The following is a 121896-nucleotide window of genomic DNA, read 5'->3' on the forward strand; positions in this document are numbered from 1 at the left end:
TGCTAGCTCGGGTGTACCCCCTCCTTGTTTTCACCCATTGTACAGCAAATAACTATCATGTCTATTAATCTTTTTTTCTTATATAACCGATGATTAATCAATAATAATATTCTTAGAAAGAATGTGGTCTACTTTTTTTACTTGGCTGTCATAGTGAGGGACAGTCTCGTCTCACACATGGCAGCGCTAAAACGCTCTCTTTATGCTCGCTCCGTTCCGTAAATACAATAAATGTTTGGACGCCCTCGCAGTTATACCAAGCGCTAATGATTCAATATTTACTACGTGTTACATTTTTTACGATCCGCTTAACAATGTCTAACTAAAAACACCAAAATTAATTTAATTAAAACATTTTGATAAAATACTTATAAAACGAATTGGTAGCGAAACATAAGTACATTCGATTTAGAAATACATAGATTATTCCAGGGAACGTGGGACGGAATTTCCCGCGAAATCTGTTTACTTTCTTTCTAGCAGCTGAGTCCACCATTACTTTCTGCTTCTGGGCAGTTACGAGTACTATTAAACAACTGGCGTATGATGGGCAAAGTTATCGACGTGATAAAGCGTCCGTATCTATCTTGGTAACACCGTGCGTTTGAAATGACGGACACTGTCATTATCACGCTATCACGATATGTGATATCATACCCTGACATGGGGCCTAGCCAAAACAACTCTTAAATGGGAGTCTTCAGAAAATAGTGTACCCAATTAGCGTGAGTTGTTCAGAAAAGTTAATCACTGTCAGATTTGTGACGATAATTAAACATAAAATTTCAAAAAAAAACCTTGGTGTTTCGTGTTAATTCCATAAACTATAAGTGTTAATTCCATAAACTATAAGCGATATTACAATGTAAAAAAAACGGTCTAGCGCGACTTCTTTTTACTCGCACACCGAGGGTTCCGTGCGAACTTTGTTTTTTTTTTTTACTATTTGTTTTTTTTTTCATGTTTTCCTTCATAAATTAATTTTTTCCACTAATTGTTTTGGAGTGGTAAATTTGAGCTCTTTCAAATGATACCCATTTTGACCTAGTATGGGGCATTTCTCATAGTTATTAAAAATAAAATAAAAAATAATACTATCAATGTGTCTGGGTTAGCGTTGTTCATAACTATTCCAAATTGTATATGACAACAATTAAATTTTCTTAACTAATCAGGCTAATCGTACCTACTCTATTGAATTTTCTGAACACTCTAAAATAAATAATGTATGTACTTTACTATTTGCCTTAAAGTTAACTCCACATGTGACTTAAAAAGTTAATAAGCATGTTTATGTGGCTTACACGCGACTTAAATGTCAATTTTACGAGCATGAGAAGTGAAAATCTTTTTTTTACTGTTTAAAAACTTAAATGCGTCTGGTTTAGCCGCGTTTATACAGAAAGACGGACAGACAAGAGTCGCACCATAAGAGTTATTTTTTTATGTTTTGCTACGGGACCCTAAAAAGAAGTGTACAGCTTCATAAAAGGACGACAAAGCGTATGTGACACCCCAGGAATTGCATAGGTATTTCCCTTTGGACGGGCCGGGGCAGATTCGTATTGAGACAGTTTGGTTTTGGGCCGGAATCTGAGTGGGCCCGACTCTGTGGAGGTCAGATTCGCCATAGGTGTGTTTCTGAATAAAACAATATCGACATGCGACTTATGATATGGAGGTCACTTTCTTTTGAGGCCAATTTCTGAGTAGGACAGATTCGCACTAAATCAGCCCCGGCCCGCCCAAAGGGGTATTTCCACAAGCTACGAAACGCTTACCCTCACGTGATACTTATCATCTTTATTTGCCATCGACGTGGTATAAAAACAGTCACAACTGTAGACGTCATTTTTGACAAGGCTATCATACACCTGGCTCAAATATGTGTCCTGTCGAGTTCATCAATTTCATTGAATCCTCTCGCCGCCAAACGACCTTAAAGTCCCGGATAGACGTGCGAGTAAGTTCGCGAACTTACAGCTCGACGACCTTTTTCGCTCGTGTGTGAGCCTAAGTACGCGTACTTTACAAGCGAAAAAAGTCGTCGAGCCATAAGTGCGCGAACTTACTCGCCCGTCTATCAGCCACTTTAGGGTACTAGTAAAAGGCCTTGCGCAGTATTCATTCCGAGGTAGCGGTCTAGCGGTGTTACTACCCACATATTTTTTAACTTTTCTTATTGTTATGATACGAAATTAACACAACTCGCATCAATAAGCGCGAGCGAGACGCCTTATGAGACGACTAGCAGTGCATTTAGCGCGCACCATTCACTGCGAGCGATTGTATAAACCGTGTTTTTATTGATTTCCGTTAATTTCAAGGGTGCGTTCTTGAACTTTAATTACGTAACTTTCTCAAAGACACCGGTATTCCAATTAACTCCATTTCGGCGATAATCAATATATATATTTTTATCTTATAAGGCCCTAACGAGCGTATACGCTTGCCTTAGGGCCTGTTTACATAGTGATTAGTGTTTAGTACGAGTGTGTATATTTGCTACTAAAAGTAAATACTATCTCGGACGATTGATGTGTGAAATGACATTTATATGTCATAGTTTTCAATTGTTTGGTTGAATAAAATGTAATGCCCGTGTTACAACAACGCTATATGCAACATTTAATTACTTTTTATAACAATAAAAATAAATCAAAAATTTAAAAACTTTTTTTTAATTCTCTGCTATTTAGTTTCCTTAAACGTACTTACCTATACCCTGGAGTTAACGGAATTCAATAAAAACACGGTGTATATATTTGTATTATCCATTTTACCTTACCTAAACATATTTTACAACAGTTGATATAAATCATATTTTAGAGTTCATTTTTAGGGTTCCGTACCCAAAGGGTAAAATGGGACCCTATTACTAAACTGTCCGTCCGTCTGTCACCAGTCTGTATCTCACGAACTGTGATAACTAGACACTTGAAATTTTACAGATGACGTATTTCTGTTGCCGCTATAACATCAAATACTAAAAAGTACGAAACCCTCGGTGGGCGAGTCCCACTTACACTTGTCCGGTTTTATTTTTATTTTTGTTAAACATTTTTTTATAGTAAATATGTATTATGGACATTACTTATTATTATGCCTGTTTCTTTTATTCGCATAATTAGGACATTAGGTTATAGTGCTCCTGAATAATAGACAGAATATAATGGTCTGCTTACCCACTACCCACAACAAGGACATATGTGTATTTTCAGAAATGACTTCTGAAGCCGTACAAATGTTGATTAAGTCATCTTAGTGAACATTTGTTTGTAAATGCATGTACGCCATTCCAATTTGTGCATTGTTTTATAAGTACAACAAACAAAAGTAAACATCGTGATTATACTGCATATTTGCGTAATAACTAACCGAAAAGATTGAACAAACAGCTAAATATACAGTATCATTTAACAGCTATTGTAGTAAATCATTCAAGCTTTAAGTGTCCATTTTTTTAGATATGCCGTTATCGGCAAGGAATCGTTTCTTACGTTATGATTACTTGTGAATATCATTTATTATGATAGGTAGCTGTTAGATATGGATTATCTGAAACGTTCTAGGCAAGAGAGTATTAGAGAGAGTGCTATTATTTTCGTTCACAATATTTTCATACATATTTGTGACCGTCCATAAGAAAAGGGTCCTTATGGCAGTTGCTAGTTACGGAGATATTGACGTTTTTGTGAAATGCTTCAAAATTATCGTTTTTTTGTTGTATGCAAAATAGTAAAGTATACAGATAGACGTGTATTTATAGCTCGGTTTCACTAGTGTACATTTAGTACTTCTATATTAAAATTGGGTTCAAAGTTTAGTAGAAAAGGGTCCTTATGGCAGATCATATACAAGAATGATGAATCTGTTGATAAAAATTGTTTAGTAAAATTTAGTTGTAACTGTTTCTTATAAGCATGTTTAATTTATATACATAGGTATACTTTATTTTACGGGTCGGTACAAAAATTTTTCGCTGAAGTCAATTCTCACTTGGCGGTAGCGTGGCAAAACGTAGCCGTTCTACCTTTGTCATTTACCGCCGCTATCACCGTCTCTTTCCTACACGCGACAATTCGCTCGCCGCACTATGCACGCGTTGTTCTTACGTAATTCATGACTAGCCCCTTACTGATTACTGATTGGTGGTGCAAATATGTTCGCTTTAGTGTCCGACCAAAAAATGTGTATTCTTAATTACTGTAACCATGTAAATGTAAATCAGTATATTAATTTTGTTATAAATTAAAATTAAATTAAATAAATTAAATATCTGTTTATTTCAGGCCGGGGCCCATAAAGAAAAATGTTAGTTATAATTCCTTAGATTATGTTAGCACCTACTCGTATACAAAAAATAATTACAATGAAATTATTAATAATTAAAAATTAGAATAGATAATACATAACAATAATAATAATATTCCACAATAACCAAATAAATAAAAATAATCAAATTAATAATTCAAAATATAATACATAATTTTTACACAAGTCCGAGCATTATTTGCCTCCATTTGGTGTTTGTTTGTGTGTTATCCTAGTTGTTCCCCAACTTTTTGTCTTTGTCACATAGTTTACTTTCACACAGTACTGAACTTACGAAATGGTACTTCGTACTAGCCAAGTACCATTTCGTAAGTCTGCCGATATTTAGCCGAAACCGAAACTACGGTCGAAACATTATTTTTTGGCCGAAAATGGCCGAAACCGAACCTTCGGTTGGACATTAGTTCGCTTCCGGGATAACTTAGTACTATGTGAAACATTTAACAACGTTTATGAAAGTGATTCTTATGATCGTTTAAATTTGTATTATTCAAGATTTTGAGTAAACTTATGCTTCGGTACACTTTTTCTTCCGTATTATGTTTTAATACAAGATTAGTAAATAAATAGTGTTAATATAGTGGTATACTGTAATTATCAATAATTTTTGCCTGTGATTGGCCATAAGGACCCTTTACCCAAATGTATGGGAGTGAATTTGTGATTTTTATGTAACTCAAATCGTGTATAACTAGAAAATAAAAACTTCTAGAATAATAATAACGCTTTTGTGACACTTCTATAGATTCATTAAATATAATTTAGAAGTCACTGTACAAAAATTGTTAATTTATAGAGGAAGATGAAAAATATAAACATTATGACATTTTAATAAAATAAAAATTGTAAACCTTATGGTTTTATTTCTGTCCTAAGATGTGAATTGTAATATATCCAAATATATACTATGGTTCAAAGTACAACATATTAAGGAACAGTCCGAAATTTTATTTTTTCTTAAGTTCGTTCTTATAAGCGACTTGCTCTAATCAAAGGCAGATTTTTCACGACCTGGAAGTGAAATTAAATAAACCATAACTTAATTTCAAAGAATAACACCTTGAGATACATAATCAATCATTATCTCTGTAACTTCCAATGGGAACGTACTTAAAATTAGTTTCAAACTTCTTTTAACGATTTCTCAAAAGGGTAATTTTAACATGTGTCGTTTAACAAAAAAATGGAACTTAGAGTCATGATTCCTTTTGTGTTAGATAGCTCATTTAACGTAGATTTAGGATCTATGCTTAAATCAATACCTGCCATAAGGACCCTTTAGGCGTGGACGGCCACATTTATGTTACAGAAAATTATACAGTTCAACAACAAATGTTTTGGGGTTAAAAGCTAGGTACGTTAATAGTTCTTCAATAAAATCATATTTTTAGGGTTTCGTACCTTAAAAGTAAAATCCGAACCTTCTTATAGGATTTCTCATGTATCCGTCGGCCTTTCTACTACTGGCATAATCTACTTAGGTTCTGACACTACTGACAGACGTATAACATCTATAAATTACTTATATAATTTTAAACATGAAGTGCACTTTTGGGGGTACAAAACAAAAATTGAAAAAAAAACTGTATAATTTAATGAGATGAAGTACAAAAAGACCTTAGCGAACTCGGCGCCGTCGACTGGACGGAAACGGCGTTGGACAGAAAAGCATGGCGGTCTTTGGTGTCGGAGGCCAAGATCCACTTTGGGTCGCTGCGCCATAGCAGTAAGTATTAAGTATAATTTAATGTGATTAATGTCATTAGTGTGATGTATCAAATGAAAGAGCTCGTTGTGAGAATATCAAATATAGTTTTTTATAATATTAAGCTTTTTAATTTGAAGTTAATGGGCTAAAATTTTGGTACTAGAAGGTCAGGAAATCGTAATTTACATTATATTACAGAAAAACCTATAACCAATCAGGAGCGAATCGATCTGACGAAATAATATTAATACTTTGTAAAAAATACGAGTATTGTGTGATTTACTGTATAGGTACGGTACGGTACGGAACCGGGTGCGTCTCTTCTGCTCTGAGGCGTCGTTTCGGTAGGTAAACAAAACGACGAAGTTTTACAGTTTCTACCAGTCTGGTTTAATTAGATCACATATCCATTTCTGCAATAAAATAACTTCCACTCATGCCTGGAATCGGTCTCGTGGTTCCAGAAACTTTAGCTACTTCTGAAAGTTTCTGATTTTCCCCTACTGTTCCAATAAGACTTACAAATACTGAATAATTCATATTCATATTTCTGGATATATTTCTACTTATCCATTCTATCCATCCATATTAATATCATAAATGCAAAATGGTTTCTGTCTGTCTGTTATATCTTCACGCTTAAACCGCTAAAGTTAATATTAATTCGTCGTCGTGGGCAAAAGTTAATAGCAATATTATGAATGTGAAAGTAGCTCCGCCTGCCTGTTATCTCGGTGGTTTACGCATGAAGCTTAAACCGCTGAACCGATTTAAACGAAGATTGAGGCCCGGGAAAGGAAATATGACAGTTTTTCTCAATCATCATCATCATTCCACGCAGACGAAGTTGCGGGCAGAAACTAGTTTGTAATATTCGTTTATTAATCTCCAGATACAAGCAACAGAAACACGAATATTTAACTCTTATTTTTGTATACAATCTGTCAAATAAGATACATAGTCACTTAAGAGGGAAGAATAGTTTTTTAAATCTAACAAAGTAACGGTAATTTTTCTATAAAATTCTATTTCGGGAGAAAACGGTTTTCACTAACTAAATTTTAACAAATACCTTTGATTTTGATATCGGTCGCTTCAGCATAATATATTCAAGGTTTATAAGTTTCGTTTTTCTATATTTTTTTGTTTTGCAAATTTTGCAAAAAAAGGAAAGCTTATAAACCTTATTTTTCACTGTGACAATAACATACTAAAATCATGGAGAATGGAAAATATTTAGTAGTAGAAAAACGTATTCTCTTTTTGTATAAACAATCACGTGGTATACTTCCCTCTTAAGCATACTACCTGCTTAGACGTGCGTACGTACTAGTAGGCCATGTACCTAAATCAGATTAAAGGAAATAAAATTGAAACTTAACAGGTATGTATAACGAAATACAAAAATAAACTGCAACCATTTAAGTGTAGTAACCTATACCTTAAGAGGTATGCTTAAGGGCCTAGAAAAAGATCAGTACCTACCTATAGATAGAGACTATTATCGCTACTGTAGTAGGTGTTTAATAGTAAACCTATAAGTAAGTAATAAAATCAGTTCACAATTTGAAGTCTTAGCAAAAGACTTCAAAATAATATTACAAAAAAAAAAATGTGCCAACCATCTATCACAAAACCAATAGGAATATTCTAATTAAACACACGTATAAGCATTCTGCTCAAACATTTATTGCGCCCATAACTTCATCAAGACTCTTAACATTAATTTAAATTCGTTAAATATAATCTTACATTAATAATAAATAGCGACACTTCCTTTACTGTACACCTATCACAGTTTGAATCCACCACATCAGTCCTGTGCCGTTGCTAGAGATAGCATGAGAGTATCTCTCCAAGGCTCTATCAGCTGTGCTTCACTAGTTGAGGGTCTGGATCGTCGGAAGGATTACCTGAAGCCAATCCTTGGATTCGCCTGTAGAGTTGGTGATATGGACTAGGCGGAGGTGGCGGAAGCCTCAATAGAGGGCTCGGCAAAGCATACCGACCGTACACTGACAACAAAGGAGGGTACAGCCCCACCAGCGACGCATAAGGATTCCCGAACATGGGGTGCAACATTGCTCCTCTTTTAAATGCAGCTAGTCTTGACCTAGATGCGGCTGTAGACCGTCTTCTTAATTTTCCAGTGGTTCCTCCGATAAAGACATCATCCGAAGACGGATCCAACATCCAATAGTTCCCTTTACCGGGATCGTCGTAGTGCCGCGGCACTTTCACAAAACATTTATTCAAACTTAAATTATGTCTTATGGAATTCTGCCAACCTTGTTTGTTTTCTTTGTAATAGGGGAAGTTCTTCATTATGTACTCGTAGATTCCATTTAGGGTGAGCCTTTTTTCTGGGCTGCTTCGTATTGCCATCATTATGAGTGCATTATAACTGTAGGCCGGCTTTTCGTTTTTCTTTTCGTTCGTTGAAGAGCTAGGAGGCGGTGTTTCCGTGCCGGTGACATCTAGCTCCGTATCGGAGGGCGAAGGGGACCGGGACGAAGCTTCGGGCAGCAGGTCCCGGATCGCGAAGCTGTGCGGAGGTGTCATGGTGCGGCATCGCGGGCCGCTCGCTCTCGACTAAGGAACGAAGCGCGACTGGTCTGAGAAGCCCCGCCTTCCAACTACGCCCAGCCAAAACCCCTCCTATACGTAACCCATGAATGCTTCATAAATTACTAACTTACATATGCCACCGAGTTGAGCTTTACTGCAATAACAATAAAGATCGTTTAGGTTTGACGGAGAAGAGTTGAAGTTGGTTTATTGTTTTAATGGGGAGAACAAGGGTGCAGGGTTAAAGTTAACACTATCAGCCACGGTATGTAAACACTTTTAGTAATTTTTCACGCATAGTTTGTGGATTTATTTCAATACTGGTTTGGTTTAACGAATGTTTGGGTCGTTAATGTAATTATTAATGACTGAGCATCTGTTCATGGACTACGTGTTATATACGCTTTGTGGAAATTGATAAATTACTCATGCTGACTAATTGTGTTAATTTAGGTATACCTACTTAAAAATACACCTTTAAATAACAATACATTTTATAATACTAATATTCTTATTTTGAAACACGTTTCTGTAAGGCAAATTGTTTCTCTTTAATTAGACTATCATAGCAATGATCGAATGCAAGGGATCCTATTTGACAGTAATCCCACAATTATGATCATATTTGTTAAAATTGTTATTATTCCACCATTATAGTTTCTTAGTATTCAAATTACTCCTACATGTATGGTCAATTTATTATATTTCAATGATAGGCTAATTGCGACCTATGGTACCTTTTTATACTATCAGTTTATACCTTTAATGCCTTTATATAGGATAATTTGGACCGCACTTATAATATGTGTAGACTTATACTACAAAATTACATATTATTATGAAGCGTAATACGTTATGTACAATGTACCTACCTACATTGTTGCAAAACTGTGCAAAAATATTGTTACACAATTTTGCTGCAATCATTTCATATTGGTTGGATTGTTTAAAAAATATTGTATAATAAGTTAATAATGTTATTTTACTTGCCATACTTTGATCTTCAATTTAAACTAAGTATATTTATTTTATCTCACTTCCAAAAAGAAAAAAAGTTTTAAGAAAAACCATCCGCAGACGGGTTAAAATTATAAAATGTGTTTTTTTTTTGCTTTTGTTGGTTGATACGATCAGATATGCACGCTTTGTTCTTGTCTGATCAACTAATAATTTCATTAGTGAACGCCATCAAAATTAATATTATAATGAAACCTAGGTACAATCGTATATGTGATAGCTATTCGCTGTCTTTTTTTTAGGATTCCGTATCCGACGAAGAATCCTTATACTTTAACTAAGTTAGTTAATTATAAAAAGCTCAAAAGCCATTCTCACAAAGTGGTTCGTGAAATAAAATCAAGAAAATATAATGTGTTAAGATACCTACTATACGTACAGTCACGCTCCGCGATTGTTATGCCATTCAGTAGCACCATTCCATAGCGTAAGCATGGAACAACCAATTTAGCTAGGACCCTGAATAGCATTACAATTGCGGAGCGAGATGGTACTAGGACTTAAGTTCATAAGTGACAGGTACCCTCTTTTGATTGTACCGCGTCTCGTTTATAGCGTTTTTTTTTGGTATAGGTATCGCATGAAGGTACACTGTAGTTGTCAGACACGCAGTCCTGTTTAAATGACACAGTTTGCTGGCCAGACTATAGATGTACTTTTATGTAGTATGTTGATTCATAATACCTAGAGTCAGACCAAGACAAGTTTGCAACGATTTTGGTAGCACACGCAGTGCAAGTGTTATTTTAAACGTCAAACTTATATGACATTATGACGTATAGATAACACTTGCACTGCATGTGCTATCAAAATAGTTGCAGTTATCTTGGTCTAACTCTATCAAAATAGGTTTGCCAATATTGCACGAAACTTTAGATGGCATGTTTTGCTTTCTCTTTTGTTTCGGAAGCTAGCGAATGCTTGAATGGGCGACGCCCCCGCACCACGCCCATCCGCATCCGCGTACAGCCGCTTTCATATTTGGTACCTAACTATAAACTGAAACACTACTGAAAAGATTTTCCTTTATACCATTTCAGTGATAAGTATATTGGAACTTTAAATTTAAATTGTGGCTAGTTCATTAATGAGGCTGAGCATACCGAATTTTGAATTAAGAGTACTTCACTTCAGTACCTATTCATTTGACATTTGGATGTCATCTGGCAGATGCATTACTGTCTCACATTTTATCATGGAAATTGGCAGATACAGCGGCAAAGGCGATATCAACACTGACGCAGTCATGTCTGAACAGTAATGCAGCAGCAGTTGACATGCGAATGTCAGCTTTAGCCGTATATTTGCTTAAGTGCTGGTCCTACTTCCTACCTAGTCACTAGCTATATTTATTTATGAAGCAGTCTTTTAAATCTGTAAAACTTTTAGTAATCGAATGGGAAGTCTCTCTTTGTACCTATATTTATTTTAGTTAGTATTATATTAGTATACCTATTTTGGCTGCGATCATACTGATCCGCCTGTGATGGAAAAAGGGTCGATGTAAAAGTTTGTGCACACACATCAGACAACACTGACAACACAGCTTTAAGAGTAAGTAAGTATATAGGTACTTAGCTAAAATAAACTTTGAATTTTAATGCATCTATCCGACTATGGTAGCTGACACCTTTATAAAAAAATTATAAGTACAAATTAAGCGATCTTTGACATGTTTGATATTGCAGAAGTAGAACTTATATTGCCATCTGGGTTAACAACACCTACATACATATGTATAAGTACGTTATACGTTATAGAATTAATGTATACTACTCGTACTTATACGTATGTGCAGCGTTCTAGGTAGATACAGGAGACGGTCGTGAAACGGGCGGGGGTTCAGACCACGGCGCGTGTTTACGCACGATTGGGCCAATTGATGACGGAGCGTAGACACTCTATGCTCTTGGAGAACAGAGGACAGTCCGGTAAAAGCTTATTTTTTTGTTTAACTCCTGCATATCAAATGCTGTAAGCTCATCTCTAGAATGAACTTAAGCAAGAAAGGTACATAACTAGTATTAAAAAGGTTTAATGAACCGGCAAACAAATATCAATGTGAAAAGGTTTGTAAATCTATTATCTATTAACCTACGGAGTTAATTTCTGGGGTAATTCTGTGGATGTGAATAAAACATTCATACTCCAAAAAAGATGCCTAAAAATAATTTATCGATTGAATTTTAGAGACTCACTTCGAGACGTTTTAGACGAGAGAAACATTTCCTTACACTGACCGGCGGAATCTATATTCTAGAAGTAAGTTTATTTGTAAAAAAAACAGCCTAATTATTTTACAGTTCTGTCTTCAACAAAGTGCAAGGCTAGGACGCAATATAGATATAATATGATGCTACCAAAAATAAACACATCCATATTCAATAGAGCACTTTTTTAACAGCTATTCAGGTATTTAATCACCTACCAGCTGATATAAAGGCACTCGAAGGTAACCGATTCCGGGTGAGATTGAAAAACTGGCTACTTGATAAATCATTTTACAGTCTAAAATAATATTTTGAACATGAATTAGTATGTAATTAATTATCTTTACATGTTATTTAAGTTTAGTTTTAGTTAAGTATTGCATAGCCGAAATGGGTAACTGTTGGAACCTGGTTGGAACAAATAAATTGTATCAGGATTACCATCTACAAATGTACACTGTACTGCAATAAATTATTCTTATTCTTAAAATCGTATATTACACTCGATGATATTATTCCTCGTTTTATAATTAAGCGAACAATTTAAATTTAGATTACATTAAAGCCAATTCGTACAGGCAGAACCTTACGTAAGGAACAAAACAAATTGAACGGCATTTATGCTTCGCTAAACTTCGCTAGCCACATAAAAAAGACATGTGTAAAGAAAATCGGCAGGCCTTTCCTCTCTTATTGCCAGCATTCTGAATTTGTTGATACTCTTATAATTTTTTTTATCAACAGGCCGACGTGTCACAAGAAAGTAAAGAAAATATTTCATATTTCATTTTCCAACGCCCACCATTAATAATGTATTTTTTCTACATTTTTCCTCTTTTACCTCTGTTCTGTATCAAAAATCCCAGACACGTTTTAGATTGTAGGCACCCTAGCCATACGTCAGCCCGCGGCGTCGGCTATGTTGCGTCGCAGCGCGCAAATATTTGACAACCGCTAGTGCAGCGCTCAGCAGAACTTTGACACTGCCTACTGGTCTGTTCTTCCCGTTGCTTTCTGAGTCTAGCGCCTCGGATGTGCCAGGATAATTCTGATCTTAGGTTACGCATAAATGTCACTAATCGCGAGATCAGACCTGTTATGAGTTCGCACAGTGAACAATGAGAATAACCCAGGGGGAAACCCTACCAATAAGAAATGTCGTGCTTGTCTTAACTTCCACATACTTACCCTGTGTTTTACAATACTGTTTGGAGTGTCTAGTATATATCAATAAGAAATACGTAAATAGTATAGTAGAACAGGTTTCTATTATAATATTAAAACAGTTCTTGGTTTGGTATTAAATTAACACCTACCCTCAACGCAGAACGCTCACGTCGATATTATATTATCCAACCAATATTATTAAAATAAAGTTCAAATGCCGCCCTAGGTATTAATAAGGAAACTTTATTTCAACATAAAGTACTTTTAACAAAAAAAAATACACTCTCCGTAAACTATTCCACAGCAACATTTAAAAAAGTTATGGTACCTAAAAGCATTTTCCGCCATTTATTACGAACTCCCAGACTCAAAGTTACTAACGTTAACGACCTCTGAAAATGGGAACTAGAAACAAATCCAATGACAAAATCACGCGCACACCGTGCACCGCGAACACAACGAACAGAGCGAACGAAAACCGTTAAAAAGCGAGGGACCTCGTTACTGTTTCGTAAATACCAAGTAAATAAATAAATACGACTGCCGCGCGTGCTTTGCCTAGATTTGAGCAATTACCGTACCGAGACAAGTTCTACAGTAGGTTAGAGCCGAAGCATAGAAGATTTGTAAAGTGTGTCAATAGATCAAAAAGTAGCACATAACTGGTATAAGACAAAAATAACATTCCCAGTTGAGGAAAAAGCAATTGAAAATACAGTTGCGTCAGCACAAGATATCAGCGCTTTGTAATATTTTAGTTCAATTGTTTGATTTTTTTTTTTTGACATTGCATTATAAGCGCCGAGACTTACCGCTCTCTCAAAACGTGGTGCTTCTCAGTGTTTGAAGAAAATGTAACGTCAATAATGTTTAAGAAAATTAAATAGGTACCTACTTTACGCCCACTGGCATTTGTTCACTTGAAACCTGTTCAGTGTTCACTGCGTTTCGCTTACCCGCGCTCGGCTTCGCCATATTGGTCGAGTTGTCAAAATGCTCACTTCAATGTTGTATGATGTAACATTTTAATTTATGTTTTAATTGTACTTAATAATTTTGCAAATGCAGCACACATTTAGTACACGAAATGTGATTATATGTGTACTATATGTGTGAAATATGACTTACTCAAATCCTTAGTGGAGTCAATCAAATTCCTGTTTTCTCCTTTCTCAAACAAAAAGTGATATTAGACAAGACAAAAAAATAGGCCAAGAGCATATTGGACCATGCTCAGTGTAGGGTTCCGTAGTTCCCATTTTGTCAGAATAGGCTAAATTTCAATCATTGCCCCATGAGTAAGTACAGTCAGCAATACTATTCGCCTAGCACCTTTACATACAAACTTCTGTGCAGGGGGAGAGGGGGTACCATTTCTCTACAGTTTATTTATTCGTATGGCATTATGATTATGAGTCGTTCTCCAGTTTTATTTTTACAGATTTATATCTAGGTTCTTTACCCATTAGGCTGCGTTCTCACTAAACGCTATTAAGTCCAGAGGGTCACCAGGGTACATTCGGTTCGGGCACTCGTTAATAATATGGTGGATAGATTGTATAGGCGCTCCGCAAGAGTGTTTTTCCATCCACACCTAAACATGAAATCGCCAGATCGGCCGTGCTCTGTGCGAAGTCTATGAAGCTGGCACCATTCGCGTCTTGGGGCTGAGAAGCCTTTGGGCCTTTCATTGGGATTGTAGTCGCTGCAGGTTGTAGGCAGGTTGGAATTCCATTCCTCCATCCATCTATCTCCGATGTTAAAATTGTCCTTCATTAACTCCTGTGCCATTCTGTAGGGCGGGTGGCGGGATTTTAGGCGTTGTCTGGGAGGATGCATGAATTCAGCATAGACTGGCAGTTCTGGACTTTTAGAAATTTTGGTGGCTTCGTTTAACAGGGCTTGTTGCCTTCTGAGGTGTGGTGGAGGTATGTGGCTCAGAGTTGGCAGCCACTGAATTGGTGTCGACTGTATGGTGCCAGATATGCAGCGCATTGCTTTCCGCAATTGAACATCCACCTTCTCCACGTGGGCACTATTAAGCCATACGGGTGCACAGTATTCCCCAGCAGAGTAAACCAAGTTGAGGCCTGTAGTCCGAAGTACATCTGCAGTGGTTCCCCATGTTGTCCCAGTCAATCTATGCAGGATATTATTGCGGGTTCCGAGTTTTTTTGCTTAGCTTACTTAGATGAGCACAGTACGTCAGAGAACGGACAAGGGTTACACCAAGGTATTTGGGCTGTGGGTTGTACACAAGCGCTTTACCATCAAACGATACTGCGGGGTTGTATGAAGCTAGTTTGTTGTTCAGGTGGAAAGTTGAAAGCTCCGTTTTGGACGTGTTTGTTACCAGTCTCCATTGTTTAAAATAGGTATTCCGCAACTGTAAATCTGAAGTTAGTTGTGTTTCCGAGAAGTCAAAGGATTCATGCTGGTAAGCCAGGGCGATGTCATCAGCGTTAATACATTTTCTGAACGCTGTTTCCGGTATGTCGTGGGTATACAGGTTGAAGAGCAAGTGCGGATCCTTGAGGGAGGCCATTGTGAAGAATTCTAGGGCGGCTCTGCTTATCTCCAAGATGGACGACGAACTTTCGGTTACTAAGCATATTGATGATTAGGCTTGTCATTCGTCGACAAGGGACAGCCCTCATCAGTTTTAGATATAGGCCATGTCGCCACACTGTGTCATAAGCTGCAGATAGGTCGACAAAGACAACTACAGTTTTTAACTGGTTTTGGAAGCCAGCCTCTATGTGTCGTAAGAGACAATACCTGATCGACATAGTTACGACCATATCTGAACCCGGCCTGCTCTACGGGCACAATTTTATCGATGAGCGGTGTGATTCTGACCGAAATTATTTTTTCCAGAAGTTTGTAGAGGGAGCTAAGCAGGGCTATAGGTCTAAAGCTCTTCGGGTCGTCAGCTATCGCTACTATTTTGGCATAATTGAAAGAGGAAGGCAGTTTATTTCCGGCTAGGATATCAGAATAGAAGGCAGTTAGCCATTTTCTGCAGTTAGGTCCCAAGTTCTTAATGAATTCATTATACCTAGATACCGTCCTGTCCTGCCGCTTTACCCAGCCTAAGGAGTTGAATAGCACAGGTTATTTCTTCTATTGAGAAAGGTTTTGAGATGGCGTTATCAATAGGAAGCGTTCTCTTTAGATTTTGGCCCTGTTTCTTTACGGCTTTAGTTAGGGGTTGGTTTCCTTTAACGCGTGACGTTTCCACTATTCGGTTTGCAATTGAATCTATTAGCTTTTGGGATGGACATGTATTTCTAGAACCAGATTTGCCCGTTAATCTATTTAAAACCCTCGCTATAGTTGACTATACATGACAAGCATAAGGGAGTACCTTCGCAGCGATTTGTAGTTGTACGTCTTTTACTAAGAAGAGAAGACTTTTGCAATAACTTAAAAACGGCAAGACCGATCATGTTCGCTGTAGTTTTCGTTGAAAGCATTTATTAAGCTATTGTTTGACGATATTTTTTGTATTTTTTGGACCCGTGGTTCAAAAGTTAGAGTAGAAAACACTTTTTTTCTTTTTTCGGAGCTATTATTTCCGAAAACATTCACTTTATCAAAAAATGATATAGTCGACGCTGCTCAAAGCGAATGCCGAGCGGGCAAGTTTGCGGGCAATGCAGCGTCGCGTGGGGCGTCGTCGCGGAGCGGTTCAAACCTGTTTGTGATTTGCAGCGGCGATAAGAGCGTGCAGTCATGTCAAGCAAACAAATAATTATTGACATATAAAATAAACCAGCATTTTGGCTATCATCTCACTCTTTATACTCATGGGTGTTTTCTATGTATTTAAGTATTTATAAATATTTATATATTATGTAAGTATATCGTTGTCTAAGTACCCTCAACACAAGCCTTATTGAGCTTACTGTGGGACTTAGTCAATTTGTGTAATAATGTCGTATAATATTTATTATTATACAAAAATAGACTGCCCCCTAACCCCTTACCGCTTATGCAACTATATATGGCAGTTATAATATTCAACTCTATTAGCAGTTATTAAAGTTCAAATTTAAACAAAATATTTTTTATGACATGCGTTAAGAGTAAGTATTTATTTTCACTTTTAATCCATTGCATGTTAAGGTTTCGTATAAAGTGGGAAATTCTCCAAACCGTCTTCTTTGCTTCACTACGATCTTGTTTTGTAGAAAAACAACACATTTTGAGCCATAAATGCTCTTCTAAAAAGAAATCGAGAATGTCGTCCGACGTCGATGCCATGGTGAATGCGACCGATTCACACGAGCGGTGAGCGTGCGCTGAGGCCACTCGCTGGACGCTCTATCTCACGCTCGCCCGCCCCGCTGCACGCCCCGCCGAACGCTCCGCTCCGAGCGTCCACTCAGGCCTTACACTAAGGCAAATATGAAATGTGTCAAGGTGGGTGCAGTGACAAAAAAAAAACATTTTACCTCATTTTCTACATAATTAGGCGTAGGTAGCTGTCTTTTTAATTTCATTGTACAGTCAGCATCAAAAGTAGCGGATGAAACAACGCGCTAAAAGTATCTGATATTCCAGATAACTTTTCCAAATATAGATAAATTTCTAAAATTCGCGCTCAAGGTGGGTGCACTTGGAAAAGTTATCCGGAATATCAGATACTTTTGGCGCGTTGTTTCATCCACTACTTTTGATGCTGACTGTACAATGAAATTAAAAAGACAGCTACCTACGCCTAATTATGTAGAAATTGAGGTAAAATGTTTTTTTTTGTCACTGCACCCACCTTGACAGTATCAGTATCATCAGTATCTTTTACGGTCTTAGTTGTTCTATATTAAAGACATCACTTTTTGTTAAGCCTTTACAGAATGGTAGATACTTATGAAACATTATTTGATTCGCTACTTTTGATGCTGACTGTATTGACAAATAAATAATCAATCAATCAAAACCCAAAATCAACAATTATCTTTCTTTCATCCGGTCTCCCTCACTGCAGTCGATTTTTTTTATTAAAAATATTTTCAATGTGGATATGCCTACATAAGTATTTAAAACATGTGTTGATAAATAGAATAATAATACTCAAGATATTTTCATATGAAAGATCATAATATCTTTACTTCGTGTTATGTAGATAATAAATATGTTTATCAATCGTGGGCGCCAGGCTAAACTGGCTTAATTTTAGTTCTATTAGTATGCAACGATTTTTTTTATATGGAGTTATCGTTCTTCTCCTAGTGAGTATTGTATTTTTTGGTCAGCCTTCACACTTCACTCTACATTTCGTAAACTCATCGATTTGCAATATACTTAACTAATACCCAAAAGGATATGAATCCCTAGCACCTAAGTTAAAGTAACATATCTCAGAGTGATTAAACGTGTATCCTCCATTCTGTAAATTATTATCGTAATTCAATACGTATAGAGCACCTACCTACATTGTTTATTTGTGATCAAGGCCGGCAAAACGTCCCACTTTGTCGCTGGCCATAAGGATGCCTTGTCTGGTTATTCGTATTAAGATACAAGCAAATCTCGTCCTTATGGTAAGCGACAAAGTGGAACGTTTTGCCATTCCATTTGCCGCGGTCGCATTTGAGTGAAGCCATACACAAGAGATGGGTCAACAAGAAACAAACAAGATGAATCCGAGTACAATCAGCATCGAATAAACAAGCTTATTTAGAAATATTATTAAAAGACACTAAAGTTCACACTCCTACTTTTAACTGATCTATCAAATACCTAGTAAACAAACGTGCATAATAGATGTAAGTTACTTAACTTTAAATGGCTTTAGGTTCAAAGAATCGATCTAACTGCTCAAAGACATACCTAGTTATTTCTGTCTTGAACACAATTTATTCACAATATTTAATTTGAACTCGTAATGAATCAGTAGACATGAGTCCTTCAATCGACACATTATGCCTGGAGTGCGCACACGCACATTACCCAAATGCCCAGTTGGCCACCCCTCGACTCATGCGCGCCACGGGACTTCTCGACACGTTGCACATCTATAATGAACCAAATATTTGCCTAAACCTATTGGTGTACTGATTGCAGGTTAATAGAGGGCTGGCATAGGAGGGAGCTTAACGCGCCGACAAGTTCATTATGATTCAATCGTTCGAATGTTAAAAATATTTGGTTTTGTTGTTTGACACATTAAATTCGCTCGGATGATGGGAGTATTTTATATTAGGTAGAGTGAACTCAACTCGTACAGTCAGTATCAATAGTAGCGGATGAAACAAAGCGCCAAACGTAACTCAAAAGACAAAATCAAAATATATACGAATGTAAATATATCTGTACAGTTCGCGTTCAATAGTATCTTCCACAATACTAACTCTAATTGCTTAACGTACTCGTAAAGTGTCGTAGTCGTTATGTGGCTACATCTTATGAAAAGCTGATATATTTTTGACGCGTAGTCCACACGTTATACGCACGTGTCCTCATGTAATATCTAGTAGGAATAACATAACAACAAAATATCCAAAGATACCACGGAGCGACACAATGCATACAAACCAACACCAAGCAACTTGTCCAATTGTAAGTTGTGAAGACCAAAACAATCCATCAAACCTGTCTGTTAGTCGTTCCGCCACCGTTACAAGTACACTTGCTACCTTGCTACATTTTTTTTTATACGAATTATACAACCAATTTAACTGAAGATTCGTGAGTGTTAGCCTTTAATACAAAAGGAGACTTTAAAATGTTGGTTACTGTTGAAGACTCATTTTAATATTTATGAACAGTTTTGTATTAATTCTGTTGAATTCGTTTTAGTAACAAATCTTTTCTAGTAACCATAAGCTAGGGCAACTATCAGAAATTAGGTCAAATAAAATAATCCTGCAAAAAGTGTCCAACGTATGATAAATAGCGTCCAATAAAAACGGGGAGGTTTACTGTTATACACAAACGAAATATTGTATCCACGTAACCTATAAAGGGTATGCCGACATCTGGAGATCTGGAGTGATCAATTATCACCATTGTCACAAACCGACAATTCTTAACCGTGTCGTCGCACCATATTGAGACATTCGTTACTGTATAAATGTACCCACGCACCTATAAAACACCTACGCGCCATTATGAACTTTAAGTTTCAAATTTAGAGTCCACTTTTTTTTTCTGACGACACACACCGTTGACAGGTGCGTTCGGAAACCAGCCTCCCACTGCTTGCCAACAATGCGTCACAAAACGAGCGGCCCATTCAACCTCACGTGTCACGAACGACTTAATTAAATCTACGGAGATGTAGGCAGATGATTCGTCATTGTATACCTCAGGGGACTTGTTTGGTAACATGTATATACTATGCCCTGGGAAAGTAGAGGGCTAAGCTTCTCACGTGCAGGGTAGAAAGTCACAATAATTAATATTTCTTCTTCGAAGTCTGACACAACATGTGTATTGTATAGGTATGACGCTTATGAACATGTAGGTAAGTATGAATTATGGTGCTAAACCAATAAGATTCATATGTATTTATCTAAAATAAATATTTATGTTATTGTCGAGCAAGAGAGCAAGCTTACGATTGAAAAAGTATAATTCTAAGCTTGCCCTTACTGAATGAATAATAATTATAATATAACTCAATACGTAAAATACTTAATAATATATAGCGATGGACATTTCATTAACTCTTCTAAGGCAAGGCTAGTAAAACAACAAGGTAACACGTCCGGTAAAACAGCATACTTACTTAATATAGGCTGTAGGATTAATTTGCTGAACATGCTATTCGCTTGGAAAACGTGCCTAAAACAAGTAGATAAGTATCTATTTTCTAAAAATTCGCCAATTATAGGCGCTATAGCATTTTTAATTAGATACATATATGTATTTCATCGGATTTCATTTTGATAATAAGCTGACAAAATTATTTCTAAATAACATCACGTCTGTCGTGACGTTTTTTGTAAAACATCGGCCTACATTCCGCACGCTTTCTCTAATCCTCTTTCTCAAATGGCCTTTTCGCAAATCCATCACAATCGGACAATCAAAGGGCGCAACTAACAAAACCGAGCAATCGTTAGTGTACTTGGAACACAATTCGGACCCCCCGCTAGCAAAGCCGATCGAGTTGGCGGGAAAGAAACGCGTTAGAAAAACAGGACACGAGGCAACGACAGATGGGCCTGAAAAAATGCCGTCCATGATCAAAAGCTTTACTTAAATTGTATTGAACTGCTTGTTAACAAAATTTATATGCTGTGGTAAGATTACATTTTGCACATCGACGCCGCCGGAGGCGTAAAACTCTGTTAAAAAATCTGGTTAGTTTGGCAAAACTTATCTAAATTTTTAAACGCTTTTCGTAGATCGTTCAAGCTCCCTTACGTGTATAATACGGGAGTTTAAGGAGCAAGAGAAAGAGCAATGCTTTACGCATTTTCAGTCACTTTTGATAATCGTAAACTAAAAGTTACGAATCTAGGAATAATAAGGCTGCTTGGCTTCTGCTAAAAGATTTTTTTACACAAACTACATAGACAAAGACAAATACATGTTCTAAGTATTTGAACTACGTGCTGCAAAGACGTGACTCTTCTAAATCTATCTCCATCACGTAGTATAATGTAAATTATTTGTAACTTTGCTTATGTCAGTTACAATAAAGAAATTGAGAGCATGCTCGAGCGTCATCTGCTGCTGGCCTACAAATAAATATATTTAAAATTAACAATGCTATGCTAAATAGTTCTCCAATAGCGCCTTTCAATGACAAATTAATGATATGTGTGTTCAATCCTAACTTGACACAAATATTTTTGGAGATGTACAATAGTTGTACCTAACAGTGGAAGCTAAATAAAGTAATGAATGAAAAACAAAATAAAAGAATAATCCAGGTGGCTCGGAAAACAAAAAATACTTTTCAGTTTATATAACACTTTTGTAGATGGAGTGATCGGTTGAATTAATTTGTTGATTACAACAATGTACGGCTTCAACAACAATGGGGCTACCCAATGGAATTTTACTAACCCCACATTCTTTAACAATACGAGTAAAATAACTAACATTAACACAGATGCTCAATTGAGCGTTCACAAGTTTCCTATTGTCTATGGCTGAAAATATTTTTCATTGTTTAGAAAATCTTTTTAAAATTTTCGGAAGCGCTCTCAAGGCACTTGTGGGGAACAATGGAGGCATGAAAGGAGTTTCGAACCGGAAGATCCGGTGGGGGGAAGTGCTCGAGCGACACGAGTGGCAATCCAGCATGGCGACAATATTAATCAATATTTCAACAACATTAGCCGAGCGCTACTCAAGACGACGGCTACTTACGATTTTGCTTACTATGCCTATTTTTTTTGTTTCTTTCTTGGGTCAAATACAAAGTATCTACAAACTTTACAAATAGTAAATGAAATGATTATTAAGATTTTATTGTAAGAAAATCTCGAAGCTATGATAGCATAACTTGAAGTTTTGCCTTGTCAAAGCTTGAAGCACTTAAGTGAAGTTAGAAGTTTTACAAAACCCAAATACGTATCGGGCTTTTAAGTTGTCCGGACGACTTAAAAGGCGATCCGCAGAGGTTATTTCCAGTTTCATAGTTGACTGTAAACAGTAGTCGACTGTCCCTATTTGATAAATTCCAGTTTCAGCGTTGACTGTTAACAGTTAACTGTGTCTATTTGATAATTTCCAGTTTGTGTTGACTATCCCTATTTAATAATTTACAGTTTTATAGTTGACTGTCCCTATTTGATAGTTTACAGTTAGTCTTGACTGTAAACAGTTAACTGTGTCTATTTGATAATTTCCAGTTGAAGTTGACTGTAAATATTTAACAGTATCGATTTGATAATTTCCAGTTTGAGTTAACTGTATCTATTTGATAATTTCCACTTTGTGTTTACTATAAAAAGTTAACTGTGTCTATTTGATAATTTACAGTTTCATAGTTGACTGTAAACAATCGACTGTCCCTATTTGATAATTTACAGTTTCAGTGTTGACTGTAAACAGTAAACTGTGTCTATTTAATAATTTGCAGGTTGTATCAACTATCCCTATCTACTAACTTTACTAAAGTATCTACAAACTTTATAAATAGTAAATGAAATGATAATTAAGATTTAATTGTAAGCAAACCTCGACGCTCTGACAGCATAACTTAAAGGTTTACCTTGTCAAAGCTTGAAGCACTGAAGACAAGTTAGAGGTTTTTTCAAAACCCAAATACATATCGGGATTTATGTTGTCAGGCTAAGAACTAGACGACTTATAAGATCTGGAACGGTTATTTCCAGTTTCATAGTTGACTGTCAACAGTCGACTATCCCTATTTGATAATTTCCAGTTTCAGCTTTGACTGTAAACAGTTAACTGTGTATGTTTAATAATTTCTAGTTTCAGTGTTCACTGTAAACAGTCAATTGTGTCTATTTGATAATTTCCAGTTTGTGTTGACTGTAAACAGTTAACTGTATCTATTTGATAATTTCCAGTTTGTGTTAACTGTAAATATTTAACTGTGTCTATTTGATATTTTAAAGCGGTGGTGGCCGAGTGGATATGACGCCCGACTTCTGGAGGTCGCGGGTTCAAATCCTGGCTCGTATTAATAAGTTTTTCGGAACTTATGTACGAAATATCATTTGATATTTACCACTAGCTTTTTGGCGAAGGAAACATCGTGAGGAAACCTGCATACATCTGCGAAGATATTAAAAGGTGTATGTGAAGTCCCCAATCTGCATTGGGCTAGCGTGAGGACTATAAGCCCAAGCCCACTCGCACATGAGAGGATTATTATTATTATTTAATCATTTCCAGTTTGTGTTGACTGTAAACGGTTAACTGTGTCTATTTGATGATTTACAGTATCATAGTTGACTGTAAATGATCGACTGTCCCTATTTGATAATTTACAGTTTCAGTTTTGACTATAAATACTCGTAGTTAACTGTGTTTGTATTGACTATCCCTATTTGATAATTTATAGTTTTATAGTTGACTGTCCCTATTTGATACTTTACAGTTTGTCTTGACTGTAAATAGTTAACTGTGTTTATTTGATAATTTCCAGTTTTAGTTGACTATAAACATTTGGCAGTATCTATTTTATAATTTCCAGTTAGTGTTGACTGTAAACAATTAACAGTGTCTATTTTATAATTTCCAGTTTGTGTTAACTGTAAACAGTTAACCGGGTCTATTTGATAATTTCCAGTTTGTATTGACTGTAAACAGTTAACTGTCCCTATTTGATAATTTACAGTTTCAGTGTTGATTGTTAACAGTAAACTGTGTCTATTTGATAATTTACAGTTTGCATTGAGTATCCTTATTTGATAATTTACAGTTTGCATTGACTATCCTTATTTGATAATTTACAGTTTCACAGTCGACTGTAAACAGTCGACTGTTCCTATTTGATAATTTACAGTTTCAGTGTTGACTGTAAACAGTTAACTGTGTCTGTTTGATAATTCCCAGTTTCAGCGTTGACTGTCCCTATTTGATAATTTCGGGTTTCAGTGTGAGAGTGTGATTCTCCACAGAAGTGAAACTCAAAATTATCTAAAATAGGGGTTTCATAAGACTTCTGACTCCGTGAGTTTTCATAATTATGTTTGAGTTTGAAAAATCATAGCATAGCCCCAATAGGTTACAAATATTCTCAGGCATCGCAAATTCAAAAAAATATTTGTTAAAAAAATGGTTTGTTACAGATTTACCGGGAACGATTTCTGGCCAGACTGAGTATGAAATATTTCATGCATTACTCATTTTAAAATGGAAGGCATTGTATTTCTAATATAATAGGTACTCAGTTTCAGATTTCCTGACTGACACATATTAAAATAGAAAGCGATTGACATCAAAATAAAAGTGATCTGTTAAGATTTAGTTAGTGGAAACCATTTTCTCCCGAAATGCAAATTTCATCAAAAATTTACGTAAATTCGGTTAGGATGGCAAAGCTTTTCTTCCTTCTTAATACTTTGTATTAGTATGTATTTTATTTATAAACCTTGTATAACATGTAATATTCAGGTAATTAGTACGGGGGTTTCAGTTTATGCCACAATGTATGGCCACATGAAAATAGGTAGGTGAATTTTCACATTTCTGTATCCCGTCCCGGGCAAACAATACTTTATTTATTTGTTTACGAACTATTTATACAATAGCGCTCGCCCCCAAAATCCAACAAAAATCTACGCACGCGCACTCGTCATTATCAAAACATTAACTGTCCGCGGGGCGCCAATTATTTTCTCTGGTAACCCTTCACGTGGCGATTATTACACTAGCAACACTGGGCCTCCGCTGTCAACTATTCACCATTCAAAAACAAAAGGGGGTATGTTTATACATTAATTTATTTCAATTTCCATCGTACTGCTATTGTATTAAATTGCATGTAGGTGTAGCTTGCTTGTAAAGATTGTTCGTTATATTCTGCATGATTTGGTGTCGCGTGTAGGACACGCGTTTCCTTTGAGATGGACGCTGATTGTTATTCTGTAATTATTCTAACGAGAGCTTTCGATGGGATAAGCCCGTAATGTAAAGTGTGCTATTTTATCTGCATAGGTATACCTAAATTACTAGATGGAGTGCTCGGAGGATGTGTTCGGATTAATCTCTGCCGCTTCTTTCCACCATCGCTCTACGCGACATTTCCATTGTCACTACTTAGATAGTTGGTAGTCCTCACCTGTGCGTGTCTCCAGAAACTTCCAGCCTCTCACAGTTACTGTTGAATGAACTGTTGCCTGCGATATTTCCGGGCTGATGCGACCTGCAAGAAAAGAGCGTACTCCCATCTAATATGCCCGGTAACGCATTTACAACCCCTCTGGTTATGCGGGTGTCCATGAGCGATAGCAATCGTTTACCATCAGGCGATTCGCCTGTTTGTTTACCAAAAAAGATAAGTAAGTAGTTATCGCCTTAAAGCTATGTGGATCAAAATGTTGGATTGCTAAAATTTACCAAAACTTCGTACATAACAGTACCTACTTATATGTATTGTAAAGCTTACCCATCTCCAGTGATCTCATTAATAATAGAACACTCAAAATCTGCTTTATTCGAGCAAATTGTATAAGTAGTTAAAAAAACTATACATTCTCAGGCCTATTAGTGCACGTACCTTCGATATACTTGTAAGCTCATTGTTCATTATGGGCAAGCAAACAATTAACAAATCGCATGCACATTCATAAATACGACGGAATAAATATCCTTAATCTGTGATTCGCACCCTGTTTGCCGTTTATTCGCGATTACGTACCCAATGATTCGATTGTGATTCATTCAGTTCTTGCTTTCTTGTAGATTGTGGGAAAAGGGACTTCTTAAAATTGATTGTGGGGTTTCGATTTTCAAGAGCTATAAAATGTTCTAATTGGTGTGCCGCAACTGCAAAGCATTGTCCGTTTTTGTAATTCATATCGTTCTGTCATTATTATAATGTAGCAATCTCCGTAATCAATAAAATAATGACAACGTTACGATATGACCATAGCTATCATTTGATATCGAGTATGCGATTTAGATATGCCCATTAAAATGTTACCTTCACGTAACGTAACAATGCGTACCTACTTAAATAGGCCAAATAAAGTTTGAATTAAACAACTATTTCTCTGTGGTTTGTAATAACAACTAGAAATGCACACAAAACAATTCAAAATAGATTGTACCTACTTATAGATAAACTGAATTTTGATGTTTTTTTTACAACGTATCGTTTACAAACGAGGCGATGCCCGGGGGCATAACTGCCAACCTCTCGTTCAAAAACAATTAGAAGTAAAAAGGAATAAAGGGGCGATTACGCGGGTCGGCCAGGGCGCGCCTGTGGGAACGGTGTTATTGTTTCCGCACGGTTTCTAAACGCACTCATTCATCTTGCTCGCTCGCCTGATTGCCGAAGCCACACGAGATCAGTGGAGTGATCGGACAGCCGGTGTCGTTAGGTTCCAACAACGCTGATTTGCAATGAAAAGAACGCATATGGCGAATTCATTTTACTTTTATTTTCGTTATTCGTTATTAAAGTTTAGATTAAATTATGTACCTACTTGTGAATACTGGCACGGTCAGGCATAACTTAGAGTCAGACGAAGATAAGTTGGCAGCAATTTTGATAACCCAGTCTGTGCAAGTGTCGCGAACTCCCTCCATATATATATATGTAAACACATATATTACTTTACATGCTATGAATAGGACTGCGATAACATACTAGTAAGTAGAGGGCAACGCGATACAAAACCAATGGGTACCTAGGGCTACGGATTATGTAATTGTTTAAATCCTTACCTTTCTGTTGATGTTCGCAGTCTCTCTATCTGCTGCTTACTAACGCCTCGCCGTTACCAGGGCGCCACCGTCCTTCATCTCAGGTTGAAATAGTTTTATGACTACACAGTCACTAAATACGTTCAATCTGGTAGGTATGGTAAGATACACATCGTCATTATCGTTATCATCGTCACATCGTCTGTCAGTTAGTAATTACTATTGCCTCTTCCCTTTACTCCCATCACTTACTGTCACCACGTTTACATAGGCATCCTTGTACCGGCTGCCGATGCATACATGTCCTGAATACCGGTATTCACACTTACGGCTTATTGTATATGCATACATGTCCTGAACACCGGTACTCACACTTACGGCTTATTGTATATGCATACATGTCCTGAATACCGGTATTCACACTTACGACTTATTGTATATGCATACATGTCCTGAACACCGGTACTCACACTTACGGCTTATTGTATATGCATACATGTCCTGAATACCGGTATTCACACTTACGGCTTATTGTATATGCATACATGTCCTGAACACCGGTACTCACACTTACGGCTTATTGTATATGCATACATGTCCTGAATACCGGTATTCACACTTACGGCTTATTGTATATGCATACATGTCCTGAACACCGGTACTCACACTTACGGCTTATTGTATATGCATACATGTCCTGAATACCGGTATTCACACTTACGGCTTATTGTATATGCATACATGTCCTGAACACCGGTACTCACACTTACGGCTTATTGTATATGCATACATGTCCTGAATACCGGTATTCACACTTACGACTTATTGCCCTGCTGGCCTTACTGTGTTACTCTTAGGGCTCGTTTAGGCCTCCTATAGTCACGGCAAGGATGTACATACGGAAAAGCTTGTCACGCACGACCGTAAAAGGTTATCCCGGCCCCGTCCGTTACTCATCTCGGCACGGCTGTGCACTGTGCGGAATTGGTGTCTCGTATGTTCATCGCTTCTCTACACTTAAAGGTTACCCAATCTCCCACAAACACAAGGCTATAGGCACGTCGCGCCCCGTAATCGTTACGGGGACAAACACTTTCATAGTTCTCAATGAGAATCTTTAGTATCAAGGGAATCATTACAGACAAAGATTACGCAATGCATGTAAAGGAAACATTATGGGAATTCTACTTATAGACTCATACAAATAATTATCAGATGATTAAGATCAAAATACAAGTAATAGATACCAAGATTGAGTGTATTTAACTTATACGTGGCATTCAAATTACTATTCTTAATAACACTACTAACTGATCACTATAGCTGCCGCGGGCAAGATGGCGTCGGTTGCATCGGAAATTCAAGAGTATTGTCCTACCGATTTATAAAAATATAATTAGGTAATGTTGCGGACTTGTCATCGCGATATCTACCTTCCACTGTCCGACTCGATTGGAACTCGATTCCCGACAGCAAGTGTTCTAATTTTTTTATACGATAACAAGAGAACTATAGGACTTAGATACTAACCCTTTCTAGCACTTAAATGAAAGGTAATGAAATTTGCTATAACTTTATTCATTGCAATATATCTGCACCATGAAGGTTTGTACTAATATTTGTCTTAAAATATAGGCAAAACGAAAAATTTCAATAAAGAGAAAAAATAACACTTTTTTCAAAGCCTCATATCTCAAGAACTGTTTGATATACGGCGGTATAAATAGGCTTAAATTATTTCAAATTTATAATATGTACTTTCAACGTTACATAGCAAGTTTTGACAAAAACCCACAGTATTATAATATAACTGCAAAAACTGAAATACGTCTGATTTTTTTATTTTTTCTCAAATTACGCAGGGAGCACAACTTTTTTTGCTTGCAAAACATAGTTTCACATTCCTCCAAGAACTTTTAACAACATACAAAAAATACAGCAGCATCAGGCATTGTTTTATAGGAGATTTTTTTGTAAGATTTGACCGATGTAATAGGGAGTTATGCATTGTAAGTGTCCAGTTCATTTATCGTTTTTAAAAAAGGTTAATAATCCTCATCTTTCTTCCTGCATACTGACGTGGAAAATATTTTTACACAGTTATGTACATTAATCATAGTTAGGCCCCTTGTTTGACCTTTTTCGATTTTTTTTATTATTAACTTGCAAATTATAAAAAGCACCTCACTCTTACAAAGGGGCATATTGTTGGTTAATATATATATAACGAGTTAATATTATACAACATCAAGTTGGAACCTTGTATGATGGTGTAGGTAAACCACTTGGTCTGCGCCCACGACGACGCCGCGCCTCCGGGCGGTGGCGCGGTGCCGCCGGTCGAGGCGGTTTACCTACACCGCGATATAAAACTTCGCCACCTTGCCGCGCCGCTACGTGGGTTCTGCTTACGATTACGTCTAATTATGAGTCGACAATGCTGATTGCATAGGCGCCCCACATATTTCGCATTAAAAAACCATAATGAGCCGCATCTCTACACTTACGAGTACATCTGAACAACCACGTAACACCAATAACACGATTGCTAAAACTAGTTAACGATAGTTAGAAAACCTCTAAACTTCATACTACCACTAATGAACTATCCCACTTATAATTTATATTATCTGAGAGCCTTGGACAATTATTTTTCAAACATACCTGTCATACGATCAACCACGAGCAACATAAGTAGACCAGAAATACACCATTTTATAATTTAAAGCACGTGCTGGCGAGCTTGTGACAATAGATCCCGCTGATCGCACGTTTCGGACCTCGCGAGCTGTCACTTGAAAGTTCCAACGCGTGCTGAATCGCACTAAACTTGCTCTAAACCCTACACGAGTGGCTAATTGATGCACGTGTTTCCATCCTATTGTTTAATAGATATGGAGGGTTGATTGAAGTTGTTTATGACGCGTGATCCTCATGTTTTTTTTTAGATAAGAGTCACAATTAGGTATAAAAGCAACTCGGGGAACTTTAAAAAGTGCGCTATCGGTCGTAGCTCATAGCTAGGTCATAATATAAGTAACAACAAATAATTCCTAAAGACTACCGTGTCACTCAAATGTAGGTAACCACTTTCAAAAAGGTTGAAATAAAATACTTATGTTTTAGTCCGGGCGGAGTCCCAGACTGTTCCCAAGTCTTCTATACACCGCAGACTTACTACGTGTTATGGTTGCTGAGTGGTTTAAATGTGTAAAAGATGATGGTTTCTGACCTTATATGATAACGGCACCAGTCATGGGACATTTAAGAGATAATTTAGAGTATTTTGATATTTTTCGGCACCTGTAAAAATTCTACAACTTTATGCGTTAAAAGTTGAATGCCCTATTCGTTCTTTATGTTTTCAATGTATTTAATGAAAGATACTACAAATGGTTTCAATATTATTACCAAATAAAAACTATGTTTCTTTGCTCCAGTCATGGGATGTATGGCGCCATTAATTTTAAAATAAAGAAAAATCAATGAAACACCAAACTTAAGCAGCTCTTTCGCTCTTGTTTATGGTAAAATGTTGCCTGTGTTTAAAAACTGATTATAAATACTTATTTTACAGGATTTCTCTATATACCATCTCATTACTGGTGCCTGTTCCATTATAGGGGCGTTTACTACATATATGGATTTTAATAAGTATGAAGTAGGTTAATAATAGCGGGGGCCCTCGAGTCAAATAAAATGGAGATCCCTGACATAGACAATCCAATTGGAGTTGTTTTCTTCTTTCGCTTTGGGCTTGGCACTAGAGTCTGGCTAGCGAAATATTGTTGACAGATATTTCCGTGTGTTATCACCAATTGTCTATGATTTAAAAAAGCTAAAAGTCTGTTGTCAATTTATGTCATTCATTCAAATTGTTCGCGGTTTTTAAGGGGTTTATTTTAAATAATATTAATAATGACTATACCGAGTGAGGTCCGCAAAGTATTATTTAATAAAAGAAAATAATCACGACAATGTGCGAAGTCGACGCGAAGCGTTTATAACGAAAAACTGCAATGTTTACAGGACCTAAACAATTTAGTAGGTTGGTGCTCTATTAATATTTGGATACTTTAAGTACTAGTTCTAACATTTGCTTATAACTTTGATTAAGTACGTGAATTTATTTATAATAGTCGTAGTAGTATAGTCCTATGTGTGTAAAGAAACGGATAAACTAGAAGTTCTGGAAAATATCAATAAAATCAAAACATTGGAACGTAACGAGTTACTGAAAACGAATTACTGTGAAGTGACTGGTCAGTAGTGATTTGATATAAAAATATCTTGGCGAAACATGTCTATATATCTGTGGCCCTAGTGAAAAAGGGTACGAGTCTCTGGCAGCGCAGGTGTAAAGGGGTGTAAGTTCCACGTAACACTTATGCCCTTATACACCAAAGAGAATATAATCACTACGTTTTAAGAGACGGGACTTCCATACTAGCGAGGGGAATCCCTTTGTTTCGCAAATCATTACCAAAATGTACGACAAAGAACTGTCAAAGAACCATAGTACCAACATAAGCAATTTAAATAGTGTAGTACGCTACACGCTTGCGTTTCTTATCGACATCGATAAAATGGGGAGGGTTGAAATATAGACTCTTGTCTACAAATTTTGTACACGAAATCAAGTTAGGATCTAGTCCACATTTAAGTTGTATGTTATATAATGGATAGTTCTATGAGTGGACTAATACGTGGTCGAGCTTAATGTGGACTCGATTTTTTTTAGAACACCTTGTTGTTCTTCACCACTAGGAAGGATCAAAGTAGAACTTTTTTTCCCTACTAGGAGGGATCACTTTTTTCCTCTTTTTGCATACTTCTTAGGTTAAATTATTTAATTTAATTACCATTAATTAAATTTATTTATTTATTTGTACCATAATAATTTCCTCATAGGTGATGTGAAAAGCAGTATGTAAATTTATGACGTGGTAGCAAAAATATTTCCACCTTAGGGTGGTATTCCACCTATCCAATTTCTTGGTCCAATGTCATTGCGTTTCACTCTGTCATTAATCAAAATGTGAGACGCAATACACATTGGACAAAGAAATTGCATAGGTGGAATACCACCCATAGACGTTAACAATTGAATCCCTCACTACGCTAGGATTCTATTTTAGAATACCTAGTTACACTCGGATTGTAATTATAAAATCCTTCACCATTTCTTTTCTTATTTTTTTTATTTATTAAAAGCACTATTTTCAAAATGATCTGCAGATACATGTTTCAATAAATGTAACTTTTCAATGGGAAGATGTATCAGGTCTTCGTTCCCAACAAATTTAACCCACTGCCTGCATCTGAAAACATACATCCTTGGTTATGTACAGTTTATATTCCAAGTGTTTGCTAATGAGATGATCAACTGATTATTTAGCGCTAATATGCATCTATAAATCAAGTCAAATATGTTAAATAATGACCATTAATGCATAGATGATAGATAATTTTCCACTGAAAATCTTCGACGAATTAATTTTGTGTCATATTGCATGCAAGTTCTCAGGAAATTTCACATATTTTATTTAATTACTTACACTAATATACAAATAAACATACAATTATCGATAGTTTTAGTACATCCCTAGTTCACAACTAAAAATGATATAAAATATCAAATTTTCGATGTGTTTAAAGCCTGCTGCACCAAAATAAGGTCAAAATCTAAAGCCATACGTACCGGTCATTATCCAAGGGAAATTTCGCCATAAAATCCCTTTTTTCGTGATTTTCGCGAGTGGCTCGCTTGCCACATATTTCACACTTAGTAAACCGTTTTCTCGGTGGCATTGTAACAAACTCGTTCTTTACTCTGATCACGGTTCACTATTTTCAATATTTTCACTAAATAATAAAGAAATTGCACGAAATACCCGAACAAAACATTGAAGCCTTCATAACAAACAAAACAATTAGGCTGACAGTTGACTTGATGTAAACTTGACAGAATAAATAGCACTGACGTTTTATTTTTCTTCGTTGGCAAAGATTTGCGAAACAAGTCCCGTACAAAACTTATTTTGTTCCTAGTTGCGTCAGCCTGTTATACACCTAAACTGCCAGAGACTTGTACCCTTTTTCACTAGGGCCACAGATATGTCTTTGTACTTTACATAGTGGCAGAAATTATGTGAGCTGACTTTGAGAGCACGTCAACTTATTTCCTTACCATTTGTGTGCACAGAAAATAGAAAATATTTTCTATTATCAAAACTATAATTCCTACTACACAAAGTGTGACCAGCCCAAGATTTTTCGAATTTTCCGCCATACATTTGTGTAATATTTCAGTAGCCAGACTCTAACTTGAAAGATATAAGTTAGTAGGGCATGCATACAATCAATTATTCTATATCAACCTTTTTGAAGAAGGTTTTTATTTTGTTAAGTAATTTTTTATCAAAGTTGACGTTTAACAATTCAGTTACTTACCACAAAATATGTGGCGTAATTGAGCGCCATAAAACTGAATCGGGATTCAAACGCGTGCTCTTACTTTTATTATTTAGCCTGACGTTTCGAACGTGACACTACTGAGGCTACTGGCAGACAGACAAACATAAGTTGTTCAGTACCCCTAGTGTAAATATTTTCGACAGCGAAACGTGACGTACGCGTTTGCGTTAAGTGTCATTTTGTATGAGATTTTTGACTTTCCAAAACGTCCCGCTTGGCGCGCTGTTCAAAAACCCATACAAAATGAGACTTAACGCAAACGCGTACGTCACGTTTCGCTATCGACTAAATTTACACCAGGGGTACTGTTTTAAAATTATAGGTGAAAATCGTGTTAGTTTAAATCATTATGCCATAAAATTCAAGGCAAGATTTTTTCTCACTTTTGTCTTTTATCATTAGCATAGCGATGAGATTACGACTAGGGAGTCTTAATCATAGACATAGGTAATAATTTTTAAGAAAAAAATACCGACTTGAATAAGACCGGTAAAAGATGAAATTAAAAAGACAGCGTCCTACGCCTAATTATGTAGAAAAGGAGGTAACATGTTTTTTTTTTTGCCACTGCACCCACCTTGACACATTTCAGATTTGCCCTATGGTTGACTGGTAAGATACCAGCAATAGGGTATTCGACTGTATTTAAGATAAATTATTTCATACCATGCATGAAACAAAGCACCAGATAATTATTAAAAAAACTAAATAGGATAGAAATATAAAAAACCTTGCCTTGAAAACCTAACTGCTTGGCAAAGAGAACAAATTGCCAAACGCGAACTATGCGTCATTGAAGAGTTCCGTTCTGTTCATCATCAGCAGTTCCACTTCATCAAATGTCACTTCTACAAATATAAGTACTTTATTTGTCAAAGAAAATACTAAGATCACTATATATATGCCTTTAACATTTGAGGAGTTCCCTCGAGTCCTCATGGGCCTAATTTACTTAACAAACACAGCGAAGAGGAGAAATCGCAAAACGTGTACTATGTATCGTTGAAGAGTTCCATTCTGATCATCATAAGCAGTTCCACTTCATCAAATGTCATTTTTAAAATGTAAATGCTTGATTTGTCAAAGAAAATACAAAAATTACTATATGTATGCCTTTCATATTTGAAGAGTTCCCTCGATTCCTCATGGACCCCATCGTCAGAACTCGAACTTGACAAAAATTTGTTTTGAAAATTTAATTTACTTAACAAATACAGCGAAGATGAGAAATCGCCAAACGTGTACTACGCGTCGTTGAAGAGTTCCATTCTGATCATCATCAGCAGTTCCACTTCATCGAATGTCACTTTTTTAAATGTAAATGCTTGATTTGTTACAGAAAATACAAATATCACTATATGTATGCCTTTCACATTTGAAGAGTTCCCTCGATTCCTCATGGATCCCATTATCAGAACTGAGTTTTTGACAAAAACGGAACCAATCTGTACCTATATATATAAATTATAACAAAACAAATAATTTTCAAAATCGGTTCAGAAATGACGGAGTTATGGAGTAACAAACATTAAAAAAAAAACAACCGAATTGATAACCTCCTCTTTTGAAATCTTGAAGTCGGTTAAAAAATAAATAAAAAAACTGTACTCTATAAACGGTTAACTCCAAGTTAGTTGCCTAACCATGGACCGCGCAAATGGCGCATATTTTCCAAAATTATTTTGAATCTTATTTTTCGTAGGTAATTTCTAACACCTTTATCCCCACGCCTGTTATAGGGTTAAAACCTAACAGCAAGGAATACCCAATACCTACCTACGTATATATTTATGGACGGGAGAATGGACTGACTAACCTGTTTAATATAATCAAATAATCATCAATTGCAGGACCTCTTCTTCAAATAGTGTTTTGCGAAAGCGAATGCACAAGTTATTATGTATATGTAACACACTAATAATTCAATGTAATAGGTAAGCTTTTAAAAATTGCAGGCGAATATTTTGCTTTGGGCTATGTGCGAAGTTGGTGGTGTGATAAGCGACACCAACGCACGCCGTGGTGAAGATATGAACTTTCGTGGGACGACATTTTCATACAACTTGGCAGCTGCCAACTGTTAAATAAGCAATATGTCCAACAGCCGCTATAGTGGCGCGGCGCTAATCATATACAATAAATATTAATAAACAAATCAAAAAATTTAGTTGCCTACTTATTTGTAAATAAATAGCTGTGCTTCTGCACGCCATCTAACGGTGAGTAGGGGAATTAATTGTTTCAACCGTCCTTAATGCATTTATAATAAAATGCAATAACAGTAATTGGCAGTTATTTAACTGACTTTAGAATTCATTTAAATATTTGAAATTTCTTATGTAACAATACACTTCTTTTTTGGGCAGTCGCGTAAAAATAGAATAATAGACTTAAAAATATCTTCAAACACTGCAGTATTTACATGTCGCTACTCACCACAAGGTGGCAATGGAACTAAGCACTTGTAAAAGTACATTTTAGCTGTTCCAATATTTATTGAATTTCAGCATTTAGGAAAGACGGGTATTTTTTTATTCAAGAAAACTTATCTAATAAAGAGAAGACTTAATTCATTAAGTGGTAAAAAGGTAGTAAACGCTGGTAAAAAGGGATTAAAGGGGTTAGGCAGGTTGTGGTCGTTGCTGGGTACTAATGAAAGAGAGAGCTGGTCAATAGGTTGTTTTATGCCAATTTAGACAGATCAGCAAGGGAAAATACTGCCCCCTTCGTAGCATTTTCTGGCCCGTCTCAGGGTGCGGTTCAGGGGTTTACGCCCATTCCTACGCTATTAGCGGACTAAAATAGTTATTTATGATACAAGATTGAACACATAACCTGTATACGAACGTCGGTCTAGCGGGTTAGACGCCCAATCTGCATCTACATACCCTGTAACAGATAACGTTGATTTCTCATGATTGCAAGGAATAATCCATAGTTCTTTTTAAATATCGAAGAACACGCTTCGCCGCTTTCCAGTGCGTTTCAGAATAATAGTTGTTGAACTGGCTTAATAGGCTTACTGCATGGGCAATATCTGGTCTTGTGCACACCGCTAAATACATAATGCATCCAATCAGGAGAGTCAGGATCAGTCTGTTCTCCCTTTTCAAATTTCAAGCAGGTCTCTAAAGGTGTGTTCACAGGCTTGCAGTCCGCCATATTAAATTGTTCTAACACTTTCTGTATGTAATTTTTCTGATCAAGAGTAATTTTATTTTTATCTTGAGTCAATCTCATACCCAATACATGCGTAGCACGACCAAGATCCTTCATTTCAAATATTCTCATCAGTTCTTCCTTCAGCTTTTTCTTCTCTGGTATGTCTTTACTGAAAATCAGAATGTCATCCTCATCAACATCATAAGACTACCACTATCATCCGATTTTATGTAAACACAGGGCTCGCTGAGTGATTTTCTGAACTTGAGGACTGTTACAACCTCATTTCATATCACCTATCTTTTACCATAGAGAACATCATCAACGGCGTTCAATATGTCATATCTGTCACTTAATTTTTATTGTCAACATATGAATAAACTATTCTATAAATCTTAATGAATATGTAATTTATATCAGTGGCGACGAGGATTAAAACAAAACTCGTCACAAAATGAACAGCGAACAATTTGACAAGTTTCTTACATTGCAAGCTTCACAACAGAAGCAAATCTCAGACATATTACAATTGCTGCTATCGCAACAGCAAAACGCAGCTGCCGCGGCTCCTACACCAACAACGACAAACGGCACGGAGTCACCTAGCTTTTCGAATACTAACGGTAACAGAAACAATGTTTACAACGGTTTTAAGAGCGACAAATTCAATCCAGATTTTTCGACTGCGGTATCGTCTGATACCGCAGTCGAAAAATTTATTGAATAATTCGAAACAAAATGCAAACTTTGGGGTGAGGATGCACGCAACATACAGAAGGAACTACTTTTCACCTGCCTCTCACCGGAGATCTTTCACGAAATAAAGGTTGCACTTACACCACACTTTGAAGACAGTACATACGCGGATGTACGAAATAAACTAATGGACCTATTTAGAATAAAACGCACAAGATATAGAGCATTAACGGACTTTTGGAACTGCATATGTAAAGAAAATGAATCTATGGAACATTACGCTAACAGGCTGAAAGAATTAAGCAAAGATTGTGGCTATAGCGATGATCTACTAGAGCGACAGTTACGTGACCGATTTGCAACCGGGCTAAACCACGAACAATTACAGATCGATCTTAAACAAAAATGGCCTGATCTACAAGAAATTCAAGAAGGTAAGATGAAAGAAGTGACTTTCTCTCAGATTTTTAGCGTTGCTCAATCTCGGGAACGAGCAGAAGGCGATACAGACACACAGGCCAATGTCAATAAGATTAAAAGAAACTCCAAATCTTACCAGAATACATCACCGCGCAAATTACGGACCCATCAATGTTTGAGATGCGGTGAGCCCGAAAGACACCCATTAAACCAATGTACTGCCAAAACACATACATGCAAACAGTGCAACCACCAGGCCATTTCGAGGACTGCTGCATCAAATCAGGTAAAGCATACTTACCTAATCGAAACTATAAACAAACAACAATTACCAAAAGAAACAAGCTGCACAAACTTAAGCATGACAGGAGTAGCAGCCACTCGTCTCAATCTTCCTACTCAGACGACAGCGGAGATGAAACGGACATCGTCTGTCAAATAAGTAAAACGAACAGCAAGAACAGCAAAAAAATTGATGTTTTCATTAACGACATTCCCTGCACGATGGACTGGGATCCCGGTTCTCTCTATTCGATCATTAGTACGCAATTCTGGGCGCGTATCGGAACTCCTTCCCTCATAAAGGCTCCCAGCTTGCGCGCATATGGAAATACAAGACTCAAACCAAAGGAACCTCCGATCCAGTGGGCAACACCGACAGTTAACGTGGTGAAAACCAATGGCCAGATCAGAATCTGTGGTGATTTCCGCAGCACACTCAACCCTGTTCTGATGACACACGCACACCCTGTTCCTTTGTTTGATCAACTACGCCAGAGTCTAGCGGAGGGTGAAAAATTTTCAAAAATTGACCTAAAAGATGCGTACCTACAATTTGAAATTGAGCCCGAATCTAAACAGTTCTTGACAATATCGACACACAAAGGATACTACACCTACAACCGAATGCCATTTGGCATTTCCACGGCCCCATCAAAATTCCAACATTATCTTGACAAGCTTCTGGAGGGATTGCCAAATGTAGCAGTCTACTTTGATGACATTGCGGTTACAGGAAAAAACGACAAAGACCACCTTGAAACACTACGTCCCGTATTTGAAAGACTGGAACAAGCTGGATTAAAAGTCAATTTAAAGAAATGTACCTTTTTACAACCAGAAGTAGAATATCTTGGGCACACAATTGACAAAAATGGAGTACGCCCTACAAAATCAAAGATAGAAGCTATCAGCAAATCTTCCCCACCAACTAATGCCAAGGAGCTACGATCATTCCTTGGATTAGTCAACTTTTATGAGCGATTTATACCACACTTACACAGTATATGCGCCGATCTTCACACACTAACAGAGAACAGAATGAAATGGCAATGGACCAACAAGGAAGCTAAGGCTTTTAACGTGCTAAGTTAATGATTGTTCATTCAAAATCACTTGTAGCTTTCAATGATAAGTGCCCACTTTACCTAGCCTGTGATGCTTCAGAGAAGGGCGTGGGCGCAGTCCTTTTTCACCAATCAACCAATTGCTTTCGCATCACGAAAACTCCGACCAGCAGAGTCAAAGTATTCTGTCATAGACCGCGAAGCTCTCGCAATATTTTTTGGGATTAGAAAATTTGACCAATATCTTCGTGGCACTAAATTTACATTAGTCACGGATCATAAGCCCCTGATACACATTTTGGGGTCTCAACGAAACTTACCCAAACTCGCCAACAATCGCCTAGTACGATGGGCTTTAATAATTGGCAGTTATGATTACGATATTAAGTATACAAAAGGTTGCAACAATCTCATCGCAGATTATTTATCCAGGATGCCCAATCCAGAGGAATTACCTTCCAAGTCTGAACTCAAGGTCCACAAAATTGTAGCGCGACTGCAAACTGATAGCATTGGCGATCTTGCACTATCTGAAACCGTTATACGAGATGAAACGCGAAAAGATACTACGCTTAAACGAATAACTAACCTTATAAAAACTGGTTGGCGTGAGCATCAATACTCAAACGATGTAAAACCATACGCCCGGAAGCGCGATGAGTTGTCACTAGAAAACAAAATAATTATGTGGCAAGGCCGTATTATTGTTCCTGACACTCTGAGGAAACCGACCCTAAAATATCTGCATCTTGGGCACCCAGGCATTTCAGCAATGAGAGCACTGGCACGTTTTTACGTTTGGTGGCCAACTATAGAGGAAGATATAGACACACATGTAAAGACTTGCCACAAATGCCAGGAAAATAGGCCTAATACTTCAGATCTACCAATCTTCTCATGGTCCATGCCAGACCAAGCCTGGGAAAGGATTCACGTCGACTTTGCCGGACCATTCGAAGGTTCATATTGGTTGGTTTTGTCAGATGCTTTTTCCAAATGGATTGAAATCAAGCAGATGACCAAAATAACGACAACCAAACTATGTGATGAACTGGATACAATTTTCACTACCTTTGGTCTACCCCAATTTTTAGTGTCTGACAATGGCCCCCAATTCATTTCTAAAGAATTCCAGGATTACTGTGAAAAAAAACGGAATTAAACATATCAAATCGTCACCTTATCATCCGCGGACGAATTGATTAGCCGAAAGGCTTGTGAGGACTTTCAAGGCCAGAATGTCGTCAAGCACAAAATGCCTCAAGAAACGTTTAGAACATTTCCTTTTCGCTTATCGCATCACACCCCATAGCACAACTGGCAAAGCGCCGGGCCAGCTAATGTTTGGAAGACAACTAAATTGTCTCCTTGACAATGCCAGACCAAGTGCTAAACGTTCATTACAGTATAGACAAATACAAGCGAATGTTAACTCCGCTGACCAGACTCCAAACTATAGACCGGGTGATGCTGTGTATGTGCGAACAGCCGCGATGGGAGCCTGCCACGGTCTCTCGACATTCTTATGTTATTAACACTCCAGTTGGGGTTGAGAGGAGGTATCACGCACATCACATACGACCCCGTCTCCCTGACCTAGAAGAAAGCCGAGCTGAGAGAACTCCTATGGTACCAGTTACATCGTCAACACCAGTATTGCAAGCCAATGGATCGACAGTGCCATGCCCAGGGTCAGAAGCTGGAGCGGAATCTCATGCAGAAGTTGCCTCAGTTTGCTCTCCTCAGAATGAGGCCGGTACGGCCACAGCCGCTACACCTATGGCACCGCGTCGAAGCAGGCGTACCATTAAACCACCTCGTCGACTAATTGATGAGATGGACGTTTAAATCTTTAGGGCGAACGAATGTTACAACCTCATTTCATATCACCTATCTTTTACCATAGAGAACATCATCAACGGCGTTCAATATGTCATATCTGTCACTTAATTTTTATATGAATAAACTACAACATATGAATAAACTATTCTATAAATCTTAATGAATATGTAATTTATATCAAGGACCTTCAGGGCATTATCAATTTTGTCATACCAGGCCTTTGATGCCTGTTTCAGTCCATATACTGCTTTGTTAAGTTTAAATACGTAGTTTTCTTTACCTTTGACTTTATACCCATCTGGCTGTTCCATACTTTCACTGTGTCCTTTTAACAACAATTCGACGGTTCCATGTCCCTCACTATGCAACTTTTCTTTATTCGCCACTGTTACTGAACGCGGAGTTTCCAAAACATAATTTTGCAATAACGTTTTATCGTTTGACATATGATAAGTTGAGCCGCTGTCAATGTAAAAGGAGTTTGACTTAACGTCAACTGCCAAAGCGGTTAGCAACGTTCCGTTCCACGCTTTTTCAGTCTTCTCACTGCGTTTCTCACTTTTATTGGCTTTGTTTGGACAGTTTTTCGCATAATGATTCGGTTTCTTACATATGAAGCACTTAACCTTCGATGGATGTTTGTTGACACTTTTTGAGCTAGAACCCCGGTTTGTAAACATAGAACTTTCTTCGGTCTTATCGTCTCGTCGTAAATTTTCTTGTAGTAATTTACTTTTTACTGTTTCACTGCACAATTTAATGTTAGAATTTTCCAATGCCATAATAAGTGGATCATAGTCTGGTGGTAGACCACTTAACAGGTCCTCAGTATTCTTTAATTTCAAGGACTTGAACGTTTTAATGATTTCATGGGGGTCAGTATATTGGAAGTATAATTCCATGCTGCATTTCTTGACATTGTTTGTATCTAAGTAAACACCAGCCTTTGCTACAGAGGAGTTCAAGTTCCGTGTAGCATCTGTGGCTATGTTGGTGAAAAAGTGTTGAAAGGCGCCAGCAACATCCAGGTCTGCAGACAATATTCGGTCTTGAACTTTCAGTCTGTAGTGGCCATCACGGGGTTTCGTTTTTCCAGTTTCAGTGTTTATTACAGTCCAAGTAGCTTTTACTTTATTGTCAGCTGACCTGACTTTCTGACCTATAAAGGCAGACTTAGCCGCGGCGCAGACTTTCTTAAACACTTTTGAATATTTTCTTACATATTCTGCAAAATTCTCGTCATGGTTAATGCTCCTCATTTCATACAGGTCATACAATCTATTCCTACTCTTATGGATGCCCACTGTGGCCCATTCACTAAACCTTGTTTTCAGTGATCCTTGCTTTAGAGTCTTTGTTTTAAAAATATTCTTGTGAACGTCATGTATCACATTCGACAGTTCCTTGTATAGTGTATCAGGATCTTGTCCACCTGTAATCAGTGCTGGTACCTTGGATATAACACCTTCTCTAAACCTTTCCATTCGACTGGCAGTGATGGGTCTATATGTAAATGATTGCTGTTGTCTTATAACATTGACTTGGAAATAGGCTTTTTGACCACAGTGATCAGAGTTGAAGCAGCTAAAGATCTCTTTTTTTATAACTTCACAATTATAGAATACATTGTCCAAACATGTCGCCGTGCTAGCTGTAATCCTTGTGGGCTCGTTGAATAGCGGAAACAAGTCAAAAGACTGATAAAGGTTTAGAAGTCTTACAGTGTGTGCATGTGTGGGATCTAATATATTAACATTAAAGTCCCCACAAACTATTATCTTCTTACTGCTAACAAAGACTCGTTTCAACGCATCTTCCATCACGGATTCAAACTGGCTAAAATCCGACGAAGGTGGTCTATAGACACATATTATAATGTGACTCTCCATTTCCACACATGATATTTCTATAGTTCGCTCGATAGAAAGTTTGACTATGTCGTTTCTTTCCTTGCATTTAAATTTTCTTTTCACTATAATCAATGAGCCCCCGTGAATGGCCGACTTTCTACTGAACGAGCTAACTATATCATAATTATAAATATTGAGTAATAACAATTCATATTCCTTGAGCCAGTGTTCCGTAATACACATAATATCTACATCTAGAGATTCTAAGAAGCACTACGGTCTGTCAACGGAAGCTCTAAGCCTTGTTAAGTCTTACTTAAACCAAAGAACCCAGAAAGTGGTTGTAAATGGAACAGAGTCTACTGGAATGACTGTAAAGCTCGGAGTTCCACAGGGTTCAATTTTGGGTCCTTTTCTCTTCCTTGTATATATAAATGATCTGCCGAACCTTGTAAAACATAAATGTGAGATAGTCTTATTTGCTGATGACACCTCACTAATTTTCAAAGTTGACAGGAAACTGAGCGATTATAGCCAAGTCAATGAAACTTTGGAAAAGGTACTAGAATGGTTCACAGCAAATAACTTACTTCTTAATGCGAAAAAGACGAAATGTGTCAAATTTTCGCTGCCGAATGTAAGAAAATCTGAAACTATCATCACATTAAATGGCGAAACGCTGGACCTTGTCGAGAATACGGTTTTTCTGGGCCTTACTTTAGATAGTAAACTGCAATGGGCCCCTCACATATCTGCCCTGGCGAAAAGGTTGAGCTCTGCCGCGTATGCAGTAAGAAGAATCAGGCAGTTTACTGACGTGGAGACAGCTCGCCTAGTTTACTTCAGTTACTTTCACAGTATTATGTCTTATGGCATACTGGCGTGGGGCAAAGCAGCTGACATAGAAACCATCTTCGTTCTTCAGAAGAGGGCAATCAGATCTATTTATAACATGGCTTCTCGTGACTCACTGAGAGAACGATTCAAGGAAATAGATATTCTCACAGTAGCTTCACAATACATACTAGATGTGATAATGTATACGCATAAGAATATAAAGTCCTTTAAGAAACTGTCCGATATCCATAGTTATAATACGCGAAATAAACATAAGTTAGTAGTCTCCAAGTTTCGTCTACAGAAAGTTAAAAAATCGTTCATGGGAAACTGTGTAACATTTTATAACAAAGTACCCTTAGAGGCATGGAACCTGCCCTATACTTCATTCAAGCAATACGTCAAAAATGCACTTCTCAAAAAGGGATACTATAAAATAGATGACTACTTGGGAGACACGGAATCATGGCCAAGTATCCAGTCTCAAAAGCTGTAATAGTTTTGCGTGCAGTGTCCCGGAGAGGCATATGGCGCTGTTGTTTCTAGCTGTTCAACCTTATGTATTAATGTTTGTTATGTTTTAGTTATTTTGATGATGACATTGACATATTAAATACATAGTAGTTATGTATTCTGTAGAACTAGTTTTAAGATTGTTAGCTTAACAGTCTCTTGACGTGAAATATGTATTTCATACAATTTTTTATTTTTTTTTATTCTTTGACATTTGGAGAACCTTTACACCTCCAAATCTTATTATTGTGTATTATTATTTTTCTCAGACCGTGGGGACCTTATACATCTCCAAACTTAATGTATTAACCGTGGAGACTATACGTCTCTGTCATATTGTATAATATACTTGACTTGGTACATACTAGTTATGTACAGAATGTAGCATTAGTTTATGAGACTGCTAGTTTAACAGTCCAGACGCGGTTTATTTATTATAAATTTTATTTTGACACTTGGAGAGACTTTACACCTCCAAATTTTATTAGTATTAGTATTCTGACATTGGGGACCTTTTACATCTCCAGATTTAATGTGTTTTTAACCATAGAGACTATACATCTCTATTGTATTGTATTAATTATTTATTTTAAGATTATTATAATGTAATGTTTACCCAGGTATTGGCTGTTGTATTTATAAATGTTGTTATGTATTTTTCATGTCACTATATGATGTTACTATAAATGTTGTATTGACTTGTAAAAGAGCCCTTGAGGCCTACTTGCGGAATAAATTTTTGAATTTTGAATTTTGAATTTTTGAACATAATTACTGACAGGAAATCATCATCTAATGGAGAATTTATGTCTCGTAGTTGTTGATCTAAATCAGTGATCTTCAAGAGATACGCCTCCATATCCTTAAATTGCTCTAGTTTCAATCCAAATAAAGTACGTAGCAGTCCTAGTCTTCTACATAGCCTTTTATCTTCGTAGGCGTTTTTCAAATTGTTCCAAGCTTCGTATCCAGTCTTTGCGTTACGTACATGTGAAAACGATGACGGCTGCACCATCAGGCATATTTTTGCAAGCGTTCTCTGTTGTTGACGCTCATCGCTGACCTTGGGGTAGACTCTAACTGTATGCAATCCCATAGATTTTCGTGAATCAAGTACATACGCATCAAAAACTTCCAGTTTCCATAGTTAGCTATGCCACTGAGCTTTTCAAAATTGACTGCGATCCCAGAACTTGACGTGGAAGACGAGGTCGTCGTCGGCAAATTTTCATACGACATTTTTGAATTAAATTTTGGACTTTTTGCCGAAAACTATTTACGTACTAATTATTCGCGTATCCTGGGCCCATAACCTATTGGGTTTGGAGTGGAATTCTACCAGGATTGAATAGAGTAAAACATTATTTTGTCGCAGACAGCAAAACGATACGTGTATTCATTTGTTTGTAAACTGACAAAATAAAGAACCACAAACAAAACAAAATAGCTTCCGGCTAAGGAACATTGGGTTTAAAACCTGTTTGGTTTATGTTCTAACAGTGCCACAGGAAAAAAGGTCTTATACCTGATGGATATTTAGCCACTTACCATAGGCTCATGCTCATCCGAGCTCAATTAATATTTTTTCACTATATTTTAAACTTTCGAAATTAGCAACTCCATAGAAAAAAAATGCCCTAGGTGGAATTTTGCTCCAAGAAGAAAATATGATCATCATTATAATTTCAACGATTTTCTACACTTTTTAAATTTGTATTTGTAAATAATATAAAAAAGTAATTAAGCTACCGATTAAAGATATAAAATTCACTTTTTTTACAATTAAACTTGTTCAGTGTTGAAAATGATACCCAATACATGAACGAACAAATTACTTGGTTCAAGTTTTGGACACAATATTGAAGACATGAACTATCAAAATTAATACGAAATTCATGTATTGTAATTGAGCCCAAAAGATGAACTAGTAAATTGTCATAGTTCATCAAGATATTAGTTGAACAGCCCATACTAAAATAAACCTGGAAATAACTGGGTTAAATAAAAGGAAGCTTTGTTCATCTTTTAGTCAAAAAGTCAAGGACTAGCCATCTATCAATTTAAAACATAAATTATGAGTCTACCTTTTCTATTAGATTTTATACAAGCATTTGAAAAAACAAGCCCTTGACCAAAAGTTGACCGCCGTTCATCTATTACAATATTGGAACCGTAACTTGAACTGCAAATATTTCAATAAAATAAGATAAAATATGCAATACTTGATAACGAAAACGTTAGTCTATACCTTTAAACGAGCAATTCTTGTATATATATATATATATATATATATATATATATATATATATTCCGAGATCCCGGAAATATGTATATATATATATATATATACATATTTCCGGGATCTCGGAAACGGCTCTAACGATTTTGCTGAAATTTGGTATATGGGGGTTTTTGGGGGTAAACAATCGATCTAGATTAGTCTTATGTTTGGGAAAACGCGTGTTTTCGAGTTTTCATGCGTTTTTCTTTCGACGCAGAATATGGTCGCTAATTTCGTGTTGCCGGCCACTGTCCGTCTGGTCCAGCGGGTTAAGACGCGCACTGCTAAACGAGTGTTACGGGTTCGAATCTCGCCCGGTGACTAACTTTTGTTTTTTTTATATGTTCAAGTTTATATATAATTTTTAATGTTTTAGACAAGTTTGATTTAGTAAAAAAATGTAGTTAAGATTATCACCTATACACCACCATAATACAATAAATAGTTATAACCGAGCAACGCTCGGTCGCCCAGGTACTTCAATTTTATACGCAATCATAAGCTTATACTTTGAAGCGCTAATCTTATTAAGATTTCCATACAAATGGCGATTTTGGTGTGGACCGCGCATTTGACGACCGCTCTCAGCCACACGCACAGCGCAATTGTCTGGGAGTTTAAATGTCAGCCTCGGCAAAGTATTGCCGCGTTAGGAAAAAATACCCTCGGGTGCGTAAAATAATTCACGATTTACTTATATCGAACTGTTCATCTTTTGGGGGCCGGTCATCTTTTGATGCCACTACCCTAGATAATAGGTACCTCATGTCATTATACAGGCTGTTTATTTAGTCACCCGCAATAATTTACGGGGTGAATATATAGGTTATGGTAAGTAACTTTTCCATGACACCAACACCGATTTCGTGCAAAAATATTGGCTGCTTCACACATTTTGGCTGTCTGAGCTTGACATTTTCTATGGGAGAGTAATTTTTTAGGGTTCCGTACCCAAAGGGTCAAACGGGACCCTATTACTGAGACTCCGCTGTCCGTCCATCCGTCCGTCCGTCACCAGGCTGTATCTCATTAACTGTGATAGTTAACCAGTTGAAATTTCTACAGATTATGTATTTCTGTTGCCGCTATAACAACAAATACTAAAAATAGAATAAATAAAATAAATAAATATTTCTCACCGAAGTTAAGCAATGTCGGGCGGGGTCAGTACTTGGATGGGTGACCGTTTTTATAGATAATGGTACGGACGGAACCCTTCCTATGCGAGTCCGACTCGCACTTAGCCGATTTTTTTATTCGCGATTTCGGGATTGGTCCCATAGTAAAAGTTGCTCAGTATGACCTATATATTCAGCCAGTAAATTATAGCAGTGACTAAAAAAACATCCTGTATGTGCGAAGTCTCAGTACAATCCAACACGTAGTTTTAAAATGAGGGATCGGTTGAAAATACCCCCAGTGTAAAAAGGTCTCCGTTTTGCATCGTATTAAATCCTACAAAGGGACAGTTGGTTTTGCCGTCCAATATAGTATGACTTTTAGCAACACATACTCACACATTAAATAAAGGTTAAGTCTGGGTCTACGGCATTTGGAATGTTGTCAAGTTGCGAATTATGAGTATTACGACCCGCAGAGGGCCAGCACACACATTAGATGCCTCGTAATTGTCATTCGAGACCAGATATCCGTTTACGCCAAAGGTTACGGTTATGGCCGTTATGGGGAAACAAAATTGAGGAAGCGCACGAATGTAATGCTCAAATTTATATTTAGGTAATTACAGTCTAAGATCATTTCAGTCTTTAACTTTCCTACTACCTACTAGGTACTAACCCCCTTATACATAAACGCCGTGTACTAAAGTTACGATGCCGCTAATCATCGTTTATCCCTTTCCGACGTATTGGTATGATGGAAAGGAACAAACGATGATTAGCGGCATCGTAACTTTAGTACACGTTTATGAATAAGGGGGTAAGTACTTATGTTACTAGATCATATAACTAGACTTTAACACCGTGATTATTGCCATCTCGTATGCTAGAATAAGTTTTTGGTTTATCGCTGACAGTATATTTCTTTCCACAGCTAGGCAACTAATAGGTACTGATCGAGACAATTCTAACACCTACAAACACAATTAGTTTGCGTGGCCACTAATAAGGTAAACAAATACATATATTGATAAAGACCAAAAACCTTACCCACTTCCAGAGGACCTAGAAACTTGATATTTGGCAACAAGGTAGGCTATTAGGTGTACATAGGGGAAAAATCTGAAATTGAAAAAATATCATCTACTACATAAAATTTAAAATGCCAGAAAGGGAAAAAAACGAAGGACGGAGCGAGATGGCGCCTCACAAAATTTTAGGAGTTTAGGTGACACGTTTCTCGAATACGGCGCACGTATCATGAGAAAAACCATGCAAATCTATTGTTTAAATATGAGAATAGAACAAGAGCATCATAATTTCCGTTTTCGCTGTGTATTTACTTCACAATCAGCTAAAGAAATTTTCATAAAAGTCTTCATTTTACGACGATCGGCCATTTTCAGGAACTTTCAGTTGGTTTCGGTGGTTTCGTAGTAAGTATCGTAGGCCAAATTTTGTTCATTATGTTGGTATCCTGTTCTATCCGTGTTTTTTACTCGAAGTATAATTAAATATCAAAAATGCTGTCAACCTTAGTCTATGACCAAACCAAAGGATACAATAGGAGAAGAACGATAAATCCATAAATGTCGCTTTCAAAAGTTCGTTTATTTATACTAGAGGCGCTCTCTTTGTATCTCAGTACTAAAATTGACAACCGGTTTAGCCAGGCGGGCTGTGGTAGGTAGTAATTCAGTTCTAGCTAGTGGTTCTGGGTTCGAATCCCGGCGACGGAATTTCTTTTTGTATTTTTTGTTTTTGTTGGGGTGAGCTTTTTAAATTAAAATTTCTCAAATAGAAAAACATTATGTTACATATTAATCAAAGGCATCAAAGGCATCACAGGCATCTTTTATCCTTACCTTATAATTATTTATATATTTTGAAGTTATTTCAATATAAAAGGTAACAAAAGAGTTATCATTTATTTATTTATTTAACCTTTTGGCCGCCGGACCCTGTCCGCCAAGACGCTCACTCACACGCCAGAGCAAATTTTAAGTAAACAACTAATAAAAAGTTTAGGGATTGCAAATAGTGATATCGATATTTATAATTAATGGTGGAATTCTTCGCAATTTGGCTTATTTATTTCCAAACTTTGATTTCTCTCAAAAATTCTAAAACTAAACAGATTTACTAAACAAGCAAATGTTGAAAATAAAGGACTTTATCATGAAAAACAACCGCTAAACATTATCGATTCATGAAGTAATATCCCCGCACTAGTCTGTACGAGTACTTAATAGCAGCTGAGCAATTTAATAATCCCAAATTTAAAACTCCGCGAGTATATACCCGAGCGCCAAGAGGGTTAAAGCGTCGTAAATACGTGGAACCAACCGCTAGCAACTACTATGGTAAAAGGACACGTAGTTATATCACACCGCGAATATTTAATGAGCTATCAGTAGAAGACGAATGTGCTAGTAAAAACATCTTTAAATCAAAAATTAAGAAGTTGCTAATAGGTACAACGCATGTCTGAATAAATAAATAGGATAGGTAATTATACTACTTATACTGTGTTAATATGATATAAATATGTATTAACCTTAGTATTATAAGTTAATCATATAATTTAGATTAAGGTACTAACGTTGAAAATGAGTGCCTCATTTCGCCGTTAAACGCAAGTTTGGCGAACATAACACAAGTTTAAAATGTACCATACTATTTGTGATAATAAATAAAAATCAAAAAAAGTAGTCTTTTATACATGCCAACGGCGCGCATGGCTCGTCTTTAGTTCAGACTGACAAATACTGTTTACGCGCGAGCTAAGTAATAATAGCGTCTGGGTCAACGGCATAAGCGCTTGTCGGTACGTAAACTTTATAAACGTAAGATTAGAGACGCGCATCGTGTGTCGATAAATTTACATACTTACCGGAGCGTTTTCGGAGAAAAATAACAGGTGGGTTGAATTATTTCAAAGAATAAAAAACAGTAATATTTAATCAGTAATTTATTAATGGAATATTAAATACATAACATATAATATATAATTTTGGCCAATTATCATATATACACAATTACACATATATAATATATACACCGCGCTGGTTTTGGTTTCCATTAAATTCAACAGGACGTTAGGTTCATTAACAGAAGCTAACTGGTAGATCGCTTTTTGAGCCGCACTACACTAATATATCAAAATAAACTAGTGGCTCTGGGAGCTGTAGACCTTTCGCGACATGATGAGAAAACGCAAAAGTGAAAATTATTATCACTGTCAAGTCACGATAGTCTTAAGCGCCATATACGCTATTTGCACTTAAGCCCTTTAGGGCAATTTCCGCATTTTACATAATTTCCAAAAACTGGATTGACAAAAAAAATTGGTTCATCATAGAATCTGGTTACAAATTTTCACGAGAATCGGTTGAAAATTGCGACCTGTAGAGGAGAACATCCGGACATACAAAAAGCAAATCGAGTTAAAATGTAGACCTCCGCTGTCGCTGCGGTCAATAATTTATTCGGCAAGTAAACCGAAATGGTAATTAACTATGGAAAATTTCCAATATGAAGAGGGGGCAAAATTAGAAAGAGCTAAAATCGTTTCTTTCGAGCTCAATTCAAAACATTTCTCTTTTTTTTTCATAGTAAAAAAAATACGTCCCCCTCCCTATCTCCGTAGTTTACCGAAGAACAATTATGTCATTTTTACATACTTAATATTAACATTACTATCAATTATACAGGAAAAATATAAGCCATCCTCTATCTTGGTAACTTTCTTTTATTAACGAAAAACATTTCCGAATTCACTTTGCAAGTTAACCAATTTTACGTGTGGAAATGTCTATGAGATTACATTAAAGACACCTTTTTTCTAATAATAGAACAATTTTTGAAATCGGTTCACATGATAGAGAATTATCCTCGAAAAACCAACATACATACGTGCATTACATCGCGCAAATTAGACATTTCGCCGATGGATGGCGCTGTACACAATTATACTTTGTATAGGTACTTCTGATGAAAAGACTTTCGCCTTTATAGTTACGCAAGATAATTCAAAGTTCTTTCTGAACTCTCAGTGTGGGAGTAAATGGAACTCGCACTTGACCGGTTTTTTAAATTAATCTTCATGCCTTATTTTCCAGCCTGTGTTGTTGCATTAGTGCCATTGCCAGTGGTAAACAGTGTAAATGGATCCAATGTAATCATTTTCAAATGCTTCCAAAAACCAAAATATTCCTTTAAAAAAACAGCATAAATGTACATAAGTATTTATTATAAAATAATTAATTTATAATTGACAATTTATTATTCCGCGGTCACCTAAAGGACCATGGGCAAATTTGTATGGGCACTGTCCCCACCCACCAACAGAAACGAAACATGTCTCATGATTGGCAACCTGATGATATGTTACTATGACGAGGATCGCCCTATGCATGGGTTTTCTTGGAAAACTGTATTTTCTTCTTATTTATTTTTCGCTCATTTCATGGAAAGTTGCAGGCAGAAGGTTATAGAAACATTATGTTACTGGCAATAATAAACAAACTATGTGTCTTAATAAAACAAAAACAAAAATTCGCTTAGAGCTGTATATTTTTTATATCTACAATATCTAATACTACTTTACATATTAGACATATTATCACTTATCACATTGTTAACTCAAAATTCATCTAATATTACATTACTTATGAGTTCTGCTGGCAGAATAAAATCAGTATGCCTAAGGGCCGGTACAGACGGACTGAAACTCGACTGCAACTTGTATGGGAACTGCACGTCGACGTTGCAGTTGGAGTGCAGTCGGCATGCAGTTCCCATACAAGTTGCAGTCGAGTTGCAGTCCGTCTGTACCGGCCCTAATGATACTCTGATAAGGAAAAATCAGAAATAGATGTCGTTCGGGTACTATTTAGAATAAAAGTTAGGTTTGACATTCATTTGCATTTGGCAGTTTTTTTTTTCATTTGGCGGGTTTTTTTTTATCTCGCACTGTTATGGAAAATCGAAGATGTCTGGCCTAAATATATGTATGTATAGTAGGAACATTATTACTATAACCTTCTGCCTGCAACTTTCAATGGAATGAGCGAGAAATATATAAAAACAAAATACAGTTTTCCAAGAAAACCCCATACATAGGGCGATCCTCGCCATAGTAACAAATCATCAGATTGCCAAGATCTATTGAATGAGACATGTTTTGTTTCTGTTGGTGGGTGGGGACAGTGCCCAATACAAATTTGCCCATGGTCCTTTGCGTAAATAATTAGGCGAACTAAATTAACATGACATTGACAGATAAATTATACCATAAATAGAAAAAAAATAGTAACGAATATATGTCGATAAAATGATATCGATAATTAAGAGATTGCAATTAGGGTGAAGTCACCAAAAATGAACAGTGAAGCGACTACACCAACTTTAGATTTTTTTTACATATGTTATAACTAATTTTTAACAACTTTTATTTTTTTATATGATTCAGCAGATAATCTAGATTAGAATATATTATTCCAAATGCTCATATTGTAATTCAGTATATTTAAAAAAATATTATATGTTGAAATAGGGCAATTTGCCCAGAAGATGAACCCGGTGCCCTAACTCTGAACGTTTTGACCCCAAAAGATGAACCAGTATAAAACCACAATCAAGTACCCTAATATTGAACGACATGATGACAATAGATGAACTAGTATAGAGTGTAACTTTGCCCCTTTTGATAAATTCTGCCCACTGAGCAATTATAGTCAGCAGCGAAAAAAGTGGCCTTAAAACTAACTAACTAACTAACTGCTTTGGCTCAGCGATCCAAAAAGAATCTTGTCCTCCGAAACGAGAGAACGCCACCTGTCCCGATCCAGCGCGGTTTCCTGCCATGAATTGGCATTCAGCCGACGTAGGTCCGCCTCCACGACATCACACCAGCGGTACCTGGGGCGCCCGATCGGTCGACGGCCGGTTGGTCGCCCCAAGTACGCTTCCTTGACAAGAAAAACTCAGTTTAAATTCTTTGTACCAGAGAGAGGATTATTTGTGCCACAGGAAAAAAGGTCTCATACCTGATGGATATTTAGCCTTTATAGACTCTTGATCATCCGAGCTCAATTAATATTTTACACTATATTATAAATTTACGAAATTAGCAACTTTGCTCTTTAGAAAAACAGCCCTGGGTGGAATTTTGCTCCAAGAAAAATAAACAAAAAAAAAAACTTTTTGTTTTTCGCGTAAAGTCCTCGTTTCGATGCTCTGCAATTGCGTTACGTGTTATTTCTAAAAGAAGAAAATAACTTTTTTGGTGATTTTTGATCACATGAACAACGGTTTCCTTTAAATATTTCAATTATATCTAATTATCTACTAAGACCTTGTTTTTCATTGTAAACAAAATGGCGGACTGCAGTCCTGCATCAATATTCACGCTCCAAACCGCAGCCAAGCCACAACGATGCTGCGCGGCGGACTGCAAGCGTTTGCAGGCTTTGCAGGACCTCAGAGGCATTCTACTTGGGTGTTGTAGGACGCTACGCAGTCCACGACCACATATAAAATTCTACATAATGAGGCGGACGGCGAGGCGGACTGCAATGTAGGAGTGTGAATGCAGGCTTTATTCTGAAAGCACCTCATAGTCTGGCGTCCACTAGGCTCTCCGAGGCGAATCGAATCTAATATCAATATTTCGTCTTCTATATATTTATGAAACTGCGTCTATTGACGAAGAACCGCGGCGCGCCGAATCAAGCCAATTTACCGAGCGCATCCAATCTACTGTGCAGCTGTATCAAGCAAAACCGATTATTCGGATCCTTGGTCTTTCAGACCAAACAGCCTTACATCCTTCATGCTAATAACCCTAAAAAGACTATGTGACAAAAAAGACACGGACACGGACCTAAAAAATATATAAATCCACCCAAACCAACATGCCTACAGTCCAGGTAAATCAACTGACCGGAAACTTTGACAAGACCAACTTTAGCAGCATTCAGCAAGCATTACAAAGACATGGAAGCAATCTGTTTGTAACCGAATGGATAATGAATATTCTCTCAATTTTCTTCGCACACAAATGATAACTGGGTACCTACATACGAAATGGTTGGCCTTTTTGGCACAAGACTGACACTTGTAATGGCTAAAAGATCTAAGTTCATACATTTGACAGTTGTCTATTGAAGTTTTGACAGTAGGTAGTCTAAAGCCTCCTTCAGACTATGCGCGTGAATCGCGGCGCGACTTCGCGGAGCGAACATACCGCGACGTTGACGTAGACTCCACACTCGCACAACTTCACGGCGATTTCGCAGTTTGGTTCGCGGCAAGATGACGCCGAAGAGTCAGAATTCAAACTGGGAACTGTCAAATTGATTTTTGGTTGATCAAGTTCGCACCTATTCGCACCGAATATAACCAAGTAGCCGCCATAGAAGGTTATGACAGTACAGATTAACCGACTCGTGAGCGAATCTCGGCGCGAAGCGATCGCGAGTGTGGAGTCTTGCAAGTTCGCGCTTCGCGTCTCCTTTGACGCGGGCTAAATACCGACAAAAAACGGGGAATAAGGCGCGAAAGCGTGAACAATTTACGAAATCGACGCGAGGGCCCCCCACACTCGCGTTCGCGGCTTCGCGCACGAGTGTGGAGGGCCCTTAAGACGAATCATTTGTCAAATCTAGCGATTATAAACGAATTAGTTGAATCGATTTTACTGCTGATTTTTTGAAAGTTTGTTTTGTTTCGTTGCATTATTATTTAACATTTTTTCTCATCGTATTACATTTTATTGCCATTTTGTTTTAAATTGTATCGTTTATTATTTTTTAATCAATTTTGTCAACTTACGGAAATGTCATATGAATCAAATCGAATATCGAAATATTGTTTTAAGTACTTGACACATCCAATCATTATTAAGGAATTTGATTAAAAAAATCAATAGGTCATGCGCGTTTACGGTCTACGGGGGTTATCATTTGTCAAATGTGTGAACTTACTCGTAGATCTCACAGACAATAGGCATAATCCTGGATGATAAACAAACACCTTGACAATAAATTAAACAAAGCAACAGTAGCATTTTGGTAATAAAATAATGCCAATGATCAGCTACGGCGCGGTTGTTTGGTGGCCCCGCACCCAGCTAACTACGTTAATAGACAAACTAAACAAAACACAAAGACTACAGTGTGTGGCTGCGACGGACTGTATGATAACTACTCCAACTGCGGCGCTAGAAATAATGCTAGGACTCCTGCTGTTACACTTATACACGTATACATGGTAAGTACGTTTAAAGAAACTAAATGGCATATATAGTTAATCTTCAAAAAAAATGTTTTTTTTTTAATAATTAAATGTTGCATATAGCGTTGTTGAAACACGGGCATTACATTTAATTCAACCAAACAATTAAAGACTGTGACATATCAATGCCATTTCGAACAGCGATCGCCCGAGATATTACTTAGGTTAGTAGCCAATGTATTAATGTGTAAATGTATATTTATTATACGCACTTAGATCTTATCCAATCATACTATCAAGTAAAATTAGCTCCGGAAAGCCGAAAACTAATTGCTTTTACGACTATTTAACACTAGGCAAGAGCAAAAGAAACGTCTCCCTCAAGGGATGACAATTTCACCTAGCGCGTTTTCACGTGTCATGACTGTGGCAATGTCAGGACCAGGGCTCGGAATTTCACGGCAAAACAAAAGACTGTCGCAAAGTGAAATCCAGGTCAGTACACACAGCAGCACATGACATTTTATTTGGTTTCTGATAGTGATGAGAGTAGACAATCATTAATTTCTCGACATTCTCTGGGAATAGGCAGTTTCGTTTATTACTATAAAGCCATTTATGTATACTAAATGATCGTTGAACTTCACTCGACTTCAAAGGTGCAAATTTATAAAATTCATTGTAATTGGTATGTTGTTCAGCGGTGGCAGCATGGTTCCATTTTTACGGTTCCGTAGCCAAATGGCAAAAAAACCTAACCCTTATGGATTCGTCGTGTCCGTCTGTCTGTCCGTTTATGTCACAGCCACTTTTTTCCGAAACTATAAGAACTATACTGTTGAATCTTGGTAAGTAGTTGTATTCTGTGAAACGCATTAAATATTCATACAAAAATAGAAAAAAAAACAATAAATTTTGGGGGTTCCCCATACGTAGAACTGAAACTTAATTTTTTTTTTTTCATCAAACCCATACGGGTGGGGTATCTATGGATAAGTCTTTAAAAATGATACAGGTTGAGTAAGTTTTTCAGATATTTTGCGTAAATTTTCGTAATCAGGATTTCGGTCTAGAACAGCTTCAAAATTGCCTATCTCCGGTAAAAGTTCACTCCAATTTATGTAACAACGTAACAACGAACAGTGTTCAGTATTAGGAAAGATTCCGTAATGGACAATTACTTCGTAGTTGCCGCCAATGAAATTTACCTCCATTTAGCGCTGTCGCGAATTATTATAATATATTCGATATCGATAAAAAAATGTTTCTAACACTAGTAACATCGCGACAGGCTTTTGTTTTGCCGTGAAAATTCTGGGCTCTGGTCAGGACTCAACTATGAAAAAATGCTTCATTCATATAGATGACCGCGTTTTATTTGGAAGAAATTTGGATACAACAAAAACTTACTATACGTATTTGATAGATTTCTTCCGATACGCTGTACTCAACGATAACAACAAATTGAACAATCACGTGCTGCCGCGCTCCCATAGAACGGGAACGGGCGGGAGGGGTTTCGCGCGTGTCTTTTGTCTACTTAGGGCTTGTGCACAAATCACACGAGGTTTGATGGGGGGTAACGGAAAAATCACGACAGATCACATTGGGGGAGGGGAGATATAAGGAAACCTCACGTATATTTTCCTACAGTGAACTAAACTCAGAAAAAAATATACCACATGAGTAGTCTACCACTTTTACCACTATCTACCACTTCACATTTCAAAATAGCCAGTCTTTTTTACGACATTTTGGAGCGCGTATAATAAATATACTAACCTACATGAAATTCATAACGCAAATATAATAAACACTTTTTACAAAAATAAAGTAAACCGATTTCAAAAAGGATAAAATAAAATATTATCCTTTTATAAGTATATGCGTTACCAACTGATATGTTTGAAGTCGGTGCCAAGCCAAATTTAGAAGCATAATATTATCGGTATACCTATTAGTATGATACAATATAATCGTTTATTTGCCGTCATAATTTGTAAAGATGTATTTTCAAACTGACCATAGCACGCAAGTGTGGAATTGAGACTGAGTTATTTCCACTCCCTTATCCAGAGAACTTCATTTCAAATTATAAAACAATTCAAGGACCGTATTCAGAGCTAAACTTTTGACCTTGATGCCAAATTTCACCGAAATCGATTCAGATGCTTAGCCATTAAAAGGTAATAAACTAAAGGTAAAAAACGTAAAGAGACAGATATAATTTATTCCATATTTATAATACCTATTACAACAATTTTAATGTGATTTATAGATATAAAGCTGATTATTTTTTACCGGTATTGTTACTATTTGGCTTGGCACCGAATTCAAACATATTAGTTGGTAATGCATATTCTTAAAAAAGGATAATATTTTATTTTATCCTTTTTGAAGTCTGTTTACTTTTTTATGTAAAAGTTTTTATTTTTCAATTTTTAATTTTAAGGCATTGTTTAGAACTCATGAGAGTCATGAGTGACGCGTGACGCATGAATGAAAAACACCATCATGTTTAACACTAAATTGGATACATACCTTTAATAAATAACCAGGATTTTCCACGATTAAATCTAGCCTCCGCCCCGCCACTGACACAATCCCTCAACCCTCTGATCACTCAACCTCACAGAACATCAACCCCTGATCACTGAAACCCTTGACCGTGTACCACCAAACCTTCAACCGCCATTCCCCAACCCCTCGACCCCAGATCATTTAACTTCTAATCCTAACCCCCAATTCCTCGATTTCAAACCCCCGACCTACCACTCACAACACTTGAATAGGCCTTATTGAAGTTTGGTTGATTGTAATCTCTTAAGATTAAACTCATAATACAGTTTATTTAACGTATTTTTACTACCTAAACTTATTTTGTACCATCTATGCGAATTATAGATATTTCATTGTTCATACCCCTAACAAGGAAGGTCTAACGGTCCATTGACAATTTACTCCGCAATTTTAATACGTCTATAAAAGTTTCGGTTTCGGCCGAAACTAGAACCAAGACCGATCTTTCGGTTTCGGCAAAAACACATGTTTCGGTCGGACACTACTATGTAGTACAAAAAGTAGTACTAAAAAGTAGTAGTTAGTAGTAAAGGTACATATATATATGTACCTTTGTTTTTATATAAAAAAATGTATAAAGCTCATTTTATTTTAAACAATTTAATTGATATTTTTTATAAAACTGTGATCATTATTATTATATACCAAATGTTGATTGTTATATTTTCATACTTAACTATACTGATTTACACGCATATTTTATTTTATTTCATACAGTTAAGCCTTATTTTGATAATTACTTCCAGATAGTATTGTTCCCAGTAACTTTGGAAAAATATCCGGTAGTATTGGGAATATTACCGGTAACATGGGGAATTTACTCTATCAGAGAATCCTTGACTGTTTTATGACTGTAGATAATAGCATTATTACTTATTGAAGTATTTAACACGAAAAAGACGTAAACATTCTAATTATTTTTTCACAGTTACTCAATCTTACCGATCGCGGGTAATATTACTGGTAGCGTTACCGGGAATATTTCCACTTTGAGTAAATTACTGGTAACGAACGACCCATCACTAACTACGACCCACTGATGGCGCTAGAAAACAGCAGTGTTAAATTGTCGAGCGAGCTGGTAAAGCAACAGTTATTACAAGAACCATAGAAATAGGATAGTATAGAACGACTGTCAAACTTCAAAAGTGTGACCAAAACTAAAATGCAAGTGTGTGCGTAAATTGTCTATGTGCGAACAAAAATAGTGATGTCATGTTACAACATATTAATAATCTATCGATGTTTAACTGCTTTATCGCCTACTTTTAATTACCTACCTACTCGCCTACCTATAACAAAATTATAGGTATGAGTATTATTAATACTATTAGACCCTATTAGCGCCCAAGCAGACGCATAGTAAATAACAATACTGATAGTGATAACCGAGGCTACAGACGTTACAGTCAGCATCAAAATGGTCAAATATATACACATGTGTATATATATATTGTTACTTATTTTACAGCACATATGGAGCTACTTTACCGCACTAGTGCGATAATTAGCACATTACGTAACTATGTAAAAATTTAAAGGGCCATATGTATTGTAAAACGTTGTACGATACATTTACGAATAGGTAATTTGCAACTCGTGTCGACTTAAAATCGTATCGCCACTTATTGCAATTTTTTTTATTTTTTGCACATGGTTTGGTGTTCTGGGATGTTTAGTAATTAAAATACTCGCTACTTGACTAAACTGCTAACGTAGTTAGTCCGAACAAGCTTTAAGGAACGCGGTGCTGTCAGTAAAGCAGGTGACTCACGTTGATAAAGCAGGTTTCTGTCGTATGCGGGTGTGAGTGGTGTAACATGTGCAATGTCGTTAACACAAATACGTGCCAAGTGTTAACAGTAGGCGCAAAGAGTTGACATACCAAAGAAAATTTGAATTTCGCGCCTTTTCCTACTGACAAGTTGGGTTGGGTGTGTATACGCTGTGTACAAGTATATGCTGTCTTGTGTTTCCTTATATTGGCGGTAAAACCGTGGAAAAGTGGTTAAAATGTAAGTACTGTGTTGGAAAGTGAAGTTTAAATTTATCGCTAAACATGTGCACCTTCAAAAAAGGTATAACAATCGTTATTATTTTAAGTCGGTTTAAAGTTATAAAGGTTAATATCTTTTCCTACTCCTCTACTGTTATCTGTCATTTATGCATTCATTAACACGAATATAAGAACATACATAAAAGATTTCAAGAAAAGTCTATATTGTCTATTCCTCATAAAAGCTCTTGTGCTTTTATAAGCTATAACGTTACTGCGATTAATGGCTACCAACCTAACAAAACCAAAACGAATACAGTTTTAAACTAAGTGCATTGCTGCCAACTTACAAAATATTCATTTGGTTGCATAGTAAAAATAATTACTTCATAAGTCAGAAACACGCATGTGACACCCGTAATATAGCAACACCCATAGACTACGAAGACAGCTTAGCGTTGCTTATTAGTCTCCGTAGGCTACGGTGGCCAAAATTGAGAAAAAACTGTCCAAAAAATTAGTTTAGCAAGTAGCAAGTACCAGGGCCTCATGAGTTACGAGGAGGTGTCGCCGACCGACCGGCCGCGGCCCGGGGCGGGCCGGGCGCGTAACAAGGTATGCTCGCGCGTCTTGGCTATATACTTTTGCTGTAATTTGTTTACCTAAATTAAGATTTATTTTTGTTGACTCGTAGGAAAAATATTGTATGCAACGTTGTATAAGTAGGTCAAAAAATTCTCGTGGCGTATTCCTTTACAATGTTCGCCTACGCCTTCGGCTCCGGCTCACATTGTAACTCACGCCACTCGCCTTTTTTGACCCTTCTTATACAACTGTTGCATAAAATACTATAATAAAGTCTTGTGAACATCTAATTCCATACCTACTTATATACCGACGAGTTATCGATACAGTCATATGAACATTTTGTCAAGCCCTAGCGTAAAGTAACAGTAACAGTTTAGGTTTTTACACAAAATATTCTAAATTATTGACTAATATGATTAAATATTAACACACAATTGAAGAAAAACTTATAATGAACTGTATAAATTGGCTTCTTACACTTTTTAGGGTTCCGTAGCCAAATGGCAAAAAACGGAACCCTTATAGATTCGTCATGTCCGTCTGTCTGTCCGATTCTGTCACAGCCACTTTTTTCCGAAACTATAAGAGCTATACTGTTCAAACTTAGTAAGTGGATGTATTCTATGAACCGCATTAAGATGTTCACACAAAAATAGAAAAAAAAACAATAAATTTTGGGGGTTCCCCATACTTAGAACTGAAACTCAAAAAAATCTTTTTTCATCAAACCCATACGTGTGGGGTATCTATGGATAGGTCTTTAAAAATGATGTTGAGGTTTCTAATATCATTTTTTTTCTAAAATGAATAGTTTGCGCGAGAGACACTTCCAAAGTGGTAAAATGTGTCCCCCCCCCCCCCCCCATAACTTCTAAAATAACAGAATGAAAAAACTAAAAAAAATATATGATATACATTGTCATGCAAACTTCCACCGAAAATTGGTTTGAACGAGATCTAGTAAGTAGTTTTTTTTTAATACGTCATAAAATTAAAAAAAAAATTTTTTCATCAAACCCATACGTGTGGGGTATCTATGGATAGGTCTTCAAAAATGATATTTAGGTTTCTAATATCATTTTTTTCTAAACTGAATAGTTTGCGCGAGAGACACTTCCAAAGTGGTAAAATGTGTGTCCAAAGTGGTAAAATGTGTGTCCAAAGTGGTAAAATGTTGAACAAGATCTAATAAGAAGATTTTTTTTAATACATCTTAAATTGTACGGAACTTTTCATGCGCGAGTCCGACTCGCACTTGGCCGCTTTTTATGCTGTTAATTTGATAAAATATCGTTACGAAAATTTCGCAAGGAATATCATAATTACCTGTGAAATTAGTATTTTCCTGGGTTTTTGGCCCTGAAACACTACAGCCCGGCACACAACATGACACCATCTTCACTTAATTACTTAATATATATTTTTCTTTTTGATTCTCTTATATTTTTCACATCAAAAAATACGGCAATATGATCTTGGCCGACTCGGCCGACTTCGAACTCAAAAATGGTTACGTTATCTCATATGTAGTCTGCTTCTTTCGCACTCATGGCTTGTTCATATACGTGATGGCTTCCCTTTCGCACACTTCATCTGTCTGTCAAGCGAAGCGTTTGACATGTCTCTGACAAGAACATAAGCGTCGGGCTAACGAAACGGACACGCGCATGATGGTGGCAAGGCGACGTGACGAAAAGCATGTCAAATGTTTCTGCTGTAAATGGCTAGGCCACATTTCCAAGAATGGTCCAGGGAACAGGTTGTTACAATTTTCAAGGGACCAAGAACCCGGTATTGTATGTACTAAAAGGTCGGTTATTTCCACTACGAGCAAAATCTTTGATCCGCTGGGACTGGTGTGTCCATGCATAGTCACTGCTAAGATTCTGCTTCAGCGCCTATGGAGCGCAAAACTTGATTGGGACCAGCCGGTTCCGGACGAGTTTGCAAAGAGTTGGTCAAAGCTGGTGAAGAATTTTGCTCTTCTGTCACAAATCAAGGTACCTAGGCGTGTATTAGGTGATAACCTGAAATATATCGAATTGCATTCCTGTGTTGATGCTTCTCAGAACGCATACGCCCCATGTGTCTACTTGCGTTCAGTCGCTAATGATAACGAGGTCACCGTTAGATTATTATCTGCCAAAACGCGTTTGGCCCCAACAGCTCACTATCCCAAAGCTTGAATTATGTGGAATGCTATAAGGAGCGAGGCTTTGTGACAAAGGTTTGTCAGTCACTACGTTGTGACATACAAAAGAAGTTCATTTCGACCGATAGTACTGTTGTGTTAGGATGGCTTAAAGCTCAGCCTCAGGACTTAAAAGCCTTTTTGTGTAACCGCGTGAACGAGATACACGATTTCACGCCAGGCTATATTTTTAATCATATATCTACCGACAAAAACTCTGCAGACATCGCGTCCAGAGGTACTAATCCAAAGTCCTTACTCTCTTGTTCACTTTGGGCCACCATTTCTCAAGTCCAAGCCTTGTGACTGGCCTATTCAAAATCATACACGTATACCTACTGGTGATTTGTCTGAAACAAAACCCTCTAAACAAAGTGAAGACATAAAGTGCTATGTAGGGGTCACAAGTGATAGTGTCATACATTTTGATAGGTTTCCAATTTTAACAAAATGAAGCGAACTTACGCTTACGTCTTACGCTTCATAAATAATTGTAAGATTCATAAGCCTAAATTATCTGGACAACTAGATGTTACTGAATTAGACCTATCATTGCAATATCTCGTAAAAGCGTGTCAGTCTGAATGCTTTGATAGTGAAATTAGTCTGCTACTATAATTTCAAAGAAATTAAGGAATAAAAGATGTTAAATAAATAACTAATAATTTAATAATGTTCATTTAATATAGTGATGTTGCAGTTTCGTGTTTTATTTTATGATTGTATTATTTATAATTGTAACTGTTAAACGAAAGTAATTTTAAATGAATGATGTATTTGACCTTTTTATTTTAGTTTTGAGTCGGAGAATCTCAAGTCTTATCCATGTTATGCACAATATTTAAGGTCATTCACCCGAAATGGCACTACCTATTCTGATCACTGGTAATTACAGTGTTTTTATTTTTGATATTACGTGTAATCATTCTAGTTTTTATATTATATAATTTCTTTAGATCAATTTGTACTCTTCATATTCGGTAATATACATACCTAAAATGTTTTTTTTTACCAACTTATTTTAATATATATATTTTTTTGTTTTTAAGGGGGAAGGTGAAGTGTGCGTGTACTACACGTTACCCACAAACACACGCGCATAGGTGACTATAGTATTTAAGGCCATGTACGCGATATTTAACGCATTATACGAGTTTTAACGTAACGTAACGCATCGTACGTCTAACTAAACTCGAACCTAGTTGTTTACTTTAACGTCTAACCGCACAGGGTCTTTAATTCTCTTCAGCCTGCGGCTGTTGGGAATGACCACCCTCGTATCCAAAATTTCACTTACCGCTCTCGTTGCACAATGTACTATAATTATCTACGGCATCATACGTGATTGAGCGGTTTTTCCATTTTGTTTTCTTATAAACCCGTAAAATATAGCTACTTTACAGTGTTGGACGTAATCAATTACTTGTGTAATTGTAACTACAAATTGGATTACATGTAAGTAGTTGAATTATTTGTAAGTAGTTGATTACATGTAGTTACAACTACTTGCAATTGAGATTACTTTGTAATTTGTACCTAATCAAAATTACATTAATTATTAATCAAAATTACTCAATTACCTCTTGATAGGTAAAGATGAGCAAATTTAGTACTTTCTCAGGAAACAAAAGTAATAACCACCTGCGACCCACAATACAAAAAATTGCCATTTGAATTTGAAATTAATAGTGTAGAGAATAAGGTAGAGTTTTAAAATGAAATCAAACAATAGAAATGCAGCTTTGTTCCAATAGTAAAAAGTTTAAATTGCATTGAATTTATTAGTCCTATGGGTAGGCCCGTGGTCCTTAGGGGGATAATATTATTTTCTATTTTCATACATTTACTTCCTCATTTAAAAAAAATGCTCGGATACCGTTTCATGGAACTGACCACCTGACAAAAACTAGTTTTGCCCTACAATGTTCATATTTTTTAATAAGTCCCTTTGTACAAAATCTTGTACAACTAACATTTCTTTTTTATATGAAAGTCAAGATATGTTAAGATCAACTTAAAACTCGTTCATTTTTTTTAACCTGATTGGGGAAATAAAGCTGATCGAAAACATTTTTTTGAGTAAATGTAATTTGTAATCGCGTAAAGGAATTTATTACAGAGTACAATTACAAACCGCCTAATAACTTAATTACCTAGTCCAACGTATGTCGTTGGCTGTTGTGGGAACGCCGCTGGTGTTATGGGGACGTTTGTGCCGGGTACTTACCGGATTACGATATAGGTTTTCTCTTTTTAGGGTTCCGTACCAAAAAGGTACAAAAGGAACCCTTATGGTGCGGCTCTGTCCGTCCGTCTGTCTGTCTGTCTGTCAAACCGCTAAATATCTCGGGAACCACTTAAGCTATCGATTTAAAAATTTGAAATAGTTATGAATAAAGCTAGCCCAGACATATTGAAGGTATTTTTATTTATTTATTAACAATGCAAAATGCCCAATATGAAGAAAGGACACAATTTCAAATTCTAGTGACTAGGTCAAGTGGAGTATCATTTGAAAAGGCTCAAATTAAAACATTTTTTCTTTTATTTTTCATAGAGAAAAAAAACGAATGAAGGAAAATGTGATAAAAAATTCCACCCTCCTCCTCCTTATCTCCTAAGTTTACCGAGGAAAATGTATGAAATTTTTATATAACATTACTATAAATTTTACTGGAGAAATATATTCAGCCCTCTATCTTGGTAACTTAAACCTTTCCGAATTCAGTTTGCGATTTAACCAACTTTACGTGTGTTTATCACACCTGAAATTCGAAAAACCATCATACGTGCATTACTTCGCGCAATTTAGTTAGACAATTTGCCGATAGATGATGTGACGATGACAATTATACTTAGTATAGGTACTTCTGTTCAAAAGTCTTTCGCCTTTATAGTAGTTACACGAGATAATTCAAATTTGGTACGGAACCCTCGTGCGCGAGTATAACGAACCCGCACTTGACCGGTTGTTTTTTTTAATTATTATTATTCTACTCACTTTTTAGGGTCCGTAGTCAACTAAGAACCCTTATAGTTTCGCCATGTCCGTCTGTCTGTCTGTCTGTCTGTCTGTCCGAGGCTTTGCTCCGTGGTCGTTAGTGCTAGAAAGCTGAAATTTGGCATAGATATATAAATCAATAAAGCCGACAAAGTCGTACAATAAAATATAAAAATTTAATTTTTTTTTAGGGTACCTCCCCTACACGTAAATGGGGGGTGAAATTTTTTTTTTGCTTCAACCCTACAGTGTGGGGTATCGTTGGAAAGGTCTTTCAAAACTATAGGGGTCTTCAACAATCATTTTTTGATAAAGTGAATATATTCGGAGATAATCGCTCCGAAAGAAAAATAAATGTGTGTCCCCCCCCTCTAACTTTTGAACCATAGGTCCAAAAAATATGAAAAAAAATCGTGGAAGTAGAGCTTAAGAAATACATTAAATGAAAACTATAGCGGACATGATCAGTTTAGCTGTTTTTGAGTTATCGCAAAAAGTTTCACCTTCATAGTAAAAAGACTTACTTTAATTAGGTACTGATTATGCAAATTTGCCTATTTGTTTAACTTGGGTGAAAGATGAGGGAGATTTCATCCCTTGGTTAACAATTTACTATACTTTAAGCTCCAGTTTAGCTTATTGTGACGGAAGAGTAACTACGGAACCCTACACTGAGCGTGGCCCGACATGCTCTTGGCCGATTTTTTTTAAATTAGTTTTGACGATGCATGTTGCAGATGACTTATGTGTAAATAGACATTCTGTTTTGACGAAACCTGAGGTGGATGAGTTTTCTGTAATGTGACGAAGCCTGCGCTGTGGATTTAATGTTATGCTTTTTTTGGTTAATAATGAAATTATAATTATATTACAAAATGTAGTTATTAATTCGATTACTAACTACAAATTGTAGTAAGTACTTAATCGTCAATCAAAGGCTTAACTACCTTTTCCTAGTAATACTCGTAGTAATTTGTAGTTACAACAACATTTTGTAATCATAGTTAGTAACGTTAATCTGTAATCCAACTACGTTTTGCCCAACACTGCTACTTAATATAATATAATCATAATATAGATGATTCTTATCTTGCCACAGATGAGCCAAAATGTGTGTTATGTGGACTCTTGCTTTCTAGTCAGTTTTTCGGCCCGTCTCACTTGACGCGGGCCGAAAAACTGTCAAAAAACGGGGAACAAGCATAATATTATGCTTCGTTCGTGTGAAATATACTTATAGAAATCGATCGGTTTGCTTAGTAAGCGTATTTTTGAAATCCGCGGTAATAGGCGCTAAATCCCACGGTATTAGGCGCCTTTACCTTAGATATGAGTAGATAGAATATGAAATGCTCAGGCACGCAAAAAAATACGTAGATACCAAAGATACTGTAACTTCACTTAACCTTTGTCGTAAATCCTTGATATACATCTCCGATTGTTAAGCGAGTTGTCGTTTTTGGTGACGTTCTTCTGTAGTTAACAGCTGTAATAGCCTTTCTCTTAGTAGTTGCCGTCCGCCTGGTACTACCAGCTGGAGTTTGTTGGTTACCAAAAGCCAAATTCACAGCGCAAATAATCGTAAATATTATCGTAAACATGAGGATATTTCGAGTGAAATCTGAAAAGCAGGTACATATTATCAACATTATAATCTAGTACTGTCGGCATCAAATAGCTAGTGACCACTAAAGTATATATATTTTACCCAAATATGTATATCTGAATCGGAACACGTACGAAACATTTGTGACGGTTTTTGGGAAAACGTCCCACTTCGTCGATATGGAGTTAAGAATAGTTCCTAATACTACAGATCATACGCTATCTTTTGGTGAAAGATTCATGTCTCTAGGTGCTATAGTTATTTTTTAAAAATTCTGCAAAGTTGCAGAAGTGAAAAAGCGACATTTGAGAAAACGTTGGTTAAAGTTTGGGATGGCAGAAAACACACTTCTACTTTGAAGTTATGGAGTGATTGGTATTAAATGAATGGGCATACTTTAGGGATTTTAAATTAGTTAAAACATGAGGGTAGATCACCCGCACTGTCAATAACAGCTGTGTTTATTTTTGTCATTATAAATTATTTTGGTTGTAAAATCACTTTAATTTGTACTTTTTTATGATGTCTACGGCGCAACAAGCAAGTGAAAATGTTATCCTGCGTCAGTATCCGGTAACAGTGACGCAAAACGTGTGTTTTGATAGCCGGCGTTAGCGCCGTTGGCTGTCCGCACAACAACCAAAACACAATAGTGAAACATGCAGAAAATAAACAGTGTTTACCAGTGTTTTAGTGTGTGTTATATTACGGCTTCGGTATTTTTGCGGAGGGTGTGCTTATAAATTACTCCTCTAGCAAATCAAGTTTTCGTTACCGTCGGAATGGACGAGGGGATACCGCGTTCGACATAGTAGTATCGCGCTGTAAGTGAGCGCGGGTTCGAGTCGTCGATTTGCCAGATTAACGAACTTTTAGCTTTTATTTGGACTTTTTTAACTGAACTATCTTTTTTCTAATTTATAATATATTTTATTATTTTTATTAATATATTACTGTAAGTGTACTTTTTTATTTATTATTTATTTTATATATTATTGTGACATTTTGTATTATCATATTGATTGACTATTGTTGTTTTGATTTTGATATTTGTTCTTATTACTTTTATTTTAATGTGACAGTGTGTTTTACCTTATATTTATGTTCTCAAGGGTTTATTTAGCAGGATTATTTTTATACATCATATTTTAAAACAAAATGTTTAATTAGTTAGTAGAGATTTGTAATAAGCCAATAAGTTATTGTCGTTGTCATGACTTGGTTATAGATATAGTGTGGTATTTTTTATTTTATTTTTTTGTCTTGTGGTTGGATGTATTTTTATGTTGTGATTTTAAATTGGTTTATGTGATTAATAATATGAGCAGCCCCGCCAAAGCCAAAGCAACGTGCCCGTATTGTCCGGGATCACCTAGGTTGTACGTAGTGCCTCGGGGACTTAATATTCACATTAGTAAAGTGCACCGGGATTTGGCTCACCCTACTAATTCGGGAACTAGTCCTGTTTTAAACTGTGCTTCGCCACAGCCCGTTCCGAGCATCACAGTTACGTCGCCGGCTCTGGGGCGTATTTTGGAGGTTTTACCATCCTTGAAAGCGAACGTGCGGGTTTTGAGGCATATACCGAAGGGAGCGCGTAGTCTCGCCGCTGGTAAGCTGTGTGACATTATAAACGAGGCGCTGCGTACAAACGAGGCCGAAGATTGATTGGCATTACTTTCTTTTTCTTTTTCGGCTTTAAGGGTTCCTGAGAGCAAAGCTAACAAATCCCTTACAAGTCTTGTCAAGGAAAATATTGAAAATTCGGACTTACTCCTTCCCGATGACAGCATAGGCCATAGGTCGCGTTCGAAATATCGTGCAATAGAGGCCAAAGTTTATGATGGTGATTTAAGAGGTGCAGTGCGGTTGCTTTTATCAGAATCGTCACTGGCGCCTATGGATAACGATACAGTAAGCGCGATGCGTGATAAGCATCCATCCCCCGCTAAACAGTGGTGTTTCCCACCAGAGCCGGACCAAAATAGTGCCCATTTATCGGTAACATCATCTGAGGTGTTTGCGTTAAGCTCCTTTCATAATGGTTCTGCATCTGGATTGGATGGCCTAAGTCCGCAACATCTAAGGGAGCTAACATCTTCGTCTGCAGGTAATAATGGGTCGCGCTTGTTGGAATCATTAACTTCCTTGTGCAATTTCCTGCTAAGGGGAATGCTTAATTTGCAAGTGAGGCCTTACCTTTACGGTGCTTCTTTATGTGCTCTTTCCAAGAAAGATGGGGGTATAAGGCCGATTGCTGTGGGTAGTGTGATTCGACGTCTTACGGCAAAGTTGGGTTGTCAAGCTGTGAGAGACATTATGTCGGAGTACTTGCAGCCGCACCAGATCGGTTTTGGTACGACAAGGGGGTGCGAGTCGGCAATACACGCTACTAGGTCTTTTGTTTTGGAGCGTAATAACACGGATTGTCAAGGTAGATTTGAGGAACGCCTTTAATTGCCTTCACAGGGACACTATGTTGAAAGAAGTCTTGGAACTGGTGCCGTCTCTCTACCCCTTTTTGTATCAATGTTATTGTACCTCTACCAATCTTTACCTAAAGGAAGAATTGATAATGTCACAAGTTGGGGCACAACAAAGTGACCCTTTGGGTCCTTTGATTTTCTGCCTGGCTATACAAAAGACTTAAGGGACTTTAGTCTGCACTTAATGTGTGGTATCTTGACGATGGTACAATTGGGGGAAAGCCGGACGAAGTCGTGCAGGACCTAAATCAGTTGATACCAGCCTTAAAAGAGTTGGGCCTGGAGGTGAACCCAACAAAGTGCGAGCTCTATACGTGCGGGCCGGTATCAGATTCTTATTTGGATAGCTTGCAGTCTGTATTGCCTGGGGTTAAAACGGTCAACAGGACTGGGTTATCTTTGTTGGGAGCGCCCATTTTTCCTGACGGAGTCAGCGCTGCTCTTCGAGTCAAAAAAGACACTCTAGTAGCCGTTCGGGACCATTTGCTCCATTTGTCATCCCATGTCGCCTTGTCTCTATTGCGTAACTGCTTTGCCACGCCTCGGATGACTTACATCCTCAGAACATCCCCGACGTGGCATTTCGTTGACGAAGCGAGGGATATCGACCGTGAACTCAGGGCGACTTTGGAGATGGTTTTAAATGTGGAGCTGAGCAACACACAGTGGGTTCAGGCTGCTCTCCCCATACGATATGGTGGTTTAGGGATACGCGCGGTTGAGGGGTTAGGGCTAGTCGCATTTCTTGCGTCGGCTCACGGGGCTGCGGATCTTGCTGCTCGCATTTTCCCTGTAGATGGTGGCAGTTTTCCGGTCCCGTTAGTTTCTGATGCGCTAGCAAAATGGTCAGATACTATCCCCGGCGATGAGCGGCCTGATAATCCAGCTGTTCAGAAGCAATGGGATGACTTGTGGAGCAAGCACGTCTACGACTCGCTATTGGGTGTTGCGTCGGGTGCTGACCTAGCGCGCCTTAAAGCCCTTGGGCGACCAGAGTCTGGAGCGTGGTTACATGCCTTGCCTTCGCCGCAGCTGGGGACGCTCTTAAACAACGGTTCTTTGAGAATTTCAGCGGCTCTCAGGTTGGGGGCAAGGGTGTGTGAAGCTCATCGTTGCCGTTGTGGAGTATTGGTGGAGGAAGATGGGCATCACGGTCTGAGTTGCCAGAGGTGTGCTGGGCGGTTCCCGAGGTACCACTCAATTAATGAGATCGTGCGGCGGGCCTTAGTGTCGGCTAACGTGCCGTGCGTTTTGGAGCCGCCGGGGTTGAGCCGCACGGACGGTAAGAGGCCAGATGGACTTACTTTAATTCCGTGGCGGAGAGGGCGCTGCCTTTTGTGGGCTGCAACTTGTGTTAGCACTTATGCTGCATCCCATTTGAGGCAGACCACAAGCTGTGCTGGCTCAGCAGCGGAGTCCGCGGCACGGGCTAAGCACGCGAAGTACGCCGCGCTGGAATCCTCGTACGACTTTGTGCCGGTGGCGATCGAGACGGCAGGGCCTTGGGGGTCAGAGGCTCGCGCTTTTATTAAAGAATTAGGGCGCCGTTTGCGCGAGAGGGGCTGCGATCCTCGCTCTGGGTCGTATTTGGTTCAGCAGGTTTCCATTGCAGTTCAGCGGGGAAACGCAGCGGGAATAATGGGGACCTTTGAGCCGGGTACGATTCAGGGTGGATTATTTTAGATTTATTTTTTAATCTGTTTCTTTTTGTTTTTATTATTATTTTAACGAATGTATCGTGTTGTATTTTAAGTTACTTGTGTTTTTAAGAATTATGATAAATATATTCATATCAAAAAAAGTTAAAATCATGTATGTAACCTTAGTATTTTGAATGTTATGGAGGCTTGAACATAAAAACAGGACGAAAATATGTAAATCCTATTATGGGTTTATTTCTATATTCTATTATACGGCACGCAGATTTATCATTTAAGTTGTATTAATAAATGGTTTCCCATGCTAAAAAAGACATAAATAATTCTGTGGATCCTTTTATTTAGTTATTATGTCAAAAAGTTAATAAGAAATGATTTGAAGAGTGCCATGCATAAAAATTAAAATACATATGTCTCTTAATATATAACATGAGATTACTTAAAAAACATACTTATCAAGCATAGAAAGTATGTAAAATATCAAATTATAAGTACTTTTTGTGTGTATAAAGTTTAGTGATTTTATATAGGGAGCGTCCCACTTGGTCGGTTTATTAAACTTTAGTGCTTCTTCATTGAAAGTGTTTGTGTTTGGTATATTTTTCAGTTTTATGTATGAGATAATGCTTTGTTATTGTTAATCTAAGAGTCTTTGATACTAACGTCGTTTGTTTACACTTTTTTAACGTAATTGAACGAAATTTCTTTTCGACTCAAGTTTAGTGACCCACTTTGACGGTTTGGTGGATCATACGCTAAAAAATTACTACAAGTATAAAATCATATTTTATAAACATAGGTGTAATTTGCTGAACCAAAAACAGTATAATTACAAACCAAAAATGGTGTACTGTTCAATACTTTGAACCTATGAGATGTAGCAAACGGATCGAACTCATCGCAACGTTTATATAAGTCGCCGCGCCGCCTCGTCGGCGACATCAAAGGCACCGCCGCCGCTAAGCCTCTAAAAACTTTCAGTGCCACCCTCGTATGGCAAATAATTTTATACCAACCCCTCCATAACTGCAAACAACAAAATGTGTTTTTTGCGGCCCCAAATTGTAATCAACGTCTTCTCAATTGTCGCTTTTCACTATTGCAAGCTTAAAGAATTTTCAATAAATAACTATAGCTCTAAGAGACTGTGTTATATGTGGTAATCCAAAACGAAAGGAACCTTCTGCAGCTTCGGCAGGTGCTTACGAAGTTATAATGCCTTATCTTTAATGCAGAAATCAAATGAAATTGCGTGTGTGTCTGCGGCCAGAAGGTCCCTTTCATTTTGGATGACCACATATTATACGTACAAATTACTCATAACACCATATCGGCAAAGTAGAAATTGTTCTGTAATAACAGGTATAAATATGATATCGACGATATTTTCTGTATGCGACAAAGTGGGTCGCTGGGCACTAAACTTTGAGGCCCTAACAAGGTGCTCAAAATGGAGATTTATGCGTCGTCATCAAAATCATAGGTTTATTACAGTATATTCTATCAGTTTTCATCGAAAGTTGATTTTCGGTAAGTTTTGCCATATTTCACTAAACTGCCCGTAACTCCGTAACTAGAATCGACAAAGTGGGACGTTTTACTAAAAACCGTCACATTTTGTCATTTTGGCCGTCACTATATAAGACCTATTTGATGCTTACTGTGACTTTATAGACCTAAAGAGAATAAAGAGATTTTGCTTCATTTTCTGGTAGCCTAACCTATACGAGTACTTCGTTTTTTTAACATTAAAAAAGACTACTCGAGATCTAAACATGTATTTTTATTGTAAAACGCTTTTAACCACTCATATAATTCCGATTTTAGCAAAACGCGACTTTAACTGAATTGCTCTGACATTTCGCAGATACGACGGCACAGTGTCATGTAATTTTTCCATAAATCTAAAAATGTAAGGATAAGCCCATGCAAACAATTCCGACCGAAGTCTCGTTAACCCTTTACCAGGCCCCGAAGAACCAGCGTGTCTTAATACGTACTTTATATGCTGTTGCAACCGTATTGAACGCCTTGTAAAAAATGTATTTATGAACGTCGGAGATCTTCCTTTAAACCAGAAATAAAAATGTGGGTTAAGGTTATCCCATCGCCTGTCTAAGTAATGAACTGTCATACTAAATTTTGTCTTATTATATTCTTGATCAGGCCAAGGGATATATTCCACCCACATCTTATATCGGTTATAATAGTCAAGGTTTAACTCCAAATCTCCTACGAAACATTATATCAATCACTGAAAAAAAATCACTTACTTACGTGAGTTTTTATGACATGACAAGACAATTTACCGGGCCATGGGAAATATAGCTCCCACACAGTTAAACTCTAATAAGGCCATGGGATAATGTCAACCCACATCCTAATTCTGGTCATACACAATAATGCATGAATATTTAGCAATGTTTCCGATTACATTAGCTTTCAACACTCAAAATCTACAAAATATCAAAAAATTGTTCGACCTATGTACTTCTGTTTCATAGAAATTATGAAAAGTGTTCGAATTTATCCGTAGTTTACTGAAATTAGCGTTCAAGTGAATTTAAACGGCTGCCAAAGATATATTACGCAATTTAGAAGCGTGTTGTGAATGAAGATCATAAAATAATATTTTCAGAGATTGACAAAATATTTTGTAGGTGGGTTGGAGTTAAAACCTGACTACGGTAACCGATATAAGATGTGGGTGAAATATATCCCTTGGCCTGGTAAAGGGTTAAGCAAAACACAGCGCCATCTGTTGTATACTACGTAAACCACGTGGCAGATGTTCAGAGCAAAGATACAATCAAATCTCTTTGGCCATAGATATACGCGAAAGTAGACTACACTCCCGCCTCCAAAATACGTGTCTAGAATAATGGCTCGAGGGAGACCTTACGTGACAATTACATCCACACTTTATAAGGCCTGATATCAGACCCGATTACGGGGCTGAGAAAGAATAATTTTCTGTTTCACCAAATATCAGCACATCGTTTACAATATTTGAAATGAAAATAAAAATGGTTCGTATGCAACAATATCAAATATTGAACATTTTTGGCAATTAGAGACAAATTATTGTTTACATTTCAAATATCGTTAACGATGTGCTGATATTCCGAAAAACAGAAATCGATTATCAAGACCGAAATCGGACTGATTTCGGGCCCATTATCGGGAAGTGTGGATGTAATTCGCCCTTTAGTCCCTTTTTCTTTAGGGTGACGATGAAGTGACAAATCAATAAATGTTATCATTGTTGCCACAGGTAAACAAGCCATGTTATAGTTTCTATTTTTCTCCGTGAGCTTCTACGGATTATCGTCTTATCTATTGTTTAAAAACCGCAAAGGCGCGTGCCACTATGAAAAAATGGTCAGTCCGCATAGGTAGCGTTATTGAATTACTACTCTATTGAGCACGGAATAAGATTCATTATGAACTAATACAGAATTCTAACAGAATAGCTGTCTGATCTCTATTGGTGCGTCCAAGGTAGGCGACTAAACGCTCTCAAACCAGCTTAACTTGTGACACTGCGATCCGAAACAAAGATACGTATTCGAAGACCTCGCTTGCATTGGTAATGCGAGCGCACGGCTAGCTAGCGCCAAGGAAGCAATGTTATGTTTCTCGAAGAGCAGGTAAAAAACAGGGCCGGATTTTCACACAAATATATTTGGGTGGTTTGCTTGAAAGAGTTAGCGTGATTTGATTCTAAACGGTATGCATATTTTGTTTTATATTTATTTATTTCATACGTACAATATTGTGTAGCTATATATAACTTAATTTTTTGTTGACTTTCAGATACGTATTAAGCACACTGTCCAATACCTTCGCCAGTATAGTTGCCACTCCTGTAATGCGCGCGCGCTAACTCGACACATACTAACATCGTAATATGATTCACATTACGATGCAAACTTCCACCGAAAATTGGTTTGAACGAGATCTAGTAAGTAGTTTATTTTATTAATCCATAAAATAAAAATATTTTTTTTTTCATCAAACCCATACGTGTGGGGTATCTATGAATAGGTCTTCAAAAATGATATTTAGGTTTCTAATATCATTTTTTTCTAAACTGAATAGTTTGCGCGAGAGACACTACCAAAGTGGTAAAATGTGTGTCCAAAAAAGTGGTAAAATGTGTGTCCAAAGTGGTAAAATGTTGAACGAGATCTAGTAAGTAGTTTTTTTTATACGTCATAAATGGTACGGAACCCTTCATGGGCGAGTCCGACTCGCACTTGGCCGCTTTTTTGATGATAACTTTTTGTACCGTGAGGTACAATTTTTTTAAAGGAGGTACTAAATAGTACAAATTAGGTACAAAAATATGGTATGTTTTTCATTTGATTTTATTTAGGTACACCTGCCATTCTGACTCTCACTATTTTGTAACCTACCTACCTACCTATTTATGTCACCTACCTACCTATTTATATTATCTACATACCCATTTCTAGTTGTTTTTCACATATGTATCCAAATCTGCCCTTTATTGGGAATGAGCTTGTGCTAAATTGAACCCTACCATTTTGTAATAGGGTTCCATACAATTTTGAGAAAATGTTACCACTGCCTTCTAAAGCCCTAAAAGTTTGGTAAATAAATGAGAGTTTGATGCTTTGGACTGGCTCAGAATTTATTATTATTATATTTAAATTGATATTGAACATCCATCCAATGGCTGACTAATTAAGATTTCCTATGTATAGTTTTTGGTATTGTACCCTTGTTCACCTACAGTCTTGTATTTTATACAACATACTGTACCCCTAGTGTAAATAAATTCGATTTCAAAACGTGACGTACGCGTTTGCGTTTAGTCTCATTTTGTATTGGATTTAGAAAGAGCGCGCCAAGCGGGACGTTTTGGAAACTCAAAATCCTATACAAAATGAGACTTAACGCAAACGCGTTCGTCACGTTATGATGTCGATCAAATTTACACTAGGGGTACTGTTCATTATCTTACATTTGGAAGTAATAATACTATTGACTTAATTCAATACATGATAAATTTTTCTGAAGTAAATGGAAAATATGTCATGTTTGATTATTTTCACTGAAGGCAACTGGGGTTCGAGAACTTAAAATTCAAATGCTCAAATGACTGAGCTATTCGGGAACATTTTATACTTTGTTATTAAAATTATAATGTATTTTTTAGTCAACTTGTATGGCAATTTACCAAACTGCCTGCAAAGGGAAAAATAAAATATCCATATTCAAACATTATGATAATATAAAACATAAGCTCAAACTATAGGAAGCTTGTAAGAAGTGTTAGTGAAAAAAGTATAAACCATGAACCCCACGAACTGACCTTCACAATAAGGCAGCCATGTAGATTTTGTCCTTGTAAAGGCTGTTAGCATTATTTTGTATATTAGTATATGAGTATGAAGTTCACAACCAAATCATTTATTTATTTTATTGTATTAGTGCATCCAGCACAATCTGGAATGTCTTTCTTCTGGATATGGTTACATAATTTTTGATTAGCAAAGGAATAATAAAAACGGTATGCCAATGCTTAAGCCTTAAAACGGTGTAGCATAGATTATAAATGCTTAGTAAATTCCTTAATCTAGAGACTATTCCAACGGCATCCGGAACATTGTTATTATTTGTAAAAAGTAAGTAGACACTTATTTAGCATACAATTTTGTTTAATTCCGATAACGGGCTTGTTATTGACAGAATGTCACTGTCTAGATTATAATGTGCTAATATTATTTCTGTATAGTACATGATACAGGACCACGTCCATGACTGTGATGAGATTCATCCGCTGAATTTAATCCAGATATATGGATTTATGGATCTCCTGTTAGTTATAAGAAATTAATTAGGTATTAAAAGACAATTCACATATCATCATCCCACAGATGATGTGCTTCTCATCACTAATAATTATTATTTTTTATTATTTATGAATGCACAGGCAGCTTATAGCTGATACATGCATGTCAATGTCCTGCACTTGTGATTCCATTTTATTTTTGAATAGTTTGGACAACTGGCTTCTTGCTATGCAATAAGCATTGTAATTGAAGTTAAAAAAGATCTGACCTTCGTTCCACGAACAAAGCACATGTGACAACGCAACATGTGGGTATTTTCAAGGATCACCTCAATGTCCCACGGACATAGAGAACGAAGCACAATGTCGGCATGGAATATGTGGATATTTCAAGCATTCAAGCCATCACCTCAAACGTCCCACGGACATAGAGCACGAAGCACAATGCCACGCGATGTGTTGATATTTTCAAGTTAACATCTCAATGTCCCACGGACATAGACAAACTCGTCACACGAGAATGTATAAAAAGTTTACAAAATCTTTGTATCGATATTTTATAATAAAATGAGGTTAAGTACATGAACTTTTGTTTCAGACCTCCAAGTTTCCCCACGGGAACACTTTTAGCACCTTATAATTGCAGGAATTTGGAAAATGAAGATTTTTGTTTACCAGCTGAGCACAGATGCTACTTAAATCATCTGTAAAGATGTACAAGGCCTAGGGTTCCCAACCGTACTATATTATATAGTATTGTAGGTACTATATTTTGGCTCTCTGTACTATATACTGTTGAAAAAATATATAGTACGCTAAAATACTATATTTCCGACATCCTTCTAATTTGTTCAAGATCGATTATCAATTTAATTCTAATCAAATAAAAGTATTTCAAGTATAAAGACAAAATGACGTGAGGAATACAGCAGGGCCGACATAAATTTAATAAAAAGTGAGCTATTAAATCGTCATAAAAATTCAGTATGAATGTACTGAATCGTTGTCTCATTTTATTAAAAATTAGACATTACTAAAAAGTGCACAAAGCTCAATAAAAAATATAAATTTAAACTTTAAATAAATATTGTTATTAAAAATATTTTTTTTTTACTTTTTATTATTACTGGGCGTATGAGATGACGAGTGAGCAGTTTTACGTACATGACTAACTGATGGCATGATAGCTGGAGTCTAGGAATAGGATGATTAATTTTGACAACAGAGAGTGGTCTACACAAAAGGAATAGTTAACAGGCCGTTATCGATTTTGGTCGCAACAATGTCAAATTCATAGATTTAGTCGATGAAATTGTACAACTTCTGTTAACTATTAGAAATAACAAGTACTGGTTTCTATTAGCGCGTCTTGTTATCTTTCATTTTTTTTTTAATAGACTCATTTAATTATTGTATTTCTGATGGACGTTTAAGTAAACGCGCGTAAAGCACTGATTTTGTTGATCTAATTTGTAAATTTCGTATAGTTTGGACTGCTAAAAATGGTAATTTTGTATTACACATATCCTGTACTTCAACTTAATAAACTACATTTTTGTTATTATAAATTTGAATGAAAGTTAAACGTAATCAATTTTCTCCAGAACTAACTACAAAACAAGTGACAATTTCTCTGAAAATCGACTTAATTTCAACGTAATTTTGATACTTAAACAACAGTTTTAACATTTGCTAAAACTGTTCTTATACATCATTTTATATAATTTACTACCATAGTTTTTTTAAAAAAATTTAAAAACTGTCCCTTCTCGTCATCGTCACATATTACCGGGGACGCACGTTTGCGACCTCATTATTAAAAGGCAAGATGAGAAGACGTGCTAATAGAAACCAATACTTGTTATTTAGATATTACGTAACAAAAGGAGTACGTAACAAAATCTATCAATTTTACATTTTTGCTCTAAAATCGTTACCATAACTAATCTTCACAGAGTGCTAGTAAGTATGATTAAACGTATATTACACTTATGTTAAGCATTTTATTTTAAAGTACTATATTTTTTGAAATGTACTATATGTATTTTTAATGCTTTATTCTGGAAAATACTATATTCCACCAAAAAATAGTTGGCAACCCTAACAAGGCCTGATGATGATGTACTTAGGTACTTACGTCCCGATATTTATACATGTCACTTTCTATTTGCACTTTGTACTGCATATCACCTTTTTAGGTATAACTGCACCGATTATTATGTGAAAAACTAAGCATTACTCGATAAAGCTTAAATTATTAACAATTTGCGACCGGCTGCGTGACCGTGCAGCGCGCGCGAAAAATATGAAGTGTCATCCTGACAGTTGGTGATTTTTTCTTTCATCTATGGCGGCTCTGAATTCGCGTAAAATGGGCAGCGATGCGGGAAGTACTACACTGTTAAATTATCCAGGACTAAATACGAATATAATTCAGTAATATGGTTTAGAAGTTTATTATAAAATCTTACACAATTACCCATGAATGATTTTTTAATTTTATGGAACCGAGTGAAGGGCACTGCGAGCTTATGTTTATTTCTAGTATTAATATTATGAATGTCACATTTTCTTAAAATCGGCAATATTTTAATGTACATACAGAATATTCTCATAAATGTATTGACAGTGCACTGTCATTATATCAATTTCCTTAAATTTATCTCTAAGTGAGTCTCTATGGTTCATTTTATATATTGCTCGAATTTTTGTTCTGCAGAAGAGGTTCTGCAGAACAAAAATGGTATTTACTTATCTCTGAAACACCACCCCACAGTAAAATACCATATGACATAATGCTATGGAAGTAACTAAAATATACTAATCAATAAGAGTAGCAATATGGGGACCCCACTGGAGTTAGTGTCAAAATGATACTTAAACGTTTACGTTGATTTAGTTCAAGTATTTAAAATAATTAAATATAATACAATGTATAAATGTAACTTTCCGGTTGTCCTAATACCTACCAGATAATAATAAAAATAATATGAATATGAATAAATAAAGGAAAAAATAATTTAATAAAAATTACAACTTATCCGATAATTAATGAAACAGACATGAATGTTAGACTTATTTACCTATCTTCTACTTATTCATATAATTTCACACATTCATTTTTTATTTTTATTATTGTATTTTTTTTTCTGCCCTATTACATTAAACGTAATGATTTCATAAGATATTCAGATACCGATTTAGGTCTGAAGACTGGTAAATAGAATTAAAGTATGGCTCATGATTTCATTTTCTTTATGCTGTTAGTATGTATGTTAACATTATGTACTTAATAATGAGCCTCCAGGTCTATGATTCTTATGGCTCCTCTTCACGATGGCCCAGCGCTGGCCCAGCGAGATGGCCATGCGATGGCTGACACGCCACTACACGATGGCGACATTCAGTTGCGATCTATTCGTCTTCCAAGATGGACGTGGGAGCATTAGCCGCTGCAGCAATTTATTTATACGCGCGTACCAACCTTTTCTTAATCTGCACAATAATAAAGTAATTAAAAAGAAATGACGTAGAAGTTTATGGTGGATGTTATCTATCCATCGCAATAAATAAATAAACTACTTATTATGGGACAGTATTACACAAATTGACTAAGTCCACGGAAAGCGCAATAAGGCTTGTCTTGTGGGTACTTAGACAACGATATACATATTATATGTATACATTTTTTTTATATACTACGTCGGTGGCAAACAAGCATACGGCCTGCCTGATGGTAAGCAGTCTCCGTAGCCTATGTACACCTGCAACTTCAGAGGAGTTACATGCGCGTTGCCAACCCTAACCCCACCCCCCTCGTTGAGCTCTAAACACATAGAACTAAAAAAAATACTTAAATATATAGAAATACTTAAATACATAGAAGACATCCATGACTCCGGAACGAATATCCATGCTCATCACACGAATAAATGTCCTTACCAGGATTTGAACCCGGGACCATCGGCTTCATAGGCAGGGTCACTACCCACTAGGCCACACAGGTTGACACCTAAGTCAATTTAAATTTGTGCAATAAACTTTTCAAAGCTTTGAAACCTTACTAAAAATCATTACTTGTCTCTTCCTTAATGTGCCGCTGTGTAGGTATATATTGTGCATATATATAATTTATGTATGTATATTTAGATATGTAGGTATCTAATATTAATTTCTTTTATTATTGGTATATTTATTTATTTAAATTGTGAATGTACTGTATATACAGATGTCTGCGTAATGTATAAGTAATTTTCCTAATCCTCTAATTAATTCGTGCACTATTTGTTACAAAAACTTGTTTTTTTAATATCCTGCTACCGTATTTCTATAGTTTTGGTCTTTATGTTTGGGGTTCCATGTTACGCTTTCTCCCCGATATAACTCTAAAAACTTTATTCTTTCGTGATGCGGCCACATACTCGTCATTTTTAAACAAAATAATACACAGCACGAACGTCCTCACTCGACCGCGTTCGAGCACGCACTGAGGGATGGGCCACGTGTAGATGCGGACAGCCATCGCTGGTCCACTGCCTTTGATGTGCGGACGAAAAACCGACACCGCGGCCATCCCACCGCCATCTCGCGCGCCATAAGCCATCCGACACCACTACCCTCTCTACACGCTGGCCCAGCTTAGTGGGCCACTATGATGGTCCATCGTGTAGAGGAGCCATTAAGTATGTTAAGTACACTACATTGTACTTCAAATCCATTTGTATATGTGACTGTTTGTGTTCTAAATAAATTAAATAAAATAATAATAATCTTGACCTTAGATCCCATCGCAGCACAAAAGTGCTGCACTGCAATAGTCTTTGCACCTGGCGGGGACTATCTCCGGATGTATCATGTTGTGCGCTCGGGGATGGTATCCGCCACGTGTATCCCTTGCTTTTAAATTAATTTGTCTTAAAGGGCCTCTGCGCTGTTGGCTTCTGCCCCACGCATGCCTCCCAAAGGTCCGGGACCCCATGGTCCCGAGATATGGCAAGACAGACAAATAATAATAATAATAAACCGCTCTGACAATGACAGAAGTCTCGTAAAATTTTCTTGCTATAAATATATTTTTATACGTTTTTTAAAACTATTGTGTATTTTGCCGTCAAGTGAACAATCCATCTACGTTAAAATGTGGAAACGTAAAAAATGTGCCCAAAATGCGTGTGACGCAAATTTGTACGCACCTCACTGACATGACATTTGCATGTAACACAATACGGTACGGTAAATAACGTATGAGCATTATTACGAGGAGTCAAGCACGTGCAGCGGAGTCGATAAACGCACGACCACCACCCCCGCCCGCCTCGTCGAGTTCCTCGTCCACATCGTCGTCAGGCGACGACTTTGAAACGGCGCCTGACACAGATGAGTTCAGTAATGAGAGCGGGCCGCCGCCGCCGCCGCCACGACCACCTGCGCGACGAGGGCGGCCACCGCTGCCGGCACGCTTGGGGCCTGCGGGACATCCTGCCCCGCCCACGGCTCCCGCTGCCGGTAGTATAGTGCGTCGCATGAGAAGGTCTCAATCGATGAATGAGAATGTCATGCGCGCCCTATTATGGGGCTACAGAGGGAGGAACACAGCTATCCGGCGTATCGCTCAAGAATACTGCCTCTGTTTCAACCTTGAACCTACCATCACCGTATCGGAGCAGCGATTATCGGATCAGGTGCGCGTCATTCAGCGGCTAAAGCGGTTGGATGACGCGACACTTGATCGACTTCGCCAGGAGGCTCTCTCTACTCGCGCGGACTCCACCTACGAAATCTGCCCGCCACATCGCCGGATCCGGTGCCCGCACCCGACCTAGCACCGGGGGCGCCGCGGGTTGATTTCAGTACCAACGAGGGGGACTTTGCGAGTCAGAGCGTGAGTACATCTGAGTGCCTATAAATAAACGCAATCTAGCGCTAGTGGGAGCTCTAAACGCTTTACTGGAGCCACATTTACGGACTAGTAAAGATTTAGATGATACACACTCGATCATGTACTGCGGAGCACGCCGCGATGGCGTGCCGTGTTGCTCGAGTCAAGTTCCCGGAAGCTGAACGCGCACCTAGGACCGCCGGAGGTGTCCCTGCATGGCTAGCACGGATCGAGCGACGTATCAGCTCGTTTAGGACTCTCATCGCAAAGGTGACCTGCTTTAGGGGGGGCAACAATCGCCCCCGAGTAATGCGCTTCTGAAGCAGAAAGTCTATGCATGGGCTAACCGTATTCGCCGCTACAAAGCGTGTGGATCGATTCCAGCAGAATCGTCTTTTTCAAAGTGACCAGAGGAAGGTATACCGAAGGTGGGAGGAAGCCGAACCTGACGTGCGGCTGCCGGATGCTACTGCCATGACTGATTTCTGGCGTAGCATCTGGTCGGTGCCCGTTGAAAATACGGAGGGCGAGTGGATAAGCGTTGTCGAACGTGAGTGCGAGAACATCGAACCTATGGGGGCTATCACCATCAGCCCCGATGGCATAAGTCGTGCCATCCGTACGGCCCAGAACTGGAAAAGTCCTGGACCAGACGGATTGCACAACTTCTGGCTAAAATGGTTCCGATTCTCGCACTCACGGTTGGCAACGCAGTTCCAACAAGCCCTCGAGCTTGGTTCTCTCCCACCTTCCCTAACAACTGGTGTAAACTTCCTGCTGTACAAGTCCGGGTAGTACCACGGAAGGGAAGAACTACAGACCCATCACGTGCTTGCCTACACTTTACAAGCTCCTTACATCCATTTTGAGAGCAAAAATTAACGCGCATACTGTCGCTAATAACATTTTGGCCACCGCTCAAAATGGATTGTAGGGTTGGGTCCCGTGGTACTAAAGAGCTCCTCCTCATAGACATGACCATTTGCCAACAAATCCAACGGAACAAGGGGGCCTTCTCAGCCGCTTGGATTGACTACAAGAAGGCCTATGATTTGCCTTATATATAAGAAGTGCCTTACTCATGGCTGGGGAGGGTCTTAGAGCTGTACAAAGTTGATACAGCTTTAAGAACCTTTCTAAGCGCGTGTATGAGGCAGTGAAGCACAAGCCCTTCGTCAACCAGGAGTCGGGGATGACCGCCCTGGCCCGCAGGATTTTATAAGGATTGAGCGAGGAATATTCCAGGGTGATAGTGTAAGTCCCCTATGGTTGCTGAAGAATTCGGGACTAGGTTGCCGGCTTCGGAGAGAGGGTGAAGTCATTTCTCACCTTCTGTACATGGATGACCTCAAATTATTTGCTTACCCCAAATAGCCAAGACTTGTTGGAGCTACTGAAAACCACCGAAGCCTTCAGTAGTGTCATCAACATGGAGTTTGGTGTCGATAAATGTGTGGTTATGCATGTACAGTCAGCGTCAAATAAATTGTAGCAACCAAAGTAGCAAAATAGTTCGGTACACCATATATTAGTATGGTGTACCGAACTATTTGGCGACTTTGACTGCTACAAAGTATTTGACGCTGACTGTACAGCGGGGGAAGGTTGTAAATTCAAAAAATTTACAACTATCTGAGACAATGTCTTTCAGGATCTATCTCTGAATCAGAAACCTACAAATACCTTGGTATGTCACAGTCGTTGGGTATTGAGGACGAGGGTATTAGATAGTCGGTGAAGGAGCGCTTTTTCAGTCGGCTTACAAAAGTCCTTAACAGTCTTTTGTCAGGACCGTAACAAAGTGCGCGCCTTCAACGCCTGGGTAATGCCCCTACTCACATACTCCTTTGGCATACTAAGGTGAACTCAGACCGAGCTGGACGCCCGACTACTCGCTCACTACACACCGTCTGCTACACCCACGCTCGTCAGTTATGAGATTGTACATCCCACGGAAGTGTGGAGGTCGAGGCTTCCTAAACGCCAAAGATCTCCACAACCGCGAGGGTGCGCAATCTCAGGAATTATTTCCTTAACGAGTGTGGGATGCATGGTGATGTGGGTGGCAGTACACAAGAACCTCACGCCGCTCTCCTTGGCAAACGAGAACCGGCGCAAACCTGTGGTACTAAGTACTGCGGATCGCAAGGCGGCATAGGAGAGTAAGGTGCTACACGGGCGGTTCTACAAGGCCCTCACGGGACCTGACGTAGACCTGCTCGCGTCGGTGAACTGGTTACGATTCGGGGACCTCTTCGGAGAGAAACCGAGGGTTTTGCCTGTGCAATTGCGGACGAAGTGATTGATGACGAACAACTATCGGAAATATATCCTGAAGGACGGTACGGTCGACATTTGTCGGGCATGCCGCCGTCCCGGAGAGTCACTCAGGCATATCATTTCCGGTTGTTCTCATCTTGCTAACGGCGAGTACTTGCACAGACATAATCTCGTAGCCAGAATTATTCACCAGCATCTTGCTCTTCTATACGGCCTTGTGGACCCGCGATTACCGTAGTACAAGTACTCACCTGTGCCAGTTCTCGAAAATGGTCGTGCCACGCTCTATTGGGATCGATCTATTATCACTGACAGGACTATTGTAGCCAATAAGCCTGACATCGTGATAATAGATCGATCGCAACGCCGGGCCGAGAGTAAGTACCTAGACTTGGCTCACGAGATAACCGCCATGTGGATGTTGATTCGACGATCATTGTCCCAATAGTCGTTTCAGCAAACGGTCTCATAGCGAAGAGTCTCGACTAAAACCTTGAGCGACTCGCTAGGTGGTTGGATCAAGGGTCAGATGATCTTGGACACGGCGCGGATAGTCCGGCGATTCCTCTCTCTGCGGCCCTGACCACCGGCAGCTTGGGCCCTGCCCCGCTGCTGGCGGCACACTAGGTTAGGTTTTTTACAATGTATTTATATGTGTTTTGTATAGTATTTTTTAATGTATTTTTATATTTTACTTCCTAAGAAGAAAGAGAAATAAAGGAATAATAATAATAATAATGTTGTCACGCTGGTAGAGCCAGGCCAAGCTAAGTTGACACCGATTTTTAATAGCCCAGCCTGTGCAAGGGATAAGTAAACGTCATAATTTTATAGATATTTGACGTTTAAAAGAACACTGTGCGGGCTATCAAAATCGCTGGTAACTTACCTTGGTCTGACTCTAGTTTATATTTTGATAACAGTTTATACCGTATCGGTGCAGCCATTCACGGATAAAAAACACATATACTCCATTAGGTAGCCTGAGCTACCACAATCATTTTAGAGGTGCGCTATATAGCTACCAGAACAGAACCATGTGAGTGGTTAAAAAAATAGTAACTGTTACTTATGAATTTTGCAGACGGTGCAAGTGCTAAGTAAATAACACTTGCACCGTCTGGGCTATCAACATCGCTGTCAACTTAGCTTGGTCTGACTCTAAGAAGCTTTTAATCCTGGATTCTAACCTATACCTATTTAAATGGAATCAGTTGGTACCTGACCTACCTATTAAAAAAAACAAAATTGATGTTTTTGTCGCTAAATGTTTATTTTTCCAAAATCTGTAAATGCCAATTGTCCTAAATAAAAGAAGTTAGCAAGGTCTCCTTATAAGGTCAGGTAGGGGAAGTGCGCCATGTCGTCTAAGTGCGCCTACCTTGAATATATCGAAATTGCTTAAATAATAAATAAAATAAAATTTTATTGGCATTAAGGTAAGTACATTTTAGTGTTGAAGTCCCTGACTTCTGAGCTAGGTAAAAACCTGTGTTACAGAAGTCAGTGTCCTCTCCCAAACAAAATAGTAACTATTAAGACATTAACCATTTTCATTTTAGACATAACGTAGATAATTAAGGCTTGTTTTAATATTATAAAACAAATGCCATTCTAATAAGAATACAATGCAATTTATTTTACATATATATTTTTTTGTGTAGATGTGTGTGTGTGTGTGTGTGTGTGTGTGTGTGTGTGTGTGTGTGTGAGTAAATCAGGGTAAGATGCTTTCAGTTTGTACATAGTCTAATGACAGCAACCAGGACTTAAGTTTTTCCTTACACTCATGTTTATTTAGGGGATAAATGTTTAGGGTTTTATTAATCTTATTATATAAAAGATGCCCATAAATCTTTGTTGCCGTCTGGCCGTAGCTAGTCTACATTTATATGGCACACAAACATTAGTCAAAGTTCGTTTGCTTGTAATTTTATTTTGATCATAAGGGGTAAGCTTATGCTGCTTTAGCACTAACTGAAGTATATATAGTTGTCTAACAGAGAGCAATTGACATTGTTTATATAATAGACTCGTTACTACTACTAATATTACTAGTATTCTACAACACTCTTAGAGTCTAAGTGTAGTAGAATACTAGTAATATTAGTAAGTAGTATATAAGCAGTTTTCGATATATTCAAGGTAGGCGCACTTAGACGGCATGGCGCACTGCGCCTACCTCACCTTACCACTTTCGTGTAGCTATTCGGGATCAGGTGGCTGTTCTAAGTATCCCATTTAAAAAATCCACCTGTATGCTAACATGCATGCAAGCTAAAGGTAGCCGTTACGAAATTTGCAAACTCTTTATAATTTTACAGTTAACGTAAAAGCCTGTATTAAATTGTATTTTTGAAAGATAATTGATAAGAGATTACGAGTACATAAGTAGTTCTTATGTTATGAAGACATGATGACATCTTCCTGATGGTTAATTACTCACACATTTCGTTGGATAGAGGTAATCACTTAAATTATTTCGAGTAATAGATGACTTTATATTTAAACAATAACATGTATCTTGCTGTGATCGAACACCAAACGATTGTTGTTGCATACCTACATTAATAGGTGTAGGTAGGTACCTACAAGTAATAACAAATATAGCTTTATAATTGAGAAAGTACGCTTGATTTCATTCTGACTGAATAGAATTATGTGAAGGAATGTTATACTATAGGCACAAAGTTGAATTTTATGCCTATCACTACACTTTATAAAACAAAGTCCTACGCCGCGTCTGTCTGTATGTATGTTCGCGATAAAATCAAAAACTGCTGAACGGATTTTTATGCGGTTTTTACGTATCGATAGAGTGATACTTGAGGAAGGTTTAGTGTATAATTAGTTAACCCGTGGAATTTTATTAAAACATGTCTTATAGTTTCCAAGAAAATTGCTGTGACATACATACGGATAGACGGACGGACGGACATGACGAAACTAAAAGGGTTCCGTTTTTGCAATTTTGGCTACGGAATCCTAAAAAAACAGAGAAATAACGATTCAATGACCTTTGGCATACTCAGATTTGGATTGAAAAAACAATGGTTCATGTTATTCATTAGGATTGTTAATAATTAGACATACAACTACGGGTATTAGTATGTGAGCCCTAGTTAAAACACACATGTAAGTTAAACTAAACAGATAACATTTTATGTTTTACCGCTAGAAAAATTGCTATAATATAAATATATATGTTATGGACCAAGTGATTAATGTGGGCATTATATATAATGCCCGGGCATTATGAATAATAGCAAGCTATATCGGGCCAAGTGATAATTTATTATTTGAACTTCATTATTTATCACATTGTCTGGTCATTATAAATATTGCTACGTGGTCGTTGGGCAATTTGATAATAAAGATACCTTGGATGAGCTGCGAGGAAGAAAACAAACGCGTGACACGCGTTGACCAACCACTCCAACCAGAGTCCGCGATAGCAACGTGCAGACGTCAAATGATTCACTGTTTACTGTAAAACGCTCACTGTTTTTATTTAGTTTTGGACTGAATTCACACCGAATACGGATGGACGCGGAGGGATCTTATTTTCGTAATTCAGTAAAATATTTCGAATTATGGTAAATATAGGAGGTCACGTAGATCGACTGGAATGAAGATTTGCAGGATACATACAACGATGACAGGAGCCGGGAACCGAGAACGGCGCGGGATTGCGGAGCTTATAAATAATACAATTAATCACTCATGACTTTTGGTATATTGAAATAAAATTTACATTTAGATATACATGACGAGCACAAAAGGCAGACAAGACAGAAGGAAGTGGCCACAGACAAAAAAACAATCAGCCATAGGCGACGTTTCGGTATTGCACCATAAAAACTTAGTTTATGGTTATTATAATGCATACAATTAATATGCTAAACGCAATTTAACACGCCCTCTTATGCTTTATAATGGAGTAACACTGACAACATGCATAAGTAACGGCAAGCAGAACATAAAACATGTGTATAAATTCACAGCAAGAATTACAAATAAACAGTTGTACACTATGCTTATTTATTATATACATACATTCTATGTTTTACATTACAAGCCTCAATAAACTTTTTATGTTTTTCCTACTCCTCTACTGTTATCTGTCATTTATGCATTCATTAACACGAATATAAGAACATACATAAAAGGTTTCAAGAAAAGTCTATATTGTTTATTCCTCATAAAAGCTCTTGTGCTTTTAATCGCTATAACGTTACTGCGATTAATGGCTACCAACCTAACAAAACCAAAACGAATACAGTTTAAACTCAGTGCATTGCTGCCAACTTACAAAATATTCATTTGGTTGCATAGTAAAAATAATTACTTCATAAGTCAGAAACACGCATGTGACACCCGTAATATAGCAACACCCATAGACTAAGAAGACCGCTTAGCGTTGCTTGTTAGTCTCCGTAGGCTACGGTGGCCAAAATTGAGAAAAAACTGTCCAAAAATTTAATTTACAAGTAGCAAGTATCAGGGCCTCATGAGGCGGGCTGGGCGCGTAACAAGGTATGCTCGCGCGTCTTGGCTATATACTTTTGCTTTGTTTACCTAAATTAAGATTTATTTTTGTTGACTCGTAGGAAAAATATTGTATGCAACGTTGTATAAGTAGGTCAAAAAATGCTCGTGGCGTATTCATTTACAATGTTCGCCTACGCCTTCGGCTCCGGCTCACATTGTAACTCACGCCACTCGCCTTTTTTGACCCTTCTTATACAACTGTTGCATAAAATACTATTGTAGCACCCAGAGTAAGAATTATTTCTTACTAAATCTTTAACATAATGATAACGTAAATCTATATGTTTGGTTCTTTTATGACAAAACTCTTTGACTTCTAAAGACTCTGGTTATTATTACGCAAGTTTATGCACAGTACAATGTTTATAATCTCTGATATGAAATTTTTGATAAAACATATGTCTTTACAAGCATCGCTCATTGCCAAATACTCTGCTTCTGTGCTAGAAAGTGCTACACACCGCTGTTTCCTGGATTCCCAGTTGATTGTATCGTTACCAAGTTTAATTATAAAACCGTTGTAGGACTTTCTATCGGTACAATCATTAGCCCAATCTGCGTCTGCAAAGGCATTCAAGTTCCAATTATTATGTTTTGTAAATACCAAACCATAATTAATTGTCCCAGACAAATACCTTAATATACGTTTCGCTGCCAGCCAATGACTTAAATCAAAACAATTATTAAATTGACATAGCTGACTGCAGGAATATGCAATATCGGGCCTTGTACATACGCACAAGTACATAAGAGAACCCATAAGCTTTCTAAAGTTATACACATCATCGTCAAGACCTTCTTTAGGCATAACAAGCTTAAGTACTATTTGGCAACATGGGTGTCGAGACAGGTTTACAATTTTGCATTCCAAATTTGACAAGTAATTTCCTTATATATTCAGACTGATCTAAAATTAAAATACCCTTGGACCTATCACGAGTGACATTCATTCCTAAACAATTCTTAAGAGGACCAAGGTTCTTTATATTTAAAATTACTTTCCAATAATTTTAACAATTCTTTATAATTGCTGCTGTCTCTACTATAAAACAAATAAAAATCGTCTACATACAAGGTTATAATGACAAGATCATTTTGTGACCTTTTAATATAGACACAGGGCTCACATTTGCTCTGCACAAACGAATTGGTAGAAAGCAAGTCATGTACCTTGTTGTTCCAAGTCATGTACCTTGTTGTACATAAAAATTGACTTAGCTGACTACAGCTAAATGTAATATCAGGCCTTGTACACACTGAAAGATACATAAGGCAGCCGACCAGTTGCCTGTATTTATAAACATCATCATCTAGTGGTTCCGTGTCTGACTTTAATTTACAGTTCGGTACTAAAGGTGTGGAAACAGTTTTACATTGTAACATATTAAATTTCTTAAGCAATTTGCGAATATATTCCTTTTGATCTAATATTAATACATTTGTATCTCTAGTGACTCGCATTCCCAAGCAGCTTGTTAATGAACCTAAATGCTTTACATTAAAATGTTGCTGCAACAAATTATATAAACCCTTTGTATCACATGTAGAAAAAATGTAAAAATCATCCACATAGAGAGCTATAATGGTAAGATCATTATCACGCTTACGTATGTAAACACAAGGTTCAGTTTTGCTCTGTATATAACCATTTTTAGAGAGCAAATCATGAACTTTCAGGTTCCACATGCGACTGGCTTGTTTTAGCCCATAAATGCTCTTTCGCAATAAACAAACCTTTCGTTCATCAGTCACAAAACCTTTTTGGTTGCTCCATATAGATCCTCTCATTGAAGTCGCCGTTCAAAAATGCCGTGGTGACATCAATATGCTCTATGGACATATCATATTCATTAGCCAATGAGAATAGAATACGCATCGTTGAATGACGCACGACAGGAGAGAATGTATCTATATAATCTATACCTTCTTTTTGTGTAAAGCCGCGAGCAACTAAGCGAGCTTTATATCTATCAAAATTACCCGATGTGTCATGTTTAAGTTTATAAACCCACTTGCATTTAATGACATTTGTGTCAATGGGTCTATCAACCAACTGCCACACATTGTTCTCAATTAATGAATTATATTCAATTTCCATTGACTTTTTCCATTCATAAGAGTTACATGATGCTACCGCCTCTTCATATGTTTGAGGTTCATCTAATATAGAGCTGGCAAACATACCCAATTCATAGTCACCATATCTAGTCGGTGGTTTACCACGAGTGGCTCGAACAGGGCGGCTGCTGACAGTTACAGGTTCCTCTGAACTAGTCGCGCCTTCCCCTCGAACTGCAGTGTTTCCTGCGGGCATCGGCTCCGAAAGCAGCTCCGCATCAGGTGACTACTGCTCGGCAGAGGATTCTTCCTCACCGTTGCTGTCTTTGCCAGACTCAGCATCTGTAAATTCATACGAAAAATTATAAGTATTGTTCTGCTCATCATCATTTGAATCAGACAATTCATTTACATTTTGACTAGAATTTTCATTTGATTGACTAGACTCTAAATCATTATTTGCACTTTGTTCAATATTTATTTCGTTATTGCATATATCATTATTAGTTCCATTCAATTCATTAAAATATTGCACAGAAGGAATTATCAAGTGATCAATAAAATTATTATTATTTAGTTCTTTTTTAAAATTCCTATAAAATTTATCTTCTAAAAAGTCTACATTCCTTGACAAAATAGCCTTAGTGGGATTTGATGCCTCAATAAGTCTGTATCCCTTTGTAGTCTCTGAATAGCCAACAAAAATACACATTTTTGACTTAGCTGACAACTTACTAGTGCGAGTAGGCTCCGGCAACAAAAAAAATGCTATGCAACCAAACACTCGAAGGTGTCCAAGATCAACACTATGTCTGGACCAGACCTCCTCCGGCAACTGTCCTGCCAACGCCCTGGTAGGGCTGCGATTCTTGAGGTAAATTGCTGTCATAACAGCCTCGCCCCAAAATCGATTGCAGAGACCTGCCTGTAGAAGTATGCACCTAGCCTTCTCCAAAATCACCCTATTCTGGCGGTCGGATACACCATTCTGGGGAGCACAGTAAGGTACTGTCAGTTGGTGTAGTATGCCCGCCTTTGCTAAAAACTCCTTGAAAGTTTCATTGCAGTACTCACCACCATTATCAGAGCGTAGACACTTAATCTGCAAACCAGTCTGCTTTTCGACTACATTCTTAAAATTAACAAAGCAAGACATTACCTCAGACTTCTTTTTCATTAAATATCCAAAGGTCTTTCTTGAGTAAGGGTCAAGAGGTAACGCGCACCACCCCAGCTGTCGTCACTCATCGGGCCGCAGACGTCTGAATGCACCAGTTCGAGAAGCTTGCTAGCACTCCTAGCGCCATCCATAGGGTAAGCCTTGGCCACTGGCTTCCCCTTAAGACACGCGACGCAATGCTGTATGCTGTCATCGCCCATCTGAAAAGAGACACCACGTGCCGCACTCTCTCTCACCATTCCATTCAAACCAAGATGACCCAATCTTGAATGCCATAGCGATGCTTTCTTTGCATCTGACACAGCTAACTTTGCAGTCTGTGATCCCTGCACTTGATGCAGAGTAGCCATCGACTGCTCCTTTGCACAAATACCTCACAATCGGTACACACCCTTACATAAATCAGCTGACATAACAGGTTTGCCCTCTAAAGTACATTTTTCATAAATAAAACAGCCATCATTTTTAAAAACCACTACCAAACCCTTTTCACACATACATCACATTCTTAATAACTCTAACAGAATCATCAATGCTTACATGAACATCCCCGACACCACAGCTCTCTAATTTGGAAGATTTGTCAGCACAGTTAATGTTTATTTTAGAGTCCTTTAAATTATCAAAAATATCACAATTATTAACCATATGAGATATCGTTCCACTATCCACAATAAAGTCCACAACAGGTTCTTCCGCTGAAGCCATGAACGAAGAAACAACTAGAGTCTTTTCTTCTTTATGGTTTTCCTTATTGTTCTGTCTTTTGAGTTTGAAGCATTTTGACTTAATGTGTCCTGGTTTGTGGCAATAGTGACAGACAATCTTCTTTTTATAACTACTATTGCTAACAGCAAATGCGCTATTCCCATTAGTATCTGTGCTAACTCTCCGGAAATCTTCTTGAAGCAGCCTGGCTCGAACTAACTCGGATTTCAAAGAATGTGAGATTGAAGCAGTTCCCAAAGCTGAAACTAAAGTGTCATAATCTTGCGGGAGTCCTGCGAGGAGAATCTCCGCTATTTCTCCATCTTCAATTATTTTGCCAATATCTGCCAATTGGGAAACTAATGTGAATATATTATCAATATAAGCTGTCATGCTTGCACACTGTCCCAGTTCTATTCGATGCAATCGGCGAAGTAAGCTCACACGCCTAAATAAACCTTTGTCTTCGAAAACGGAGCTAAGTTTTTCCCAAGCATCTTTTGCTGTATTTATACCGTGAAGCAATTGAAAAAGTGTGGGTTTTAGGCTTAAAGATTCTGGCTAAGGCACGCTGTATTTTTATTGGATCGTTGTCGTCCCCCGTGACAGATGGCCAAAATCCTTCCAATATTAACCCTTTATCAGGCTGACAGTTCAAAAATGAAAATCGAATGTCAGTCTTACTCATCGAAAATAGAACACAAGTTTGAAGTGCCGTATGTGGGAAATATATCTCCCTTAGCCTGGTAAAGGGTTAATGCATTTTTGCACATAAACTTCCATGGCGTGAAGTTTCCAAGGCCATCCAATTTCTCGATAAGCATTCCGCCGCTAAAGCTTGAAGTTATAGGATTAGCATGAGCGTTCTCCATCTTGCGCGGCGACGAACACAATTAGAGGTTATACCACACCAAGCACGTTGCAAATGAGGTTAAGTGAGTTCGAATTTCAAGTTATTTTCCAGCCAATCGCTTATAGCCTTCTGCCTCTTTATTTATCAAATAAGTCTAATCATATGCCACATATCTGGGGCCATAAACTGTAGGAGATATCGGCGCTGTGAAATACGGCGTGTTAGTGGCTAGCTAGGAGGTTGGCTTCTTAAATAAAACTCACATAGTGCAGATGAAGCAATCTGTATTATATACAATACATCCACTTCATGTTTGTCAGGCGGGTAACAGCAGGAGACACGATAACACAATTCTACTATTCATTCTTCTTCTTCAACCTAGCGTTTTCCCGGCCTAGCGCCAGGGTCCGCTCTCCTACTTAATCTTCTCCACTTTGCCCGATCTTCGGCATCCTCAGATGTGAGATTGCTCTCCACCATGTCCGCTCTCACGACCTCCAGCCAGCGCTTCTTAGGCCTACCGCGGCCGCGTGATCTAGGGCCTTGGACAGTGAGGTTGAGGCATCTATTTCCGACGTAGTCTACTGGTCTGCGGCTTATATGGCCATACCATCGGAGGCGACTTTCCTGCAGCTTATCCGCTACGTCACGAATTCCAAGGCTGCCACGAATGTGTTCGTTACAGCCACGGACAGTTCATGGACTTTTGCCGAAACAATGTCTAGCACTACGCTGAACAGAAAAGGACTCAGGGCTGAGCCTTGGTGAACGCCAACTGTGATAGGGAATGGGTGAGTATCGCCAACGGCGGTCCTTACTATGGATTTTGAATTGTGGTACATGTCTCGGATAATATCAATATAGGTTTGTGGCACATTCTTCTCCTTCAAAGCCCACCAGATTACCTGGCGCGGTACGCAGTCGAAGGCCTTCTGCAGATCCAGAAAAGCCATATGCAAGGGCTTTTTCTTTTCTCTGTAGGCCTCGACTAGCATTCTTAGGGCAAAGATGGGATCTATAGTGCCACAGCCAGGACGAAACCCATACTGACACTCCGAGACCGTGCACTCTTGCCGGAGCCTTGAGTCGATTACGCGCTCGAAGAGTTTCATGGTGTGACACATGACCTTAATACCTCGGTAGCTTCCACAGTCCTGTACACTACCTTTGCCTTTATAAATTGGCGTTATAATGCTCAATCTCCATGAATTGGGCATCTTGCGGCTGGTGAGTATGCGATTAAAAAGGTCAGTAAGTATGATCACACCATGAGGACCCATCGATTTCCACGCTTCAATCGGTATGTCGTCAGGACCCACGGCCTTCCGGTTTTTCATGTTGCGAAGACAATTTTGCACCTCATCTGGTGTAATAGGGGCAACAAGTCCAATATTAGGGGGCAGTTCCGGAGGAGAGACATTTGCGTGTTGCGTGTTCAGCAACTCGTTAAAGTAGCTACGCCACCTCTCCTTTACTCGGAATACGTCGCAAACCAAAGTGCCGTTGGAGTCAGTAATACACAGACATTTGGTTATGTCTTGTGTTGACTTCTCCCGGGCCTTTGCCAAGCGAAAGATGGATTTTTGGCCCTCTTTGGTCTCCAATACGTCATACAATGGTGACAATTGGTCTTGCCGGGCTTTGGCAACGGCTCGTTTTGCGGCACATTTGGCTGCTTTGTACGATTCACGGTCTTCAGGGGATTCGGTTTCTTGCCACTTTTTAAAAAGTGTCTTCTTCTCCCGAACTGCCTTCTGCACTGAGTCATTCCACCACCACGTCTCCTTGTCGATGACTCGGCCTCCCTTGGAAGTGCCGAGCACCCGTTTACCCAGTGCGCTGACTGCTGACTGAATCTTAGAGCACTGACTATCGGCGGAATCTTCCTCGCTTGGGCGTAAATAAAACAGCAGGTTATCGTGGTAGCCTCAAATACTCTGCATCTAAGATCTGGAACGACCTACCACCGCCATTGCGAGCTAAAATGTCCCTTCCAACCTTTAAAGGCAAATTGAGCTTACTTTTATTAAATTACCAAATTTCCTCAGAGGATATAATTATTTAAAATGGTGTTGTGCTATATTTTGGACACTTACTATTCCTGTTGTTTATAAGTTTGTATTTTTTTATTTTATTTATAAGTATTCTCTCATACAAAAAGTACTATTACTTATAGCTGTACGTTTCAATGAACGAAACTTATGACTATGGCATTGTTTGTACCTATTCAGTAAAATACTTGAGTTATAAATGTAACCAGTTGTCAATATCAAGTAAATACCAAATTAAAATATTAAATTTTCACTTGTAATACAAATTTCTTTATTTTTTTCGTACTATAATTGTATACACTAGCTATCTCTGGTAATAAAACAAAAAATCCATTAACCCGCATGTCATATCAATGTGGTTCAGTGAAGGGGACGGACTGAAAATCAGCGCTGCGCAATCAATTTGTAATAAAATGGCTGACGCAGCGTACGCTGAGTCCGTTCCTTTTGCCGCGCATGCCTATTTTTATTATTTTTAATTGAAACATTGTATTTTGTGTGGCAATAAATGGTTTCTTATTCTTATTCTTATTCTTAAATCTAAAGTTAGAGCGGCCTCGTGGAAGTCATCCCCTTTTGGTCCATTCAGCAGCCACCACTTAGTCCTGGGCCTACGTCGCTCGGGTTCTTTCTTCTTCGGTATTACCAGCATGTCCATGACAAGGATGCGGTGTTGCGATGTGAGGCTTTCGCCAGGAATAACTTTGCAGTTAGACACTTTGCCGATTTGGCTCCTTCTTATGAGCAGGTAGTCTATCTGGGTGGAGTGTGACCTACTTGTAGGTTATGAGGTGCTCAGGTTTATTTTGAAAGAAAGTGTTCACTAGTTCACTACTGCTAGATCTGATACACGACAGGTCCTAAGAATTGAATCTCCCTCTGCGTTTGCACGATCATAGCCGTAACCCCCGTGGACACGTTCAAACCCCCGTGAGTCCTCACCTACATGCCCGTTCAAGTCTCCACCCACGATTATGCTCTCTGAGGTTGGAATGCAGCGCAGGACGTCTTCGAACTTATCCCAGAAGGCCTCTTTCTCTGATTGCTGGCAACCGACTTGGGGAGTATAAGCACCTATAAGATGTGTGACAGCACCTTCTATCAGTAGCTTCACCCGAATGAGTCGATCGCTCAACCTATCAACTTCAAGGAGACCTTTCTTGAACTCTTCAGACAGTACTACCGCTACGCCATTCTTCCCTGAAGGAGACCCGCTGTAAATCAGTTTGTATCCCTGACCGATCTCACGTGACTTGTTCCCCTTCCAACGAGTCTCTTGTAGGAATGCTGCATGCACCCTGCGTTTCATCAGCACGTCTGCTAGTTCTCGGCAGCGGCCTGTTAGAGAACCTATATTCCAGGTGGCAAAGCGGAGTTTCACTTTAGGTACTTGCGTCTTTAACCGTGCCCGTACTCGACACGGTAGCCCTAGTCCACTGGTCGCAGGTGTAGGGCGATGAGCCTGCGCGTCGTTATGCGGCGACGCCCTAGCCATAGTACCCAAAACTTTATCCGACATTTCCATAATAATTGACCGACTGCCGTCTGACCTCCAAAACCCCGAAGGGAATTACATTTGCCAGAGCCTCGTTAGTAGTCCAGCAGGGTGCACCACGAGCAGGAGAGGTTGGCTAGGATTCGCAAGATGTTATTTGAACCCCTTACACCCCACTAATTCTACTATTCATTATAATATTAAATTAGTTTAACATACCTAACTCACATACAGCGGCCATCATGGTAAGCCATCAAGGAAGTGAAGTGACACAACGAACATAGGTGTTGCCAGTGTTGAGAATACAATTTCCAACAACAACTGCAGCTCAGACACGCAAAAAACTCAAAAATCGAGGTTTCGCTCTCGACTGTTTCCTCCTCCAAAACGCAATCAATCTTTATGAAATTTTGGAAACTGCAAGAGGAAGAAATAATGTATGCCGCTATGTTTTGATTTTTTGGATATTTTTTGTCATATTTGTATACTGTGCCTTTTTTTACAGCCAATTCAATTGAGCCGTTTTTGCGATTTTCGAGGCACTGTATCTTTCTTCAAAATAAAATAATCCAAAAAAGCAAAACATAGCGGCACAGATATTGATGATATTGATCTATTTGAAAAAATCAATGCTCTAGGTTAAAAATCCAGGGAGGAATCAGTCGAGAGCGTTTGTATGGAAAAATCGCAACTAGGAATTCCTCTTAACATCAATTTTAAATTAAAAAAAATCACCCGTCAGTCGTGTGCCAGCTTTGAGACGAGCAGGCTGTGTCGCTCGTCGCTCCGTGCCTTCCTTGGTTGTGTATAGCCCAAGTGCTATAATATCGCAGTAATTGTGGTCAAAGAATAAATAACTGCAGAGCGCTGATTTGGTTGTGACGCGCTTTAGCGCGCGCAACACGGTGTTTTGCAGTCTATTATTACGAAAGTAATATAATGTACCCCACGTTTTTTTGCGATTTTTTTTCTACCAGACATATTTTGTCATTATTGTTTTACGTTTTGAATAATGTTCCTTTTCTAAACAATAAATGATTTCTCATAAGCTATATATTACATTGTATGTACAGTACCTGTTAAAAAATTATAAATATGTAAAAAGCTGTGGTGGCTGAGTGGATCTGATATCTGACATTCAATCCGGAGGTTGCGGGTTCAAATCCTGCTCGTACCAATGAGTTTTCGGAACTTATGTATGGAATATTATTTGATATTTACCACAAGCTTTTCGGTGAAGGAAAACATCATGAGGAAACCTGCATAAATCCGCAAAGTACAAAAGTATATATATATATTTCTTTTTTTTATTGAACCGTTTATTGTTTTTTTTTAATACGCATAGTTGCAGAATATCATAGTGAACCATAAAGCAAATGTTGCTTAGTTTTTTATAACTGAATGTCATGATGCCTGTGCCATAAATTTATGTGGAATGGAAATTAAAAAAGCGGCCAAGTGCGAGTCGGACTCGCGCATGAAGGGTTCCGTACCATTTAAGACGTATTAAAAAAAATCTACTTGCTAGATCTTGTTCAACATTTTACCACTTTGGACACACATTTTACCACTTTGGAAGTGTCTCTCGCGCAAACTATTCAGTTTAGAAAAAAATTATATTAGGAACCTAAATATCATTTTTGAAGACCTATCCATAGATACCCCACATGTATGGGTTTGATGAAAAAAAAAAAAATATTTTTATTTTATGACTTATTAAAAAAACTACTTACTAGATCTCGTTCAAACCAATTTTCGGTGGAAGTTTTCATCGTAATGTATATCATATATTTTTTTTAGATTTTTCATTCAGTTATTTTAGAAGTTACAGGGGGGGGGGACACACTTTTTTTCACTTTGGAAGGTTCTCTCGCGCAAACTATTCAGTGTAGAAAAAAATTATAGAAACCTCAATATCATTTTTGAAGACCTATCCATAGATACCCAACACGTATGGGTTTGATGAAAAAAAAAATTTTTTTTTTTTAATTTCATGACGTATTAAAAAAAACTACTTACTAGATGTCGTTCAAACCAATTTTCGGTGGAAGTTTACATGGCAATGAATATCATATATTTTTTTTAGATTTTTCATTCTGTTATTTTAGAAGTTACGGGGGGGGGGGGGGGGACACATTTTACCACTTTGGAAGTGTCTCTCGCGCAAACTATTCATTTTGGAAAAAAATGATATTAGAAACCTCAATATCATTTTTGAAGACCTATCCATAGATATAATGGGAGCCCAACTAACACCTTTCGGGCTTCAAGTCAACCTCTCCTGCTCGTGGTATACCCTGCTGAACAACGAACGAGGCTCTGACGACCCACCAACCCGCACTGGACCAGCGTGGTGGGCTTACGGTCCAAACCCCCTTTCATGAATGAATAACTCCCCGTCACGGCCCCGAGTGCCCGGCCTAAGGGGTGCTAAGAATCCCCGGGCGGCGAATTCCCAAAACACAACTGATACCCAGGCTAGGAAAATGGACACCGATTTGCTTAACGTTTTAACATACAACGTCCGCACATTGATGAAAGAAGAGCGTCTCATTGAGCTGGAACACGCTCTAAAAGAGATCAAATGGGACGTTGTCGGTTTATCGGAAGTACGCAGGGAGGGAGAACAGACCGTAGAAAGAATCGATAATGTCTTTTACCACTTCGGGATAGCAGGCGGGATGTACGGAGTAGGTTTCCTAGTAAATAAGAAGTGGAAAAACAACATTATCGAATTCAAAGGCTACTCTGAGAGAATTGCTGTGCTAAAATTTGCCATAGACAAAAAACACACCCTAACCATCGTTCAAGTTTACGCCCCTACATCTTCACATAGCGATGATGAGGTGGAAAGTTTTTACGATCTCCTCAACAAAGCTTGTGAGGAAAATCGAGGAACGTGGAATATCGTCCTTGGCGATTTTAATGCGAAGGTTGGCATAGGGGCAGAATTGGATAACCTCGACGTAATCGGTCCACATGGACTTGGCGTCCGAAATGAACGAGGCACTCGCCTTATCCAGTTTGCTTTTGGCCAAACCCTTAATATCTGCAACACATTCTTTTCGAAAAAACAACATCGCCGTTGGACATGGAACTCACCCGCTGGTGACATTAAAAATGAAATAGACTATATCCTATCATCGAACAAATATATTGTTAAAAACGTATCTGTACTGAACCAAATTAAATTCAACTCCGATCACAGACCATTAAGAGCAAAAGTTAGATTCGACATAAAAATCCATAGACAGCTACTATTTGCAAAGAAAATTAAGCGACTTGACAAGGAAACTCTAATAGTGAACCAGGATCAATTTAACTTAGAATTAAGAAACCAATTTAGTCTTCTGAATTTAGACGCAAGCCCAGATGTTCAGTCACAATTCAACAATATTATCAATAGTGTTAAAATGGCAAGCAGTAAAATTAAACAGCAAAAAGGGAATACCAACAAACTAACACAACCTACATTAAATTTAATAGATTACAGAGAGAAAAATAAACACAACAGAGACCAATATTCAATCATAGATAAGAAAGTAAAACGTGCGATACGACGTGACATAAGAAACTTCAACAGCAAATTAATAGAAATAGCTATAAAGACACACACTTCCCTCAGAGCAGCAAAACATGGAGTTAAGCAAGAAAGAGCATGGATCACAAGTTTGAGAGACGCAGATGGGAAAAAATATAGCAGCCGAGACAAAATAACCAATATATGCACGAGGTTTTATTCAACTCTATATTCAGACCCTTCTGCGTCTTCAACCAGGGCTAATTATTCCTGTCCCGATACCATCTCTCCCATAACGGGGCAAGAAGTCAATACCGCACTAAAAAGTTTGAAATACCAGAAAAGCCCTGGAGAAGATGGTGTAACAACGGAAGCTCTGAAAGCAGGAAAGACCACCTTGTTGCCTCACTTAACGAACCTGTTTAACTCCATCTTGTACTCTGGTCGTTTGCCCCAAGATTTTTGCCACTCAAATATAATTCTCCTTCATAAGAAAGGTGACAAATCAGACATTGGAAATTATAGACCTATCAGCCTAATATCTCACATTTATAAATTATTTATTAAAGTTATCGAAAATAGAATAGCCCCCCTGCTTGATAAACACCAGCCCCCAGAACAAGCCGGTTTCCGTCCAAGTTTTTCCACTACAGATCACCTTCACAGCATAAATCAAATAATGGAAAAGTCTAACGAGTTCAAAATACCACTATACCTGGCTTTCGTAGATTACAGCAAAGCGTTTGACAGTGTCAAGCATTCTGCTGTATTCTCCGCAATGCGTGAGCAACGTATCGACAATGCATATGTTGAACTCGTTGGAACCATTTATCGGCAAAGCACAGCAAGCATTAAATTACATGTTCCTGGCCCTAAAATTCGCATTGAAAAGGGAGTCAAGCAAGGCGACCCGCTATCTCCGAAATTGTTCACCTCGTGCTTAGAACAGATTTTCCAAAAGCTAGCGACCAAGTGGGAAACAATGGGCATTGACGTCGACGGCAAAAGGTTAACTAACCTGCGTTTTGCCGACGACATAGTTTTGTTCTCCCACACTGCACCCCATCTAGAACAAATGCTACAAGACCTTAGCACGGCAAGTCTTGAAGTCGGGCTCGAAATGAACAGGGCCAAAACCCAGTTAATGACCAATGGCGCGAAACGTGGAGTTAAGGTTGATGGGCAGGATATCCAATATGTCGACGAATACATATACTTGGGCCAGATAGCATCCTTCGATGACAGGCAGTCTAAAGAAATTGACCGACGCATCGAAAATGCCTGGAAGAGCTTCTGGTCCATGAAGGCACTAATGAAGGGCAACCTTCCACTGACACTAAAGCGCAAACTCGTCGACATGTGTATCCTGCCTATCCTAACCTACGGCGCCCAATCTTGGTCATTAACGGAAGCCCAGAAGTCCCGACTCAAGATTTGCCAGCGAGCAATGGAGCGCAGCATACTAGGGGTTCGGAGAACCGATCGAGTTAGGAACACCGAACTGCGCTCCAGAACTGGTATTATAGATGTGGGTGTTAAGGCCGCTAAGCTTAAGTGGGGTTGGGCAGGACACGTCTGCCGTATGCACCCGGATCGGTGGGCCAAATTGGCTACCGAATGGATACCGCAGATTAGCCGGGGCAGAGGCAGACCAAAAAAGAGATGGCGGGATGACCTCGACGCTTTTTGCAGAGACTGGCGGGAACATACCTCAAACCGTGATGAGTGGCGGAAAAAAGGGGAGGCCTTTGCCCAGCAGTGGGACACAAGATAGGCTATTAAAAAAAAAAAAAAAAAAAAAAAAAAAAAAAAAAAAAAAAAAAAAAAAAAAAAAAAAAAAAATCCATAGATACCCCACACGTATGGGTTTGATGAAAAAAGTTTTTTTGAGTTTCAGTTCTAAGTATGGGGAACCCCCATAATTTATTATTTTTTTTTCTATTTTTGTGTGATAATCTTAATGCGGTTCATAGAATACATCCACTTACTAAGTTTGAACAGTACAGCTCTTATAGTTTCGGAAAAAAGTGGCTGTGACAGAATCGGACAGACAGACGGACATGACGAATCTATAAGGGTTCCGTTTTTTGCCATTTGGCTACGGAACCCTAAAAAGAGGACTTTGTCGGTCTAGGCCTGCAAAATTTGTATGAAATTTTCTAGCCGCACCTGAAACGTCATACTTCGCAGTCTATATAAAGAACATAACACCAATATTTCATTGCATGTCTGAGAAAAATATAATAAACAAAACTGTCAATTATCTAATTTAAAAGTCGCTTTTTATTGTAGATATTCTAAAAACCTTAGTTTGTTCTCAATCGCATCCGTTCTTTTCATTTGAAGTTTACAGTTTTATTTCGGTACACCCCTAAGCGGTTAACACATCTTACTTAATTCAGCAGAATCCTAAATCCTAAATTGTAAAGGTAAGCGCGTTTAGTAAGCGTAAGCGCCTGACCGGTCTGACTGCACTAACTAGGAGCGTTATGATTCTAGTAAAGATGCCAGTTAGGGCTTGTGCGCAAATCACGCGAGGTTTTTTCGGCTATTTTTTGACCTCGCATGATTTGTGCACAAGCCCTTACGAGGACTGAATAATGTAAAGGGTGTGAAGCGCTTTAGTTTCACAGCAATAATACTCGTAATATTGTCTTTCAAAAAGTAATTCAAAGGAGTGACTTGGTCATTTCCAATAAATATAAATGAAACAAAGTACTATTACTGTCAACATTAACTCTATTTATCACTAAACAACAAATTTGTATTGATTATGGTAACTAATTCAAAGAATCGGGCTAAGCCACAACAAACACCTAAAATTAAAGATTTTCCAAAAAACTGTTTTTCAAAAACCGCCAAATGGTACATTGGGGTAAAACACTTCACAGACCTTACTTAATTCAGTAATTAACGACAGGAACGCAGGAATACTTATAGTTAGGGAGGCGAGGTAGCTAAATGGCGTAATTCAACGGCGCCGTCGAGACCTATCAAAATCGAAAGATAAAATAATTTCGAAAAGAAAAGCTCGTATGGTAAAAACCATTTTAGCGGTGGGTTTGGCGTGTACGGTTTTTCAAAAATGTTAAAAAAAACAGTTACTTGGGCATTCTCGAGCGCGTCAAATATTCATACTACGTATGCCCCAAGTGCCTCTGATAACAACGGTATACTAATCTGCCGGTTTGCGTGGTGGGGGTAGGAATATAAAGTAGTCAAAAATGCAAAAAAAAAAATAATACTCGAGCGCGTCAGATTTTCGAAAGGGGTGTTAAGTAGGCCCCAAGGAAGCTCCCTTTAAAAAAACTGACGATTTCGGCGTGACGATAAGTTACGATGAATTTTTGAAAATGCAAAAAAAAAAGTGTTTTTGAAATACTCGAGCGCATCAGATTTTCATAGGGGAGGTTTATCTCGGTATCCTGAAAGCATATTTTCTTAATCTGACAAAAATGTTGGTGGGTTCTCTTAATCTGACCGAAAAAGGTTTTTTGGTTTCTTTTTTTCCTTTCTTTCTCCTTGATAAAACGGGGATTTTAAGAATGACAATAAAGCGATAGGCAACCAACGTAAATGTAGATGTAATATTGTTTGGATATCACAACGATCGGACCCTACATCAGCGAGCGCTTTTTGAAAGATCTCAGATTTTCTCAAAATATCAAAAGGTCTCTTTTTGCCTCGTTTATACAATGCTGGATTAAAATCGCATCCTGTTAAAGCGTGGAAAGCAGGCAGTGCGCGTGAAAGCATTGAGCATAACTGAACTGACAGTGCCGAAACATCTATATAGCGACGTGCATTACCGACTCCGAGATCCATCCACGCTCTAACCGATTCGTTCAAATGCTCCACATTGGCCAACACAATGACCAGAATATCTGTGTCTGATGTTCGAATGATTGTTGTAGAACCTTGTGGCAATTGACAGGCAAGGAAAACTGTCTTCGTGTCGGCTTCTTCGTGACTTGAGCATGAGAGCTTATCATCGATTGTTCTCTGCACTATTCCATCGACGACTTTGAAGACGTAGCACAAGTTGTGGTTCAAATAGATTGTTTTGTTGCGAATAATAACGGCCATCTCTTGACTATTCCAATGATCAATGAAAAACTTGACTAGAGCTTCTTTGAACTTGATATTTTTCAAGTCCTTCGCAAAGTCTACTAATCGGATTTGCTGAGGACCGCTGATGTGGTAGTCCTTATCGTCATTCATTCGTATTCGTATTCATTTATTCGTATTCGAAAATTGTCGAGAAGCTTTAGAAAAAAAAAATTTTTGACATATAATAAAAGTCACATAATTTAATCATCGTTATTTCATATCAATTTTTTTTAACACCCTCAGTTTTCGAGATATACTCAAAAAACCGGGAGTTAGAGTTTTTATGATGATCCAAGTCAAAAAGTTCTAACATTGGACAAAAATGTAAAGAGACCTTTTTTGTGTAAAATAAAATTACCTTTTTTGTTTATTTAAACTTTTTTTTTGTAAAATGTATCGTTCGCGACTTATATGCCGCAACGCGTTTTTCGGAAGATGAAATGGCTCCTCCACGCTTCCGGTCATGCGGAAACCGGCAGATTTTGTATTTTTAGTAAGTTTTAGATTATATTCTTCAAAATAAAAAAAATAAAAATCGCGCTCGAGAATGCCGGATTAACGTTTTTTTTTTACAAGTTCGCGACCCTATAACTCGGCGGCGTCAAGGACTTATCGTCAGATTAGTTAAATTTAGTCTTAAAACACTAAAATCAACCCCCAATATCTTAATCTGACGCGCTCGAGTATTTCAGACTATCGATTTTTTTTTACTAATCTGATCGTCTATCCTAGGCGCGCGTCACTACATATAGAGCTAAATACTTTACAAGGTTGTTCTATTAGGTCTAAGGTATCTCTCATATCTTAAACTGCCACGCTCGAGTATTACCGAAAATTCCCCTATTCGCCTCCCTAACTATTAGAAGTGTCAGCGTATAGGACGCAACCGTGTGTCAGTTACTGAATGAAGTAAGGTATGTAAAGCGCAGCGTCAAAAAAATTCGTAACGACTTGATACCGCGATGAAATGCACCATGGATTGAAGTCCGCATTCGATAATCTGTCACGGCGTAACTTGCCGAAAGTACAAAAAAGAAACTTCCGGTGCGAAAAAGGAGGGCTGATTTAGCCCATCTGATACCGAAATAGTAGTTATGGTAGTTGTTAGAAATTTACTGGTAGACACAGAAAAGCGAAACCTGTCAGTATTTTTTTTTTTGCCGGAAGTGCTTGGCAGACGATGTCAAATGTGACTATTAGGACCCCTAAATTAGTCCATGCCTAAATACACCCATCTGATACCACCATGAAACCAATTCCAGACAGTAGGTATGAACCCTCATTTCGGAAATATATAAGGCTGCCAAGGCTTTTTCTGCCGAAACACCTTGACAGACGAGATCATGTAAGCATGGTCACATCGGTACCCCTAAATATACCCATTTCATCGCGGTATCAAGTCGATAGGAAATTTTGCAGTCGGCTTTTCTACCATTAAGTGAGTTCGGTCACTGCATACTTGTACCCATTTGAAATATTATTTACAAAAAAGCAAACCAATTTAAACTAAAAATGGTACGTCTAGATTTTTACGGCCGTTGCCTATATATAGAAAACCGGCGTCAGGCGTTCGAACCTTATGGAAATATGTCATTCCAGGCCAGTACAAGCTTTTCAGATACGCAACACTTCCCGTTTGTTCTACACTCAAATTCCAACAGGCATTAGGAATATCCTGGTCGATGGAGTCAAGGAAATCCATACTATAGTTATAGTCTTGCCTGCTGAGAAGGTTGGAATTCCACTGCTGCTGCGGCGGACGTATATGAAGATACGACTTTAACTGTTGCGCTTCGGAACCAGTTAGTCCGTAAAAGTTTGGATTGATGACGACTTTTCCATCCGGTTGCTTGATGAGTTGCCCTCTCGCGCATATTTCCGCTTCGTCGCAAATGTTAGCAATAGTTCCCGCCATCCTGCTTTCTTCCGTAATAACCTGACAGCGTTCTAGATTGTTTTCTTCTAGAGCTTCGTCTAAAATTTTAACTTTAAGAGTCGGATCTCCACGGAATGGAAAAGTAGCGAGCAGCGACAGTAACTTGTGACGTCGTTTTGCTTTCGGCAATAAGGCCCAGTACTTAAAGTCGGTCGTGTAAAAATATCTGCGATCTGCCACGGCATCATTGGTTATGCCTAAAATATTATTAACAGCATGTCAAAACAACGACATCGAATCGCAGAGAAATATTTTGAAAAATAAACAGTTTTGTATAAATATTGTTTTGAGTGAGACAGATTTAGTGGATAAATGTGTATCATATCGGGGTTTTAGTGCGGGAATGTTTTACACTAGCCACATATAGGTAAAAACTGTAAAAACCGATACTATTATCAAATTATATGTATACTTATACTACAGCAAAATGCTATAATCATTTACCACTCTACATTAACCGAGACCGAGTAAGGCGCTGTACGTATCGCGCTTGCATTACACAGCCACGGCTGCTGAAGTTGTGGAATATGTACACCAGAAGACCGGCTACACGCTGAGGTGTCGGCTTACATGAGCAAAGAACTCGCGAACACGAAGCGGCTCGGCGCGGCGCGGATGAATTCAAACCTTTGATACCTATGGAAGTGTCCTACGTGCCACGCCGTTTTTCGCCTAAATAGTGTTTAGTCTTAATTTTATAAAATAAAAGATAAAAATATGTTTATTGCACAAGAAAGGACGGAAAAAGTATACAGCGGTTGTTTTTAGGTGTTGGTGCATAACTAGATTGACAACAGAGTTTCCAGGAGTTCCCGCACTAGGCTAGGCCTGTATCGCGGGAGACTAGAAGTACATATAAATGTCATGCAAGTCAACGAAAAACTAAAATATATTTTTATATATTAAATATGAGATTCAGGTATAGATATAGGTATACAAATGGAAATGGGTTCAGGTGGAAATGTATGTGTATGTTAGTCTGTATGGTATTTGTAATATGGGCCTCGTTGCCTGAATCAAACTTTAAATAAAATAAATTAAGGGGAAACGTAACATTAGTGGTAATTTTTCCATACAAACGTTGTAGTCAATTTTCCTGGATGGATGGATGAACATTTTTCATATCAGTTCTACCACTTCTACCAGTAAGTACCTGTGTCATGCCTGTGTCTGTATGTTTTGCTTTTTTGATATTCTTGTTTCTATAAGAACTAGGTTACTTTAAAAAAGCGGCCAAGTGCGAGTCGGACTCGCCCATGAAGGGTTCCGTACCATTTATGACGTATTAAAAAAACTACTTACTAGATCTGGTTCAAACCAATTTTCGGTGGAAGTTTGCATGGTAATGTATATCATATATTTTTTTTAGATTTTTCATTCTGTTATTTTAGAAGTTACAGGGGGGGGGACACACTTTTTTTCACTTTGGAAGTGTCTCTCGCGCAAACTATTCAGTTTAGAAAAATTATATTAGAAACCTAAATATCATTTTTGAAGACCTATCCGTAGATATCCCACACGTATGGGTTTGATGAAAATTTTTTTTTTTTTTTAATTTTATGACGGATTAAAAAAAACTACTTACTAGATCTCGTTCAAACCAATTTTCGGTGGAAGTTTGCATGGTAATGTATATCATATATTTTTTTTAGATTTTTCATTCTGTTATTTTAGAAGTTACAGGGGGGGGGGGGGACACTTTTTTTCACTTTGGAAGTGTCTCTCGCGCAAACTATTCAGTTTAGAAAAAAATGATATTAGAAACCTAAATATCATTTTTGAAGACCTATCCCTGGATACCCCACACGTATGGGTTTGATGAAAAAAGTTTTTTTGAGTTTCAGTTCTAAGTATGGGGAACCCCCAAAATTTATTGTTTTTTTTTTCTATTATGTGTAAACATCTTAATGCGGTTCATAGAATACATCTGCCTACCATGTTTGAGCAGTATAGCTCTTATAGTTTCGGAAAAAAGTGGCTGTGACATAATCGGACAGACAGACGGACATGACGAATCTATAAGGGTTCCGTTTTTTGCCATTTGGCTACGGAACCCTAAAAATGCCTAATAAATGAGCCGTAAACAGTCGCCTAACATACAAAATCGGCAACAATAAACGCAAAACCTAAAATGGGTAGACACAGATAAATTTGTGTTGGAGGAGGAAAATGTCGAGAACGTAACCTCGATTTCTGAGATTTTTCGCCTTACGCAGCGGCTTACGTGAGCGAATAACTCGCGAACGCGAAGCGGCGCGGCGCCCACGGCATTCGCGTTCGTAACGAGATCGCCAACGAAGGACACACACTTCCATAGGTACCTATCAAAGGAGATTGATTCACCCGCGCCGGGACGCGCCGCTTCGCGTACGCGAGTACTCGTCTCGCTCACGTCAGCCGTTGCGTTAGCTGCAGCAAAGAGAATTAAGAAGACTAAGAGTGCTCACTCCATACAACGGTTTTGTTACCAAAAATACAATTTTTTTCGTAAAACCGTTGAGCATTAGTCTTTTTGTTTGCCGCGACATCTATTGTCGAGTAGCTGTACTGAGAGTTCCGCTACTTGACGCTAGATGTAAACTACGAAAATAATACTATTTTTGGTAACAAGACCGTTGTATGGAGTGAGCACTCTTGGTCTTCTTAATTCTCTTTGGCTGCAGTTATCCTTATCGCACTAATTTTAGAAGCCTCACGAAACTCAGGGCTCAGCTGGTATTACTCTTATACGAACCGAAAATGAAACTACATTTTTGAAACAATTAAAGTTGTTCCTAATACAAAAATGCTATTATACAATAGGAGAGTTTCTAAAAGACAAAATAATACAATTTAATTCATTTGTCTTCTAGGAAAACCTGATTAGTAATTATATAAAATAATTAGGAATAATAAAATTGATAAGGATAAAATAGTGCATTACGATACAAGTGCGAAAAATAGGAAATTCGAAACGAGTGGCGATAAATTCGACGAGTTGCGAATTACCTATTCGCACATGTATCGTACAACGTTTTACAGTACATATGGCCCTTTAAATGTTCGACACAGTAACGTAATATGCTACTTCTCGCACTAGTGCTATAAAGTAGCCCCATATGTACTGTAAACGAACTTATTTATAAGAAGCATCTATCATTGCCACACCCGATATGGGTATCATGTATTTAGAAATTTTTTTTTTTACCTTAAGACCTGACATATTGCACATACATGTAAGCAATTAAAACTAAATATATGTATAAATAAATTTGGTAATTATTTTACAATAAACAAAGTACATGAAATCATTCCCGCACCAAAAACCCCGATGGATTATGATTGTGTTAGGGTGACCACATGTCCCGTATTTTATGGGTTGTCCCGTATTTCAGGCACAATTTTTTATTGTCCCGTAATTTGGTGAAACAATGGCATTTAATGATAAAAATATCTATCTATTCAAACAATATTTATTTTTTCGCACATAGCGGTGAACATGCGCTCGAACCGATTTAATATTGTTTTTTAAAGTCTTTCATAAAGAAATTTAGCAATTGAATAGATTATTTATGGGTTAAATATTATCAATTTATTAATTGATTACTTCTGCCAAATGTTAGTAGATAATAAAAAAAAATATTATTAATAAAAGAACGGCCTGTCCCGTATTTTAATATCGAATTAAACGTATTTTCAATGGAGTATTCACGTAAACCGGAAATCAGATCAGAGAGCCTACCGCGAACCACGTTAGACGTGTTGCCTCCCTATCGCACTTGTAAATTCGTGCGTAAGTGTGATAGGGAGGCAACACGGTTCGCGGTAGGCCCTCAGATCACCCTAGATTGTGTAGGTACTATACTTAGGTACTGTATAAATCCCGTAGGCCGGTTTCCGTCTGACGCAAATGCCAGCATCTATGCGCTGTACGCTGCTTTTAGTTACATTGATAGTCAGCCCAAGCTAACTCTGCAGCCAGTTTCATAGCACAGAGCGTGGAAGTATTATTTTAAGCGTCTTAATTTCATAGACTATTGACGTTTATGATACTTAACACGTTCATGATCTGTGCTAACATAGATCTGCGGGGGTGAGCTGTATTTACGTCATTAATATTATCTAGCTGTGTCTTGTAGATGTTAATATGGATATGTAGTATCCATATTTAAAGAAGACAAGAATGAAATGATTAAAAAATGCATTACAAAACGAGTGCTAAGCTTTTTTATTTATTGTAAATTTAATTTTCTGTGCTATTGTAATAAATAACTATAATAATAAATAACTATAGTTTTTCTATATTTTCAATTTTTAATTTGTTTCGACTTGAGTTTAATATCCATTTGTATATAGAAAAGGATCTTTTTACATCCACTGATGTGAGTGGAGTGAAATTGTACATTAAAATGCTGTCCACGTCTGTTGCTTCCGAAAGATTTCGGCCGATTCCCTAAAAAAAAACGACGTCTTAAACAGATTGAGTGCCTATCTAAATCGGTTTGATATATCATTTGACCTACCTTTTTAGTATCATATGGATATACAATATATTTTTCACGTCAGCAGCAGGAACAAGGGTAATTTGCTGCTTAAAAACAGTGAGCAAAATCGCATTTTGCTCACTGAGTGAGACAAAATAACATTCAAGTGACCTTCATATTCGAATGTCATTTCAAATACGTAAAATATGGTATTTTTATTAAATTTTAAACTTTTATTTCATTAATTAATTATTACGAATGAAGACTCGTAGGGTGTTTTGGAACGATGCGGTCTGACAGGGGTCTATTATAAACCGTCAATATATCGTTGAATTACGTATGCATTCTTTTTTGTCTCTTTCTTTTTGCTAATGACGTGAAACGGATAAAGACAATAGAATCCAAATATTTCGAACTTGTATTAGGCCCCGCACGTTGAAATGACATTCGAATCTAAAGGTCACTTGAATGTTATTTTGTCTCACTCGGTGAGAAAAATGAGATTTTGCTCACTGTTTTTAAGCAGCAAATTACCCTTGTTCGAGCTGCTGACGTGAAAAATAGATTTTGATTGCGACGCGACGTAAAGTTCGTAGCAGAAAGGCAGCCAAAATAAAATAATGTAATTAGTTTATAATTATTAATTACACATGGGGCAGTTACCATTAAATGACAAGGTATGTATATGTTATGCAAAAACTGAAAACAGCTCGCCCCCGCCGATCTCTGGCCGACTCTATGGCTACAAAGCAGGTAACATAGGCTTTGTTTATTTTTAGAAGTTTTACATATTCTTTATCTAGATATAGGCCAAGCAATAAGATGTAGAGGGAAATGCTTGGAACACCATTTTTGACTATAATGCCATAACTTTGTTTGGACTAGTTAGGAGGTGAACATATGAAAAGTCCCCGGCCGGTGGGAAGAAGTGGTTTGAAAGTCCCATTTTTCGGTTTTTCACTTATATATCTTGGAAACTTTGCGTCTTAGCGAGATGACTACTTACACGAAACGAAAATTGATTAAGTTTGCTACAAGTTTAGTGAACATATCAAAAGTCCCCAGCCGGTAGAGAGAGGGGGTTTTAAAGTCCCAAGACTAAATGAAAGCTGATTAAATTTGCTACAAGTTTAATTTTGTCAAGTTTTTCGATATCTTAAATAGTTTTCGAGATATCCTCTCTTGAAAGTTTATTTGGAGCTCTCGATTTTATTTTGATATCATCAGTGAAGCTACTGCGCTCCAGCATGGTTAGGCAGTACCCACACCACCAGAGTTGATGTTGAATTGAATAGAACCATGCGACTCATCTCCGGCACGCTACTGTCTACCCCCACCCACTGGCTGCCAGTACTTTCTCGGATCGCTCCGCCAGACTTGCGAAGAAAAGAAGCCCTGTTGCGAGAAGTAGCAAAGATCCAGAAAAACCCTGCCCTCCCAATCCACGTGGAGTTTCTGGAGCCAGCAAGTCGTCGTTTAAGATCTAGGAATACTTCCTACAGTATCTCCAAAGGTCTTCTCGTCAGTTGCTTCAACCTGAAGCGTGAGTGGACACAGTCGTGGATCTCATTGATGGCGGGAAAGTTGGGCTCTGGGATCATTCCAGGTACCATTATAAAGGGTCTGACCTACCAAGACGACACTGGTCTAACTTGAACAGACTTCGCACTGGCCACGGCCGCTGTGCTCATTACAAACACCGGTGTGGATGGGTGGAATCCCCGGCCTGCAATTGTGGAGAGGCTGCCCAAACAATCCAGCACATTATCGAGGAGTGTCCCATAATGCGTTATGCCAATGGACCTCCTGAAGACCTGATCACCCTTAGCGACGAGGCCATCAAGTGGCTGACTGCCCTAAATCTACATCTATAGCTGTCTGTATTCTGTTTAAAAATATGCCATACGATTAAATAAATAAGTGAAGCTACTACTAATTTAATCGTTGGTGTCGTTGTCATATAAATCTGAGTGCCAAATTCATTTATGGTATCACATGACACCATTCCATTCGGGAACTTTGTACGTATCGTGCTATCTACGATGACGTGCAGATTTGTCAAATCTAACCTTTAATAACATAATAATACGAGTCAAGGTACGCGTCTTCGTGGATGACACGATCTATACCTACCTACATAAATGTAATCTAGTATAGCGACCGCTGAAATTAAACGCCGACTGAAGTGTTTACGCACGCTGATGACGGCTTCAACCAAAGACCAAAGCCTCATATGGTTGGCAACGGGGCTCCCGACCTTTGCGACCTTAGTGTCCGATTCCAACTGTGTAGTCAGTTGTAGGCAACCAAAATTGTACTCCTCCCCAATTAAAGTCATGGTATGGTATATTGTTCATAAGTTAAACAAAGGTTTGCATATCAAAACCGAAGAATATTTTAAAGATAATATTTTGATTCAGTGTAAGTAAAAAAAATATTCATAAAAATTGCTTGCGGCTTTAGCATAGTCGAACTCTGAGCTGATCCAATATAAGCGTGTATTAGTTGGGTCAACATTATTTTCGTTGTCTTGTTTCTGACCACTTTATCAAGCTTGTAATTGTGTCTTCTATTAAATAAAATATTAAAAATGCCGAGTGCTATTGCATGTCTTTCTAACTCTTAGACTATATTTCAAATGAGAAAAATTAATAACTAAATTTCATCTCATACGAAAAGCTCCACTCCGTCACATTGTTTGAGGAAAAAGAAACAATACAACGAAAATAATTTGACGCAGTTATGGAAGTTTATATGGATAAGAAAATTTGAATATCTGGTTTGACTTACCAACTGCGATGTGGTAGTCACCATCTACGGCGTACAACTGTCCCCAGTACTGCATGTGTGTAAAGTGGTTCTCAGCCTGCAGCATAGTGAGGGAGTTTTGCAGCATGGAAATCAACTCGCTGCTGAACATCATACCGTTAACATTCATGTACTCCCGGAACTCCCAAAGCTTGTGGACGTTCATGAGTATAATATGTCAGATTCAGGTTTCCTAGATATAAAAAGATGTATTCCGACGTTGTTTGTTTCGCCAATAATTAGGATCGATATATAAGACGTTTTATCGACATTCAAGCAGTATGACAGAGTGGTGACAGCTTTTGTTTTGTCATTATTCATTAAACACTATGGTTTGGAAATTATTTAGTTACTCCTCATTTACACATTCGTGGAATATTATGGCTCGGCTCGCGGCTCGTCTTGTGTCTCGTTTAAACTCAAGCGGCACGGTATAAGTATTTGACGACCAGTTTGGCCTAGTGGGTAGTGACCCTGCCTACGAAGCCGATGGTCCCGGGTTCAAATCCTGGTAAGGGCATTTATTCGTGTGATGAGCATGGATATTTGTTCCTGAGTCATGGGTTTTTTCTATGTATTTAAGTATTTATAAATATTTATATATTATATATATCGTTGTCTAAGTACCCTCAACACAAGCCTTATTGAGCTTACTGTGGGACTTAGTCAATTTGTGTAATAATGTCCTATAATATTTATATCATTATTATTATTATTATTTATAAGGTTTGTAAACAGCAAGCACGCGTCCCCCGCGAGCCCCTTAGAGTCATGCCCAAAAAACCGCACCGGCCGCGAGCCCCGCGAGCTGCGAGCCGAGTTACGTCACGAGACTCACGAGACGAGCCACGAGGTTCACATACGCGTCACGTGACTGGCCCCGCGGCTCTGCTCGCCATAGGGTTTGGAGTCCGGATACCCGGATATCCGTCCAATTTACTATCTGGTTCATTATTAACTTGATATGCGGATAAAACGAATAATTTGAATACCACTTTGTATGACAAAAAACTCATTGCAATTTTTAAGAAAATGTAGCAAAATTGCTACATAATCGACATCTGTCGGTTTATTTTTGAACTTCTCCAGTGGCATGCAGCTTGCTTGCTCAATTCTCTTTCTGTTGTCTGCTGTCTATGCGGTTTAATAATTCAGGCGTTGATGATTAGATGGCGCTGTATCACATTGGTCGTTTATGAGTTTTGTTTTACCTTTTTGGCCTATTTTGAATGTGATTTATGGGAGGCTGAAAATAGAATGTAACTTTTGAGGGGGGCTGATTTTGAATAGAAAATTGGAAGGTTTTCGAAAGATGGAATTGAGGTTTTTGTTTTGGAAAAAAGTGACAGAGAAGGATTTTGAGGAGAAGAGCGAAGTCATTTTTGTTGATTGTTTGCCATTTTTGAGTTGTTTGAAGAGTATTGGATCATATCTGCTTAAAGTTTCACCGAAAGGGAGTGTGTGGCGTGACAGTGCTATCCTGTGTTCGTTTTAGTTTACATCGTGAACGCCGGTGTTCCCCTTTGAAACCCAGGGGCTAGCGTTTCACTCAATTCTGGCCACGTGAATTCACCAGCAACAACTTGTGCAATAGCGTGTGGCGTATTTGCCGCCATGGCTCAGCGGCACGTATTTTTTGGCCCTCCTGTCGATTTTCAAATTCCGGGAGGGCTTCACCGAGTCCACCAGCCGAGGACCCGGGCCCGTTTATCACGAGGCTCGCCAGGTGACATCGATTTAACCCATTCAAGACGGATTCAAGTTTTCATCGATATACATTCTAAATTTTTTAAAATTCTGATTTGCCTTCTCCAAATTGTTAACCATTTATTGTGTGTATATGTATTTATATATCTTTTTTATTTATATTTGTATATGATAATTATATTGTTTAGTTTTGTGTTTATTCTGTGCTAGACTTCTTTTATTGCATCTGGAACACCTACTGACATAACATATTTTATTTTTTAATTCCGCTACCTAAAGGTTGTCTGGAAGAGATCGCTTTTTAGCGATAAGACCGCCTGTTGTTTACCTCTTCTTTATGTGTCGTATTATTTGTACTGTTTCTGTATTGAGGTGTGCAATAAAGTATATTTGTATTGTATTGTATTGTGTTCTTACGCTCCTTTTTTACTTTAGTTAAATTCCTGTAGATGTCTGCAACCCGCATTTTACTTAAATTATTTATTTTCTAAACTCCATAACTGATCCAATAGTCGAGCCATTACATTTTTCGGCATGAAGGCTAGGTTTCCTTCATACACTTTTTTCAACCATCACTCCATTTCATTCGCCCCATCAAACATTTTTTTCCCTCAGCCAATTTTCACCCGACTCCTTTTTTTATTTTCTATATTTCAATAGCTTTTATGCGGAGAGCAGGGATCATCTTAATATTGTTTAGGATACTGTTTAAATTGTGTTCCGTGTTTTATCTATCAATTTCTCAGTCAAAATATTTGTCAAAAATATATAGGGTAAAAGGTTCGTCAATTGACAAGTGTTATATTTTTTGCATAAATGTTTAAAATTAAACGTATTCTGTGAAGTGATCTTGTTTTACTGCAAAAACTATTCGAAAAATGTTAAAAGTTGTAATAAAAACGCTATTCAAGATGACGTGAGAAATTAAAGATGACGGCCGTTTATTCCAATGTTGACCTGAGATTCATAATGAAGCGCCTCTCGGATCCTTAGATATCGATTTTATTTCATATTTATTTATTGTGTACATGTACATACGTAAAGGTTGACTGGTAGAGAATGCCTCATGGCATTAAGTCCGCCTTTTGTACTATAAGGTTTTCTTTTGTGCAATTAAGATTAAATAAATAAATAAATAAATAAATGCAGAGGGAATGATTTTGATAGCCCAGACGGTGTAAGTGTTAAGTAAACGTGTTAAGTAGAAGTATGACGTTTAAAATAACACGTGCCCCGTCTGGGCTATCAAAACCGTTGCTAACATAGCTTAGTCTAACTCTAATTTCGTTTTCTTTGTAGTTTAAATAGTTATGGTCAGGTTTTTTACCACATTCCATTTCTGAACGAACCCATAAAGTTCGACAACGTAGTGATTATATGCTCTTTGTCGACAACCAACAATGACAATCCTTTGAGACAGTGACACTTTTTATTGTTATTTTCTTCTCGATATAATCCATCTAAATCCCTTAAGATGGTTTTCAAGTCTACTATTCCAATAGAGTGCAAGCTTTAAACCATTTTTCACCAATTTAGGGGATTAATACAAACTTTCAATGAACGTCACTTTAACTCCCTTGAGGAATTAATTTCTAATAACGCTGAAATCTATTTTCTTGTTATTGTGTTTTTACGACATTTCAACATCATTATTCACAAAAATTTTCGTTTCCGATGCAAACTTACAACCCCTTTTTTCACTGACTTGGGGGATGAATTTTCAATAAAGGTTATATGTATCAGTTTTCGTCTATTTCAGTATAGAGATAATGCCCGTTTACCAAGTTTCAAGTTCCTAGCTTAAAAGAAAACTCGTACCACATATAAACTTCTATCCCCTTTTTAACGCCCTTAGGGGTTGAGTTATCGAGAACGTAATTACTTTTTTAATCTTACATTATGTTTTTCTATAAAATTTTAAAACCTTTGTACTTAATGGATTCAAACTTTCAACCCCTAACTAACCCTTTTCGGAAAATATTTTTTAAAAACGCTGGAATAGTTTTTGTTTTATTCTAATATACTTTCAAGTTTCAAGTCCCGCACTAAAAAAAATGTTTGTCTTCCATACAATCTTTCAACCCCTTTTTCACTACCTTGGGGGATGAATTTTCAAAAACGTTGAAATATCTTTTCATCTATTTAAATAAAATAGCTTTTAACAAACTTTCAAGTTCCTAATACAAATTAAAACTTTAACCACATACAAACCTTCATCCCCTTTTTAACCCCGCTTAGGGGTTGAGTTTTCAAAGACGCTGAAATTACTTTTCATGTGTTTTAATAATATGCCTACGTACAAAGTTTCAAATCCGCACTCAAAAAATATTTGATCTCCATACAATCTTTCAACCCCTTTTTTACCACTTTTGGGGATGAATTTTCAAAAACGCTGAAATCAGTTTTCTTCTACTTAAATAAAATACCTTTTTACAAAGTTTCAAGTTCCTAGCTCAAAATAAAACATGAACCCCATACAAACCTTTATCCCCTTTTTTACCCCCCTTAGGGGTTGAATTTTCAAAAAAACTGAAATCAATTTTCTTCTATTTTAACAAAATACCTTTTTACAAAGTTTCAAGTTCCTAGCTCAAAATAAAACTTGAACCCCATAGAAACCTTCATCCCCTTTTTTACCCCCCTTAGGGGTTGAATTTTCAAAAACGTTGAAATAACTTTTATTTATAATCGGCTATTATACCTTCATAAGAAGTTTGAAAACAATGGTAATGAATTCAAACTTTCAATCACTTTTTAACCCCTTTAAGGGATGAATTTTTAAAAACGCTGAAATGACTTTTCTTGTGTTTTAATAATATGCCTACGTACAAAATTTCAAATCCTGCACTCAAAAATTATTTGATCTCCATCCAATCTTTCAACCCCTTTTTCACCACCTTAGGGGGTGAATTTTCAAAAACGCTGGAATGACTTTCTTCTATTTAAATAAAATACCTTTTTACAAAGTATCAATTTCCTAGCTTAAAATAAAACTTGAACCCCATACAAACTTTCATCCCCCTTTTAACCCCCTTAGGGGTTGGATTTCTCAAAATCGTCATTTGTTAAACTTTCTGGCGTCTAATACAAACATTTCAATGCTAAAATTAGCTAAATCGGTCCAGCGACCAGACCAGACCAGACCTGATGTGATTATCAGCGGTTCTCGAGTTTATGCGTGACAAACAAACGTATTTGATTTTTATTTATATAGAAGATAGATAGATTAATTACCTCTTCATCATTATAACACGTTTATTTTTTAATATTGAATATTGAAAAACCGTTCTTAATAAGTTGTCTGAATGGAACGGAATAGCTGCCGAAACGCAGCAGAGGCGTTTTTTTCTCACCGCAAGAATGTTTTAAGCACGGACTTATAAGATTATCCGGATAGGGTACATTGGCCAAAAAGTGTATCCACATGAGAAGTCAAGGTGGGCCGTTGCATCTCTTTCTAATTAGGGTGACCATGAGTTATATGTATCTGGGATATTAGGATAACGTGGAATATATAGTTTGGCCAAGATCTTTTCTCATTCGTGCGAATCTTACTGTCTTTTTGCTGTGCTAGTATTTTGGCCCCTGAAAAGGGATGGATATAGTGTATTCTCTTCGGTAAAACGCTTCACAAAATCTTACTTAAGTAATTTAGTCGTCCTAAAAGCTGTTACTGATAGGCGTACCGGACCGCCACCATGATCGATCGTGAGGAAGGTGGTCCGCCGTAACTTCTGTCTAGAAGACAGCTATGAGTAAGAGACAAAGACAGATATGGTGCCAAGACAAGGGTCGCGGTCCGCTCCGCCCGTTTATTATAGTTTTTAACCAAGGCCTTGTTAATGGAGCGTAATAGACTTTAGCGAGAAACATATTATATTTTTCTTACGATAGTATTATGGCGGGGGAGCAGTGCAATCTAGACTATATGAGATAATCATGAAGATCTGGAAAGAGGAACGACAACCTGATGATTGGAACACTGGAGTGATATGCCCCATCCACAAGAAAGGTTCCAGGAAAAAGTGTAACAACTACAGGGGCATTGCACTGCTGCTAACAGCATATAAAGTCCTCTCATATGTCTTATTGGGTCGACTTCAGCCTTATGCCGAAAACATACTCGGTGACTACCAGAGTGGCTTCCGCCAGAACCACAGTACTGTGTGGTACAGTACAGTAGATGGGAGTTCGCACAATACATCCACATGTTATTTGTTGACTTTGCCAAAGCATACAACAGTGTTGACAGAGAGACACTGTATAAGATTTTGCG

The 121896-nt window shown here is 37.7% G+C and overlaps 2 protein-coding genes and 2 long non-coding RNA genes across 5 annotated transcripts; 1 reads left to right on the top strand and 3 right to left on the bottom strand.

Annotated features, from left to right (window-relative positions):
- Positions 1-7710: 7710 nt before the first annotated feature.
- On the bottom strand, positions 7711-8699 carry LOC133534517 (fork head domain transcription factor slp2). Its single transcript, XM_061873675.1, has one exon. The coding sequence runs from the start codon at positions 8603-8605 to the stop codon at positions 7910-7912; it is 696 nt and encodes a 231-aa protein (XP_061729659.1). The 5' UTR covers positions 8606-8699; the 3' UTR covers positions 7711-7909.
- Positions 8700-51590: 42891 nt separating this feature from the next.
- LOC133534521 (uncharacterized) lies at positions 51591-100359 on the bottom strand. Its single transcript, XR_009802044.1, has 3 exons — positions 88627-100359; positions 67858-68072; positions 51591-52072 (listed from the first exon to the last, which is right to left on the bottom strand). It is a non-coding gene; the product is annotated as an uncharacterized LOC133534521 (long non-coding RNA).
- On the top strand, positions 75311-78608 carry LOC133534522 (uncharacterized). Of its 2 annotated transcripts, none has more exons than XR_009802046.1 (2): positions 75311-77855; positions 78346-78608. It is a non-coding gene; the product is annotated as an uncharacterized LOC133534522 (long non-coding RNA). The 2 variants fall into 2 exon arrangements; XR_009802045.1 differs by having other exon boundaries at positions 75311-77740.
- A 4958-nt stretch (positions 100360-105317) lies between the features above and the next one.
- LOC133534520 (radial spoke head protein 9 homolog) lies at positions 105318-116631 on the bottom strand. Its single transcript, XM_061873677.1, has 2 exons — positions 115896-116631; positions 105318-108839 (listed from the first exon to the last, which is right to left on the bottom strand). Exons 1-2 carry the CDS (start codon positions 116077-116079, stop codon positions 108208-108210), a joined length of 816 nt encoding a protein of 271 aa, XP_061729661.1. The 5' UTR covers positions 116080-116631; the 3' UTR covers positions 105318-108207.
- Positions 116632-121896: the final 5265 nt, after the last annotated feature.

Source organism: Cydia pomonella, chromosome 2, assembly GCF_033807575.1.
Source record: "Cydia pomonella isolate Wapato2018A chromosome 2, ilCydPomo1, whole genome shotgun sequence".
Taxonomy (NCBI): Eukaryota; Metazoa; Arthropoda; class Insecta; order Lepidoptera; family Tortricidae; genus Cydia; species Cydia pomonella.

Coding starts and splice junctions, on each gene's coding strand:
- LOC133534517 (XM_061873675.1), bottom strand. CDS start 8,605: ATGACACCTCCGCACAGCTTCGCGATCCGGGACCTGCTGCCCGAAGCT.
- LOC133534520 (XM_061873677.1), bottom strand. CDS start 116,079: ATGAACGTCCACAAGCTTTGGGAGTTCCGGGAGTACATGAATGTTAAC. Junction 108,840..115,895: donor TGACTACCACATCGCAGTTG/GTAAGTCAAACC, acceptor ATAATATTTTAG/GCATAACCAATGATGCCGTG.